Source organism: Mobula hypostoma, chromosome 31 (assembly GCF_963921235.1).
Source record: "Mobula hypostoma chromosome 31, sMobHyp1.1, whole genome shotgun sequence".
Classification (NCBI taxonomy): domain Eukaryota; kingdom Metazoa; phylum Chordata; class Chondrichthyes; order Myliobatiformes; family Myliobatidae; genus Mobula; species Mobula hypostoma.
In genome coordinates this window covers 7,230,732-7,374,910 of record NC_086127.1, presented here as the reverse complement: position 1 = coordinate 7,374,910, position 144,179 = coordinate 7,230,732, and the positions used below count along the sequence as shown (strand labels likewise).

At 45.6% G+C, this 144,179-nt stretch overlaps 2 protein-coding genes across 7 annotated transcripts; both read right to left on the bottom strand.

Moving 5' to 3' along the window:
• Positions 1-8,773: 8,773 nt before the first annotated feature.
• On the bottom strand, positions 8,774-41,999 carry LOC134339898 (NACHT, LRR and PYD domains-containing protein 3-like). 2 transcript variants are annotated; one of them, XM_063036672.1, is made up of 12 exons: positions 41,940-41,999; positions 35,360-35,526; positions 32,482-32,553; positions 26,002-26,286; positions 25,410-25,703; positions 23,738-23,904; positions 20,720-20,891; positions 20,562-20,618; positions 11,191-12,886; positions 10,002-10,166; positions 9,677-9,844; positions 8,774-9,533 (listed from the first exon to the last, which is right to left on the bottom strand). In XM_063036672.1, exons 3-12 carry the CDS (start codon positions 32,489-32,491, stop codon positions 9,446-9,448), a joined length of 3,102 nt encoding a protein of 1,033 aa, XP_062892742.1. In that variant the 5' UTR covers positions 32,492-32,553; positions 35,360-35,526; positions 41,940-41,999; the 3' UTR covers positions 8,774-9,445. The 2 variants fall into 2 exon arrangements, with proteins under 2 accessions (XP_062892742.1, XP_062892741.1); XM_063036671.1 differs by lacking the exon at positions 41,940-41,999 and adding an exon at positions 40,584-40,704.
• A 16,177-nt stretch (positions 42,000-58,176) lies between these two features.
• Positions 58,177-129,164, bottom strand: LOC134339944 (uncharacterized). Of its 5 annotated transcripts, none has more exons than XM_063036742.1 (9): positions 128,960-129,164; positions 101,783-101,847; positions 100,288-100,333; positions 99,036-99,153; positions 87,119-87,240; positions 86,281-86,429; positions 74,984-75,013; positions 62,984-62,998; positions 58,177-58,971 (listed from the first exon to the last, which is right to left on the bottom strand). In XM_063036742.1, the coding sequence occupies exons 1-9, from the start codon at positions 129,017-129,019 to the stop codon at positions 58,920-58,922; spliced, it is 657 nt and encodes a 218-aa protein (XP_062892812.1). In that variant the 5' UTR covers positions 129,020-129,164; the 3' UTR covers positions 58,177-58,919. The 5 variants fall into 5 exon arrangements, with proteins under 5 accessions (XP_062892812.1, XP_062892813.1, XP_062892814.1 ...); XM_063036743.1 differs by having other exon boundaries at positions 128,779-129,161; XM_063036744.1 differs by lacking the exon at positions 128,960-129,164 and adding an exon at positions 116,305-116,327.
• Between the last annotated feature and the right edge of the window lie 15,015 nt (positions 129,165-144,179).

Below are 144,179 nucleotides of genomic sequence, written 5' to 3'. Positions count from 1 at the left end.
GCTCTGGTTTCATTGCTTCGAGAAGCCGGTGGAGAAAGTAGTCGTTGACCTGTCGCTGAGTCTGACACCACTCACAGCAGAGAGTGAGGAGGTTGTAGGTGGTCCCATCTCCCTCCAGTTCACACAGCAACACCTCATCGGGAGCCACACGTGAGTAGACATCCCCAAAACTGATCGAATCTGGAAATATGTCGCGTGTGTGTGTGTGTGGTAGAGAGAGAGGGAGTGTGTAAATAAATGAAGGTAGATGGAGTGTGTGTGTGTGTGTGTGTGTGTGTGTGTGTTGCTGAGAGAGAGAGAAAGAGAGAGAGGTGAGTGGCGGGAGAAAAGAAAGACAGTGTGTAAATAAATGAAGGCAGAAGGAGCTTATCATCACATCCATCTGTGAGATTTCAGGAAGAATTTCTACCATCTCAATTGCGATGATTTCACTCTATGTGGGGTACCAATAAGTAAGTGAAGGAGATCTTACCTCTGTCCGTGGAATCTCGGTGAGGGAGATCTCACCACCGTCTGTTCGAACCTAGTGAAGGAGAGGGAGCGAACCCACTTCTGTCTGTGTAAACTCGGTGAGGTAGATCTCCCTGTCTGTGGAGTATACCTAATGGAGGACTCCTGTCCATCTGTGGGGTACAGTGAAGGGAAGAGGGAGATCAAGGGGTTTGGATGTGGGTGGAGTTTGTTAGGTGTGTTCAGGAAGGTTTCCTGACAGAATATGTAGACAAGCCAACTAGAGAAGACGCTGTACTTGCTCTGTTATTGGGAAGTGAACCTAGTCAAGTGTCAGATCTCTGTAGGAGAGCATGTTTGAGGTAGTGATCACAAATCTGTCTCATTTACCGTATTGTCGGAGAGGGATAGGAACAGACAATTTGGGGGGAAACATTAAATTGGCAGAGGGGGAAATATGACGCTATTAGGCAGAGACTTGGGAGCATAAATTTGGAGCAGATGTTTTCAGGGAAATTCACGGCAGAAATGTGACAAATGCTCAGGGAACATTTGTACGGAGTTCTGCATAGATACATTCCATTGAGCCAGGGGAGTGATGGTAGGATAAAAGAACCATGGTGTACAAAGGATGTAGAAAATCTAGTTAGGAAAATAAATGATTACGAAAGGTCCAATAAAGTACCTACTCTTAGCGCTCCACAAAGTTACAAGATTGCTAGGAAGGAGCTTAAAAATGAAATTCGGAGAGCTAGAAGGGGCCATGAGGAGGCCTTGGCGAGCAGAATTAAGGGGAACCCCAAGGCATTTTTAAAGAATGTGAAGAGCAAGAGGATGAGCCGTGTCCAATCAGGTGCGATAGTGGAAACGTGTGCATGGAGTTGGAGGAAGTAGCGGAGGTACTTAATGAAAACTTTGCTTCAGTATTCACCAGTGAAGAGGATCTTGACAGTTGTGGGGATGACTTACAGCGGACTGAACCGCTTAAGCATATAAACATTAAGAAAGGGGATGTGCTCGATCTTTTGAAAAACGTTAATTTAGATAAATGGCCGGGTTCGGACGAGATATACATCAGGCTATTATGGGAAGGGATGGAGCAGATTGCTAATAATCTTTGCATCATCAATAGTGACGGGATTGTCATTCCTTTGTTCAAGAAAGGGAGTAGAGATAACCCAGGGAATTATAAACCAGACAGCCTTACTTCGGTAGTGGGCAAGTTGTTGTAGAAGATCTTGAGGCAGGATTAATGAGCATTTGGCGAGACAACCTGATTAGGTATAGTCAGGTAAACACGAGGAATTCTGCAGATGCTGGAAATTCAAGCAACACACATCAAAATTGCAGGCATAGTCAGCATGGCTTTGTTACGGGCAGGTCGTGCCTTACAACCCTAATTGCATTATTTGAGGATGTAACAAAACACGCTGATGAAGGGGGAGTAGTGGAAGTAGTGTATATGGATTTCAGTAAAGCATTTGATAAGGATGCCCATGGAAGTTTCATTCAGCAAATAAGGGGACCTTACTTTATGGATCTAGAATTGGCTTGCCCACAGACGGCAACGTGTTGGTGTAGATGGTTCGTATTCTGCATGGAGGTCGGTGATCAGCAGTGCTCCGCAGGGATCTGTTCTGGGACCCCTCCTATGGTAATTTTTATAACTAACCTGAATAAAGAAGTAGAAGGGTGGGTTATTAAGTTTGCCGATGAGACAAAGGTTGGGGTGTTGTGGATAGTCTGGAGGGTAGTCAGACGTTACAGCGGAACATCAATAGTGTGCAGAACTGGGCTGAGTAGTGACAGAAGGAGATCAGCCCAAGTAAGTGTGAATTGGTAAGACTCAACAGTGTGTAGGATCAGAGAAGTTCATGTCCACAGGACACTGAAAGCTGATGCGCAGGTCAGGTTGACAGTGCTGTTCAGAAGGCGTATGGTGCCTTCATCAACCGTGGGATTAAGTTCAAGAGCCGTGAGGTAATGTTGCAGCTGTACCTTGGTTAGACACCACTTGGAGTTCTGTGTTCAGTTCTGGTCACCTCACTTCAGAAGCATGTGGTACTATAGAAAGAGTGTGGAGGAGTTTATAAGGGTTTTGCCTTGACTGGAGAGCTTGCCTTTTGAAAATAATTTTAATGAACCTGTCCTTTTCTACTTGGAGGATTAGTGCGGAACTGATCGAGGTGTACAAGATGGTGGGAGGCATTGATCCCGTGTATAGTCAGAGGCCTTCTCCCAGGGGTGAAATGGCTAACACGAGGGGGCATAGTTTTAAGTGCTTGGAAGTAGGTACAGAGGGGAAGTTAGGGTGAGGTTTTCACACAGAGAGTGGTGGGTGCGTGGAACGTATTGCTGCGACGGTGGCAAACGAGGATACAATACAGTCATTTAAGAAACCCTTAGATAGGTACATGGAAGTTAGTAAAATAGAGGGCTATGCTAGGGTAATTCAAGGCATTTTCCAGAGTAGGTTACATTTTCGGCACAACATTGCGGACCGAATAGCATGTAATTGTCATGGTCCGGTCCGTGAAGTCTGTATTCCGGTTCACGGTCCGATCCATCGACCCTTGCTCCAGGTTGTCCTGTTTACCCTGTTTCTGTTCTTGTTGAGCTGTAATTGAGGCAGCTAATGCTCGTTGGGGCTGGCTGCATAAATACCTTCAGAGACCAGGGCGTGGCTGCTGGATTGTTCTTGTCCTTACTCCTTGTAGCCCTTCTCCTGCCTTCTGTTTCCTCGCCTGAAGCCCTGCCTTGTCTTGCCGGTAACTCTTGCCTTGCCTGAAGTTCTCGTCTCGTCTTGCATTGCCTGCAGTCTTGCCTTGTCTTGCTGGTAACTCTCGCCGTGTCTCGCCTGCAGTCTTGTCCTGGAGCCACCCTGTACGTAGCTCCCTTCCTGTCCCTTACCTCCGTCGGGTAAACCAGGCCGTATCTCCGTTACCTGCGTTTGGTTCTGTCCCTTCCTCTCCCTTGCCTCCGTCAAGTAAGCCAGGCCGTCTCGTCGTTACCTGCGGTTGGTTCTGTCCCTTCCTGTCCCATACCTCGGTCGGGCGGTGAACTGCGGCCTGCCCAGGAGTAACGCGCCCTGCCCAGGTGAACCGTGCCCTGCTCCGGAGGAGCCTGCCTAGCCTCAAGCCTGAAGACTGCAGCCTCCTGTCTAGCCTCAAGCCTGAGGACTCCAGTCTCCAGCCTCGCATCAAGAGTCCGGCCTTCAGCCTCCAGCCTCGCCTCGCCTCGCCTCAAGTCTCCTGCCTCCAGCCTCCATCGCCTCGCCTCCTTTCTAGCCTCATGCCAAGCCTCGCCTCAAGTGTCTAGCCTCATACCAAGCCTCGCCACAAGTCTCCTGCCTCCTGCCAAGCGTCTCCTCAAGTCTCTAAGACTCCAGCCTCGTCCTGCCTGCCAGCCAAACCTCGTTCTTGCCTAGTTCTGGGGTCCGAGCCAGAGGCAAGACCCAGGTACTGGGTCCTTGTCCAGTCCTCTGGCTCGCAGTCCAAGCCCAGGCTCCTAGCTCTTTTTTTTCCCAGTCCTTTTCCAGGTTCCTGGTTTTCCTGTCCACGTCCTTGCCATCGCCCTGTATCCTAGTCCTGTCCCTAGTACTTCAGTGTCTGTGTCTTGCACTTGGGTCCGTTCCCAGCCACCACCGTATGACAGAACAATCCAGCCAACCATGGACCCAGCGACACAGACACTGTCGTTTTCCTCTTACCACCCAGGGTTCCTTTCTGTTAAATACCCTCCCATCCGCCGCCGTTGTCCATAGTCTAGATTCCCTGTTTGGTCGCCAGGAGCCTCCCGTAGAGGGCGGGGAGAGGGGACAACTGTCATGGTCCGGTCCTTGAACTCCGTGTTCCGGTTCACGGTCCGGTCCATCGACCCTTGCTCTAGGTTTTCCTGTTTATCCTGTTTCTGTTTTTGTTCAGCTCTAATTGAGGCATCTGATTCTCGTTGGGGCTGGCTGCAAAAATACCTTCAGAGACCAGGGCGTGGTTGCTGGATTGTTCTTGTCCTTACTCCTTGTAGCCCTTCTCCTGCCTTCTGTTTCCTCTCCTGAAGCCCTGCCTTGTCTTGCCGGTAACTCTCGCCTCGCCTGAAGTTCTCTTGTCGCCTTGCATTGCCGGAAGTCTTGCCTTGTCTTGCTGGTAATTCTCGCCTCGTCTCGCCTGCAGTCCTATCCTGGAGTCACCCGGTACGTAGCTCCCTTCCTGTCCCTTGCCTCCCTCGGGTAAACCAGGCCGTCTCGCCGTTACCTGCGGTTGGTTCTGTCGCTTCCTGTCCCATGCGTCCGTCGAGTGGTGAACCGCGCCCTGCACAGGAGTACCGTGCCCTGCCCAGGAGTACCGCGCCCTGCCCAGGTGATCCGCGCCCTGCCCAGGTGATCCGCGCCCTGCCCAGGTGAAACGCGTCCTGCCCCGGAGGAGCCTGCCTAGCCTCAAGACTGAAGACTCCAGACTCCTCCCTAGCCTCAAGCCTGAAGACTGCAGCCTCCTGCCTCGCCTCAAGTCTCCTGCCTCCATCCTCCAGCCTCGCCTCGCCTCAAGCCTCCTGCCTCCAGCCTCCAGATTCGCCTCTCCTCAAGTCGCTAGCCTCCAGCCTTGCCTTGCCTCAGGTCTCTAGCCTCCTGCCAAGTCTCGCCTCAGGTCTCTAGCCTCCTGCCAAGCCTCGCCTCAAGTCTCCTGCCTCCTGCCAAGCCTCGCCTCAAGTCTCCTGCCTCCTGCCAAGCCTCGCCTCAAGTCTCTTGTCTCCTGCCAAGCCTCGCCTCAAGTCTCTAAGACTCCAGCCTTGTCCTGCCTTCCAGCCAGACCTCGTCCTTGCCTAGTTCTGGGATCCGAGCCAGAGGCAAGACCCAGGTACTGGGTCCTTGTCCAGTCTCTGGCTCGCAGTCCAAGCCCAAGCTCCTAGCTCTTTTTTTTCCAGTCCTTTTCCAGGTTCCTGGTTTTCCTGTCCATGTCCTTGCCATCGCCCTGTATCCTAGTCCTGTCCCTAGTACTTCAGTGTCTGTGCCTTGCACTTGGGTCCGTTCCTAGCCACCACCTTATGACAGTAATGTGCTGTAGATGGGATTTGCCTTACGCCACACCCTTTTCCGTTCCCCTCGCTCCTCACTTCTCCCTTCTCCCTCCCTTCTCCCTCTCTTTCCCCTCTCTTCCCTCTCTCTCCTCCCTCCCGTCTAGCTCAACTCTTCCCTCGCTCATCTATCTGAGTATACAAAAATCATTTTTCCCCAGTGATATAAAGAGCAAAAGTGAAGTGATACTGGATGTGATGGGGGTAGAAGGAAATGACAGGTTATCTCAGTAAGTATCTTGCGTGTAGGCAGCTGGCCAAGTGGTTAAGGCATTGGACTAGCAACCTGAAGATCCTGAGTTCGAGCCCCAGCCGAGGCAGTGTATTGTGTCCTTGAGCAAGGCACTTAACCAGACATTGCTCTGCGACGACACTGGTGCCAAGCTGTATGGGTCCTAATGCCCTTCCCTTGGACAACGTCGGTGTCGTGGAGAGGGGAGACTTGCAGCATGGGCAACTGCTGGTCTTCCATACAACCTTGAAGACCTTCCAGGTGCAGATCCAAGTGCTCGCAAGACTAACGGATGCCTTTATCTTGCGCCAGTCTTTACTGTGGAAGTTACCAGCAGTCCGCCAGATATAGAAGAGTCTTGGGACGGGGGGCATTAATAAGTGTAGTTACTATTACTTACTATTACTGAAAGGTATCTGAAGGTATTTAAACCACGTGTACTGATGCACAACGCCCCCGATTTCCGAAAAAAATATATAGCTAAATGAGGATGTGGCGGCATTGCTGGTGTCCTTTGGGAACCATTTTAATCTGGGATGATTCCTGAGGACTGGGAAATTGCAGATGTCACTCTACTCCTTAAGAACGGAGAGGGTCAAAATAGGTGATTAGCAGCCAGTTAGTCTGTTTAGGAAATTGTTAGAGATTTCAGGATGCATGATAAAATAGGCCAAAGCCTGCTGTTATGGTCCGGTCCGTGAAGTCCGTATTCCGGTTCACGGTCCAGTCCGCGACCCTTGCTCCAGGTTTTCCTGTCCACCCTGTTTCTGTCCTTGTTGAGCTCTAATTGAGGCAGTCGATGCTCGTTGGGGCTGGCTGCATAAATACCTCCAGAGACCAAGGTGTGGCTGCTGGATTGTTCTTGCCCTTACTCCTTGTATCCCTTGCTCTGCCTCCTATGTCCTCGCCTGAAACCCTGCCTTGTCTTGCTGGTAACTCTCGCCTCGTCTCGCCTGCAGTCTTGTCCTGGAGCCACCCTATACCTCGCTCCTTTCCTGTCACTTGCCTCCGCCCAGGTAAGCCAGGCTGTCTTGCTGTTACCTGCGGTTGGTTCTGTCCCTTCCTTTCCCTTGTCTCCATCGGGTAAGCCAGGCCGTCTTGCCGTTACCTGCGGTTGCTTCTGTCCCTTCCTGATCCATCCTCCGTCAGGCAGTGATACACGCCCGGCCCAGGAGTACCGCGCCCTGCCCAGGAGTACCGCGCCCTGCCCAGGAGAACCGCGCCCTGGCCAGGAGTACCGCGCCCAGCCCAGGAGGAGCCTGCGTAACTTCATGCCTGAAGACTCCAGCCTCCTGCCTAGCCTCAAGCTTGAAGACTCTAACCTCCTGCCTCCAGCCAAGCCTCGCCTCAAGTCTCTCGCCTCTATCCTCCTGCCAAGCATCGTCTCTAGCCTTAGCCTCCAGTCTGAAGACTCCACCATTATGCCTCCTGCCAAGCCTCGCCTCTAGCCTCAAGCCTGAAGACTTCAGCTTCCTGAATAGCCTCAAACTTGAAGACTCTAGCCTCCTGCCTCCAGCCAAGCCTCGCCTCAAGTCTCTAGCCTCTAGCCACAAGCCTGAAGACTCCAGCCTCCTGCCTCCTGCCAAGCCTCGCCTCAAGTCTCTCGCCTCTAGCATCCTGCCAGGCATCGTCTCTAGCCTCTAGCCTCCAGCCTGAAGACTCCACTATTCTGCCTCCTGCCAAGCCTCGTCTCTAGCCTCTAGGCTCAAACCTGAAGACACCAGCCTCCTGCCTCCTGCCAAGCCTCGCCTCTAGCCTCTAACCTCAAGCCTGAAGACTCCAGCCTCGTTCGTCCTGCCTGCCTGCCTAGCCTCGTCCTTGCCTAGTTCTGGGGTCCGAGCAAGAGGCAAGACCCGGGTACTGTGTCCTTGTCCAGTCTCTGGCTCGAAGTCCAAGCACGGGCTCCTAGCTCTCCTGTCCAGTCCTGTTCCCGGTTCCCGGTTTTCCTGTCCATGTCCTTGCCCTCAGCCTGTATCCTACTCCTGTCCCCAGCACTTCAGCGTCTGTGTCTTGCACTTGTGACTTTATGACACCTGCAAGGTTTCCCAAAGGTGAAACCTTGTCACACAAATTTGTTACAATTTTTTTTGAGGAAATAACAGTCAGTAACAGACAAAGGAGAGTCAATGGACAGTAACACACACAAAATGCTGGTGGACGCAGCAGGACAGGCAGCATCTATAGCAGTCGACTGTACCTCTTCCTGTACATGCTGCCTGGCCTGCTGCGTTCCACCAGCATTTTCTGTGTGTTGCTTGAATTTCCAGCATCTGCAGGTTTCCTCCTGTTTGCGTCAATGGATAGTGTTTACTTGGATTTTCAGAAGGTATTTGACAAGGGGCCGCACCCTGGAGTAATACATTTAACTCTGATGGCCCTATCAGAGGAAGGGTGCCCAGGCTTTGTCGACGGTACAGAAGGCGTTAACCCGGATGCTGCCTGGACAAACTGGGGCTGTTTTCTCTGGACCGGACGAAGCTGAGAGTAGTTCTGATGGAGGTTCATAATATATAAGACAGACGGTATCTTTTTTCCCAGGTTTCTTACGGTAGGCACGTAAATTTAGGATGAGTGGAAGACGATTTACGGAAGGTGTTTTATTTTAACGGGGAGTGGTTTGTGACAAGAATTCCCTGCGGAGAGTGGTGATTGAGAGAGATATATTAGTGAAGTTTACGAGACTATCAGATCGGTAAAGGGATGCTAGAAAAAAGCAGATTATGGGCTGCGCAGTGGGAATAGGTTGGACAGAGTCCGCGCACGGGGCAGCGGACGCGAGGGGAGCGCGCGCGAGTGGTGGGGTTCAAGGAGCGCGCGCGGCTGGTGGGGCGGTAGAGCCCAGGTGGCGGGAAGGAGGAGAGGGCGGGGTTAGCAGGAGTTGGGGGGCCATCCCACCAGACCTCCCTCAGCCTGGACGTGAGACGCTGTTGTGCTAGTGTGAGAGGCTTTGGCCCATTGTCGGTTTGCCCGGGCTGCGGGGGACAGCAGTAACCTCAGGTCACTCTTTCTCCTCAAATCAGACTCAAGTTCAGCACCACGACTGGAAGCTACAGCGGTTTGTTGATTTAATCATGACAAATGTAAATTATACAATTCCTGCTAACGTGCGGGAATAAATTAGCTGCTCCCGATTTACTCACAGACACAAGCAACTAATTGACCGACGGCAATGAGTGACAGGGTGAATGATCAGTCCCGTTTCTCATCATCACTCTGCGTCGGGGAACCGATGATTACAAAGTTACACTTCACGGCAGTGTTCGCGATCACCGCAGATCCAGGGTCACTACCGAGGTATGTGTCAATTTAACATCATTATATCTCCACATAGCAAAGAATGCACCGTCCTCAGCAAAGGGAGCAAAGGAATCTTCCCTATGGATAATCCCAGCCCGGAACACTGGTGTCCCAGAATGAGCCCCGCAGGCGGACTTTCCAAGACTGTGTAATTCCACAGGGCGTCACTTGGTGAAGCACTCGGACCCGATCATACGGCGGAAGAAGCGCCGCTGACAGGAGGCGGAATTACATGATTTCAGAAACACCTGGATGTCACACAAGGCTCGGCTAGAGACAAGATTAGTTAATACCATTGGTAAGTCAATCTGGAGCGCAGACATTAAAAGAGGAGCGTGGCCGTTAAAGAGAAGGGCGTGGAGTAGGCCAAAATGTCCCCAAACTGGGCTGTTCACACATTCAGGTGATCACAATCAGTCCGTGTCTGATTTCCTCCAGAGATTTCAGTTTCTCCTTCCCGATCAAAGAGAATCGATTCCCTACCAGTCTGAAAGAGGAAATAAACAAATTACTAACACTGTCAGCAACACGGGCTTGGGTTAATGTTTCAACACTCACAGACAAATATCAGCAGAATCTCCGCGAATCCGTTGACATTTTCTCACATTGAACATTGACACAAACACTCACCGGATCCACTTCAGACGCAGGAGAGACAGTATGAGGCGGCGGACAACGGGGACTGATCCGTCTGCGAGCGAGTTTAATCCCAGGTACAGCGTCGTCAGTGACCGGTTTTTACTGACAGCGGAGACGAGATCTTCTGCACCAGAATCTGTGAGACCGACATGACCCAGCCTGGAGATGAGGGACAGAGTGAGGGTGAAGGACACAGAGAGACAGGAGACGGTACAAATCCCCAGTGTTTATCAGTAACACAATAGCTGACCACATTATTATTCAGTGTCAGATATCCAGTGACTGTAAACACAAACTACCACAGTCTGGTACTTACTCCAGTTTCTGTATTTTACACTCTGGGTTCCTCAGAGACGCAGACACCAGTTTCACTCCTGAATCTCCCAGCTTATTTTCCTTCAGCTCCATCACTGATCGGTTTGTACTGAGAGTGGAGACGAGATCCTCGGCACCGGAATCTGTGAGACTGACATTGTTCAGTCTGGAGATGAGAGAGATTGAGGGTGAGGGACACAGAGAGACAGGAGACGGTGCAAATCTCCAGTGTTTATCAGTAATACAATTACTGATCACATTAATGTTCAGTGTCAAACACCCAGTGACTGTAAACATAGTACTGTATTTTATACTCTGTGTTACTGAGAGCCGCAGACACCAGTTTCACTCTTGAATCTCCCAGGTCATACTCCCCAAGTCTAAACACAAACAGACAAATCGATGAACTATTGAAACCGTGTGTCTGAGGGGATTTCATCACTTGGATATTTCAGGAAAAATTAATCCTTTCAGAAAATCACTGATCGGATTTCCCATCTCTGTCAATGTCCCTCAGTGCGCAGCTCCAGGGTATCTGAGACAAAGAGGGAAAGACAATGGGGAAGAGAGTTTGGAAACAAAGGAAGAGCGCCCCCAACAGGAGGAAGGAGGTTGGGGAACAGAGATCCCCACAGAATGAACGGGACAGAAAGATCCCGCAGGAAAATAGCAATGAGAAAAGCAGACCCGACAAGAACATCAATGGCACAGGAAGGGTTTGTCCGAACTGAGGCCCCCAGTCGTGATAGGAGATGCCGTCATGCGAATTGGGTGTCTGGTCGTGGATGGTGATAGTCATACACGGGGAAGGGCAGGGAGAGGACTGTCCCTCAGATGTATTTCTCTCCCTCTCACTGGGTCAGTCCTCTGACCCTCTTTTGCCCCTCAGCGGGAAAAGGGTGAGAAGTTCTGACTCACCTGCTGCAGTCAGTATTGGTGTGGGTGTCAGTAACAGTGAGATAGACTGCGAGAAACACGTCCTGTGGTTGACGAATCTGATGAAGTCCCCAAATCCCTCGACGAGGAACCACAGAACCTTACCATCCTTGGGGAAATACTGACCGATCCCCTGGTCAGTTATCACAATTATACACAACCTGGGTTACTACCCAGTTTCGCCCAAATTCCTAACATTGAAGCAACACAATGGAACAGTTTCACAGATCACGGTAAGAGATAAATCAAGCTACCTCAACTCCTGGCACTTGTGCAGCCCAGGTCCCAGCCACTGGAATCCTTCACCCTGAATATGGCAGCTAGAGAGATCGAGGAGTATTATTGTATCACTGAGTCCGATGACATGTGACAGGACAGCGCAGTCAATCGGGATCAGTGTCATTCCACTGAATGAAAGTCTTTCCACAGATCCCAGTGCGGCCTGAACCAGTCCTCGATTCTCAGACTCAAACAGGTAGTACATTGTGTTCAGGAGGCTATATCCGGCTTCACTCCATATGCTTCTACTCTGGCGTTTAACTTCCGCCTTCATCCAATCAATCACCCGACAGGTTGTTTGATCAGAAAACGGACCCAAAAACTCTTCCAGGACCCGAGCTGTTCTTGAGGAGGAGAGACCAGCAAAAAAAAGGAGAAATGCCTCGAATCGCCCGTCGGTTGCGTTGTGGGCTGCAGTGAGAAATTTCAGGATATCCCCAGGATCTAGAGTCAGGTATTGTGCGAGTGCAGCTACAAAATCTTGGATGGTGGGGTGTGGGAATGTGTACACCACACCCCGGGCAGAATCCTCTCTCTCCAAAAGCTCCATCAGGAACTGGGAAGGCTGGAGATTGTACTCGATCAAATCTTCATCTGTAAACACAATCTTCCTCTGAGACACTCCTGCGAAAGCCATCTGACCAACTCCGAATAACACATCACGAGTTTTCTCAATCTCACATTCGTGCTTCTTTAAGATGTTGTAAATGTAGCAGGAATATAATTGGGTGACGGTCGTGGGAACTCGTTGAGGGTCCCTGACTCTTTGTGTGAAGAAAGGGCCCAGTGCCAGAGCGAGAATGCAGCAGAAGGAGGGGTTGTGGCTCATGGTGTACAGGATCTCGTTCTCCTTCACGTGTTTGAAAACAGCTGCCGCCACCTTCTGATCTTCAAAGTGTCTGTAGAAATATCCCTTCCGTTCCTCACCAACAAATCCCAGGATTTCAGCCCAGACACTGATCTCAGCCTTTTCCAATAACTGTAACGCAGTGGGACGGGTGGTCACCAGTACTGAACACCCTGGGAGCAGCTTGTGCTGGATTAAACTGTACACAATGTCAGACACCTCACACCACCACTCGGGATCTGGGCACTGGTGCTTGGATTCTGTATCTCTCCGACTGTCAGTAAAATCGATTTTGTGTTTGAATTCATCCAAACCATCAAATATAAACAGCAATCTCTCAGGGTTCTTCCAGACCTCTCTCAGCAAATTCCCGAAGTAAGGATACTGATCCAGAATCAATTTTCTCAGGCTTATTCTACAGTTAATGGAGTTTAAATCCCTGAATCTGAAACGGAAGACAAACTGGAATTGTTGGTATATTTTCCCCGTGGCCCAGTCATAAACAATCTTTTGCACCATTGTTGTTTTCCCGATCCCCGGGCCTCCGACCACTGCTGCTGAACTCCCAGATTTGATTTCACTCCGGGAAAAGCTGCTCTGGAACAACTGATCAGTCCCGATTTTTTCCAGCTCTCCGCAGAGATGTTTCTTTCTCCACTCCTCGTTTTCTACCAGTCTCCGGTCTCGAACAGTAGAAATGACCGTGAGCTCAGCGTATCGATCATCCAGCTGGAAACCCTTCACCTTCTCCCTCATCAGGATCGTGTTTACTCTCAGTGTTTCAGTTTGTGTCCGCAGAGTCTCCCTGTGTTTCTGTTGAACATCTTACATGGGAACAGAGAACAAAGTCAAAATGGTAAATGGCTCAACTGACAAAAAACTTTATAACAGCATTACAATATTCAGTGGTAGAGTTTACATGAATTAATTCAATACTTAGCATTCATTTGGTGCAGAAAGTAAAATTCTGCTCTCAAACACCATATCTGACAGGAATGAATATGCTAGAAAGTATTCATTCGTCATATTCTGGTAGTAATTCCGTGTGAAGGTGAACATTCCCCTGATATCCTATTGCAATTCTGACTTCACATCTGTGGACGTTCTCCTTTACAAAAACATTTCACTATTTTTAAAGCATTGGTTGCATCATTAGCAAGTGATATGAATGTTGATCTGGTGTGGAAATATGGAGAGCAGGACAGTGTGCATTTTAGGAAACTGCTCACCGGGGATTCACAGGTGGCCACTGCATCCTGCATCGAAACAGGAGCAGAATATGCGTAAAATACTCAAGTCGGGCAGCATCTTTATGTTCAATGTTCTACATTTTTCTCATCCAAACTTCTTGTATACATCTCCCAAAAATGCATCTGCTATCTTATTTAAAAACAAAATACTCCGCAGATGCTGGGGTCAAAGCAACATCCCAAAGTCTCGGCCCGAAACGTTGACTGCTCGTTTGCACGGATGCTGCCCGACCTGCTGAGTTCCTCCCGCGTGTTGTGCGTGTTGCTATATTATTTAATTGTTTCAGCTTTACTAATGAAGGAGTGTATAATTTCAAAGTCAACAGCCAATTCCTTCGTCTTGCTGACGTTGAGGGATAGGTTATTGTCTTCGCACCATGCCACCAGGTTCTTAATTTCCTCAAACTCATCATTACCCGAGATACGGCCTACAATTGTGGTGTCATCAGCAAACTTATATATTGAGTTTGATGGAAACTTGGCTACAAAATCATGGGTGTACAGTGAGTACAGCAGGGGGCTGAGTACACAGCCTTGTGGGGCACCGGTGCTCAGAGTGATTGTAGAGGAGAGCTTGTCCGCTATTTTTTACAGCCTGGGTCCTGTCTGTGAGGAAGTTGAAGATCCAGCTGCAGATCTGAGTGCTAAGGCCCAGGTTCTGGAGCTTCGGAATCAGTTTATTTGGAATGATGGTATTAAAGGCAGAGCTGTAGTCAATGAAAAGGAGCCTTACGTATGAGACCTTATTCTCCAGGTGTTATAAGGAGGAATGTAGGGCCAGAGAGATGACATCTGCCGTTGACCTGTTGCTCCAGTAGGCGAATTGCAAAGCGTCGAGGTTGACCGGTAGGCTGTGGTTGATGTGTGCCATAACCCATCGCCCGAAGCAGTTCATAGCAATTGATACCAGAGCCAGGGTGTAGAAGTCCAGCCGGGCGATCAGACTTTCCAAAGTATCGACAAGTGGACGTGGGATGGTACAGTTAGCAGTCTTGATGGCAGTATAACTGTGCTTCAGTATCTTGGCTCCTCTGGTTCCACACGTGATGTGTTGGTGTTAACTCTTCAAGAACTTTTCATCTGGCCTGCTTAAAATTCCCAAAGAGGACGACGCTTGATCGTGAGATGTTCCAGGTCGAGTGAGCATGACTGTGGTAAAACAACCACGTTTGAACACCACAGGGGGTTAGTAATGAAGCATACTCCACCTCCTCTGCCTTTGAAAGACTCCACAGTCCTACCTTGATGGTGAATGTGAAGCCAGCGAGCTGTATCACGGCATCCGGGTTGGCGGGAGATATCCAAGTCTCCATGAAGCAGAAAACACAATGTGACAGCAATCTTGCTCGGAGATCTTCGATTCTATTTACCAGCGATTGTACGCTCGCTGGACAATAGTCGGTTGTGAAAGTCTGGGGAACTGCACATGCGACTCCAGACTGCTGTCCGAAATTCGTCGGCTTTGAGTATTGATTGATTTTTAATCACCTTAAGACGATGTAAATTGCTGTATTACACATAGCTGTAGCTATGGATTTCAGCTGTTGCCGTCTGAAACCGGAATATGTGACCATTTCCATCGAAGCTGCTCGTTCAAGTGCCGACTTAATGGCGCCCCAGAATCTGCTGAATATTGTGCACTTACCTACTCTAAAGTTGATGTTTATACCTTTCGAGAATAGTTCCACTGTTTTGAATTAATTAATTTCGATTTACTGATGAAGGAGAGTATTAATTAAAATCATCCATGAATAGATGTGTCAACGTTTCAACGTATGAATCATTTCGCCTTTTGATGATTTGATATTGTATTTTCAACCAATTTAATAAATTAGAGAGTGGTTTTAAAGCTAAGCACGGCCGCAGTGAGCTTAGAGAGTCACTCTGAGAAATTCCTCAGTTTATTTTAATAACGCTGTTTGATTTTGGTTGTTAATAGATGCAGTGCTTATAACACACCAATGCTTCATCAGATGTAGGAATTTCACAGAATTTCAAAACCTGCGCATGTTTTAAGAACTTCTGTTAACTATGAGTGTGGGACAGAATCAAATATTTTTGGTAATCACTGTAACAAAATGAGATATTTCTGCTTTTCTCCGGGTTTGGTTTAGAATTGCAGGATCTATTATTAGTTGTTCTTTACATCCTCTCATACCCTTATGACATCGTTTCTGCTCTTCTGCAAGTATATTGTAGTTATCCAATGAGTGATGATTAGTTGCGAGATACATGATGTTGCAATTTTATATATCGTTTATAAGCATGTAATAGGACGAGGTTTTGATGGGTCATCTGTGATTTCTCCTTTAGGTAAAAGATATGTTTTACCTTGTTATTATATGTATTTATATTTAGAGTTCTTCTTATTTGTTACGGGCAGAAGGCTAGGGAGTATGGCCGAGGAGTGGGAAAGAAGTAAGTCACTTTTGAACAGAAATGAAGAGAAATTTCTTTCGATTGCGGGTGATGAATGTGTGATTATTTTGCTTGCCTGCAGAGGGTGGTGGTGAAGGGAGTACATTCAGATTGGAGAATTGTGACTAGTGGTGTCCCACAAGGATCTGTTCTGGGACCTCTACTTTTCGTGATTTTTATTAACGACCTGGATGTGGGGGTAGAAGGGTGGGTTGGCAAGTTTGCAGACGACACAAAGGTTGGTGGTGCTGTAGATAGTGTAGAGGATTGTCGAAGATTGCAGGGGGACATTGATAGAATGCAGAACTGGGCTAAGAAGTACAAAGTAAATGGCAAGATACTTAGTAGTGTGGAGGAGCAGAGGGATCTCGAGGTACATGTCCACAGATTCCTGAAAGCTGCCTCACAGGTGGATAGGCTAGTTAAGAAAGTTTATGGGGTGTTAGCTTTCATAAGTCGAGGGATAGAGTTTAAGAGTCGCGATGTAATGATGCAGCTTTATAAAACTCTGGTTAGGCCACACTTGGAGTACTGTGTCCATTTCTGGTCACCTCAATGAGGTGAAGGAGTGGAAGGGTTGGAAAGGGTACAGAGGAGATTTACCAGGATGCTGCCTGGTTTAGAAAGTATGCATTATGATCGGAGATTAAGGGAGCTAGGGCTTTACTCTTTGGAGAGAAGGAGGATGAGAGGACACATGATAGAGGTGTACAAGATAATAAGAGGAATAGATAGAGTGGATAGCCAGCGCCTCTTCCCCAGGGCACCACTGCTCAATACAAGAGGACATTGCTTTAAGGTAAGGGGTGGAATGTTCAAGGGGGATATTAGAGGAAGGTTTTTCACTCAGAGAGTGGTTGGTGCGTGGAATACACTGCCTGGGTCAATGGCGGAGGCAGATACAGTAGTGAAGTTTAAGAGACGACTAGACAGATATATGGAGGAATTTCAGGTGGGGGCTTATATGGGAGGCAGGGTTTAAGAGTCGGTACAACATTGTGGGCCAAAGGGCCTGTACTGTGCTGTACTATTCTATGTTCTATTTTTTTTTGCCATGGATGGCTGCGGAGGACAAGTCATTGGTTATATTTAAAGGGCAAGTTGATAAGTTCCTTAGTAAGGGCGTCAAATTTACAGGTAGAAGGCAGGGCAGTGGCGCTGACAGGAATTGAAGAGCAAATTCGATGAGCCGAATGAACTAATTCTTCTCCTGGGTCTTCTGATGGCCCAACTTTTTGAATCATTGGAGAGGGTGCAGAACAGGTTCACCAAAATGTTACCCGATTCGAGGGCACGGGTTACAAGGAGAGGCTTAAGAAACTTGGTTTGTTTACACCGGAGGCTGGGGAGAGATCTGATAGGGGTGTATAAGATTAAGAGAGGCAGAGTTATAGTCGGTATCCTGAAATGCCTAACACCAGGGGGCATTTGGTTTTGGCGAGGCGGAGCACATTCAAAGAACATGTGGGTAGTTATTTATTTTTTGTTTGGTTGTTCTTGCAAAGAAGTGGGTGCCTGGAATGTACTTCCAGGATGGTCACCGATGCAACGATGACAGGCCTGTTCAAGATAGTCTTAGATATACACAAGAATGGATATGATCCACAATATAAAGATACATTTTTTACTTCCTTTACTGGATATATAAAGAGCATAAGAAAGGAGAGGGCAGATATTCGACAGTTGGAAAATGATGTTGGAGATGTAGTAATGGGGGAAAAGGAAATGGCGGATGAACTCAGCAGCCATTATCCGGTGGTCTTCACTGTGGAAGGTACCAGCAATATGCCACTATGTCAAAAGCATCCCAGGGCAGGAGTGAGTGCAGTATTCTAAAGAAGGGGAAAGTGTTTTGGAGGCTGAAAGATCTGAGGATGAAAAAGTTACCTGTACTGTAAGATACACACTATCAGGAACCTGCCTGGGGTGTGTGGGGATTTCTAGCGCGTTTGGGCCAGTGTGAAACTCTCGCAGAACCAACTGCTGGATTAGTGGAAACATACTTTGTAGCATATTCAGGCTGCAACGATAGATCCTCTGAATGGTAACTTGAATCCAGAGATCGGCAAATGGTTTATGGTCAAAAGCAAAGAGCTGATTGTGGACTTCAGAGAGAGTTAGGTGAACGAATACGAACCAGTCCTCAGAGGGATCAGAAGTAGAGAGATTTAGCAATTTCAAGTTCCTGGGTGTCAGTATCTCTGAACATGTTACTTGGTCCGCACATAACGATGCAACTATAAAAGAGGCAAGACAGCGGCTATGTTTATTTCGGAGTGTGAGGAGATTTGGATTGTCATCTAAAACACTCGAAGGCATCTACTGATGTTCAGGGGAGAGCATTCTGACAGGCTGCACCTGTCTGGTGTGGGGGACTCTGCACAAGATCGAAAGCAGCTACAGAAAATTGCAAAATTAGTCAGCTTTATCATGGATGCTAGCTGCCGTACTGTCAAAGATATCTTGAAGGAGCATCTTAAAGGCAAATTGAATAGAAATAAGGAACCTTGGATCTCAAGGGATATTGCAACTCTGATAAAGAAGAAGAGGGAGTTGTATGAAATGTATAGGAAACAGGGGGTAAATCAGGTGCTTGAGGAGTATTAGAAGTGCAAGAAAATACTTAAGAAAGAAATCAGGAAGGTTAAAAGAAGACGTGAGGTTGCCTCGGCAGTCAAAGTGAAGGATAATCCAAAGAGCTTTTACAAGTATGTTAATAGCAAAAGGATTGTAAGGGATAAAATTGGTCCTCTTGAAGATCAGAGTGGTCGGCTTTGTGCGGAACCAAAGGAAATGGGGGAGATCTTAAATAGGTTTTTTGCGTCTGTATTTACGAAGGAAGCTGGCTTGAAATCTATGGAATTGAGGAAATCAAGTAGTGAGACCATGGAAACTGTACAGATTGAAAAGGAGGAGGTGCTTGCTGTCTTGAGGAAAATTAAAGTGGATAAATCCCCGGGACCTGACAGAGTGTTCCCTCGGACCTTGAAGGAGACTAGTGTTGAAATTGCGGGGGTGCTGGCAGGAATATTTAAAATGTCGCTGTCTACAGGTGAGGTGCCAGAGGATTGGAGAGTGGCTCATGTTGTTCCGTTGTTTAAAAAAGGATCGAAAAGTAATCCGGGAAATTATAGGCCGGTGAGTTTAACGTCAGTAGTAGGTAAGTTATTGGAGGGAGTACTAAGAGACAGAATCTACAAGCATTTGGATAGACAGGGGCTTATAGGGAGAGTCAACATGGCTTTGTGCGTGGTAGGTGATGTTTGACCAATCTGTTGGAGTTTTTCGAGGAGGTTACCAGGAAAGTGGATGAAGGGAAGGCAGTGGATATTGTCTACATGGACTTCAGTAAGGCCTTTGACACGGTCCCGCATGGGAGGTTAGTTAGGAAAATTCAGTCGCTAGGTACACATGGAGAGGTGGTAAATTGGATTAGACATTGGCTCGATGGAAGAAGCCAAAGAGTGGTAGTAGAGAATTGCTTCTCCGAGTGGAGGCCTGTGACTAGTGGTGTGCCACAGGGATCAGTGCTGGGTCCATTGTAATTTGTCATTTATATCAGTGATCTGGATGATAATGTGGTAAATTGGATCAGCAAGTTTGTTGATGATACAAAGATTGGAGGTGTAGTAGACAGTGAGGAAGGTTTTCAGAGCCTGCAGAGGGACTTGGACCATCTGGAAAAATGGGCTGAAAAATGGCAGTAGGAGTTTAATACTGACAAGTGTGAGGTATTACACGTTGGAAGGACAAACCAACGTAGAACATACAGGGTTAATGGTAAGGCACTGAGGAGTGCAGTGGAACAGAGGGATCTGGGAATACGGACACAAAATTCCCTAAGTGTCGTCACAGGTAGATAGGGTCGTAAAGAGAGCTTTTGGTACATTGGCCTTTATTAATCGAAGTATTGAGTATAAGAGCTGGAATGTTATGATGAGTTTGTATAAGGCATTGGTAGGCCGAATCTGGAGTATTGTGTTCAGTTTTGGTCACCAAATTACAGGAAGGGTATAAATAAGGTTTAAAGAGTGCAGAGAAGGTTTACAAGGATGTTGCCGGGACTTGAGAAACTCAGTTACAGAGAAAGGTTGAATAGGTTAGGACTTTATTCCCTGGAGCGTAGAAGAATGAGGGGAGATTTGATAGAGGTATATAAAATTATGATGGGTATAGATAGAGTGAATGCAAGCAGGCTTTTTCCACTGAGGCAAGGGGAGAAAAAAACCAGAGGACATGGGTTAAGGTTGAGGGGGGGAAAGTTTAAAGGGAATATTGGGGGGGAGGCTTCTTCACACAGAGAGTGGTGGGAGTATGGAATGAGCTGCCAGACGAGGTGGTAAATGCGGGTTCTTTTTTAACAATTAAGAATAAATTGGACAGATACATGAATGGGAGGTGTATGTAGGGATATGGTCCATGTGCCGGTCAGTGGGACTAGGCAGAAAATGGTTCGGCACAGCCAAGAAGGGCTAAAAGGGTTGTTTTTGTGCTGTAGTTTCTATGGTTCAGTGCCTCCGAAAGGCGGCGTCCACGATGAAGAACCCTGATTGTTATCAGGAGGGGGTACAGGAATATGAAGGCACACACTCAGCAATTCAGCAACTGCTTCTGCCCGTCTGACATCCGATTTCTAAATTGACATTGAATCCATGGACTCTGTCTCTCTTTTTTTTTATCATTTCTGGTATAGTACTATTTTAGTTCAACTATTTAATGTACACGTATATATTTACCGTAATTCAACTACTTATTTTTACTATAACACAGCTTCTGCCAACCACAGTCTAACATTTGAGATGTGGTTTGAACGCTGCATTACATCACTCACCTTTCAGTTGAGTGGGTAATTCTCGGCTAATATTTATGTGTTCATGTGGATCCGGACCTGTTTAAATAAAAAAAAAAGCTCTCATGATAACCGAGCTATTACACTTAAAACTGTTTATTTCAATGTGACTTTGCGTTCAGTGCGTGGCTTTAACATACCGAGATCCTGTATTTCCTTCAGTATTTTGTCCAACTTCGGTAGCTCATTCTGCATTTTCTCAAAGGATTCCCACATCGCCCTCCGGGCCCGCGAGTCTTTCCCCATCACCAAACTGACGAAGAGTTTGGAACTTTCTGCCCGGTTTCCCTTCTCTGCCAGTTCAGTGACCCTCTATAAAAGGGAAACAATTAATTTATTGTGTAGCAGACAAAAAGACATGGAAAATGTGGAGGACAGTATGCGTCCATTGTCGCTGTCGGTTCAGAACAGATGCAGTCACTGGACTGTCAACTCATCCTCTCAGTAATCTCTGGGTTCTGTCATTAACAGAGAATCAGTAATTGAGGAAAATTTAAAATCAATGTCGCGCAAGAATAAGGCTTCACTGACACTCTGCAATAGATAGAAGAAGATTAATTTCCTCGATCCGTCAATGTGCAACATTACATCAACAGGATGTGACAACAAGAACGGGGAGAGCGAGAGAGAAAAAAATGGATGGAAAGCATCACTGAATTGTGGTTGAAAGAAGTTCATAGTTTTGTGCTTACATCCACGGTTACATTTTGTATCGAAAGGATAGGCTGGTAGGCTTGGATCGTCTCTGATATTTAAAAAAAAATCTTTGAAAGAGGTGACATCGTATTGATAATCTTGTGTGTAGAGTTAAGAAACTTGAATACCATAGCTGATGGAAATTAGATATAGGACTTTAAACAGTCGCTAGGATATGGAGATTGTGAAGAAAACTTGTAAAAAGGGCAATATTAAAATAGCTATGAGGGATAGGTTGTGATTTCAAAATGCAGTTAGCGTTGGAAAATCAAGTTGGTGCTAAATCCCAAGAGACAGGGTTTGTATAATGCCTACGAGATGCTTTCTAAGAGGCTTCTGGTTGAGGGCACGATGGTAAAGGTGAATTTGGATTTGGTGTTGTGTTTCGAGACACATTTCATTAGGGAGCTTAAGGTAAAGGAACCCTCAAGGGTCCGTGGTCATAATTTAATAGAACTCACCCTGTAGATTGAGAAGGAGGGGGTAAAGTTAGACGTATCAGTATTACCATGGATAAAGGGAATTACAAAGGCATGGGAGAAGTGCTGGCCAAAGATAAATTGCAAGACAACACCTTTGACTAGGTGCCGCACATGAGGGTGCCTACCCGATAAGGGCCCATGGTATGATAGGAAAGATACTAGCACTGACAGAGGATTCACGTTTTTCCTCTAGTTCGACTTCAGGCTGACTATCAGGAGGCAAAGAATGCGAACAAAGTGGGCCTTTCGTTTTAGATGCAGGCGGCTAGTGCTGTTCTGTAGGGGTTTTACGACCGTTTCTTTTCTTGATATATGGCAATGATTTCGAAGACGGAATCGTTGGGTTTATGGCTAAGTTGGGGACAATACCAAGATATGCAGAGGGACGGGAAGCGTTGTGAAGCAGGGAGTTCACGGAAAAAAAAATAGACTGAATGGAAAATGGACAAAGCAGTGCCAGTTTGAATATAGCATAGGGAATTATATGGACATGCACATTTGTACAAGTAATGAAGACAAACTATTTTTGAAACTTGGATAAACGTGGAATTTTCTGTGGAAAGGATATTGATTGCAGTGAAGAGTCTAGAACCAAAAGGCACAGCCTCAGAATAGAAGGACGTCCATTTAGAACAGACAAGGAAGAATGTCTTTAACGGGACGGTAGTAAATCTGTAACTTCCATCGCCAACCACCAGTCATTTGGTACATTTAAAATGGAGGTTGGTAAGTTCTTGATTAGTCAGGTCTTCTACGTTTACGGGGAGAAACCAGGAGAATGCAGTTAAGTCGCATATTAAATCATCGATGTAGGAATGGCGGACAGAATCAATGGACCTCTCCTCCTCTGTCTTAGGGTCTTATGATTGATGGGTAAAGACAACAGAATGTTAGTTAATGTCGGTGCGGCTGTCTCAGGATTCAGATGATTACAGGATCTGGGGTGTTATTTGGAACTTGCGATACAAGCTGTTGAGGTAGATTTACAATATTGCGTGCAGTTCTGGTCACCTGCATACAGGGAAGATGGAAATAAGTTTGATAGAGTACAGATAAAATTTAACTTGGATATTGTAGGGACTGGATGACCTGAGTTATAAGGAAATATGGAATGGGTTAGGACTTTGTTCCTGGAATGTGAAGGGTTGAGGGGAGATGTGATAGAGGTATACGAATTTATCATGAGGGGTATAAAAAGGGTAAATGCAAGAAGGCTACTTTCCACAAAGTTCGGGTGTTACAACAAGTGGTCAACAGTTAAGGGTGAAAGGTGAAAGGTGAACATTTCATGGGGAACATGAGTGGAACTTCTTCACCGTGAGTGTGTGAAATGCGCTAACAGCGAACGAGTTGGAAGCAAGCTGGATTTGAACGGTTAACAGATGTTTGGATCGGTACGTGGATGGTACGCGTATGGAGAGCTATGGTCCGGGAGCAGGTCGATAGGAGTGCGCCGTTTAAATGTTTTGGCACGGACTTGTCTGGCGGAAGATCCTGTTGCTGTGATTTAATTTTCAATTGCTTTGTGAATAGGCAGTTACGAATTGTTTGGGAACTCTGATGGAAACGGAAGCAGGTTTGGTTAGTAAGCTTACAATCCTTCAGAGACTGCAGTGAGGACAATTGGCCCAACTTACAATCTGACATCTTGATATTCATCCTATATTAATAAACTCGGGTGAATTTGTCAGACGGTCCTGTTAAGATGGGAAATTCATTTTAAACTGAATGCCTCTTCAACAGTCCGGATATGCAGCCCCTGCTCTTAGGCCACACCGATAAATACAGCAGATGTGAGAGGAAATGATGACACTGAACCTGCAGTTCCCAGGGCTCCCCACCTTAACTGGATCTTTACAGCTGAAATCAGATCTACTGGAGACAAGTTATAGAACAAATCTTGATTGCCATGTGGAACGCCGTGTCGGAGATTAATTTTGATCAGTATTCCCTCTGTGAGAAAACACTAAATACACTCACTGCATGTTCTTGTGCACTGAAGTGTCCCTCCTTTGTCAACATCCAACTGAGTGGTTCAACCCCTTCTTCAATAGCTTCTTTCAATTTGTTGCTGTAGAACATTGTCTGTTCGTAAAGTTGATATTCATCCCACTGTGCCAGGAGATCAGGGATCGTAGACACTGGATCTGCAAATATGAAAAGGAGAAAGTGGACAACATCTCAAACATTGATGGCCAATACGCCGTATGCCTTCTTAACCACAGAGTGAACCTGCACTGCAACTTGGAGTGTCTGGACATACGGACTCGAAACCCAAGATCGCTCTGATCCACCAAACTGCCAAGAGTCTTAGCACTGATATTATATTCTTCCATCATATTTGACCTTCCAAAATGAACCACCTGACACTTATCTGTGTTGAACTCCATCTGCCACTTCTCAACCCAGTTTTGCATCCCAGAGATGTCCCGCTGTAACCTCTGACAGCCCTTCACACTATCCACAACGCCCCCAACCTTTGTGTTATCAACAAGTTTACTAACCCATCCCTCCACCTCCTCATCCAGGTCATTTCTAAAAATCACGCATAGAAGGGGTCCCAGAACTGGTCCTTGAATCACACCACTGGTCACTGGCCTCCATGCAGAATATGACCCCTCTACAGGATCTTCTCCATCAACTTACCAACCACTGAAGTAAGTCTTAAAAGTCTATAATTTCCTGGACTATTTCCACTCAATTTCTTGAATAGGGGAACAACATCTGCAACCCTCGAATCCTCCGGAACTTCTAAAGATGCAAAGATCATTGCCAGAGGTTCAGCAATTTCCTCCCTCGGCTCCCACAGTAGGTTGGGCTATATCGTGTCCGGTCCCGGTGACTTACCCAACTTGATCCTTTCTAAAAGTTCCAGCACATCATCGTTCTTAATGCCTATATACCCAAGCATTTCATTCCGCTGTAAGCCATCCCTACAATCGCCATTGCCCTTTTCCATCGTGAATACTGAAGCAAACTACCTATTAAGTACCTCTGCTATCTCCTCCCTTTCCATACACAATTGATTGATTCTATTCTCTCACGCTTATCCTCTTGCTCTTCACATACTTGTAGAATGCCTTGGGGTTTAACTTAATCCTGCTCGCCACGGCCTTCTCGTGGTCCCTTCTGGCTCTCCTAATTTCATTCATAAGCTCCTTCCTGCTAGTCTTATAATTTTCCAGATCTCCGTCATTGCCTATTTTTTCAACCTTTGGAAAGCTTTTCTTTTCTTCTTGACTCGATTTTGAACAGCCTTTGTATAGCATGTTCCGGTACCCTACCATCCTTTGCCTGTCACATTGGAACGTACCTATTCAGAGTATCATGCAAATATCCCCTGAACATTTGCCACATTTCTGCCGTACATTTCCCTGAGAACAGCTCTTCTCAATTTGTACTTCCAAGTTCCTGCCTGATAGCTTCATATTTCCCCTTACTCTAATTAAACGCTTTCCGGACTTGTCTGTTCCCATCCCTCTCCAATGCTATGGGAGTAACGGGTTCCTCTCACTCACGTATGCCCCTCGACACCACATTTACCACAGCCGCACAATTATCTGTCCCCTGTGGCCATCCCCCTAAGAAGGTCTCACATGTTCCCTCCTCCCTGCCACAATGTGTGAACGCATCACCCACATATTTGACTCACCTGCTCCTTGTCGGACACTTGACAATTCCGTGTTTAATGAGTTTCTGAGCTGCCAAGCAGTCGCCTCACTTGTGCTGGTTCCAGCTTCCGGATCAGTGTCTCTGACGCCACTGTCTCTGGGCCGACTTTTCTCCCCATCCTCTGCGGCCGGACCGTACTCCATTGGGACATTCCTCTCAATCTGACCCTGTTTGGTTATCTTGTTTCCCTTGTCCCGATCATCTTTCCTCGATGATCGGTCTGGAAAATATCTCTTGAGATCTCTCTGTACCCGATTTAATTTCTTACCTAAGACTAAAGATGAATTGCAGGTTATAGTGGAGTGATTCAGAGCGGAGCAAAACAAAGATTCAGAATGGGTGGCTGCAATTAATTGACCGGAGACTTCTGCTGACAGGTTTTGAGTAGGACTGTGCTGGTGAACGTGAACCGTACTTCCTGCACGTGACCAACCCGATAAGCCGGTGACTGGACACATCGACTCCCAGAAAAAGAACAGGATAGACACAGTAATAAGATCCCTGGCTACGCAGTAACTGAACACTCCGAAGATCAGGGGATCTTAATGGCATCACCCACATATTTGTCTCACCTGTTCCTTGTCGGGCACTTGACAATTCCGTGTTTAATGAGCTTCTGAGCTGCCAAGCAGTCGCCTCACTTGTGCTTATTCCAGCGACCCCATCCGTGTCTCTGACGCCACTGTCTCTGGGCCGACTTTTCTCCCCATCCTCTGCGGCCGGACCATACTCCATTAGGACATTCCTCTCAATGTGGCCCTGCTTTGGTATCTTGTTTCCCTTGTTCCGATCATCTTCCTCCGATGATCGGCCTGGAAAAAGTCTCTTGAGTACCCGATTTAATTTACCACCTAAAACTAAAGATGAATTGCAGGTTATACTGGAGTGATTCAGAGCTGAGCAACCTTATTCTGAGGTTGTATCCTATAGTCTTAAACTCTCCCACCAGAGGGAACATCCTCTCCATATCCACTCTATCAAGACCTTTCACCATTCAATAGGTTTCAATAAGGCCACCATTCATTCTTCTGCATTTGAATAATACAGCCCCAGAGACATCAAACACTCTTCACATGATGAGCCATTCAATTCCCTGCAATCATTTTCTTCAACCTCCTTTGAACCCTCTCCAGTCTCAGCACATCCTTTCTAAAATAAGGGGCCCAAAACTGCTCACAATACTCAAATGGAGGCCTCACTAGTGCATTATAAAGTCTTAACATTACATCCTTGCTTTTATATTCTAATACTCTTGAAATGAAAGCTAACATTGTATTTGCCTTCTTCATCACAGACTCAACTTGCAAATTAACCTTTATGGAATCCAGCAGAAGGACTCCCAAGTCCCTTTGCACCTCAGTTTTTTGAATTTCCTCTGCATTTAGAAAATAGTCAATCCTTTCATTTCTTCTACCAAAGTGCATGGCCATTCACTTCCTGACACAGTATCCCATCTGCCATTCCTTTACCCATTCTCTTAATCTGTTCAAGTCCTTTTGCAGCCTTTCCACATCTTCAAAACTACCTGCCCCTCATCTATCTTCACATCGCCTGAAAACTTTGCAACAAAGCCATCAATTCCATTATTCAAATCATTGACATAAAATGTAAAAAGAATTGGTCCCAACACAGATCCCTGACTGATACGGCAGGTACTCTACATTTCCAATAGGCTACACAGTCAGATTGATCAGACCTCACTCTTAGTTTAGGTGGACGGGCTCCGAAACTCCTCCACTCGGACTTTACTCCACTCAGCACGCCTAGACATCACTCTGACTATTTCTCCTCAAATATGACTCGACCTCTCTCCAAATCTGTCTCGCACTCACACAGCTCGACTCTCGAGTCAGCCTTGCCTTTGCTCACTTCTTCATTATTTACGGTGATCTTTTACCACAATATTCCACAGAAAAGTGTAACTAATAAAGTATTTAGTTGTATGTCTCACTTTATGAGCCACAGGTAAGCTGTTGGCTGTTGCACCTTAAACTGAAAGCCACCCTGTCACTCTGAGTGAGCTGCAGAACTCAGTGTCTGCAACTGGAGGTGAAGTTCATGGCTCCACAATCTCTAAAGCCTTCCACATAAAAGGAATTTATGGAAAAGTGACAAGGGAGAAGTCTTGGCTAAAAAAACATATCCATGCCTGCAAGGCTAATAGAGACTTATCCTAAAAGAATATTGCCAATACTACCAGCTGTGAGAGATGGTTCAACTAGCTACAGGGCAAAGGGGGATGAATACTTTTGATCTGCAGACGTTTCAGTTTTAGAATTGTTATTTTTCCATGCTTTATAATTTTCCCTGGTTTTTTTTGGCTCTGCTCTGAAAGAAGGAGCATGCGATGTACAAATAAAAATTCTCAGTTAAATTGATCAAAATCCCTGGCTGCAACACTCATTTATGTGAACAAGGTGTTGGGGGCTGAATACTTTTTCAAGGCACTGTAGAAAGACAGATAGATAGATAAATAAATAATACTGAGAACATGAGATGTAGATTCGTTGAAAGTGAGTCCATCGGTTGTGGAAACAACAGGAATTCTGCAGATGCTGTAAATTTAAGCAACACACATCAAAGTTGCTGATGAACGCAGCAGGCCAGGCAGCATCTCTAGGAAGAGGTGCAGTCGACGTTTCAGGCCGAGACCCTTCATCAGGACTAACTGAAGGAAGAGTGAGTAAGGGATTTGAAAGTTGGAGGGGGAGGGGGAGATCCAAAATGATAGGAGAAGACAGGAGGGGGAGGGATGGAGCCAAGAGCTGGACAGGTGATTGGCAAAAGGGATATGAGAGGATCATGGGACAGGAGATCTGGGCAGAAAGACAAGGTGGGGTGGGACCCAGAGGATGGGCAATGGGTACATTTAGAGGGACAGCGGGGAAAAAAGGAGAGTGAGAGAAAGAATTTGTGTATAAAAATAAGTAACAGATGGGGTACCAGGGGAGGTGGGGCATTAACGGCAGTTAGAGAAGTCGATGTTCATGCCATCAGGTTGGAGGCTACCCAGACGGAATATAAGGTATTGTTCCCCCAACCTGAGTGTGGCTTCATCTTTACAGTAGAGGAGGCCGTGGATAGACATGTCAGAATGGGAATGGGATGTGGAATTAAAATGTGTGGCCACTGGGAGATCCTGTTTTCTCTGGCGGACAGAGCGTAGGTGTTCAGCAAAGCGGTCTCCCAGTCTGCGTCGGGTCTCGCCAATATATAAGAGGCCACATCGGTAGCACCGGACGCAGTATATCACCCCAGCCGACTCACAGGTGAAGTGTCGCCTCACCTGGAAGGACTGTCTGGGGCCCTGAATGGCGGTAAGGGAGGAAGTGGAAGGGCATGTGGAGCATTTGTTTCGGTTACACGAATAAGTGCCCGGAGGGAGATCAGTGCGGAGGGATGGGGGGGACGAATGGACAAGGGAGTTGTGTAGGGAGCGATCCCTTCGGAATGCAGAGAGAGGGGGGGAGGGAAAGATGTGCTTAGTGGTGGGATCCCGTTGGAGGTGGCGGAAGTTACGGAGAGTAATATGTTGGACCCGGAGGCTGGTGGGGTGGTAGGTGAGGACCAGGGGTCTTAAACGCATCTCCCCCATTTCACGTACATCTGCTCTCACTCCATCCTGCCGCCACCCCACTAGTTTCTCACTCTGTTAAACATTGCGATGATTTTAAGTTCGCTGGCCCTCACCGCTTTATTTTCGCCATGGATGTCCAGTCCCTATATACTTCCATCCCCATCAGGAAGGTCTCAAAGCTCTACGCTTCTTTTTGGATTCCAGACCTAATCAGTTCCCCTCTACCACCACTCTGCTCCGTCTAGCGGAATTAGTCCTTACTCTTAATAATTTCTCCTTTTGCTCCTCCCATTTCCTCCAATCTAAAGGTGTAGCTATGGGCACCCGTATGGATCCTAGCTATGCCTGCCTTTTTGTTGGTTTTGTGGAGCAATCTATGTTCCGTGCCTATTCTGGTATTTGTCCTCCACTTGTCTTTCGCTACATCGACGACTGCATTGGCGCTGCTTCCTGCACGCATGCAGAGCTCGTTGACTTTATTAACTTTGCCTCCAATTTTCACCCTGCCCTCAAGTTTACCTGGTCCATTTCTGACACCTCCTTCCTCTTTCTAGATCTTTCTGTCTCTGTCTCTGGAGACAGCTTATCCACTGATGTCCACTATAAGCCTACTGACTCTCACAGCTATCTGGACTATTCCTCTTCTCACCCTGTCTCTTGCAAAACCATCATCCCTTTCTCGTAATTCCTCCGTCTCTGCCGCATCTGCTCTCAGGATGAGGCTTTTTATTCTAGGGCGAGGGAGATGTCTTCCTTTTTTAAAGAAAGGGGCTTCCCTTCCGCCACTATCAACTCTGCTCTTAAACGCATCTCCCCCATTTCACGTACATCTGCTCTCACTCCATCCTCCCGCCACCTCACTAGGAATAAGATTCCCCTGGTCCTCACCTACCACCCCACCAGCCTCCGGGTCCAACATATTATTCTCCCTAACTTCCGCCACCTCCAACGGGATCCCACCACCAACCACATCTTTCCCTCCCCCCCCCCCTGCTTTCCGCAGGGATCGCTCCCTACACAACTCCCTTGTCCATTCGTCCCCCCCATCCCTCCCCACTGATCTCCCTCCTGGCACTTATCCGTGCAACCAGAACAAGTGCTACACATGCCCTTACACTTCCTCCCTTACCACCATTCAGGGCCCCAAGCAGTCCTTACAGGTGAGGCGACACTTCACCTGTGAGTCGCCTAGGGTGATATACTACGTCCCGTGCTCCAGATGCGGCCTCTTATGTATTGGCGAGACCCGACGCAGACTGGGAGACCGCTTTGCTGAACACCTACGCTCTGTCCACCAGAGAAAGCAGGATCTCCCAGTGGCCACACATTTTAATTCCACATCCCATTCCCATTCTGACATGTCTATCCACGGCCTCCTCTACTGTGAAGATGAAGCCACACTCAGGTTAGGGGAACAGCACCTTATATTCCGTCTGGGTAGCCTCCAACCTGATGGCATGAACATCGACTTCTCTAACTTCCGCTAATGCCCCACCTCCCCCTCGTACCCCATCTGTTACTTATTTTTATACACACATGCTTTCTCTCACTCTCCTTTTTCTCCCTCTGTCCCTCTAAATATACCCCTTGCCCATCCTCTGGGTCTCCCCCCCCCACTTGTCTTTCTTCCCAGACCTCCTGTTCCATGATCCTCTCGTATCCCTTTTGCCAATCACCTCTCCAGCTTCCTGGCCCCATCCCTCCCCCTCCTGTCTTCTCCTATCATTTTGGATCTCCTCCTCCCCCTCCAACTTTGAAATCTCTTACTCACTCTTCCTTCAGTTAGTCCTGACGAAGGGTCTCGGCCTGAAACGTCGACTGCACCTCTTCCAAGAGATATTCAGAATGGGTGGCTGCAATTAATTGACCGGAGACTTCTGCTGACAGGTTTTGAGTGGGACTGTGCTGGTGAATGTGAACCGTACTTGCTGCCACGTGACCAACCCGATGAGCTGGTGACTGGGCACATCGACTCCCAGAAAAAGAACAGGACAGACACAGCAATAAGATCCCTGGCTACGCAGTAACTGAACACACTGAAGATCAAGGGATCTTAATGGCACAACTGCAGGTGATACCGGGAAATATCGTTGGGATTATCATCGCAATATCTCTCTGGGTCACACATCTCCCAGTCCCCTCTGTCACACACAGACCAGCCACTGGATTACACAGTGTCTGATAAGCTGGATCGTACACTCTGTGTTCACTGTGTCACATACTGTGTCACAGACTGACCATTACCCTGAGGCCCAGGCTGCCCAATTCTGCAGTAGCCACACTGCACTGTAATATGGATTTGTAAACTTTACCGAGATTTACTCAGTGCTTTTCTGTTCAAAAGGTCACTGTGCATTATCAGTGAGGTTTGAGACTATAGGCAAAATTCAATGTAAATTCATTATTGAAGTACATTTAGTACCAGTAATTGATAGTGGAAGAAAGATATACAATAGAATCAGTGAAAGGTTACAGACAATGCTGACAGCCAACCAAGCTTTGCAAACACAGCAAGCAAACAAGTATATAATTTAATAGCAGATAAATTCTGCCTTCACTTGTTCAAACGCTCACCTCAATCACCTAGTGAAGATGAAATACACCACCAAAACCCTCCCTCTCCACTGACGGGGAATTAACTTTTTCCTGCTCCTTCCCCAAGATAAGGGCACACAGATCATGGCTTAATATAGCTCAGCAAAGACAAGGCAGCCGTTTAACTCTGCTGCAGGGAGAAAAGTCCCAGCCTATTCTACTTCTCCTTATAACTCAAGCCCCACACTCCTATTAATATCCTCACACACATTTCTGTACTCTTTGCATCTTAATGACATCAGTCCTATGCTCTATCTCCATGCATAAAGTGTTTCAGAGAAATATGCAAACGAACCTTTGGTTGTCCCCGTTTTGCAACACCTTTCAGTACGCTACTATTTACTGTGCAATTCCTGCACTGGTTTAACTTTACAAAGTGAACCCATCCTTCGATGCATTTTTCACGTTCCTCTCGGTCCCCTTCATTGTCCATTATACCACCAATTTTGATGCCATCTGAAAATTTACAAACTCTCTAATACAGATAGCAACAGTGACCTCAGCATTCATCCACAGCACTGGCGACAAGCCGCCAATTTGAATAGCACTCTATTATTAACGCTCGGATTCCTTCCACCGAACCAAATTCATATCTAGTTGTCTAGCTCGTCAGCAAGGAAATGAATCTCAGGGCTGTATATGGTGACATATATGTACATTGCTAATCAATTCACAGTGGATTTTGAACTTTTGAGCTTTTAGTAAATCCAAGTATCACTAAATGCGACATCACAGCTAGACAATATACGGAGACTATATTTAACACATTAATGTCCCCATTTGATGATTTTTTTCTGTGCTCTACTAGAGACTGAATAAATTTCTTCATCTAAATTATTGTGCACCAACAGGGCAGAAGCCAACATCCCAGTGATCATACCAGCAGCCATTCTGAATCTTCTTGTTGATACTTTGGTCGCGGTGCAGGAAAGCTCCACCTGCTGGCGATGCTCTGAATTACACAAAACAAGCAGACAGTGAGTCAGAGAGAGTACGATTACTTTGCAAACATTACAGTATCTCCACCCCTGTATCAGAACAGCAGTTGGCCGAGGGAGCAAACATTCCTCGAAAACGTCAACTTGCACACCATGTCGGTATGTCTGTCCAGTGATATCTAGTGCATCATACTGACAGAGTCATAGAGCAACAGAGCACGTATACAGACTCTTCAGCCCAACAAGACCATGCCGACTACAGTGACCACGGAAATGGTCCGAATGTCCTGTGATGGGCCCATATCACTGAAGGCCCCATTCACTCCCATTACCCGTCCAAATTGCTCCTTAAATTATTATATTGTACCTGCCTCATTCACAGCCTACGTCACTCTCTCCACATACAGTGCCCATAGAAAGTATTCACCACCACCTGGGAGTTTTCATGTTTTATTGTTTTACAATATTCAATGAGAGTTGATTTAACTTGGCCTTTTTTACACTGATCAATAAGAGATTGGCACTTCCGTGTAAACATGAAAACAGATCTCTACAAAATAAACTAAATTGGTTACAATTAGAAAACACAAAATTATTAATTGCATAAGTATTCACCCCCTTTAATATGGCACATCAAATCATCATTGGTGCAGTCAATACGTTTTAGAAGTCACATAATTAATTAAATAAAGGTCTATTTTTGGAGTTGTGTGTGCAGTCAAAGTGTTTCAATTGATTATAGTAAAAATACTTTTGTATCTCGTAGGTACAATTGCTGGTGAGTCAGTATCCTGCCAAAAACTATATCATGAAATAAACACTTTAAGCAACTCCACGAAAAGGTTGTTGAATAGTACAAGTCATGAGATAGATTCAAGAAAATTTCCAAGTCACTGTATATCCCTTGGAGTACAGTTAAGTCAATTATCAAGAAATGAAAAGAAGGCAAAGCTGTAAATATGCCTAGAGCAGACCGCCCTCAAAAACTGAGTGGCCGCGCAAGAAGAGAATAGTGAGGGAGGCCACCAAGAGACCTACAACAACTCTGAAGGAGTTACCAGCTTCAGTGGTTGAGATGGGGGAGACTGTGCATACAACTGTTGTCCGGTTGCATCACCGGTCGCAGCTTTATGGAAGAGCGGTAAACAGAAAGCCTTTGTTGAAAAAAAAACTCGTGAAATCTCGACTATAATTTGCCAGAAAGCATGTGGGAGACTCTGAAGTCAGCTGGAAGAAGATTCTACGGTCTGATTAAAATAAAATTCAGCTCTTTGGCCATCAGACTAAACGTTATGTTTGCCATAAGCCAAACACCGCACATTATCAGTAACACACCGCCCGTTCCGAGAAGAATGGTGGTGGCTGCATCATGCTGTGGGATTGCTTCACTCCAGCAGGCCCTGAAAGGATTGTACAGGCAGATGGTAAAATGAATGCAGCAAAACACAGGGAAATCCTGGAGGAAATCTTGATGCAGTCTGCAAGATAAGTGCGACTTGCAGAATGTTTGTTTTCCAGCAAGATATTGACGGCAAGCATAAAGCCAAGTATACACAGGAGTAGCTTAAAAACAGAAATGTCAATGTCCTGGAGTGGACAAGTCAGAGTCCATACTTCAATGCAACTGGGAATTTGTGGTTGGGCTTGAAAAGGGCTGTACACTCACGATCCCTATGCAAAATGACAGAGAATGAGCAGTTTTATAAAGAAGAATGGGGAAAAATTGCAGAGTCCAGATGTGCAAAGCTGATAGAGGCCTATCCACACAGACTCAAGCCTGTAATTGCTGCCAAAGGTGCATCTACTTAATACTGACTTGGACGGTGTAAATTCTTATGCAATCAATTAGTTTTTGTTTTATATGTGTAATTAATTTAGATCACTTTGCAGAGACCTGTTTTCACTTTGTCAAGAAGGAGTCTTTTTCTGTTGATCAGTTTCAATAAGAGTCAAATTAAATCCATTACGATTCAATGTTGTAAAACAACAAAACATGAAAACTTCCAAGGGGGCGGGGTGTATACTTTTAGTACGCACTGTAATCATCAAATTCTGAATTAAATCTTTGCTGCTCATGTCCCTTTTAAAACTTTCCTTCACATCCGAAATCTATTTCCCCAGTTCTGCTCTCCCCTAACCTCGGGAAAAGACTTTGAACACTAACCTATCTCTGCTTCTCATAATTTTAAACATTTGTGTAAAGTCGCTGCTCATTCTCTTGTGTTCCAAGGGGTAAAGACTCAGGCTAGCCGTCCTCTACTTATAACTCAGGCCTTTATTCTTGACAACATCATCGTAATTCCTCTCTACACTCTTTCTAGTTTAACCATAGCTTTTTTATAACAGAGAGACATAATCCACTCACAGAGAGATGTAGGTCTCCACGCACATCCTCACGAAGGGCAGCTGCACATGATGTCACAACCTCCGTACCTAGTAACCCCGACCGGTAAAGGCCAGTGAGCTGAACACCTTTCTCCCCACCCTGTAGTCTTAGTGCCCGCTGGTCCATTACATTACCTAGTGCCCTAAATGATCATGACGTAACACAGCCAAGCAAAGAATAATCAGAACCTGACCAAAAGCTACTGGAGATGATGCAAGATCTTGAAATGAGTAAACATTGTGAGGGAATGGGAGTGGCCTTAAAGAGCTGAGCTGCTGACAGCACATTGGCAGACTGGAGTGATTACACGTCCATCTGACAGAGGCATAACTGCTAGATATGGGTACACTCAATGTCACTCCAAGTTTTTCATATCTTCCTTTGTACAGATATGTAATGTCTAAAGGATCAGTGTCTGAGGAAATGAGCCTCACCAAACTTTCTCCTGACTGGACGAATTGAAACTATGAATCAGAAGGGCTCTCCAGTTGATGCTTTCAGTCCTCAGTTTGGTTCACTTGTTGCTGTTCCCTCATCGGCATTCGTGGTTTTCTTCCAGTTGTAGGATTTTCTTCCAATAAAACTGTCACCGCAGGGCTACCTTAAACCAGAAAAATACTGAAGCACGTTAACAATACAAAGAAGTACAAAAAAGTTCTACTGAATATTCCTAAAAACAAAACTCGCTGAAACGTAAATATAAGGACCGCAGTGAACAAATCTGTAATTGTCTGTCACACTTCACAAAGCCAGGCATGGGATACAAAGCTGTTATCCACCAGTCATGGTGAAGCATAAGATATAGGAACAGAATTATGTCATTTGGTCCACAGATTCTGCTTCTCCATTCAACCATGGCTGTTATTTTCCCCAAAGCCATTTCCCTTGCTCTCCCTGTAACCCTGCAGCTACTTAGTATTCTAGAATCTATTAATCTCTGTCTAAATGAACCCAATGACAGCACTCAGTGCTCTCCTTGGCAACAAATTCAACGGATCAACCATTTGGCTGAGGAAATTTTTCTCATCTCAAAGAAGTGCAAGGGACAAAATTTGTAATCTGAAATATCAGAATAGTAGTCTATGCAAATAAACATGTAGATGGGGTGATCTTACATGAATATCGTGCATCTGTATTTGGTAAGAAAATAGAGACAGACTCTATAGAAGTGAAGCAAAGCAGCGTGGACACTCTGCATATTACAATGAGATGTTTGCTGCCTTGAGACTAATTAGCGTGGTTAAATCCCTAGGGCCTGACAATGCGTTCCCTCCGACGCTCTGGAAAGCAAGTAGAGGAATTGCAGGGGCCCAAACAGAGATAGTTAAATCATCCTCGCAGAAACTGAGGCACCGGTGGATTGGAGGATAGTTAAATTTGTTCCGCTGTTTAAGAAAGGTTCCAAAATAAACCAGGAATTTATATTCCGATGTGCCTAACATTGGTAGTGAGAAAGTTACTGGAAGGTAATCGAAGGGACCGGATATATGAGTATTCGCGTAGGCAATGACCAATTAGATATAGGCAGTATGGTTCAGTGTCTTATCTACCCCATCTTATAGAGTTTGATGAGGCAGTTATCAGGAAAGTTGATGAAAGCAAGGCATTGGATGTGATCTACATGGACTTTAACGAGGCAGTTGATAAGGTTGTGAATGTAAGGTTGGTGACGACGGGTCAATCACACGACATTCATGATGGGATATTTAGTTAGATTAGATTTTGGCTTTGTGGGAGAAGCCGGAGAGTGGAGGGAGATAGACGGACTGACTGGAACCTGTGACTAGTGGATCGATGCTGTTGTTTGTCATCTAAATCAACAATCTGAATGACAACGTGATTAACAGGATCGGCAAATTTGCAGATAACACCTAGATCCTGGGGGGTGGGGTCGGAGATGGTGGCGGATAGTGTAGTGGACAGCGAGCAGACTACCAAAGAATACAGCGGGATCTGAACCACCTAGAAAATGGGGCTTAGAAACAGATGGAATTGAATGCAGACGAGTGCGAGGTGTTGTACTTCAGTAGGACCAGCCAGTGTAGGTCGTAGTGAATGGCTGAGGAATGAGGAGTTCTGTAGAACAAAGGGATCCATCATTTCCATAATTAATTGGAAGTGGCGGCACAGGTAGTTATGACCCTAAAATAAAGCTTTTTGGCCAAATAAGCCTTCATAAACTAAAGTGCAGACGATGGGATGTTATGTTAAAGTTTTATGTTTGTGAAACCTAATTTTGTAATCAAGTATTTGGTGCAGTTTTTGGTGAACTACGTCGAGAAAATAATTAAATAAGTTTGAAAGAGTACAGAGAAAATTTGCAAGGACGTTGCTGGGTCTAAATGATCTGAGTTATAAGGCAAGAAAGACTAGGTTAGAACTTCATTCCTTGGCATGTTGAAGATTGAGGGGAGATTTGATAGAGGTAATCACAATTAGGAGGGGTAAGTGCAAGCAGGCCCTTTTTCCATTGAGATCATGGGTTCAGGGTGAAAAGTGAAATGTTTAAAGGGAACACGAGGTGAACGTTCCTTACTCAGAAGGTAGTGAGAGCGTGGACTGAACTGCAAGTAGCTTTAATACTGAAATGAAAATTGGATAGATATATGGATGGCGATGGTCCGGGTGCAGGTCGAAGGGATGAGGCAGTTGTAATGGTTTGGCGCGGGACAGATAGCCCAAAGGGTCTGTTTCTGCGTTGTAATTTTATGACACTATGACTTCTTTAAAGGTAACCTTTAATCGGAGGTAGTGCTTTCAGATCCCAGCTAATGGAAACATCATCTCCATGTCAACTAGATCCAGGCTTTTCGTATTTGGTAAGTTTAACTCGCATATCTTCTGCCGTCCCTCTGACCTCTATTGACCACAGACCCAAAGCCACCAAATGCTCCTCATACATAATGCTCTTCGACGCTGTGATCATCCAGTTGTGTAAAAATAATAACAACAGCACTGAACATATTTCCAGGAATAGCCGGTAAATTAGTACCAGGATAATTTGCTGGGAAAACCTGCCCTTTCTTCCCTGTTTTACCACCTATCACGAAAAGAGTGTCTGTGCACAAGTCCATTTCCAGGAGATTTCAACCATGCCAGGGCGAATGTAACAAAAGGAAATTGGATTACGAGGAACGCTCATTGGGGAAGGAAGAGCTGTGGGCAGAGGAACAAAGTTAACCATTCAGAATCACAACCTTCCGTCAGACATTTTCTGGGTTCAGCGCAGATCTCCAGTTTCTGCTTCAATTCCACTGACAGGGAGGGGGAATTCTCAAACATGTATTGAACACTGAACCCCCTGGTCCACCTCTACTGTTGCAAACACGGAACAGCCCACTTCATCAAAACCTTTCCTTGTGTGGGATGGAATGAAAACTCATTCTCTCCTTTCCTTCCTCGGGAACTCTAATCTTCTCAATTGTATTTGCTCCAGGGAGGAATTGCGACCCACATCCTGCTTCAGTTCCGTTCGTGTTATGGCATTGATTTATTCTTTACGCTGGGAGCAGTTTATTGTCAGACTATAAGCCCCAGCTCGGGACAGAGACCGCTGTGGGTTTATCGCACGGAGACAGCAGAGGGAAGGGCACTGTGAACTATCATGAAGTATTATGCATTTGGATTAACCTTTTCTTTTGAACACTGAACGTTGGCTTTCTCCAGATTTAACTCTGCTCCCATTGCCTAGAGTGCACTGTTTTCAAGGTCAGCCTGTTTATCAAGCCATCATAGAAGATAGGATGTAGAACATAGAATAGTACAGCACAGTACAGGCCCTTCGGCCCACAATGTTGTGCCGACCCTTAGACCCTGCCTCCCATATAACCCGCCCCCTTAAATTCCTCAATATACCTGTCTAGCAGTCTCCTAAATTTCACTAGTGTATCTGCCTCCACCACTGACTCAGGCAGTGCATTCCACGCACCAACCACTCTCTGAGTAAAAAACCTTCCTCTAATATCCCCATTGAACTTCCTACCCCTTACCTTAAAGCCATGCCCTCTTGTACTGAGCAGTGGTGCTCTGGGGAAGAGGCGCTGGCTGTCCATTCCATCTATTCCTCTTATTATCTTGTACACCTCTATCATATCTCTTCTCATCCTCCTTCTTTCCAAAGACCAAAGCCCGAGCTCCATTAATCTCTGTGCATAATTCATACTCTCTAAACCAAGCAGCGTCCTGGTAAATCTTTAACTATTGTCCGCAGTTGGACCGTCTATTGATGAGCCAGCTGGGGAGCATACCATCTCCCCGAGATAACTACTGGTCAAAGTCGACAGCAAGACACGAATGCCCTCCCGCTTCGGTTTACTGCTCACTTACTGGAAACAAATTGCCAAGTCGTATGAAATTCCGAATATTCCCCTCTATTAGAGATAATTACCAGTCAAAGTCGACAGCAAGACAAGAATGCCCTCCCGCTTCGGTTTACTGCTCACTTACTGGAAACAAATTGCCAAGTCTTATGAAATTCCGAATATTCCCCTCTATTAGAGATAACTACTGGTCAAAGTCGACGGCAGAGATAACAACCATCCACTCTTTTACCCCTGCATCGGTGATCCATATTAGTTTTTGACAACAGCTATACAATGGAACCAACGCCTCGCTATATCTCCCCTCACTCTAATTGGCAATATGGGTGCTTTCCTAATTACTCCCCTTACACCGCCTACAGAAGTAAAGTCGGGGGTGGGCAGAGAGTGACGGCCCCACCAGTGAAGGAATAAATAAAGCGAAGCCTTGGTTCCCAGCGTCCGGGATCGTTAAAGCTCAGAGAGTGAAAATGTCCACACCCTGCATCTGGATGCTCTTGCCTGGGGATCTCTGGGGTGGAGAAAAACCTTCACCACCCACCCCCGCACCACCAAGGCTTTGCTCTTTATTCGGAACTGAATGGACAGTGTGGTGTTTCAAAAAACACATCCAGCAGCCTCGGTTCCCGCAGGACATGTTCAGAGAGTTGATCCAGCGAGCTGAAGGAAAGTATTAATCCCTTCAAGAGCCAAATTGCTACAGATCAACTTTTCAATAATCCATTAGTTTCTCAATCTCGCTTAAGATATCCTAACCTTGCCCAAACACCTTTCCGTTGTATGAAAGGAGGGTGAGGCAATCGTGGCTAACAAACCAATATTTACACGGCCTGTCGAATGTGCGTCAATGTTTTTGGCAATATTCATCTATGAATATTTAGAATTAAAACTGAAAAGTTACATACTTTTGATTTTACTTATTAGTCGAAGGGTATAATAAAATAGAAGACAATAAGAAAAGATTTCATGTTTCGTAAATTCTTTAGCTGTGCACAATTCCATCTGTGCAGCAACAAATGTTACGTGCGCGGAAGCATTTCAGCTTTTGTGCGGCCGCGCACTGGCTCAGCTTAGATCTCTTTCTAGATTCCCCCTCCCTCATGAAACGGATGTGTCCACTGACTTGTCAGCGACAATCTGTTGTTGGAATTTTATGATCCCGAACAGTAAGGGAGCTCACCCTGAGCAATGTTCAGTTGGTAACGCGATCATAAAGCTAAACATCACCCTGTTCAGCACGTAACCCCACAAACCATTCCGCAACGCTTGCATTAGGCCGCACTAAAACTCAAGTTTGGCTGAGTAGGTATCTCTAACACGTGGTTCGAGCCAGAATTACCATTTCAGTGCACAATGCAATGACTATCGTCCTCTCGAAAATTCGCCCTGCTCCAGAGAAGAATCACAACCCGCATCCTGGTTCGCTTCGGTTGATTTCGTCCCTTTAATTTTTTGTTTACCATGTGACCAATTCATTGTCAGATTATAAACTCCAGCGTCAGCTCAGGGTAAAGTTCACTATTGCTTTATTGCATAGAGATAGCAGAATAAATATCTCTGTGAACTGTGGTCGAATATGCATTTTGAATAATCTTTTATTTTAATTGCTGGACATTCCCTTTCTCCAGGTGTAACTGTGGCCCAGATGTCTGGAGTCGGTCTGATCTCAGGGTCAGTCCGATAATAAAGCCATCTTCGACAGTTGTCTCCAGTTGGACAATTAGAGTAATTATTAAGGTCGCAACTCTACCATGATTACCATCTCCCAGATATACCTATCAGCCAAAATCGACAGCAAGATAACAGCGCAATTATCCTTGCATTTATTGCTCACTTACCGGAAGCAAACTACCATATCACAGCACAATCATATGAAATCCTCACCGAATTCACTGTTGAATTTGCCTGACATCGTATTTATTTTTCAAGTCCATTAACCGCTCCTCGTCAGAAAAAGAGAGAGAAAAAAACTCTAAACATTAAAATCACTGGGTCTCTAATTTGTCAGAATGTGCCGCTGGCATTCTGAATTAATGACAGGACATTCGCCCTATTAATCCTATTCCGATATTCTTCATGATCTCAGCAGAGCTGTGCTCTCAGCAACGTAATACTGCGACCGCCTGCAACATCTCTCTTGGTTTTCAGGAATTTATGCTCTGTGCAAAAAAGCTCTGCTTCTCTTTTCCTTTAAGGTAGAAAATTCCAAATGTACACCTGCCCCGCGCCATATAAGCATTTTATCTGTACGCATCTGTTTCAGCGGTCCCTAAGACAGCAAACATATCCTCTACATTCTTGCCAAGACTCAGCGTGATGTTAAATACTCCTAGCAAGCATTCAACTCATTTATCTAAACACCAGCTGCTAAAGACGCCACTTATTCATCTAAATAACTTCCTGTCGTTATTTAATACCAGAGAATACAACCAAACTCTTCAATTCAGTCAGTAACAGTGCATGCAATGAATTCACCTCAAACACGTCTAAGTCAACGAAAAATATCTATAGCTGGCTGGCATACGCACCCACTCTTTGTAGAAATATATATATATATACAGAGGCAAAAGACACATCTGGAAATCTGAGCAATTTAAAAGAGAGTATTGAACTGGGATAAACACTGAAAATACCACCGTGAGAAGTGGGCTCATTGAAACCCCGTAACATTTCCCCGTACAGTCTCTGTCCTTACCTGGTGCTGGATACCTGAGTCTGTTTACAGCGAATCGGAGCATTTAAATTTTAATGGCCCTAACATATGTGAACACACCCTGAGCAATGTTCAGTTGATAACGCGCTCATAAACCTAACATCACCTTATTCAGCACTTTACGCTGACATTCCCTTACTCCTGGTTTAACTGCGTGCCCGTTGACTGGACCTGCACGGATTTCTAAGTCAGCCCGTTTATAAAGCCATCTTTAGCACTTTGTCGCTGGTGGGCCATTAGAGAAATGGGCCAATTGGGGAGAAAAAATGCCGGGATTACCATCTCTCTAAGGTAGCCACCGGTTAAAGTCGACAGCAAGATAAGAACGCCAGTCTCCTTCAGTTTACTGTTCACTTACTGGAAACAAGATACCACGTCACAGCAGCAATCATATGAAATTGGGACTTTTTCCCTCTAGTGAATTTCCCTGCATTTATTTTACACAAATATCTAGCGTTCTTCGTCAGAGATCGATGGAAAAAGTCATGACATTAAATAAATGTTCTTTGTGTCTCTTATTTGTCAGGGTGTTCTGCTGGCATGTTGAATTAGTAACAGGGCATTCGGCCACTCAGCGCGGTTGCACCATTCCACGTGATCACAGCTGGACTGTGATCTCAGCGGCCCAATTCTGCGACCGCCTGCATCACTGCACTCCCTTGCCTGTCAATAATCTGTGCTCTGCGGAATTAAACACAGCGATTCCATTGAGGAAAAGAATTCCAGTTCGTTGATGTGGCAACAGCTCTAAGTGCAAAAACATGCAGACATGGTCAAAAAGTTAAATTGTTGTTCAGTCCACGCATCAGATGCGGTAGAAATGTGATGTAAGTCACTTTGACACTCTAATGAGTGGTGGTGCCTAACAGGGTTGGTTTGAGAATTTCTGGAACTGCTCATCTCCAGGGATGTTCAAGTAAAAATGGATCGATTTACAGAGAATAGTGTGAAAAAAGCAGGCAAAATACAATGAAAGGCAGTTCTGTGGGTGAAACGCCTTCATAATGAGAGAGATGAAAGAGAAATGTCAGACTGATTCAATCAGACAGGACGGCGACAGTAACTCAAATGACCACGCCTAACTAAGGGAGGGCACATAATAGGGCAAACATTAGTGGGGATTTGGAGAACTGAGAAGCTTTTAAAAACTAGCAGAAGGTAACTAATAGTAATTAAGAAGGAAAAGATATAAGCTAGCCAATAATGTTAAAGGGGATTCCAAAAGTTCCTTCAGGTAAATAAAGTGTAAAAGAGAGGCGAGAGTGGATATTTTACCACTGGGAAACAATGCTGGAGAGGTAGCAATGGGGGACAATGGTGGACGAACACAATAAGTATTTTGCACCAGTCTTCATCGGCAGTATGGTGGCAGTTTCAGGGGTCAGGGGCCATGAGTGAGTGAAATTGCCATTACGAGAGAGAAGGTTCTTGGAACAGTATGGTCTGAAGGTACACAAGTCACCAGGACCAGCTTGACGTACATGGCAGGGTTCTGAATGAGGCGACTGAAGAGATTCTGGAAGTATAATTAATGATCCTTTATGATTCTTGAATGGTTCCAGAAGACTAAAACATTGTAAATGTCACCCAACTCTTTATGACGGGAGAGACGCAGAAATAAAGAAACTAAAGACAGTCTGACCTCAGTCGTTGAGAGTATATTGGAGTTGAATATTGAGGATGAGGTCTCAGGATACTTGGAAGCACATTACAAAATAGACCGCAATCACCATGGTTTCCTCAAGAGCAAAATTTCCTGACAAACCTGTGGGAATTTTTTTTAAGAAATAGCAAGCAGGATAGACAAAGGAGAATTGGTTGATACTGTGTACTTGAATTTTTAGAAGGTTCTTGACAACGTACGACACATGAGGTTGCTTGACAAACTACGGGCCCATGGCATTACGGGGGCGGGGAGCGGAATTCCTGCTTGGATAAAGAAGTGGGTGATTGGCAGTAGGCAAAAAGTTGGAATAAAAGGATGCCTTCTGATTGGCTGCTGGTGACTAATGATGTTCAACAGCAGTCTGTGTTGGGATCGATTCTTTTTACGTTATACGTCTATGATTTGGATGATGGAATTGATTGCTTTTTTGCAAACTTTGCAGACAATACAAAGAGAGGTGGGGGTGCAGGTAGTTTTGAGGAAGTAGAGAGGCTACAGAAGGACTAAGGCAGATTAGAAGAACGGGCAGTGTAATAACAGATGGAATATAGCTTCTGAGATTGGATGTTCATGCACTTTGTTAGAATAAAAGAAACGGCAGACTATTTTTCAAAATAGGGAGAGAATACAAAAAGGTGAGGCGCAAGGGGACTTTGAAGTCATTGTGCATGATTCCCGAAAGAGTAATGCATTGGTTGAGTCTGTGGTGAGGAGGGCAAATGCGATGTTAGCATTCATTTCAAGAAGATTAGAATATAAAAGCAGAGATTTCAAAGCACCGGTAAAGCCTCGCTTTGAGTATTATAAGCACTTTAGGGCCCTTTATATCAGAACAATGTACTGAAACTGGAGACGGTTCAAAGGATGTTCACGGAAGACGAAGGGTCTCGGCCTGAAACCTCGACTGTACCTCTTCCTGGAGATGCTGCCTGGCCTGCTGCATTCACCAGCAACGTTGATGTGTGTTGCTTGAATTTCCAGCATCTGCAGAATTCCTCGTGTTTGCGTTCACGGAAATGATACCAGGATTCGTTGGTTTGTCATATGAAGAGTGTTTCATGGCTCTGTGCATATATAAAGGGGGCGGGGGGTAATAATTCAAATCGATCAAATTGTGAACGGATTTGATAGAGTGGGTGCGGAGAGCATGTTTTCTATTCTGGGATACACTACGACCAGACGACACAACTTCAGAATAGACGTGCGTCGTTTTAGAACGGAGACGAGGGGGGATTTCTTTAGCCATAGAGTGGTGAATCTGTAGAAACTTTGCTACAGGCAGTAGTGGAGGTCGTCTTTATGATAGATTCTTAATTGTTCAGGCCATGTCGGGGTATGGGGAGAAGACAGAAGTTTGGGTCTGAGAGGAAAGTTTGGATCAGCTATAATGAAATGGCGCAGCCAACTCGATGGGCGAAGTGGCCTAATTCTCCTCCTACAGTCCCTATAAAATGTGTTCACCCCTTTGGAAGTTTTCATGTTTTATTGTTTTACAACTTTGAGTCACAGTATATATAATTTGAGTTTTTTGACATCAATCAACAGAAACAGACTCGTTCATGTCAAAGTGAAAACAGATCTCGACAAAGTGATCTAAATTAATTAGAAATATAAAACACAAAATAATTGATTGCATACGCATTCACCCCTTTCAAGCCAGTATTTAGTAGATGCGCCTTTGGCAGCAATTACAGCCTTGAGTCTGTGTACAGTAGCGTGCAAACGTTTGGCCATCCATAACTATTGTTCGCAGTTGGATCATCGCATTGATGAGCCAGCTGGGGAACAACTGTGCCAAGATTACAATCTCCCCGAGATAACTACCGGTCAAAGTTGACAGCAAGACAAGAAGGCCCTCCCCCTTCAGTTTACTGCTCACCTACTGGAAACAATTTACCAAATCGTCTGGAATTCCGAACATTCCTCTCCAGTAGAACCATATAACCATATAACAGTATAACCATATAACAGTATAACGATATAACAATATAACAATTACAGCACGCAAACAGGCCATCTCGGTCCTTCTAGTCCGTGCCGAACTCTTACTCTCACCTAGACCAACCGACCTGCACTCAGCCCATAAACCTCCATTCCTTTCCTGTCCATATATCTATCCAATTTAAAACTTTAACTGACAACATCGAACCTGCCTCAACCACTTCTGCTGGAAGCTCGTTCCACACAGCTACCACTCTCTGAGTATAGAAGTTCCCCCTCATGTTACCCCTAAACTTTTGCCCCCTAACTCTCAACTCATGTCCTCTGGTTTGAATCTCCCTCACTCTCAATGGAGAAACCCTATACACGTCAACTCTATCTGTCCCCCTCATAATTTTCAAAACCTCTAGTAAGTCCCCCTCAAACTTCTACTTTCCAAAGAATAAAGACCCAACTTGTTCACCCATTCTCTGTAATTTAGGTGCTGAACTCCAGGTAACATTCTAGTAAATCTTCTCTGTACTCTCTCTATTTTGTTGACCTATTTCCTATAATTCGGTGACGAAAACTGTACACAATATTCCAAATTTGGGCTCACCAATGCGTTGTACAATTTCAACATTACATCCCAACTCCTATACTCAATGCTCTGATTTATAAAGGCCAGCATACCAAAAGCTTTCTTCATCACCCCATCCACATGTGATTCCACCTTCAAGGAACTATGCATCATTATCCCTAGATCCCTCTGTTCTACTGCATTCTTCAATGCCCTACCATTTACCATGTATGTCCTATTTTGACTAGTCCTACCAAAATGTAGCATCTCACATTTATCAGCATTAAACTCTATCTGCCATCTTTCAGCCCACGCTTCTAACTGGCCTAAATCTCTCTGCAAGCTTTGAAAACCTACTTCATTATCCACAACTCCACCTATCTTAGTATCATCTGCATACTTACTCATCCAATTTACCATCCCTTCATTCAGATCATTAATGTATATGACAAACAACATTGGACCAAGTACAGATCCCTGAGGCACACCACTAGTCACCGGCCTCCAATCTGGCAAACAGTTTTCCACCACGACTCTCTGACGTCTCCTACCCAGCAACTGCTGAATCCATTTTGCTACTTCAATATTAATACCTATATACGATTGAACCTTCCTAACTAACCTTCCGTGTGGAACCTTGTCAGAGGCTTTACTGAAGTCCATGTAGACAACCTCCACCGCTTTACCCTCGTCAACTTTCCTAGTAACCTCTTCAAAAATTCAATATGATTGGACAAACATGAGCTTCCACGCACAAATCCATGTTGACTGTTCCTAATCAGACCCCGACTATCGAGATAAGTATATATACCATCTCTAAGAATAATTTCCATCAATTTACCCACAACTGACTTCAAACTCACAGGCCGATAATTGCTAGGTTTACTCTTAGAACCCTTTTTAAACAATAGAACAACATGAGCAATACACCAATCCTCCGGCACCATCCCCGTTTCTAATAACATTTGAAATATTTCTGCCAGAGTCCCTGCTATTTCCACACTAACTTCACTCAAGGTCCTAGGGAATATCCTGACAGCACCCGGAGATTTATCCACTTTTATATTCCTTAAAAACGCCAGTACTTCCTCTTCTTTAATCATCATAATTTCCATAACGTCCCTACCTGCTTCCCTTATCTTACACAATTCAATATCCTTCTCCTTCGTGAATACCGAAGAAAAGAAATTGTTCAGAATCTCCTCCATCCCTTTTGGATCCACACATAGCTGTCCACTCTGATTCTCTAAGCGACCAATTTTATCCCTCACTATCATTTTGCTATTAAAATAACTGTAGAAACCCTTGGGATTTATTTTCACCTTACTTGCCAAAGCAACCTCATATCTTCTGTTAGCTTTTCTAATTTCTTCCTTAAGATTCATTTTACATTGTTTATATTCCTCGAGCACCTCATTTACTCCATGCTGCCTATATTTATTGTAGATATCTCCTTTTTTCAAACCAAGTTTCTAATATCCCTTGAAAACCATGGTTCTCTCAAAATTTTAACCTTTCCTTTCAACCTAACAGGAACATAAAGATTCTGCACCCTCAAAATTTCATCTTTAAATGACCTCCATTTCTCTATTACATTCTTCCCATAAAACAAATTGTCCCAATCCACTCCTTCTAAATCCTTTCGCATCTCCTCAAAGTTAGCCTTTCTCCAATCAAAAATCTCAACCCTGGGTCCTATTCTTCTCCATAATTACTTTGAAACTAATAGCATTGTGATGACTGGACCCGAAGTGCTCCCCAACACAAACCTCCGTCACCCAACAGGAGATCCAACACTGCCCCTTCTCTAGCTGGTACCTCTATGTATTGCTGCAAAGAAAAACAATCCTGCACACATTTGACAAACTCCAAACCATCCAGTCCTTTTACAGTATGGGCATCCAAGTCTATGTGTGGAAAATTAAAATCTCCCACAATCAGAACCTTGTGCTTCCCACAAATATCTGCTATCTCCTTACAAATTTGCTCCTCCAATTCTCGCTCCCCATTAGGTGATCTACTTTGTCCAATCGAAATAACTAATGGTCCACGTCGTCAGCGAATAACTACGAATACAATCAACTCCCCGCCTTTATCTAATCGCGGCGTATACAGTCAAATTCATCGATTCGTCAGGCACCAGACGATAAAATTGTGTCATCTCTAATTTCACTAAGTCAGCGAAAACAAGCTAAGATTCTTAGACTTTCCTCACAAGCCAGATTTGAATGTACTAACCGTTCTTTCAGCTAAGACTGTTTGATTGGCATCCGCCCAGAGAGAAGTGAAACAACGCAGCATGCGGTGACCCGATCACAAACAAGAGAAAATCTGCTGATACCGGAATTCCGAGCAACACACACAAAACGCTGGAGGAACTCAGCAGGCCCGGCAGCATCTGTGGAAAAAGTACAGCCGGCGTTTCGTGTCGAAACTATTCGGCACGACTGGAAAAAATTATGAAGAGTTACAGTAAGAAAGTGTGTGTGGGGGGGGGGGGCGGTTGGGAACCACCCACTCTTTTTTTCCAACATCTGTGATCCACATTAGATCTCGGCAACAGCTATACAATGGAACGAACGGTTCCTTATATCTCCCCTCACTTCAATTGGCAACATGGGTGGGTTTCCTAATTACTCCCAGAACACCGCCTGCTGAAGTATAGTCGGGGATAGACAGAGAGTGATGGCCCCAGCAGTGAAGGAACAAATAAAACGAGGCCTTGGTTCCCGGCATCCGGGATCATTAAAGCCCAGAGAGTGAAAGTGTCCGATTCCTGCCTCTGGAAGCACTTGCCTGGGGACGTCTGGGGCGGAGATAAGCTCTCACCTCCCGAGACTTTCCTCTTTATTTGGAACGGAATGGAAGTGTGGTGTTCCAAAGAACACTTCCAAAAGCTCGGTTCCCGCAGGACACATTCAGAGAGTTGATCCAACGAGCTGAAGGAAACAATTAATCCCTTCAAGAGCCAATTTGCTGCAGTTCAACTTTACAGTGATCCATTTCTATTCTGAGTTTGTGTCCTGTGTTTCTAGACTCTCCAACCCTAGGAAGCATCCTCTCGACTTTCACTCTGTACAGGATTATCAACATGCGATAAGTTTCAATGAGGTCATTACTCGATCTTCCGAATTCCATTGAATACAGGCCGAGAACTATCAAACACTGTTCATATGACAAGCTGTTGATACCTGAAATGTCTATTAAAGTCCCTGAGTCTCACACACCCATCTCACCGTCTTCCATCCCAGGTGCCACTGAACCCTCTCCAACTGCAGCACATCCATTCGAAGATAAGTGGCCTAAAATACTCTAATGAGGCTTCAGCTGTGTTTTATAAATTGTCAACACAATATCCTTACCTTTTGAAGGCTAAAATCGCATTTGCATTCCTTACCGCAGATCTCTTTCTAAAAATTTACTTTTAGGGAATCTTGCACAAGCGTCCGAGGTCCATTCGCGCCCCCTTTCTTGTATTTTCTCGCTATTTAGATAATAGACAACCCTTTCAGTCTTCTACCAAAGTGAGTAAGCATTCGCTTCCCTGCATTATGTTCCATATGCTACTTTTTAAACCATTCTTCTAACCTGTATGTCCTTCTGTGGCTTATCTACCTCCTCAAACCTGTCTTCCTCTCCACCGACTTAAAACCACTCGCAATATGTGCAACAAAACCATCAATTCAATCATCCAAATTATTAACATATCAGGCAAAAATGAATCGATCCCAACACGGAACCACGAGGAACATCACTAGTCACCGATAACCAACCGGAACGGCTTCCTTTATTTCCAGTTTTTATCTCTTGCCAGACAGCCACTGCATTTTTTTTAAAATTCCGGGTTCTTTCTTGTAATACCATGGGCTTGTATCTTGTTAAATAGACTCATGTGTTGCACCTTCTCAAAGGCCTCCTGAAAATCCAAATACACAACTTTGTTCTCCTGCTTGCTGTTTCTTCAAAGTATTCCAAATGATTTGTCCGTAGAGATTTTACCTTGACGAAACCATGCTGACTATGGTCTTTATTATCATGTACCTCCAAGTACACCGAAACACAGCCTTAACATCTTTCCAACCTCTGAGGTCACACCAACCGGCCTACAATTTCATTTCTTCTGCCTCTTTATTTTCTTGAAGACTGGAGTGACATTTGCAATTTTCCAGTCTTTGGGAACCATTCCGGAAGCTATTCTTCTTGAAAGATCCTTAGTAATGCCTCCACAATCTCTTCACCCACGTCTTTCGGCACACTAGGTGTAAGCCATCTGGTCCAGGTGACTTCTCTACCTTTAGATCTTTCACTTTCCCAAGAACCTTCTTCAGAGTAATGGTAACTTTACAAACTTCATGACCTGTGACTACCACCATAATGCTAGTATCGCCCACAATGAAGACTGAAGCAATTTGCTTGTTCAGTTCGTTCGCCATCTCCTTGTCCCACGTCACTACATCTGTCAGTTTCTAGCAGTCCGATGCCCACTCTCGCCTTTATTTTACACTTTCTGTATCTTAAGAAACTTTTGGTATCCTCTTTAATATGAACGGCTGGCTTACTTTCTCATTGCATCTTTACCTTCATAATGTAGAGCTTATTTGCCGTCTCTAAAGCTTGCCAATCGTCTAAATCCTCACTAGTTCCTGCTTCCGTTTATGCACTTCCGTTGGCATTGACTTCTCTTGTCAGCTACTTTTGTAAATCTGTGGATATCGTTTGTCATACGTACCTGTGAAGTCCACTCATTGGGTATATTTAAGGCAGAGGCAGATTCTTGTTGAATCCAAGCATGAAAGGATATGGGGAGAAGGCAGGAGACCTGGGCTAAGAGGTAAAATGGATCAGCAATGATGAAATAGCGGAGCAGACTCAGTGAGTCAAATAGCACTCATTCTGCTCCCATACCTTCTGGTAGCGTGGAAGGGTGAGCAAAGAAAATCTGTAGTCTATGTATTTATCAATGAAAGATACAGGAAGTAGGACGATGTTCTACAATGTGAGTTCAGGGACTGAGTTGTGATGCTAAAGTGTTATATTCCAGGGTTATGTTCTCAGGAAAGGTAACTCTGCCACAGTGCTCGTGAAGTCAGAAGTAGAAAGATCATCCAGTTTAATACGTGGTTAAGGAGTTGGTGTTGCAGGGAGAGCTTCAGATTTTTCGATCACTACTCTCTTTTCCCGGGAAGGTGAGATTTGTCAAGAAGAAATTGTTTGAACCAAAACGGAAGGGAGACTTCCACCCCAGTGAAAGGCTTGCTGGTACTGCCGGCGGGGATTTATACCAGAGTTGCAGGTGGATGGGAAGCAGAGTGCCTGAACACACAGTGGAAAAGTTGTGAAGAGAGATGTTGTTAAGACCTAATACCATGTCAGGATTCAGAATGTTGAACGTTATGCAACTAGCGTATATTCCAGTGCAACAAAGGCAGATGAGTTCAGGCATGGATCAACACCTGGAATTATTATACTGTAGCCATCAGTGTGACTTGGTTGTAGACGGGGCTCCCCATCGCACTGTTCCACAAGGATGGATAAGAAGTCAGGAGCAGCACAACTCTGCCCGCGAACCCCAGACCGACATGGGATTGGTCAATTCAGGAACACATCTCCAAAAACAACGATGCTTCGATATTCAGTCAGCCGGAGAACCACAGCTGGCGATGATCCCAGAACCAATATCCAGGGGTCGGGTAGACGTATGGGTGAATATAGGACTCAGAAATGGATAGGTAACCGTAAGGACGGGTAGGACCACTGCGTCCCTGTGAGACAAATCGGGCCGTTGTGTGGGCTGCAAACAGGAGACAGTTTCTTCTCTTCTCTCAGTGACTGCATCCCTGGAATATTCTGTACCAGTTGCGGTGTGGAACGGGGCAATGGATCCATATAAAGAGGACACGGGCGAATGTTTTAGCTATCGGGGAATTGAGGACAAAAAGGATGCCACACAGAAGAAGAGCTGCGATTTGGTTTAATTATGCATGGTCACATGGAACGGAATGGCAGTGCAGGACTGAAGGTGTAGCCGTGTGCTGAGATTTACACTCTGCGGGTTTGTTCCACTCCCCTCACTAACTTATCGGGCCGGGAGGGCAGGGAAATTTTTCGAACCACTATTCTTCAATGAATTCTCAGTGATCACGCCTTCCGACCTTGCATCAGCTCCTCAGCAGGGTGTTAAGGGTTAACCCATTTCAGGAGGGGAATAGGAACCAGAGGGGTTGGTCAGAGGATGGAGCACTTTTTGTGCAGGTAGATGCAGGTAGAGAGACATTGTTGTCACAAAGGCAATGCGTGAGCCATGTATCTATTTCCATCTGCATGGTATCGTGTGTTGAGCAATTGGTTTGTTCAAAGAGATGTTACATTCTGTCAACAAAAGATTCCCACAGTTGTACATAGGAACACCCACAACTAGGTGTGTCAACAAAGCTGGAAGCACCGTAGCCAGAAGCAGCTTGTTGTAAGTGTTGTGCAGAGCGCAATTAGACGCCAGAATGCAGGATACTCAGCTGAACTTCACTGATAAGTCTGTTTGTAAAGTACGTGAACTCCTTCTACTTGGGAGTGGCAATCATCGGAATTACATTACAACAACATTTGCCCTGCTTGAGCAAAAAAAAAATACATTTGCACTAATGGTTTATAGAACTACATCGAAGTAGTAACCACTGAAATTGAGCAATTCAATTCAGGGATTAGGTTGTATCCCCTGCCGCTTCAGGGTTAAATTGAGATTGTGCGGGCAGTGGGAATATCATTTCTCTTATGCTTCTTGATTTCGCCACTTGAAATCCACTGACACGCAGCCTCGTGTTCATCTCAAAGTTACACTTAGTTTCCCAACTCTAAATTTTCACAGATGTTCACTCTGCAGCTCTGTACGTGGGAAGCATGGTTTAATTTAACAGGGTATACTGGCGTATTATTGTCCATCACCCCTGTCCCTGAGTTTAGCAGTGACTTGTTCTCTGTGGTCCCAGCTTGGATTTAACTTACTGGTTCCCTCTCGCTTTCATGACATGAAGTTGTCTTTTATTGGCATTTCGTGTACAGGGAGAATAAAAACCGTGTCACACTTGTGCTTCTTGATCTCGTCACTCGAGATTCACTATCACGCAACCCCGCCATTTTGATCTGGCTAATAAAAATCCGAGGTACCATCAAGGCATTTTTGATGTCTCCAGGGGGGGTTTGGAAGTCCTCCCAGTAGATGACAGGAGGAGTGCGCTGCATTTCGGCCTTTCCCAACAGCTGGTGTGTCGCAGGAGAGATCGGAACATCAACACAGCGCATGTAGCTGCCACTGAAATTCTCTCTCTCCCTCTCTCTCTCTCCCCCTCTCTCCCGCTTCCCCCTCTCTTTCTCTCCCCACTCTGTCTCGCTCTCTCTCTCCCTGTCTCTCTCTTCCCCCTCTCTTTCTCCCCCCTCTCTCTCTCCCCCTCTCTTTCTCTCGACATCTCTCTCTCCCCCTCTCTCCTCTCTCTCTTCCCCCTCTCTTTCTCCCCCCTCTCTCTTTCTCTTTCTCTCGTCTCTCTCCCCCTTATCTCTCTCCCTTCTCTCTCTTCCACTCTCTTTCTCTCCCCCCTCCCTCACCGTCTCTCCGCTCTCTGTCTCTCTTTCCTCTCTCTCTCCCCTCTCACTCCCCTCTCTCCTCTCTTTCCCTCTCTCCCTCTCTTACCCCTCTCTTTCCCTCCCCACTCTCTCTCTCTCTCCCTGTCTTTCCCTCTCTCTCACTCTCTCTCTCCTCTCTCCCTCTCCCCCCTTTATCTCTCCCCCCTCTCTCTCGCTATCTCTCTCCTCTCTCTCTCTCTTCCCCCTTTGTCTCCCCCTCTCTCTCGCTCCCCTTCTCTCTCTCTCTCTTCCCCCTCTCTTTCTCTCCTCCCTCCCCCTCTCTCCTCTCTTTTTCTCTCTCTCACTCTCTTCCTCTCTCTTTCGCCCCCCTCTCTTTCTCCACCCTCCTCTCCCTCTCTCTCTTTCCCCCCTCTCTTTCTCTCCCTCCCCCCATGTGAGAACAAGAGTCTGCTTTCGCGTGAGGTGGGCTCGAATACGGGTCGTTTCGATTGGACAGTCTGAGGCATATCGAATTGTCGGGTGAATAACAGATTTGTTGCTCTGGTCTCTCTTTGTGGCTTGAGTTGTTACTTGTTTGTGGAGTGGTTCGCCATCAAGCTTCCTGACTGGAACAAGTGGGAGATGCTGGGTTGGGATGGATTGATGCTTTGCTGCTGCTTGTGCGTGGGAGGAGGAGTATTTCTGATTATAACGTGTTTCTGTCATTAATTTTTTGGGGTTTCCTTCTCTTTCATAGATTTATGCGAAGTACAAGAATGTCAGGAGTATACTGTATACATTCTCTGATAATAACTGGAATTACTGAACCTATCGAATGCTAAAATAACTCGATGGATTTTTTTTTTCTGGAGAGGGCACTCCTATGGTGTGGAATATCGATCTAGTGGACACAGCCTGAGAGTATTTGGCCATCCATTTACACTCGAGAGGAAGAGGCAAGTATGTCGTTTGAATGCGTTGTCACAGGCGGCAGAGTATGGAAATTTAGAATATGTAAGGCAACGGTTTATAGATGGATGAATATTCACATCTGAATGCTTATGGGGAGAGGGCTCAGGGTTGAGGCCAAGGGGTAATGGATTAGACGCGATCAAATGGCGAAGCAGACTCGATGGGACGAATGGTCTAATTCTGCTTCTATAATCGTATGGCATCCAGCAACATTGAGGTGCCAGTCCTGCAGTTCCATATGTCTCGGTATGCCCGCAATATCGCAGTACTTAACAGCAATCCGCATTCTCGGTTCGTTCGGCTTATGTACGTATCCGTCTGTCTCTCTGTCTATCTATCTATCAACCAGTGTACCTATCTATTCATCTATTTGCCTGTCTATCTCTCTATCTTTCTATCTATCTATCCATCGATTTGTCCGTCTATCTCTCTCCCTCTGTCTATCTATATATCTGTCTATCCATCTGTCTAGCTGTCCAGACATGCTCTCCCATACCGACTGCCGTCGTAAAGAGGGGGATGTGACAGTGAAGACGCTGAGATTGACGTTTTACAAAACAGTGGGGAAACAATTAGTTTACCTTTACAATCACGTCCGCTTTGAGGATTTAAAAGAGAGAACTTCGTCGGCAGTTTTTTCAGAGTTGCACTGCGACTAATCACTGTGAGGGAACACGGGAAAAAATGTCCCTTTTCAATTCAAGATTAAAAGCAGAGAGCTTGGCGGCAGTATCTCGGAGTTGGACTGTGACCAGTCGTTGAGCGGGGTTCACCATAAAAGGCGAATAAATATAGCGCCAGCACAAGCGCAGTGGCCATTCTTGCTGTGAGTGAGTCAGTGTTTGTCATGATTTTGTCTCATCGGGATTCGATGAAATCGGGTTTTGGAGCAGTAATTATCAGGGAAGTTGGCCTTTTTTTTATTAGTTTATTTCTCGTCAATGGCACTGAGAGAATGCTCCCGGTGGCAGTGTTTTGTTCCGTGTGTGAGATGTGACGATTGTGAGGTTGTGAGAACTACAGTGAGGTTGGCATCCCTGGATTGCCGGAGGTAGGTAACTGGATGATTGTCAGTGAAACGAAAGGAAATAGGCGACCAGTGCAGAGTACGTCTGTGCCTGTCCCCTAAATACAAATACACTTCGGATACTGTTGAGGACGGCCTCCTGTGGTGAGCTGCAGTGACCGGGTCTCTGACCCTGTCTGGTGCTGCGGTTCAGAAAGGAAAAGAGGTGAAGGGGACTGCGGTGTGTTGTAAAGAGATTTAAACAAGCAGAGGAGCAGAGTCGAGATTCTATGGGCGCGATAGAGACATCCAGATGGCAGGTTGCCTCCCAGGTGCCAGGGTCAGGGACCTCTCAAGGTGACAGTGCCGGCAGTCAAATATCTTGGCACATAACAACACCAACGACATCGATAGAAAGGGTAAGAAGGCCCTGAAGAGACGTTTCAGGGTGCTAGACGAATGCAGAAAAAAACTGGACATCCACGTTATTAACCTGCCTATGGGACACGCCAGTGAGGATAAGAAAAGGATAATTTGGCAGGTGAAGGTGTGGCTGACGACCTGTTGCAGGGGGCAGGGGTTCAGACATATAGATCAGCGGGATCTCTTTATGGGAAGACAGTTTCATATTAGAGGGAAGGGGAGAAGAGTGCATGTCTTTTCCAAGAGCTTGGGGAGTCTGCGGAATTCATTGCCACAGTCAGCTGTGGAGGCCAGTTAATTAGGTAGATTTAAGACAAAGGCGGATAGATTCTTGATTAGTTAGGACATGAGGGGATACTGGGGGGAAGGCAGGATATTGGGGCTGAGGGGAAAATGATCTAGCCATGATAAAAAAAAATGCAGCGGACTTAATGGTTCAATTGACTTAGCTCTTCCCTTAAATCTTATCGTCTTATCAACGGAATTTCCGATCCCGAGCGAGTGGAGGTGGTGTGGGTGGGAACGGTCCTTTGGGTTTAGTTAAAATGGAAACGGGTGCAAAGATTTAAATGCTCGGGTAACTGAGGCCGATGGGGTTCAAGCATAGATCAGGTCTGACTCGTCTGGCTGTTTTGAGTAGCATCCTCTGCTGTGATCTACTCTAAGCTCTGGGAGAACCGACAGGGACGGGGCAAACGTATATTGTGGTTTACGGGCTGCGAATTTGCTCCACGTTCCTCACTGTGCGATTGGGCAGTGAATCTCCCAAAACCACAAAACCTCCCTGAACATTGAATGATAACCCCGCCGAATTCCCATCACTTCCCCAGGAAAAAGCAGCAGAAATCTCAGCCAACTCCACCACGGTCACCAGTCTCTCCAGTATCCAAGGCACCTCAAAAGACGATGATCAGAAATGCAGCATCCATCATTCCGGATTATCCACGCTGGACATGCCCTCTTCTCATTGCCACCGTCAAGAAGGAGCTAATGGAGCCTGGAGACCCACATTCCAAGTTTCAGGAACAGTGTGTATCCCTCCAGCATCAGATTTCTGAATGGACAATGAACCCATATACACTACCTCACTATTTATTCTTTGTGTAGTAACTACACGTTTAATTTAAATACTCACTTTAACTAGACAGTTAACTATGTATTTTACCGAACTGCTGCCGTAAAACAACAAATTCCCCAACATGATCCTGTGATATTAAACCTGGATCAGATTCTGACCTTCCCGCCGTCACCACACGGTGCTCCCTCCTAGGACCCTCGTAGATCGGTAAATTCTGAATGCGTCCGCCCCCCCCCACAAAAAAAAGTATCACCTCCATAGTCACTCCATCCCCAACACCTCAGACCCGTTACTGATCATGTTTCCGAGCCCTTCGCACTAGTTCACCCCAACCCTTTCTCTCACCGAACACTCATTTATCCCCTTCGACCATCACCCTCAACCCTCCTTGGTCTCTCATTGAATGCCTCCTCCCCCCCCACCACCGAGTGACTGTTAAAGTCACTGAGTCTCACACACCCACCCACCGTCTTCCTTCCCAGGTGCCACCGTTTCCATTCGTGTGGCTCTTGCGGGTTCGGTGCATTGCCTCGTGGTGATTGTCATCCCTGGGACTGGGGCGAGGAGGTTAAGAGGAGGAAAATGTGTGTATAGCGTCTGTCATGGGATAGATGTCAGTTCCCCCGCTGACAGGACATCTACCTGGACGCTGCGCACCCCAAACATCTCTTCAGACTAATGTACCATTATATCTCTTCAGAGTAGTTATATGATTCTATCATTACCGGAGATCATTTGGCTTCTTAGGCCCAAGGGAAAAAAACCGAACATGGTGTTCTCGCCATCGGAGTACCGCTCCGGCTCCCCACCCTCATCGCAGGCGGCCGCACTGGCAGCTGGCACTTGTCTTCAGAGTGTCTCGACACTGGGTGGGGACTAGGATGGGCTGATCATATGGGGTGCCTCAGGCCACTGCATTCTCTACTCCCTGGCCCGTGGGGCTTCATCACCATCCCAATGAACGGCCGCTACCGACGGCAGCAACAATTTTTCAAGAGACGGAGACCAGTTTAATGCAAACAGCGTCAGTTTTATTGAGTCATACAGTTAGTTGCTTTGCACCGATCAACAGAATAGCGTATAGTCTCTACCGACACCAGAGAAGGAGCGTCCAGGACGCCGGGAACACAGGAATGTCAGAACCCCTTCACATAACAAGAACAAAGGAGAATTATTGCAGGAATATCGACACAGGAGATGGATCAGATCAAACATCGCCTACCCGTTATACCCAGTGAGCGCACCCGTGCGGGCAGACAGAAGTGACCTGTGTCTCTTCATCTTCACCAGTGGGTTCAGCAAGGAGTCACACAGACATTCACGCGAACTGCAAGAGCTAACCTGGGTGGCACGGGGTTTTTTTCTTTTTGCCGTGTTCGAGATCCCACTCTTGCACCAGGAATGATAAGGATGGCGGGGCAGGGCACATCAGTCTGCTCACTGGGACCCTGCGGCCCAGGCTGACTGGGATACAGTCCTCCCGGGGGCCACTTCCCCTATCAGCGCGGTCCGTTATTTCTGTGTCTGTGGTTGCCGTATAAGTCCCAGAAGTGGGCTCCTAATCTAGCCGCATTGGGGTCACTGTGAGAGTGGGAGATGATCTCAGCCGTGTTGTTCACGGGGTGCCGATGCCAGTCTGGGTGAACAAGCCTGTGCCGTGATTACCGAAAACTTCTATTGGGAATGCGTTATGAGTGGAGAGCGTGCTGGAGGAAGTGCTTGCTATGCAGGCTGATGGCCGATCCAGAGCTTCCAGGCCATCCTCACTGGAGTGGGAAATCCAATCCACCAGTGGCAACGAACCAGATCTCCTTTCTGAAAGGTATAACAAAGAAAGCTGAGGCAAACTCTCCGAACACCGCTCCCGCAGTACCTTTATTGACGGGGTTTTTCCGGTCAGCACTGAACCGGTCCCAGAAGCCGATGGTGCTTGACCGGCTGAGTGTGTGGAGCCGGCGGCGCGGTTTCATAGAACATAGAAACATAGAAAATAGGTGCAGGAGTAGGCCATTCGGCCCTTCGAGCCTGCACCGCCATTTATTATGATCATGGCTGATCATCCAACTCAGAACCCCGCCCCAGCCTTCCCTCCATACCCCCTGACCCCTGTAGCCACAAGGGCCATATCTAACTCCCTCTTAAATATAGCCAATGAACTGGCCTCAACTGTTTGCTGTGGCAGAGAATTCCACAGATTCACCACTCTCTGTGTGAAGAAGTTTTTCCTAATCTCGGTCCTAAAAGGCTTCCCCTCTATCCTCAAACTGTGACCCCTTGTTCTGGATTTCCCCAACATTGGGAACAATCTTCCTGCATCTAGCCTGTCCAATCCCTTTAGGATTTTATACGTTTCAATCAGATCCCCCCTCAATCTTCTAAATTCCAACGAGTACAAGCCCAGTTCATCCAGTCTTTCTTCATATGAAAGTCCTGCCATCCCAGGAATCAATCTGGTGAACCTTCTTTGTACTCCCTCTATGGCAAGAATGTCTTTCCTCAGATTAGGGGACCAGAACTGCACACAATACTCCAGGTGTGGTCTCACCAAGGCCTTGTACAACTGCAGTAGTACCTCCCTGCTCCTGTACTCGAATCCTCTCGCTATAAATGCCAGCATACCATTCGCCTTTTTCACCGCCTGCTGTACCTGCATGCCCACTTTCAATGACTGGTGTATAATGACACCCAGGTCTCGTTGCACCTCCCCTTTTCCTAATCGGCCACCATTCAGATAATAATCTGTTTTCCTATTTTTGCCACCAAAGTGGATAACTTCACATTTATCCACATTAAATTGCATCTGCCATGAGTTTGCCCACTCACCCAACCTATCCAAGTCACCCTGCATCCTCTTAGCATCCTCCTCACTGCTAACACTGCCACCCAGCTTTGTGTCATCCGCAAACTTGGAGATGCTGCATTTAATTCCCTCAACCAAGTCATTAATATATATTGTAAACAACTGGGGTCCCAGCACTGAGCCTTGCGGTACCCCACTAGTCACTGCCTGCCATTCCGAAAAGGTCCCGTTTATTCTCACTCTTTGCTTCCTGTCTGCCAACCAATTCTCTATCCACATCAATACCATACCCCCAATTCCGTGTGTTTTAAGTTTGCACACTAATCTCCCGTGTGGGACCTTGTCAAAAGCCATTTGAAAATCCAAATATACCACATCCACTGGTTCTCCCCTATCCACTCTACTAGTTGCATCCTCAAAAGATTCTGTGAGATTCGTCAGACATGATTTTCCTTTCAATGACTTTGTCCGATGATTTCACCGCTTTCCAAATGTGCTGTTATCACATCTTTGATAACTGTCTAGCATTTTCCCCACCACCGATGGCAGACTCACGGGTCTATAATTCCCCGGTTTCTCTCTCAGTCTTTTTTTTAAAAAGCGGAGTTACATTAGCCACCCTCCAATCCTTAGGAACTTGTCCAGAATCTAAAGAGTTTTGAATAATTATCAATAATGCATCCACAATTTCTTGGGCTACTTACTTAATCATTTTGGGATGAAGGCCAACTGGCCCTGGGGATTTATCTGCATTTAATCACTTCAATTTACCTAACACCACTTCCCTACTAACATGTATTTCCCTCAGTTCCTCCATCTCACCCCCCTACTATTTCCGGAAGATTATTTATGTCCTCCTTAGTGAAGACAGAACCAAAGTAGTTATTCAATTGGTCTGCCATGTCTTTGTTTCCCATGATCAATTCACCTGTTTCTGACTGTAAGGGACCTACATTTGTCTTAACCAATCTTTTTCTTTTCGATGGGGATAGTATTCCTAGAATTAAAGAACAGGGAGTCTACAGTTAGGAAGGAGCTTTAATTCTCGAGGCGTTTTACGCGTATGTGAGGAGCTGACGGATTACGATTGCCAGGTCAGGACCGATCAGAAATAACAGAGCAAACATGTGCCTTGCATCGGAGAGGTAGGAAAAGTCCTTAATGAATACTCTCTCTCAGTATTCACGATTGAGAGGGAGCTTGACAAATGTGAATACAACGTAGAACAACCTGACGTACTTGAACATGTTTATGTTAAGTAGGGTGAGCTGGAACATTTCAAAACCATCAAAATAGAATCGTCCCTGGTGCCCGAGATGATATACTCCAGTTTTATACAGGAAGCGCTCGAAGATGCTTACGCGCTTTTGGCGATGATCTTTGCGTTCCTACTGCCCTCTGCAGTCGTACCAGAGGATTGCAGGGTGGCAAATACTATTCATTTGTTCAAGGAATTCAATCGGCAGAGTGCCGAATACGATAAACCAGTAAATCTTATGTCATTGCAGGCAGACAGCTGGAGTAGATTCTTAGGCAGTATATGCTAGCATTTGCAGAAAGATGGTGTAATTAGGGATAGTCAGTATGGTCTTGAGAGACGCGGATCACATCTCACGAATGTGATTAAATCCTTACAGATGCGACAAAGCTCGTTGGTGACGAAATGGCAGTGGATGTTCTGTACGTATATTTTATTAAGATGTTTGATAAGATTCCTCATTGTCGGCTCATTCAGAAAGACACGTGTTATGGGATCCAGAGAAACTTGTCTGTGTGGACACAGAACTAACTTATACTGAAGACAGACTGTGGTAGTAGATGGAGATTATTCTGCCTGGAGGTCACTGAGACGTGCTGATCCGTAGAGATCTGTTCTTGGACCCCGGCTGTGTCTGAATTTTACAAATAATTGGATGAGGAAATGGATGGTTGCTAATGACATAAATATTTTTGCTGTTGTGGATAGTGTAGAAGGATATCGCAGATTACAACTGAGGATTGATGGATGTAAAGTTGGATTGAGAATTGGCAGAATTATTTCAACATGGGAAAGAGCGAAGTGATACAGTTTAGCGGGCGAATTAGAAGGCAGAATACAGGGTTAATGACAGGCTTATTGAGAGTATAGAGGAACAGAGGCATTTTTAGAGTTGACGCCCATAGATCACTTAAAGTTGCCGCGATTTGATAGCATTATTAACAAAGTCTACAAATGTGTTGGGCACTATCGTCAGGAGAGCGAGTTCAAGAGCCGCGAGGTACTGTTGCAGATTGAAGAAACTGGTTAAGCCACACTTTCAGTATTGTGTTCAGTTTTGGGGTCTTGTTACAGGAGGTCTAAGGAAGATTTAGACGTGGTTGCATAGGAGATTTGCCGGGATTCTGCCGAGTCTAGAGAGCCGTTTGTATCAGGGTATGTTCAGCGACCTATGAATTTTCCTTTTAGATCACATGGGTGAGGGGTCACTTCACTGAGTTCTACAGATATAAGATATAGACCAAGTGGTTAGCCAAAGGCTTTTTGTCCCAGAGTGGAAATAGTTAACAGGGGGACAGAATTTTAAAGCGATTGGAGAAATGCATATGTAGGACCTGCCAGGGGTACATTTTACAGATAGTGTGAGTGCCTGGAACGCGCTGTCAATGGAGGTGGCACCGACATATATATTAGAGTCAATTCAGCGACGCTTGGACACGCGAATAATACAGAAATAGACGGCTCTATCGGCTCTGTTTATCATAAGGACGCTCATGCCTGGGGAATTTGTCAGGAATGTTTGAGGAGTTCATGGATGCAGCGCAGGGGTTCGATGAAATGACCATTGCCATAGATACATGACAGGCGCCAGAGGAAGCTCTACAGCAGCGTTCTTTCCCTTGGGCGAGCAGAGTGAGGAGAGGGTCTTCTCTCTCTCACCGATGGGGCGGCTCTTGCCCGACCCTCAGCATGAGCACGCCCCTGATATTACAGCATCTCCAGTTCATTAACAGGCCCAATCACAGTCACAGCATTCCGCTGCCACTTACCTGACCGGTGTCAAGCTGAAGTCACAAGGAACCATGATGGGTATGGTGGAGAAAGGAAAAACAGAATTAGAGGTCTGACATCCTGAAGTTAACTGTAACCCAGGCTCCCCGTCTCATTCCCACTCAACTACTGATCCCACCTTCTCTCTGGAAAAGTTGACGCTCGAGAGTCAACATCAAGTTCAACTGTTCAACTAAACCCCTTTGTTCCGCTTATGCCAGAACCGGAGAGCCCCGCTGCATTCCCTGGAGAACGAGCCCAGCGTATTGCCCCTTCAGCACACTGCAGCGGCACATACCGTTTCACCCCTTGGAGGCGCAGCGTGACGAGAGGGGCTTATGGGATAGGAAGGGTGCAATCACCCTGTTTGGATCGTATTACAGACCCGGCAATAGCCACAGGGAAAATAATGAACAGATAAGTAATCAGAATGAGAATTTGTATAGAAATTGAACGGTCCCTGTCATGAGGTGATACGAATTGCCTCATACGAGCTTAACTTTCTCATTGCGAATGGTTTACATAGGAGAATGTGTTAAATGCACACAGTCTGCTATATTGAATCATTATGGGGAAGGTCCCCCGAGAGGAGATGCCTTAAATAAAAACTAAACGTAGGAAGTGCTTCGTGAATCACGATCAAACGGAGCACACGAGGAGTATAATGAAGCCGGGGAGAAAAAAAACGAAAGAAAGCCATTACGAAAGACATGAAAGGACATGAAAAGTCTTTGGCAAGTTGGATTAAGATGAATACCTAGGCATTCTATGCAAACATCAACAGTAAAAGGCAGAACATGGAGAGTGTAGGACAACTGAATATGGGCGGGGTAGGAGGGGTCAGGTAACGTTCGCTGGAATCCGGAGCATGTGAGTGACGTATTCAACGTGTGTTTTGCTTCCGCATTTCCCCAGGAAATGGACTTGGAGTAACAGCAGATCAGTGCTCAGTGTATCAATATGTTAGTAGTTTAGTGGTCAAGGAAGACAAGCAAGTGTTGTGCCTTCTAGTGAGGTTTCAGTCGGATAAGTCTCCAGGGCCTGATGGGAATTTCCGCACGTTATTGAAGAAAGCAGCAGACGAGATTCTTCTAACAAGGGAAGAAGACACAATTCTGGAAACTCCAGACCACTAGGTCGCACGTCTGTTGTAGCGATTTTACAAGAGAACATTGATAAGGATAGGATATATGAGCTTTGGGAAACGGATGTCCCTAATAAGCTGTGGCAGCATAGTTTTTTTTCTGCGGGCAGGTCGTCTCTTCTGAAGTTTATTGCTGTTTTGACAAGGAACTGACATATTGACAGTGGATGTTGTTTACAAGGCCTTTAATAAGGCCTTTGATAAAGCCCCTCATGCGAGCTAATCCAGAAGATAAAGTTGCATGGGGTCCGCGGCTGTTGGTATTCAACAGTGGTTTACACATGGAAGAGAGAGGGTAGTTGCTGAAGGATCTTATTAGAACTGGAGCTCTAATTAGTGACTATCCGCAGGGATCTGTGCTGGGAACTCTACTGTTTGAGATGTGCATGAGCAACCCGGAGGCAAATGCGGATAGACGTGTTCGTAAGTTTGTGGAACAAACCAACATTGGTGGAGTTGTTGATAGTGTAGAAGACTGAAAACAAAAATGCAGCGCAATATAGATCAGTTGCTGCTACGGGTAGAGAAATGGAAGATGGGTTTTAACCGAGCTACAGTATCTGTGAGGGGTGACATGTTGGTAGGCAAGTGCAAGAGGACAGTACACTCCTGGAAGCAAGAACCTTTACAGTGTTGATGAGTAGATAGATCTTGGGGTCCAAGTTCATAGCTCCACTAAAGCACCTACAAAGGTCGACAAGGTGGTTAAAGGGGCTTTTGCAACGTTTGCTTTTATTAGATGAGGCAGTGAGTGCTAATTGAATAGGTTGTGCTGCAAGTTTACAAAAATCTGGTAAGGCCGCATCTAGAGTATTTCGTACAATTCTGGTCACCCCACAATAGGAAGGATGTTGAGAATTTGGAGAGGATGCAGAAGAGATTTGCTAGCATACTGCCTGGTTTAGTAAGCAGGGGCTAACATGAGACGTAGGCACACTTAGATTGTTTTCTTTGGAGCGGAGGAGGCTGAGCGGCATGGATACAGCAGACAGACAGTATCTTGCTCTCAGAGTCGAAGTATATAATAACAGTGGGCATGAGTTGAGGATGAGATGAGGTAGGTTCAAAGGTGGAGAATGCTTGGACTGTGTTGTCTGGTATAGTGGTAGAGACAAACACATCAGAGATTTTAACAGACGCTTAGATTGGCACATGGTTGTGAGGAGGATGGAAGATTATGGTCGTTGTGTAAGTACGAGGAATTCGCTTTTTGGAGGTTTTGGATTTACTTTTCAGCTGGTTAAGCGCAATATTTTTGCTTGAAGGGCCTGTGCTGTGTTGTACTGTTCTATGTTGTGTGTTCTGTCACTCCATGCTGGAACGCCCCTCCCTCCATTTCCGGCAGCATGAACACACACCCGATGCGGCGGCGCCCCTGGGTAATTTACCACCTTCCTCACAGACTCATCGTTCGACGTTCACTTACACGCCCATAGAGGCTTCTGGTCCATGGACGAACCTCGTGTTTGAAGGATGTGAATAAGGTGCTAAATTAGGTTCAGTGAGAGACTCTCGAAGACAAGGCGCAGTTTATCGCTCAGAAATACACGTAGACGAGCTACCTTTCAGTATACTGCACTTAACTGTGTGTGCGTTGAGGTGTTGCCTTTCAATGGGATGGTTCATTCTTTCCATACATTAAGTACACCAATCAATAACGTGAGGCGGATTGACTGTAAGCTACGTGAGACCAAATAAACTCTAAATATTTCAGTAACCTTCTTTATATATATTCTTATTACGTATTCATTATTTACAGAATTCATTATGTTGTGCTATATGTAGGAGGTAGCAGTATGGCGTACGTCATTACGCTACCACGTCATATATGAGTGCTCACGAATAGAAAAGTAAGTAGACAAGTTATCCTGATACCTGTTTTTTCTCTCTGGCCTGTTTCCTACAGGTACTAAACATAACTGATCGGGGCACGACTGCGCAAGCGCGTTGACGTTGGCCAGTGAGAACAGCGAGAAGAGGTTAAAAGGAGACAGCTTCTAGAGGGGGCGTCGGAGAAGCGAGCGACGGAGAAGAGGGAGAGAGAGTAGAATGGCTTTGGCTCAACGGGGCTTAGGCGTTAACGGGTCGATGCGAAATAGGTTAATTGTGTAGATTACAAACAGGAAGAACTTGTGTGAGGCTAGTGTTCTGTGCTCAGTGTCAGATGTGATCTGCACTGAGTGCCGAGAGATGCAACTCCTAAGGGACCGCGTTAAGGAATTGGAGCTACAGCTCGATGACCTTCATCTGGTCAGGGAGAATGAGGAGGTGATAGAGAGGAGCTACAGGAAGGCAGTAACACAGGGGCCTGGGGAGACAGATAAGTGGGTAACAGTCAGGGAAGGGAAGGGCAAGAGTGGAAGGCAAGAGAGCATTCTTGTGGCTGTCCCCCTTAAAAATAAGTACTCCTGCTTGAGTACTGTTGAGGGGGGCGGCTTACCTGGGGATGAAACAGCGGCTGCGCCTCTGGCACAAGCCCTAGCCCTGTGGTTTAGAAGGGTAGGGAAGGGAAGAGGATGGCAGCAGTGACAGGTGACTCTTTGGTTAGGGGGTCAGAGAGGCGATTCTCTGGACGCAGGAAAGAAGCACAGCTGGTAGTTTGCCTCCAGGTGCCCAGGTCCGGGATGCTTCTGATCGCGTACACGGTATCCTGAAGTGGGAAGGAGAACTTATTGGTACCAGTGACATAGGCAGGAAAAGGGAGGAGGTCCTGAAAGTAGACTACAGTGAGTTTGGAAGGAATTTGAGAAGCAGGACCACAAAGGTAGCAATCTCGGGATTACTGCCTATGCTACGCGACTGTGAGTATAGGAGTAGAATGAGGTGGAGGATATAGGCGTGGATGAAGGACTGGAGCAGGGGACAGGGATTCAGATTTCTGGATCATTGGGACCTCTTCTGGGGCAGGAGCAACCTGTACAGAAAGGACGGTTTGCACTTGAATCCTAGGGTGACTAATATCCTGGCGGAGCGGTTTGCTAAGGATATTGGTGAGAGTTTAAACTAGGATTCCTGTGGGATGGGAACCAAACTAAAGAGACGGAGGAAGAGGCGGTTGGCTCACAAATAGAGAGAAGCTTGGAGACAGTGCGAGAGGGAGGATAGGCATGTGATAGGGAAGGGACGCGCTCAGACCGATGGTTTGAGAAGTGTCTACTTTAATGCAAGAAGTACTATGAACAAAGCAGACGAGTTTAGAGCGTGGGTCAGCACTTGGAGGAATGATGTTGTAGCCATTACCGAGACTTGGATTGCCCTGAGGCAAGAATGGTTACTTCGATGCCAGATGTTTCAGAAAGGACACTGAGGGAGCTAAAGAGGTGGGGGCGTAGTACTGTTGATCAGAGAGAGTGTCACGGCTGCAGAAAAGGTGGAAGTCATGAAAGAATTGTCTAGAGTCTCTGTGAATGGAAGTTAGAAAGAGGAAGGGGTCAAGAACTCTAATGGATGTTCCAATCGTAACAGGGACATCGAGGAGCAGATAGGGAAACAGATTCTGGAAAGGTGTAATTATAGCAGGTTTGTTATGGTGGGAGATGGTAATTTCCCGAATATCGATTGGGGTGGAGTGTATTCAAGAAGATTTTATGACACAATATGTGGATAAAGCTGTATTTGATCTGGCATTGGGAAATGAAGTTCGTCAAGTGTCAAATCTCTCAGTGGGAGAGCATTTTTTTCTAGATAGTGATCATCATTCTATCTCCTTTACCATAGCACTGGAGAGGGATGGGAACAGACAAGTTAGAAAAGCGTTTAAATGGAGAAAGTGGATATATAAGGCTACGAGGAAGGAACTTGGAAGCATAAATTGGGAACAGTTGTTCTCAGGGAAATGTCCGAAAGAAATGTGGCAAATATTGACGGGATATCTGCGCGGGTTTCTGCTTAGGTATGTTGCAATGAGACAGGGAAAGGATGGTAGGGTACAGGAACAGTGGTGTATAAAGGCTGTTGTAAATGTAGTCAAGAAGAAAAGAAGAGCTTACGGAAGGTTCAATAAACTAGGTAATGATAGAGATCTAGAAGATTATAAGGCTAGTAGGAAGGATCTTAAGAAAGAAATTAGGAGAGCCAGAAGGCGCCATGAGAAGACCTTGGCGGACTGGATTAAGGAAAACCCCAAGGCATTCTGCAAGTATGTGAAGGGCAAGAGGATAAGACGTGAGAGAATAGGACCTATCAAGTGTGACAGTAGAAATGTGTGTATGGAAACACAGGAGATAGCGGAGCTTCTTAATACTTCACTACGGAGAGGATCTTGGCGAAGATAGGGATGACTTACAGTGAACTGAAATGCTTCAGCATGTAGATCTTAAGAAAGACAACCTGCAAGAGCTTTTGGAAAGTATCAAGTTGGATTAGTCACCGCGACCGTACGAGATGTACCCCAGACTACTGTGGGAGACAGACGAGAAGATTGCTGAGCCTCTGGCGATGATCTTTCCATCATCAATGTGGACGAAGAGGTTCCAGAAGATTGGGAGGTTGCAGATGTTGTTCAATTATTCAAGAAAGACGGCAGAGATAGCCCAGGAAATTATAGACCAGTGAGTCTTACTTCAGTGGTTGTTAATTTGATGGAGAACATCCTGAGAGACAGGATTTATGAACACTTGGAGAGGCATATTATGATTAGGAATAGTCAGCATAGCTTTCTCAAAACCATGACCTGCCTTCCGAGCCTGACTGAATTTTTTGACGATGTGACTAGACACATTGATGAAGGTAGAGCAGGAGATGTAGTTTATGTGGATTTCAGTAAGGCAGTTGGCAACGTACCCCATGCAATATTATTGAGAAAGTAAGGTGGATATGGGATCCAGAATTGCTTGCCCACAGAAGGCAAAGAGTGGTTGTAGACGGGTCATATTCGGCATGGAAGTCGGTCAACAGTGGAGTGCCTCAGGGATCTGTTCTGGGACCCCTGCTCTTCGTGATTATTATAAATGACCTGGATGAGGAAGTGGAGGGATGCGTTTGTAAATCTGACGAAGGGGTGTTGTGGAGAGTGTGGAGGGCTGAAAGAGGTTACAGCGGGACATTGATAGGATGCAAAACTAGGCTGAGAAGTGGCAGATGGATTTCATTCCAGATAAGTTTTACTCGGTCAACTATGATGGCAGAATATATTATTAATGGTCAGTCTCTTGGCAGTGTGGAGGATCAAAGGGATCTGGGGTCCGAGTACATAGGACATTCAAAGCTGCTGCGCAGGTTGACTCTGTGGTTAAGAAAACATTCGGTGCATTGGCCTTCATCAACCGTGGGGTTGGGGTTAGGAGCTGAGGGGTAATGTTGCAACCGTATAGGACAATGGTCAACCCCACTTGCAGTACTGTGCTCAGTTCTGGTCGCCTCGCTATAGGAAGCATGTGGAAACCATAGAAATACGTTCAGTGAACTCGGCCTTTTCTCCTTGAGGCGACGGAGGATGAGAGGTGAATTAATAGAAGTGTGTAAGATGATGAGAGGCATTGATAGTGTGGATAGCCAGAGGGTTTTTCCTAGGGCTGGAATGGCTAGAACGAGAGGGTACAGTTTCCAGGTGCTTGGAAGTAGGTACAGAGAGGATGTTAGCAGTAAGTTTTTTACGCAGAGAGTGGTGAATGTGTGGAATGGGCTGCCGGCGACGGTGGTGGAGGCGGATACGATAGGGTATTTTAAGAGACTCCTGGACCGGAACATAGAGCTCAGAAAAATAGAGGGCTATGGTTAACCCTAGTTAATTGCTAAGGGATGACATTTTCGGTATAGCTTTCTGGGCCGAAGATCCTGTATTGTGCTGTCGTTTTCTAAACTTTCGATGTTTCTCTAATAGCACAGGATATGAAGAAGTCAGGGCTGTGGGCAGCGAGGGTGAGGGTTAACCTGTGTCTCATTACACAGGACAAAGGTTTTCTCCTGCTGAATCTGCCGGGAGTTGAAGCGCTGGCTGGAATGATCAGGCGAGAGCTCAGCTGTCCAGGGGAACCACAGAATTTCCAAAAAGACCAGAGTCTTTGGAACCAAAAGAATAAATGATAGGGCCGTGGGAATATTAGACGAAATTAAAATAACGCCGGAGACGTTGGAATGGGGAACATGGAAATGGCGGAGGAGATGCCGTCAAAAGTAAATCACCAGTAATATGCCCGAAATTCAAGAGAGTGTTTTCATTGATTCATGCACTACGACAGCCAAATTACTTTTCACCTAAGATTTTCTTTTTAAATTTTCCCTGCACTTGGAAAATAGTCTACATTTTGATTTCTTCTGCCAAAGTAAACGTCCATCAACTTCCCGATACCTATTCTGTCTGCCAATTCCTTGTATATTCACCTAACCTTTATGTCATTCTCTTGCCTCTTAGCCTCCTCAGAATTATCTGTAACTTCTACTAATTTTGTGTCATCCGCGAACATTGTCGCAATATATCAATTCCGTCACACAAATCATTGACATGTAACGTTGCTGTCTGAGCACCGATCCTTGTGGAACACCCCTAGTCACCAGCGGCCAATCAGAAAAGGCTGCCTTGATTACCACAATTTGCCTCCTGCCAATCAGGCATTGTTGTAACAATGCTCCTATATTTCCTGTAATTCTATAGGCCGTTACCTTGTTAAGCAAACTTATGAGCGGTACCTTGTCAATCGCGTTTCTGAAAGTGCAAGTGCACAACATCCACTTGTAGGCAATCTCGAAATTCTATCTCCCGTTTTTATTTTGTGGACCATATCCTTACTTGGCAGTGCTTATGACCAATGTAAATCTCAGGATATAAAACTCGTCATGGGAGACTTTGACTCCAAAGTTGGACAGGAAAGGGTTGATAACATCATAGGACCTCTTGGATTGGGGAAGAAAAATGAAAACGAAGAAAGGTTGGTGTGTCAGAAACAGCCAAGTGATCATTAATACTTGGTATAAGAACCATCCACGTAGATTGTGTACTTGGATTAGCCCTGGAAATAGAACAAGGCATCAGATAGAGTTCATTACCATCAATGAACGCTTTAGAAATAATATCACAAATTCTAAAGCCTACCCAGAAGCAGATTGTGGTTCAGATCATCAGCCAGTAATAGCTACCATTAGAACAAAATTAAAGAAACTGAAACGTGGAAAAAAAAAGAGAAATAAGTATATGTTGGGAGAACTGAACAAAAGATGGCATAGATAAGCAACAATTCAAAACAGCTGCAGAAAAACACCTCAACGAAAACTTAACAACACCTCAAACACGAGGAAATCTGCAGATGCTGGAATTTCAAGCAGCACACATCAAAGTTGCTGGTGAATGCAGCAGGCCAGGCAGCATCTATAGGAAGAGCTACAGTCGACGTTTCGGGCCGAGATCCTTCGTCGGGACTAACTGAAAGAAGAGCTAGTAAGAGATTTGAAAGTAGGAGGGGGAGGGGGAGATCCAAAATGATAGGAGAAGACAGGAGGGGGAGGGATGGAGCCAACAGCTGGACAGGTGATAGGCAAAAGGGATACGAGTGGATCATGGGACAGGAGGCCCAGGGATAAAGAAAAGGGGGAGGGGGGGGAAAGCCCAGAGGATGGGCAAGAGGTATAGTGAGAGGGACAGAGGGAGAAAAAGGAGAGATAGAAAAAGAATGTGCGTGTATATAAATAACGTACAAGAAATCCAACACACCAACAAGGGGTGGATAACCCAAGACATTCTAGATCTGATGGAACAAAGAAGGTTAGTGAAGAATAATGTAGTGCAATACAGAGAACTAGACAGACAGACCAGACAATTGTGCAATATTGCAAAGGAAGAATGGCTGAATCAAAAATGCAATGAAGTAGAAGGCCACATTAACAACAGCAAAGAAATGCAGAAGAAGATTAAGGAAATTATTGGAATTAAGAAATCCTCCACTACTGGATGCATCAGATCTGCAGACGGATCCATAATAACAGATAAAGATAAAGTATGTGAGAGGTGGATTCAGTAGATAGAAAAGCTTTTTGAAGATAATAGAGGGGAACCTCCAGATATTAAGCACCCTAATTCTGGCCCACCTATTACCAAAGAAGAAATAACTAAAGCAATGAAAAGCGTGAATCATGGTAAAAACACTGGATCTGATGAGATTTCACTGGAAATGATACAAGCCCGAGAAGATCTGGGAATAGATATTCTTTTCGAACTGTTTAATGGCATATATGAGTCTGGTGTAGTGCCTGACGATCTCTTGAAATCAGTATTTATAGCTCTGCCAAAAATTTCTGGACTTGGACTTCCAGAAGGCCTTTCACAAGATGGCTCAAATGAGGCTGCTTCACTAGTTAAGTGCAGCTGGTATTACAGAACAGCTATCCACATGGAGAGAGTATTGGCTTGCTGGCAGGAGGCAAGTGTAGCGATTAAAGGGAGCCTATTCTTGTTGGCTGCCTGTTATACCGCGTGTTACACGAGGGTCTGTTTCTTTTTACTTCATATGTCAATGATTCAGATGAACGAATTGATGACTTTGTGCCCTGGTGCAGAGGAGGCAGAGAGGGGAAAGAAGGACTTAGAAAGATTAGGACAATGTGATAAGAATGCGCACATGGAATACAGTTTCGGGAAGTGTAGCGTAAGGAGAAGATGGCGGCGCGACTGCAGCGCGCGCGGCCACTTCAGTGGTGATCTCTGTTATTTGTCAAGTAGGAGACCGTGAGCAATTCTGATTTGATGGAGACGGACGTGAGAGTGCGGAGGAACATCTGGAAAACTTCTGAAATGCCCGCTTCTCTGCTGCTGCTACTGTGTGATAACCGGAATCTACGGAGCAGAAGGCCCCGAAATCCTCAGCTTTGCTTGATTAAGCGGCCGGGCGAGGTCGAAGGCGCTCGGCAGAGGATGGCGCTCGGGAGGCAGTTTCGGAAAGGCTGGTCGGAAGCTCGAAGTTTTCGGACGGTTGGACTCAGGGTCGGCTGGGGTCGGCTGCTTCCAAGGCATCGGCAAGTTGACGGTGCCTGGGGGTATATGGCAGGGAGTTTCTCCGTTTTGCCGCCTGCTATGGGGGACTCCGGAGTCGATCGACTCGGGGAATTTTGAGACTTTATTTACTGTGCCCATGGTTTGTTCTTCATCAAGTTATGGTATTGCTTTGCACTGCTGTAACTATATGTTATAATTATGTGGTTCTGTCAGTGTTAGTCTTTGGTTTGTCCTGTTTCCTGTGATATCACTCCGGAGAAACATTGTATCATTTTTTAAAGAATGTATGCATTTCTAAATGACAATAAAAGAGAACTGAGTGTTCTCATACTCTAATACACTTTGATAGAAGAAATAAAAGTGTGGTCTACTTCCTAAATGGAGAGAAAATTTGAAATCTGAGGTGCAAAGCGTCTTGGAAGTCTCAGGGGGCGAGAGTTTGTCAAGCGACTAGTAAGTCGTCGGCGTACTGTAACAGAGCGCTATCTTTAGAGAGGGGTAGGTAGATCAGCCGGATCATCTCTGACCGCAGCGGTACATTCAGCCGGGCATTCCGTGTGAAGGATTCCCTCAAGGTTAAATTACAGTTTGAGTTATTGGTGAGGAATGCGAATGTGATGTTGACATTCATTTCGCGAGAATTAGGCTATAAAGTCAAGAATGCACTGTTGACGATTTATAAAATAATGGTCAGGCCTAACTTCAAGTATTATGAGCAGGGTTGGGCCTCTTACCTAAGACGGGATGTGCTACCATTGAAAAGGGTTGAGAGAGGTGCACGGAAATGACTCGGTGTTTGAATGACTTATCGTATGCGAAGTGTTTCATAGCCCTGGGCCTCTTCCCACTGGAAATCACAACACTGGAACACAGGTCTCGATAGAGTGGATGTAGGGAGGATGCTTTCTCCAGTGTGGTAATCTAAGACCAGAGAGACGGACTCAGAATAGAGGGATCCCTTTTTAGTACACGGATGAGGTGGAATTCTTCCGCCAAATAGTGCTGAATCTGCAGAAGTCGTTGGCACAGACAGCTGACGATGCCACTTGATTGTAAGGAAGAGTTAGATAGATTCTTGATTAGTCAGGGTTTGAAGAAATAAGGGGAGAATGCAGGCCATTGTTGTTGAGAGGGAAAATGGATCTGGCATGATGGAATGGCGGAGCAGATGAGATGTGACAAATTACCTAATTCTGATCCGATACGCTCTGTTCAAAAAGAGTAAAGCGGCTCGCATTGTAAGATCAAATTTGATGATAGAACGCAGGGCGAATAACTGGATTTTTTTTTTTTAGTAAGTGTTGAAGGCCAGAACTTCCTCAGATTTGACGCGGAACTTGTTAAGGTTATTAAGAAGGTGTATGTATGTTTCTTTTTTAGAGAGAGTGGTGAATGCATGGTACGGGCTGACAGAGTGTTTGCAGATTGTTTGTATTGGTGCCATTTAAGAGATTCTAATATAAACACATGGATGATAGAATCATGGCGATTTACGTAGGGAAAACCTTAGATTAGACTCAGAATTGGTTAAAAGTCAGCAAAAAAAAAAACGAGGGACGAAGACCCTATACTGTGCTGCAGTTTTCTCTGTTTTCTGTCCTAATTGCGGTATATTTCAGCACGGTTTGTATTCGGAGAGATATGGGCTTGAAAATTTGTCAGGAATCCCTGAAGAACACATGATACAGTTCCGGTTCCGTGACCACACCAGAGTCGTGTATTGATTACAGGAGCCAAGGGCAGCCGTTTGCACCGTTCCTTCCGTTTAGAATTCAGTTCATGAGTAGGTGGGATTCTCTCTGTTAACCGCCGAAGAGCTCTTACCCACCCTCCCGCCCACCTAACACACAATCGCAAAAACCCAGCCGATAATACAGCGTGTCAATTTCACTTACCGACCTGCTCACTACCCAACTTTCCACAGCCACTTACCCGCCGGCTTTGTGTGCAATATGATGATGCCTGTTTGAAGGAAATAAAGAGGAGTTAGGACGCTCAGAAAAACAGTGTAGTGTGCGCTCAGCTCTACCCATACACAGTGCCCCCTCTCAGAACATGGATCTACACATTGCGGTGAAGATCTGCCTTTGGATGAGACGGTGGAGAAAGTTCACATGTCAAGGACACCTACTTGTGAAGTGGCGCGGTATGACTCTCAGATGCGTGAGAACAAAAGGGCTGTTGGGAGTGATTGCGGTGGCAATCAATACGACACATTACCTGAATGCTGTGGGTTCCGCATAGAGAGGTATATTTCACAGTTAGTGTGATAGAAAACAATTCCACAAGCAACACAAGCGCCGTGGGCTCTTTCAACAGTAACTCGGTGATATCTACAAAGTCATATCTGTCAGTGTTAAATGCGCCACAAAATTTTATTCCAGATACTGCGTGCATTCAAATATAACACCTTCAGTTTTGTATTTGTCACAATTTTCGATATTATCCCACTGATACACTGCAAAGCATTGCTTTGGCTGCAATTTCGCGCTATCATCTACTTGTCCTTCCTGACATTCCAACTACACGCTGCCTCTTTATCTATACCAGCTAACCAATCCACCCCATTATCACAAAGTTGCCAAATCAGTTTAAACCCTCCAAATTATCAAGAGATGGGTAAAAGCAGGAAATTATAGGCCAGTTAGCCTGATGTCAGTCGTTGTGATGGTGCTGGATTCCATTATTAAGCGTGAGCTCTTATACTTCGACGCAAATTATAAAATAGCTCAAGATCAGTACAGTTTCCTTCAGCGGAAATCCTTCCTGACAAACCTGATTGAATCGTTTGAGGAAATAACAGGCAGAGTTAACAAAAGAAAATCGATTGTTATTGCTTTCTTAGATTTTCAGAAAGCCTTTCAGCAGGTAGCGCACAAGAGGCTAATGAACGAGATGAGATCCCGTGGTATTACCGCAGCAATCACGACACGCCCAACAGTTGAAGCAGCCACCCGATAGAGCTGCACCTCTCGTTCATGTGTTCCCGGCTCACTGACACAGCGTTTCACTTCCACTTACCCTCCACCAAAATAATCTCCCGGGTATTGAACTCACCCCAGAAAGATTCAACATTCTCTGACCCTATATCGCCTGTCTCTATAAATGTAACACCATCTCTGACGAACAGAGCCACACCACCGTCTATGCCTTCCGAACTGTCCTTTCGATACAAAGTACATGCTTTGATGATAAACTCCCAAATATGGCCTTCTTTTAGCCACCACTCAGTGATGCCCACAACGTCAAACCGACTAATCTCTAATTGCGGCATGAGTTCCTCCGCCTTATGCTGACTGCTATGCGAATTTTGATATAGCACCTTCAGTCCTGTATTCCGCCCTTTTGAATTCTGCCTCTGTGGTACAATTGAACTCTTTGCTCTGTCTGCATTTATACCCAATCATTGGCTTTTCGTTCCTTATATTCTTATTAAACCCATCATCTGCTTGTAAACCATCCTCACCTGAATCATATTAGTTCCCGTTACCTGCCAAATTCGATCAAACCACTCCCAACAGCTCCTGTAAATCTGGCTGCCAAGGAGAGTCCATTGTTGCTGTTCTCTGAGATTTTCAGAAAGCCTTTCAGAAGGTGCCGCATATGAGGCTACTTAAGAGCTAAATTCATATGGTGTTAAGGAGCTCTCACTAAGGAGTCTGTCAGTTTGAGCACCCAACCGGTCACAGATGCGGCATCCCAGTGTCACATACTCGCTGTCAAAAAGTTTGATCAGGTTAGTTAGAAACAGATGCTATTAAAAAATATGAAGGCATAAAGAATTAAAGGGCCTGTCTGGAAAGCGGGATGTTCAGCAATGCAGAACTGCGACAGGGAGGTGTCGAGAGGGGAGCTTAGACCTGGATCAGATCTCGAGTGAGTTATAAAACAGAGCAAAAGCCTAAGGACATGAAGTGGGTTTAAGAGCTGACTATGGATGGTCACGTGACATCTAATCACCCCCGTCTAAGCGATTAAAACCGACAGCAAAAACTCTGGAAGAACAAGGTTTTAGGTATGGAAACAATAAGCGATAGGATAGAAGGCACGATACTAATTTAAAATTATGCTGCAGAGATCTGAATGGGGACCAGGGAAGTGAAGGATGAGTGCAATACGTACTTTGCATCGGTCTTCAGTGTGGAACACACGACTAATTTGTCTATCGTTCGAGGGGAATGAGTTGGGCGGCGACCAATCAACAGAGAGGGATTTATTAGAAATGCTGATAACTTCAATTGCAAGCGGAGCAGCTATTCTTTGAGCGGCCATTATTTTGAGTGTTTCAGTTTAATTTCATCAGGTTTAGGCGAGGTGACAGTATCTGGGCTTTTTTTAAACTTGTTTCTTATTTCTCCATTCCGCGTCTATTACTGAGGATTGCTCTGGGGTGCGCTTTGAATTGCGTTTACGATGCGGGAATTCAGGAAGATGTCTAGTCTCCCGAAAAAAAACAAATCTGCACCTTCTGAGAGAAAGTATGAAGGAACTGGACCTTCAAGTCCATGGCTTTCGATTTATACCGGAGAATGAGAAGGTGATAGATTGGAGATGGTTGACTGTCAGGAGACGGAAGGGAAACGCCCAGCCAGTGCAGCGTACACCTCTGACGGTCCCCCTCACAAATAAGTATACAACTTTATATACTGTTGAGTGGCGGGGACTAACGGGGAAGGGGGCGTGGAACCGCGCTTATCGGTTCTTCGGCACAGAGTCTGGTGCTGTGGTTCAGAGCAGCAGCTGGTAGAAAGCTCAGGAATGTCTCAGATCGGGTCCGTGGGATCCCCAAGGGCGAGGATCAGCAGTTATAAGTTTTTGTTTCTATTCACGCCAAAGACATAGATAGACAAGGTGAGGAGGACGTGTAGAGGGATTTTAGGGAACTCCTTAGAAAGCTGACAAACAGGACCTCCAGGATAGTAATCACTGGATTGTTGTGCCACGTAGAAAATCCACACCAGTGGTGCGTAAGAAGAGTAGCTTTTCGTCAGTGCAATCGAGATTTTGAAGGCAGAGTTTCGCAGCAGCTTCCTGAATTGAGGACCAATCAGAAACGGTGGTGCGTAAAAAGAGATACCTTTCAGACAGCAACTCGTTCAAGAGTTTTAAAAAAGCGTCCAGCCAGCTTTCCCTGAATTAGACAATCCACATCTGTATTGCACCAAAAGAGAGAATTTTTAATCAGGGCGGTGTTCGAGATTTTGAAGGCAGTTCTTTTTGGGAGCTGTCTTTCTTGTCAGTGTGCCCGTCTTCAGCGTAGTTTGGCTTATCAGGCTCAGGAAACATCAGCTTTTGGGGAGTTAAATTGTCTTGAAAGTTACTCTCTCCCTGTACTTATTTCTTCATTCCTTCTCTATTCGGGAACAGTGTTTTGTGGTGAGAAAGTCTGCAGGGGAAGTATTCAATAATCAGTGTGGGATGTGGGACATCCGACAGTCGTACGCCATCCTGAAAAAAACAGATCTACACCAGGGACACCAAGCTGCTGCTCCTGCGAGAAAGTATTCAGGAACTGGAGCTGCAACTCGATGACCGTGGACTCATACAGGGGAATGAGAGGTGATAGCAAGGTGCAGCCGGTTTGGAGTCAAACCGTGTCTAAAATTTGCGTATACCTAAACAGTCGTTGATCTTAGAAAGAAGGAGGACCTGACGGAATATTGAGAGTAAGTGGAGCGGCTGTCGGATTGGTGTGAGAAGAACATCAGACTGAACGTGGAGAAGACAAAGGAATTGATCGTGAAGGCACAGTCACACCATCCCTCTCAGGAACATGCAGTCAAACCACCCCCGCCCCCTTTGTAGAATGAATTGGAGTTGACGTAACAGATGACGTCATCTGGTCCGTGAACCCCAGGCACAGGTGCGCCTCCACTTACTAAGAGGCAAGAAAGCCTCCCATCCAGATTTTACCTGCGTTTTACAGGAGCAATATTCAAAGCATCATGACGCTGCAACTCCATCTAGTATGAGAGCAGTCGAGCAGAGAACCTGAACCTCGTTCAATTAACAGTGAGAACAGCTGAGAAGATCATAGGGTTTCCCTACCATCCATCGGGGACATCCATCAAGAGCGCTGCATACATATGACTCTTAAACATAGAAACATAGAAACATAGAAAATAGGTGCAGGAGTAGGCCATTCGGCCCTTCGAGCCTGCACCGCCATTTATTATGATCATGGCTGATCATCCAACTCAGAACCCAGCCTTCCCTCCATACCCCCTGACCCCTGTAGCCACAAGGGCCATATCTAACTTCCTTTTAAACATAGCTAATGAACTGGCCTCAACAGTTTGCTGTGGCAGAGAATTCCACAGATTCACCACTCTCTGTGTGAAGAAGTTTTTCCTAACCTCGGTCCTAAAAGGCTTCCCCTCTATCCTCAAACTGTGACCCCTCGTTCTAGACCTCCCCAACATCGGGAACAATCTTCCTGCATCTAGCCTGTCCAATCCCTTTAGGATCTTATACGTTTCAATCAGATCCCCCCTCAATCTTCTAAATTCCAACGAGTACAAGCCCAGTTCATCCAGTCTTTCTTCATATGAAAGACCTGCCATCCCAGGAATCAATCTGGTGAACCTTCTTTGTACTCCCTCTATGGCAAAGATGTCTTTCCTCAGATTAGGGGACCAAAACTGCACACAATACTCCAGGTGTGGTCTCACCAAGGCCTTGTACAACTGCAGTAGTACCTCCCTGCTCCTGTACTCGAATCCTCTCGCTATAAATGCCAGCATACCGTTCGCCTTTTTCACCGCCTGCTGTACCTGCATGCCCACTTTCAATGACTGGTGTATAATGACACCCAGGTCTCGTTGCACCTCCCCTTTTCCTAATCGGCCACCATTCAGATAATAATCTGTTTTCCTATTTTTGCCACCAAAGTGGATAACTTCACATTTATCCACATTAAATTGCATCTGCCATGAGTTTGCCCACTCACCCAACCTATCCAAGTCACCCTGCATCCTCTTAGCATCCTCCTCACTGCTAACACTGCCACCCAGCTTCGTGTCATCCGCAAACTTGGAGATGCTGCATTTAATTCCCTCATCCAAGTCATTAATATATATTGTAAACAACTGGGGTCCCAGCACTGAGCCTTGCGGTACCCCACTAGTCACCGCCTGCCATTCTGAAAAGGTCCCGTTTATTCCCACTCTTTGCTTCCTGTCTGCTAACCAATTCTCCACCCACACCAATACCTTACCCCCAATACCGTGTGCTTTAAGTTTGCACACTAATCTCCTATGTGGGACCTTGTCAAAAGCCTTTTGAAAATCCAAATATACCACATCCACTGGTTCTCCCCTATCCACTCTACTAGTTACATCCTCAAAAAATTCTATGAGATTCGTCAGACATGATTTTCCTTTCACAAATCCATGCTGACTTTGTCCGATCATTTCACCGCTTTCCAAATGTGCTGTTATCACATCCTTGATAACTGACTCCAGCAGTTTCCCCACCACCGACGTTAGGCTAACCGGCCTATAATTCCCCGGTTTCTCTCTCCCTCCTTTTTTAAAAAGTGGGGTTACATTAGCCACCCTCCAATCCTCAGGAACTAGTCCAGAATCTAACGAGTTTTGAAAAATTATCACTAATGCATCCACTATTTCTTGGGCCACTTCCTTAAGCACTCTGGGATGCAGACCATCTGGCCCTGGGGATTTATCTGCCTTCAATCCCTTCAATTTACCTAACACCACTTCCCTACTAACATGTATTTCGCTCAGTTCCTCCATCTCACTGGACCCTCTGTCCCTTACTATTTCTGGAAGATTATTTATGTCCTCCTTAGTGAAGACAGAACCAAAGTAATTATTCAATTGGTCTGCCATGTCCTTGCTCCCCATAATCAATTCACCTGTTTCTGTTTGCAGGGGACCTACATTTGTCTTTATCAGTCTTTTCCTTTTTACATATCTATAAAAGCTTTTACAGTCCGTTTTTATGTTCTCTGCCAGTTTTCTCTCATAATCTTTTTTCCCCTTCCTAATTAAGCCCTTTGTCCTCCTCTGCTGAACTCTGAATTTCTCCCAGTCCTCAGGTGAGCCACTTTCTCTGGCTAATTTGTATGCTACTTCTTTGGAATTGATGCTATCCCTAATTTCTCTTGTCAGCCACGGGTGCACTACCTTCCTTGATTTATTCTTTTGCCAAACTGGGATGAACAATTGTTGTAGTTCATCCATGCAACCTTTAAATGCCTGCCATTGCATATCCACCGTCAATCCTTGAAGTGTCATTTGCCAGTCTATCTTAGCTAATTCATGTCTCATACCTTCAAAGTTACCCCTCTTTAAGTTCAGAACCTTTGTTTCTGAATTAACTACGTCACTCTCCATGTTAATGAAGAATTCCACCATATTATGGTCACTCTTACCCAAGGGGCCTCTCACGACAAGATCGCTAATTAACCCTTCCTCATTGCTCAAAACCCAGTCCAGAATAGCCTGCTCTCTAGTCGGTTCCTCGACATGTTGGTTCAAAAAACCATCCCGCATACATTCCAAGAAATCCTCTTCCTCAGCACCTTTACCAATTTGGTTCACCCAGTCTACATGTAGATTGAAGTCACCCATTATAACTGCTGTTCCTTTATTGCACACATTTCTAATTTCCTGTTTAATACCATCTCCGACCTCACTACTACTGTTAGGTGGCCTGTACACAACTCCCACCAGCGTCTTCTGCCCCTTAGTGTTACGCAGCTCTACCCATATCGATTCCACATCTTCCCGGCTTATGTCCTTCCTTTCTATTGCGTTAATCTCTTTTTTAACCAGCAACGCCACCCCACCTCCCCTTCCTTCGTGTCTATCCCTCCTGAATATTGAATATCCCTGAACGTTGAGCTCCCATCCCTGGTCACCCTGGAGCCATGTCTCTGTGATCCCAACTATATCATAATCATTAATAACAATCTGCACTTTCAATTCATCCACCTTATTACGAATGCTCCTTGCATTGACACATAAAGCCTTCAGGCACTCTTTTACAACTCTCTTAGCCCTTTTTAATGCTTGCCCTGGATTTGTCGGCCTGCCACTTTTACTTTTCCCCTTTGTACTTTTTGCTTCTACGCTCACTTTACACCCCTCTGTCTCTCTGCACTGGTTCCCATCCCTCTGTTGTGAACTAACCTCCTCACACCTAGCCGCTTTAATTTGATTCCCACCCCCCAACCATTCTAGTTTAAAGTCACCTCAGTAGCCCCCGCTCCTGGATCTCAACCATACATACAGCATGATCATTGACTTTCTACCATCAGGCAGGAGACTACAATGCATAAAGAGAAGAACGGTGTGGATGAGAAACAGCTCCGTCCGCAAGCCATAAGGCATCTGAACTGACAGCCGCATCGTATACGAGGTGACACTGGTTAATCTGTCCCGTACCTTCCAATATTTATTATTAATAAACTTCAGGTCGTTACTTATGACCGATTCATCTGCAGAATTTATCCTGGCATTCATAAGTTATCGTGCTTTTTGTGTTTCACACTCCCATTGGAAGAGACGTTGTCTCGTTTCTACATATATTAATACGTTATAGACGTGTAAGCAATTAAATGACACCAAACTTGACTTGTCTTGACTTAACTACAGGGCGGTTGTCACCGCTATGTTACACGGGACCGTGACCTGCGTGACTCACAGGAGAAAGCGGGAAAAGTAGACCTAGTGCCGAGCAAACCTTTGGCGGTTCCCCTGAAGTGTATAGCTTCAGATACCCTTGAAGAGGTGACCCAGGAAAAGAATCGGCTCTCGAGCATTGAATCTAGTGTTGTGGCTTAAAAGGGTATGAAGCCGACTGTCGTGTTGAAAGGAGGTTCCTTACTCAGAGGAACAGAGGAAATGTTCTGTGTTGCTCGTATGGGTTGTATGGTAATTCCAAGGGTACAGTTGACCAGCCATTCCTCCTGCTGCATATTGCCCCCAATGACACAGACAGAGAAGGTAAGAAGATTCTAAGGAGAGGTTTTATGGTACTTGGTAGAAAGATGAGAAACAGGACGTCAAGAGCAGTAACCTTGTGCTTGCTGCCTGTGCCACGTGGTTGTGAGGGTAAGAATAGAATGATTTGGCAAGTGAATGCGTGTTTGAGGAACTGGCTAAGGGAGCAGGGGTACAGAGTTACAGAACATTGGGATCTATTCTGGGGAAGGCATGAACAGTACACAAGGGGCTGTTACGTCTGAACACGAAGGAGTCGATATCCTTGCGGTCAGGTTAGTTAGAGGCTGTTGAAATTCATCTGGCGGGATGATGTGAACCAGAGTAATAGTGTCAAACATGAAGAAGTTGATTGTCAAACAGAGGCAGTAAGATTGCTAGCATGGAGAAGCTGACGATAGGGCAAAATTGCAACGAAAAATTGAAGAGCATGAGTACAGGACTGACGGTGTTGTATTGTGAATGCGCGCAGTATTGGGAATAAGGTGGATGAACTTGAAGCACGGTTGCAGATTGGCATGTGTGATGACACTGATGCATCACTGATTCATGACTGAATGAAGGCTGAAGCTGGGAGTTTGATGTCCAAAGATACACATGTTATCGAAAGAATAGGTAGGAAGACAGAGGGTATGACGGTATTCTGTTGGTAAAAAGCGAAATCAAATCATTCTAAAGATATGACATACAACCGATAGGTGTTGAATCATTGTGGATAGGGCAAATGAATTGCACGGGTGAAAAGACCTGATGGTAGTCGTCCCAAGTAGAGTCTCAAGCAGGCGTAAGGATGTAGTCTTCAAATTACAAGGGGAAACAGAAATTGCATGCCAAAAGGGCAAGTTTGTAAAAATCATGGGGGATTCCAACCGCAGATAGATTGGGAAAATCAGGTTGGCTTTGGATTCCAAGACTGGAACGTTCTGGGGCCCTTACGAGGTGGCTTATTAGGGCCGATCGTGATTGCGCCTACTCGGGGTATCAGCTGTTCTAGATTGGGTCTGTCCAATTAATAGGACATGCATGGAGTACTTAAGGTAAAATAACTCTTAGAAACAAGTGATCAAAATATGATCGAATTCATTCAGAAATTTGATACAGAGAAGATCTAACAGTATTACACTGGAGTAAAAGGAATTACAAAGCTTTCAGAGAGGACCTGGCCAGAATTGTTTGAAAAAGATCATCAGCAGTAATTACGACAGAGCAGAAATGGCTGAGATTTCTGGAAGCAATTTGAAAGGTACAGAATATATACATCCCAAAGAGGAAGAAAGTACTCTAACAGCGGGATGAGAAATTCGGGGCTAAAAGAGAAGTCAAAACCAACATAATAGCCAGAGAGGCCATATAATAGAGAAAGAATTCGTGCGAAGTTAGAAGAATGGGAAGCTTTCATATACGAACTGAAGGCAAGTGAGAACGTAATTAAGAATGTAAATATCATAAAGATGTAAACAAACTACTCAATGCTATTAAATTGGATATCAAATATTTCTTCAGAAATATTAAGTGTAAAGAGATGGCTGAAGAGATTGTGGAGTCATTATCACTGAACTTTAAAGAATCACTCGATTCTGAAACGATTCCAGAAGATTGGAAAAATGCAAATGCCTTTCCACTCTTCAGAAGACAAAGGAACAGAAGAAAGGAAGCTATACGACAGTTAGTCTGACTACAGTGGTTGGTACTTTTAAGGATTCTTAATTGTTGAAGGCATTAAGGGATAGGGGAGAAGGCAGCAGATTGGAGCTAAGAGCAATACATTATCAGCCATGATGAAAGGGCGAAGCAGACTCCATCTGTTAAATGGCCTAGTTCTGCTCCTACATCTCACCGGTTAATGGGAAACCGAAACGTCTAAGGTAATTTCGGGAAGCTGAAAGCTCTGAAGGCAGTCTCAGAGACTGAACAGGCTGAGGTCCGATCGGGAATTTCAAAGGTCTGAAGGTAGATTGGGAGAATTGATAATCCAAAGGTACATAAGCCCTGGCGTCCATCGGTTACGGTGTATGAGCAGTTTAGTAAGGGTCCCAACATGAGGCCGCTGCCAGGAGGCAAAGAACTGGAACAAATAGGAAACGTTCTGTTTAGGTGCCGGTTAATAGTGGTGTTCCGCAGAAATCGTTGTTTCACGTTATATGTCAATGATTAGCATGACGGATTGGCAGGCTTTATGTTCAGGTTTTATATGATATGAAGATAAGTGGAGTGGAAGATAGGGTGCTTAAATGGACTAAAAATGAAGCAAAGAATTGTCAGATGGAATACCGTCAGGAAGTTGATAGTCATGCACTTTGGCAGAATGAAGAAAGGCGCAGGCAACTTTCAACGGTGAGAAAATCTCGTAATGGGATATGCAAAGAGATGTCGGTAGACATGGAGCCCAGAATCGTCGATATATTTAAGGAGAAGATTGATAGGCTCGTGATTAGTAAAGGTATTACTGTTTATAGGGTGAAGGCAATAGAATAGGTTTAAGAGAGATAATTAATCAGCCATGATTAAATGGTGGACAGACTCGATGGGCCGGATGAGCGATACTTCTCCGACATCTTCTCCCTATGCGGACAATTGGCCATTTCATCTACCTTAGATGCTGGCAAGAATTTCTTGAGGACCATATTACAGAGTACGTTGAAGTATGTGATTAAAAATGAAGTGATTTTCTTCAGGCGAGATCTTTACTGAGACGCCTGTCAGGAAAACTGGAGAAGCACAAAGGTGGTATACGGGGCCCCGTGATTCACTCTTAGACCTAAGGGCAGGCATTCACAAGTTTAACTCTGCGGGGAAGAGCAGTGTGAGGAGATTCTGACTCTCACTCGTAAAGCTCTGTCAGCATGAATACACAAACGATACTGTGTCCCCGGTCCATTAGGCTGCAGAAAGCGGTGCCCAGAGACACGGTTCACCGTTGGCTCAGATCTACATCTACACAGTGCAAACCTGGCGAGGAGAAGCTCACCCTCGGAGTAAATGCTGTGTCCTCACTCCACAGGAGTGGGGTTGTCCTGTGAGCAGGCAATTTGCTGTCACTGGGTATTGGGAGACTTTCGGTTAGGGTAAATAGATTCTGGGCACGGTATGATGGCGCTTGAAGGCGATACCCGAAGGTCCACCTCAGCACATACTCAGAGAGTGCTGGTCAGACTACGTACAGCTTCTCTTCTGGCAAATGGCTCAGTGAGAAAGTCCTATGTCCCCGTTCGCCACTGATTGCACAACAGACCCAACTACACGACCCAGTGTGTGCCCTACCTTAGGCAGGAAGATACGAAGAAGAAGGAGTTGTTGAATTTGGCATTCTGCTCAGTGAGCGTGCGGTTGAAATCACTGGCCTCGGTAGTAAGATCCCGATGAATCCTCTTGGCGAACACATCCATCCCTGGGAAACGCTTAATAAATGCCTGAAAGATACAAACACCGTAAAATGGTGAATTAATCACTGCTCAATCGACTCTGCTCTGCATTCAGAAAGGTGTAAATTCATATCTGAGATACACCCCACTTCCCCGCCGGTTTCGCTAATACTCCGTCCACTGTCCTGACCCGCGACACTTCCCTCTGTAGTCTTATCAGTAGCCCGGGGCATTCAAGATGAGACGGGCCTTCAGCTGAATCCTGACACGAGCTCCCAATCCCCACCATGCCTTACTGGTTCACTGCATCCACTGAACCTGGTATCACCTCAGATTCTGATTCAAGCACATTAATTTATCAACCACTGACTCGCCTTTATCAATCTTGCCTGTTGTTTCTTCAAAGAATTCCATCCTATTTGTCAGGAGTAATTCCCCCTTGAGGAAATCCTGCAGAGTTAGGCGTTCTTACTGTGTGCCTTTCAGTACACCAAAAACCTCTTCCTGAAGAATGGTCAACAAAGGCGTTCTGAGGAGCAAAATTCCCAACTGTCCTGGAAAACATCGATTTAACCTGAACTAAACATCCCACACATTGTAGACACCAGGTCTTCCTCCCACTCTAGAACTTGTCGCTCTAGTCTACAGTTTCAACACCTGCTGTCCAACCACATCTCACCCTCGGCTTGCGGGTCAGGCACAAGAGAGTGTCTGGTCAGGTTCCAACTGGTACTCACTCGCGGGTTCGTTGGTGTTGCCGGGTTATCCCAAACTTCTTCAGTAAGCATCAGGTACATTGCAATCCCTCTATCCCGTGTGAATGACGTGAGAAATTGGTCACTGCTTCGAGTCCGCAATCCTGGAGTTGTTGAAAGAAATTGTAAAGATTTATTTTTTTTTTCTGGAAACTCAAACAGGAGTTTCAATATAAAAAGTTAGAACACTATAGCATAATACAGGTACTCCATGTTGTGATGACATTATAACCTACTTTCAGATCAGTCCAACTCTTCACTCACTCTGTCTTATTTATCTTCGTTGTTCTACCGAACACTTTCTTAACAGGCCCAATACTGTCTACTTCTGCCACGATGCCTGGCAATGAAGGCCAACACAACATGTGCCTTCTTAGCAGCCCTGGTAAATTCCACAACACACATCAAAGTTGCTGGTGAATGCAGCAGGCCAGGCAGCATCTATAGGAAGAGGTACAGTCGACGTTTCAGCCCGAGACCCTTCGTCAGCACTAACTGACGGAAGAGCTAGTAAGAGGTAAATTCCACAGCAGGATTGATGAACCAAAACACGTGAATCCCAAGATCCATTTCGTGATATATCACTTCACCCTTTTACGACCTTTACGCCATCTGCCCCTAGCCAGCCCAACTCCACAACCTATCCAACTTTGCTGCAGCCTACAACAACCCTCCACACTATCCACAAACATGATTGGCATTTGCAAGCTAATAAACCCAATTTCTATTTCCTCATCCGATTCTTTTAAAGTTATAGATTCACAGACGAGTATACCAGAGAAACGCGCTCTTCAGCCAATTGTGTCCGTGCCGAACAATTTAAACTGCCTGCTCCCGTCGGCCTGCACCGGCACCAGAGCCCTCCATGCCCCGACTATCTTTGTAACAGACAAGCTTCTGTTAAAAGTTGCAATAGAGCTCTCATATGTTACTTGTGCTGGCAGCTCGTTCCACACTCTCATGATGTTCCACTTAACCTTTTTCAAATTTCACCCATAACCATAAGCTCAATTGCAGTCCCACCCAATCTTAGTGGAAAAACCCTGCTGACACATTCCCTGTCGATATCCTTCATAATTTTGCATACTTCCATCAAATCTCCTCTCAGTCTTAGGCGCTGCAAGCAATAAATGCCTTAAATATTTAATCTTTCTTTCTAACTCTGGACCTCCAGACCAGGCAACATCCTTCCGGATTTTCTTTGTACTCTTTCCACCTTATTTAGATTTTTCCAACCGGTAGGTGGCCAAAATTGCAACACACACTAAATTCTACAGAAACTCCGCAGCTTACGCAGCATCTAAGGGAAGGAGTAAATAGTCGACCTTTCGGGCCGAGGTTAGAATTAGTGTGGCGAGAGTGGAGAGCAGTGCATTCAGAGGGATGGAGGTAGGAATTGAGGAGAGGAGTTTTAAAGTCGAGATGTTTGACGTCTCGCTGGTAGTTAGTGTTTAAAAGATCCAGAGCGTGCAGAAAGACAGAGCGGTGTATCCAGGAAGGGAAAAAAGTGTTGAGGACGGGAGAAAGAGATTATCATTGCGGGCTGCATATCCGCACAAAACTGCACTGAATACTCCAAAGTAGGCGTCACCATTTTCTTACTCAAGTTCACCATAACGTCCCATCTCATGTTCTCAGTACTTTGACTCATGAAAGTCAGTTTTCCAAAGCTGATCAACCTGTGACGCCCAGTTCAATGAATCCATTCACTGTGTAAGACCTACCCTAGTTGGTTCTACTGGTGCAGCACCACACACCTGTCTGCATGAAATTCTATCTGCCATTTTTAACCCAATTCTAGCTGTCTATCTCCCGCTGGCAGCCGTGATAGACTTCCTCATTTTCCATTAAACCCCCATTCTTGGAGTCAACCTCTAATATGCCGATCAAGTTTACCACATTGTTATCCAGATCGTTGATTTAAATGACAAATCATCACGGACACAACACCGTTCCTTACGGTAATTGTCACTGGCCTTCAGTAGAGAGGCAACCATTTACTACCACTTTCTGACGTGTCTAATCCAACTGAATGCCAAGAGATTGAAGCTTCTAGGCCAATTTCTATTGCTAGATCTTGTCAAATGATTTGCTGAATTCCATATGGACAGCATCCATCATCACTCTTGGCAAAAGTCTATAAGGTTGGTCAGACATTACCTATTTCACACGAACCCAATTACCTGGCGCAGTGTCCGCGGGTTTACCTGGAGAATTATCAACCCTAATTTGCCTCAGGTCAGAAAACTTCTCCTTCTCTGTCATCTGCCTCAGGTCCATCAATTTGATGGCGCTTTGCCTCACTCTATAGACTGTGTGTCCGTCTCCTGAGTAGATGCAGATGCAAATATATACATTTGTCTCCCCAACTCGTTTCGTTCCACACATCAATTTTCATTCCGATTTTCCAGAGGACGAATGTTGTCCGTTGCAGTCCTTTTGCTCTGAACAGTTTGGTAAAATAACCTTCACCTTGTCTGCTAAAGCAACCTCATGCCTTCTTTTAGCACTCCTCAGTTCCTTGAATAAGCACTTCGTTTGTTTCTCCCTGCCAATACCTATTGCGTGGATCTTTTTCTTTTTCTCTCACCTGACCATGAAAACCATCTGTTCTCTTTACCTTTTATTCTGACAGGTATATGCCAGTTTTTGTTTTACTCTCAAAATTTCACCTTTGAATAACTCCCACTTTCGAAGTGAACTTTGCCGGAAAACAGCCTATTCCAATCCACATTTGCCAGTTACATAGAGCATAGAACATGGAATAGTACAGCACAGTACAGGCCCTTCGGCCCATAATGTTGTGCCGACCCTCAAACCCTGCCTGCCATATAAGCCCCCACCTTAAATTCCTCCATATACCTGTCTAGTAGTCTCTTAAACTTCACTAGTGTATCTGCCTCCACCACTGACTCAGGCAGTGCATTCCGCACACCAACCACTCTCTGAGTAAATAACCTTCTTCTAACATCCCCCTTGAACTTCCCACCCCTTACCTCAAAGCCGTGTCCTCTTGTATTGAGCAGTGGTGCCCTGGGGAAGAGGCGCTGGCTATCCACTCTATCTATTCCTCTTATTATCTTGTACACCTCTAACATGTTTTCTCTCATCCTCCTTCTCTCCAAAGAGTAAATCCCTAGCTCCCTTAATCTCTGATCATAATGCATACTTTCTAAACCAGGCAGCATCCTGGTAAATCTCCTCTGTACCCTTTCCAATGCTTCCACATCCTTCCTATAGTGAGGTGACCAGAACTGGACACAATACTCCAAGTGTGGCCTAACCAGAGTTTTATAGAGCTGCATCATTACATCGCGACTCTTAAACTCTATCCCTCGACTTATGAAAGCTAACACCCCATAAGCTTTCTTAACTACCCTATCCACCTGTGAGGCAACTTTCAGGGATCTGTGGACATGTACCCCGAGATCCCTCTGCTCCTCCACACTGCCAAGTATCCTGCCATTTACTTTGTACTCTGCCTTGGAGTTTGTCCTTCCAAAGTGTACCACCTCACACTTCTCCGGGTTGAACTCCATCTGGCATTTCTCAGCCCACTTCTGCATCCTATCAATGTCTCTCTGCAATCTTTGACAATCCCCTACACTATCTACAACACCACCAACCGTTGTGTCGTCTGCAAACGTACCAACCCACCCTTCTACCCCCACATCCAGGTAGTTAATAAAAATCACGAAAAGTAGAGGTCCCAGAACAGATCCTTGTGGGACACCACTAGTCACAATCCTCCAATCTGAATGTACTCCCTCCACCGCCACCCTCTTCCTTCTGCAGGCAAGCCAATTCTGAATCCACCTGGTCAAACTTCCCTGGATCCCATGCCTTCTAACTTTCTGAATAAGCCTACCGTGTGGAACTTTGTCAAATGCCTTACTAAAAGCGATATAGATCACATCCACTGCACTACCCTCATCTATATGCCTGGTTACCTCCTCAAAGAGCTCTATCAAGCTTGTTAGACACAGTTGTTTTATGATACCATCACAATTGACCCTTAACCAATTTCGGATTTCAACCGGCGTACCAGAACATTCCTTATGCATATTCACTTTGAATCTAATGGTATAGCGATCACCAGATGGGATAGAGTTCCCCTACAGAAACTTGTCTCACCTCTCCCGTCTCATTACCTTATAGCATATCTGCTATCGCACATTCTCTCGTTTGAGCTTCTGTATGCTGAACACATTTGAAAAACTTCTGTCACTTATCCTGCCTGATTTCCTTATAGCACATCTACTATCGCGCATTCTCTGTGTGCTGAACACATTTGAAAAACTTCTGTCACTTATCCTGCATGATTTCCTTATAGCACATCTACTATCGCGCATTCTCTGTGTGCTGAACACATTTGAAAAACTTCTGTCGCTTATCCTGCCTGATTTCCTTATAGCACATCTACTATCGCGCATTCTCTGTGTGCTGAACACATTTGAAAAACTTCTGTCACTTATCCTGCCTGATTTCCTTATAGCACATCTACTATCGCGCATTCTCTGTGTGCTGAACACATTTGAAAAACTTCTGTCGCTTATCCTGCCTGATTTCCTTATAGCACATCTACTATCGCGCATTCTCTGTGTGCTGAACACATTTGAAAAACTTCTGTCACTTATCCTGCATGATTTCCTTATAGCACATCTACTATCGCGCATTCTCTGTGTGCTGAACACATTTGAAAAACTTCTGTCCCTTATCCTGCCTGATTTCCTTATAGCACATCTACTATCGCGCATTCTCTGTGTGCTGAACACATTTGAAAAACTTCTGTCACTTATCCTGCCTGATTTCCTTATAGCACATCTACTATCGCGCATTCTCTGTGTGCTGAACACATTTGAAAAACTTCTGTCACTTATCCTGCCTGATTTCCTTATAGCACATCTACTATCGCGCATTCTCTGTGTGCTGAACACATTTGAAAAACTTCTGTCACTTATCCTGCCTGATTTCCTTATAGCACATCTACTATCGCGCATTCTCTGTGTGCTGAACACATTTGAAAAACTTCTGTCACTTATCCTGCCTGATTTCCTTATAGCACATCTACTATCGCGCATTCTCTGTGTGCTGAACACATTTGAAAAACTTCTGTCACTTATCCTGCCTGATTTCCTTATAGCACATCTACTATCGCGCATTCTCTGTGTGCTGAACACATTTGAAAAACTTCTGTCACTTATCCTGCCTGATTTCCTTATAGCACATCTACTATCGCGCATTCTCTGTGTGCTGAACACATTTGAAAAACTTCTGTCACTTATCCTGCCTGATTTCCTTATAGCACATCTACTATCGCGCATTCTCTGTGTGCTGAACACATTTGAAAACCTTCTGTCGCTTATCCTGCCTGATTTCCTTATAGCACATCTACTATCGCGCATTCTCTGTGTGCTGAACACATTTGAAAAACTTCTGTCGCTTATCCTCAAAGTTGCTGGTGAACGCAGCAGGCCAAGCAGCATCTATAGGAAGAGGCGCAGTCGACGTTTCAGGCCGAGACCCTTCGTCAGGACTAACTGAAGGAAGAGTGAGTCAGGGATTTGAAAGCTGGAGGGGGAGGGGGAGATGCAAAATGATAGGAGAAGACAGGAGGGGGAGGGATAGAGCCGAGAGCTGGACAGGTGATAGGCAAAAGGGGATACGAGAGGATCATGGGACAGGAGGCCTAGAGAGAAAGACGGGGGGGGGTGTGACCCAGAGGATGGGCAAGAGGTATATTCAGAGGGACAGAGGGAGAAAAAGGAGAGTGAGAGAAAGAATGTGTGCATAAAAATGAGTAACAGCTGGGGTACGAGGGGGAGGTGGGGCCTAGCGGAAGTTAGAGAAGTCAATGTTCATGCCATCAGGTTGGAGGCTACCCAGACGGAATATAAGGTGTTGTTCCTCCAACCTGAGTGTGGCTTCATCTTTACAGTAGAGGAGGCCGTGGATAGACATGTCAGAATGGGAATGGGATGTGGAATTAAAATGTGTGGCCACTGGGAGATCCTGCTTTCTCTGGCGGACAGAGCGTAGATGTTCAGCAAAGCGGTCTCCCAGTCTGCGTCGGGTCTCACCAATATATAAAAGGCCACATCGGGAGCACCGGACGCAGTATATCACCCCAGTCGACTCACAGGTGAAGTGATGCCTCACCTGGAAGGACTGTTTGGGGCCCTGAATGGTGGTAAGGGAGGAAGTGTAAGGGCATGTGTAGCACTTGTTCCGCTTACACGGATAAGTGCCAGGAGGGAGATCAGTGGGGAGGGATGGGGGGGACGAATGGACAAGGGAGTTGTGTAGGGAGCGATCCCTGCGGAATGCAGAGAGAGGAGGAGAGGGAAAGCGTTCACCAGCAACTTTGATGTATGTTTCTTGAATTTCCAGCATCTGCAGAATTCCTGTTGTTTGTCGCTTATCCTGCCTGATTTCCTTATAGCACATCTACTATCGCGCATTCTCTGTGTGCTGAACACATTTGAAAAACTTCTGTCACTTATCCTGCCTGATTTCCTTATAGCACATCTTCTATCGCGCATTCTCTTTGTGCTGAACACATTTGAAAAACTTCTCTCGCTTATCCTGCCTGATTTCCTTATAGCACATCTACTATCGCGCATTCTCTGTGTGCTGAACACATTTGAAAAACTTCTGTCACTTATCCTGCCTGATTTCCTTATAGCACATCTACTATCGCGCATTCTCTGTGTACTGAACACATTTGAAAAACTTCTGTCGCTTATCCTGCCTGATTTCCTTATAGCACATCTACTATCGCGCATTCTCTGTGTGCTGAACACATTTGGAAAACTTCTGTCGCTTATCCTGCCTGATTTCCTTATAGCACATCTACTATCGCGCATTCTCTGTGTGCTGAACACATTTGAAAAACTTCTGTCACTTATCCTGCATGATTTCCTTATAGCACATCTACTATCGCGCATTCTCTGTGTGCTGAACACATTTGAAAAACTTCTCTCGCTTATCCTGCCTGATTTCCTTATAGCACATCTACTATCGCGCATTCTCTGTGTGCTGAACACATTTGAAAAACTTCTGTCACTTATCCTGCCTGATTTCCTTATAGCACATCTACTATCGCGCATTCTCTGTGTGCTGAACACATTTGAAAAACTTCTGTCGCTTATCCTGCCTGATTTCCTTATAGCACATCTACTATCGCGCATTCTCTGTGTGCTGAACACATTTGAAAAACTTCTGTCGCTTATCCTGCCTGATTTCCTTATAGCACATCTACTATCGCGCATTCTCTGTGTGATGAACACATTTGAAAAACTTCTGTCGCTTATCCTGCCTGATTTCCTTATAGCACATCTACTATCGCGCATTCTCTGTGTGCTGAACACATTTGAAAAACTTCTGTCACTTATCCTGCCTGATTTCCTTATAGCACATCTACTATCGCGCATTCTCTGTGTGCTGAACACATTTGAAAAACTTCTGTCACTTATCCTGCCTGATTTCCTTATAGCACATCTACTGTCGCGCATTCTCTTGCGGAGGTTCTACGTGCTGATTATGGAAACAAAACTGAACACATTTGACAAACGATCCCATCCAGTCCTTTCACAGAGGTGATCCCCAATCAAGACGCGGAAAGTTAAAATCACCTTAACAGAGCAGCATTTCCACTGGACTGTCTGTTTGCTTGTACTGAGATTCGCAAATGCTGGTCTTCATGCAGTGAGAGGTAATAATTTCTACTCTCCAACAACAGCGTGGCCCTCCATGTATACAGACTGTTAGTTGTTACTGAATCAGGGTTGGTAATGGTCACTGTGTATGGGTTTACACGGCTTGACAGGGGTTGAGTTACAAGGCAGCCTCTTTCCAATGCACGTCACAGGAACGGTATACACCCAGATCAGAATATAGTTCTGTTACAGTCATCAAGTCCCAAATCTATGCAACACGAAAACAAACCAATTTACACCTCTTATCCAGGCCAGAGCATTGATCGACCTGAGCTCGTTCATTTTCCGCAATTTTGGAGCGCATTGTTCGAAACAGTTCCAATCCGTGTACACCGGCAAATCACTTTTAAATTTTGTTATCTTGTGATAGTTCATGTCTCTGCAACATTCTCTGGCAGCTCGTACCATATTCCCACCACTGCTTTCAGAGCCCTGTGTTGAAGTGTTGCGTGGTATTTTGCGGGGGATGGTCTCCCAGAGGAATGCCACGCAAACCAGATTTCTGGCACTAAGCGTGGGTCCGTAATGCAGAAGGGTAAGAGAGAGAAGTGAGGAGTGGTAATGATTGAGGACTCAATAGTCAGAGGAACAGATGGGAGATTCCGAGGGCGAGACACCCGGGTGGTGTGTTGCTTCCCAGCTCCAGGGTCAGGGATGTCTCCGATCGCGTCCACAGCAGTTTTGAAGGGGGAGGGAGAGCAGCGCGATGTCTTGGTACATATTGGTACCGATAACATCGGAAGGAAAAGCAAAGAGGTCCTGAAGAGAGTATTGAGAAGCTCAGCAAAAACCTGAGATTAAGGACCTCCAAGGTAGTAATTTCTGGATTACTACCTGTGGCACGTGCCATTGAAGGTATAGAAAAGACGTTTTGGCAGGTAAGTACTTCGCTGAGAAACTAGTGCAGCGACTTCGGGTTCTTTGATCATTAGGATCTCTTGTGGCAGAGATACGGCCTGTACGGATGTGAAGAGTTGCACATGGGCCCGAGATGGACCAATATTTTCGCGGGCAGCTTTGTTAGATGTGTTCGGGAAGGTTGAAACTAATTTCGCAGGGGTGAGAACCGAATTAAAGGGACTCATGACAAGATCGTTTTTCGAAAAGCAAAGATAACGTGCACTTAGACAGTTAGTAAGAGCAGGCAGATGTTTGGAGAAAATTGCAAGCAGCATTGCGATTAACAGAGCATTGGGAATACCTAATCAAAAAAGGCGGCAAATACAATCCTCAAAGCGTCATATCATTATAAAGATAGGTGGAGGGACCGGTAGTGCTGAGGAAACAGAGAGTCTGCATAGAGACTTGGATAGATTGGGAGAATGGGCAAGGAAGTGTGGTAAATGAAATACAATGTTGGAAATTGCATGGTCTTGCAATTTGGTAGAAGAAATAAACGGGCAGACTTTTATTTAAATGGGGAGAGAGTTCTGAGATGCAACGGGTCTTAGGAGTCCTCGTGCAGGATACCCTTAAGGTTAACCTCCAGGTTGAGTCTGTGGTGAAGAAGGCGAATGCAAAGTTGGCATTGATTTCGAGAGGAGTAGAGTATAGGAGCAGGGATGTGATGTTGAGGCTCTATAAGGCGCCGGTAAAACCTCACTTGGAGTACTGTGTGCAGTTTTGGGCTCCTTATTTAAGAAAGGATGTGCTGACATTGGATAGCGTTCAGCGAATATTCACTAGAATGATTCCGGGAATGAGAGAGTTAACATATGAAGAACGTTTGACCGCTCTTCGACTGCACTCCTTGGAGTTTAGAAGAATGAGTGGGGACCTCATATAAACAGTTCGAATGTTGAGCGGCATGGACAGAGTGGATTTGGCAAAGTTGTTTCCAGTGGTGGGGGAGTCTAGTACCAGAGGGCATAACTTAAGGACTGAAGGGCGCCCATTCATAAAAGAGATGCGAAGAAATTCTTTTAGCCAGAGGGTGGTGAATCTGTGGAATTAATTGCCACGGGCGGCAGAGTAATTGGGTGTATTTAAGTCAGAGATTGATAGGTGTCTGAGTCGTCAGGGCTTCAAGGATTATGCTGAGAAGGCGGGGCAGTGGGACTAAATGGGAGAATGGATCAGCTCATGGTAAAATGGCGGAGTAGACTCAATGGGCCGAATGGCTGACTTCTTCTCCTTTGTCTTATAGTCTTATGGTTTTGTCTTATTATGCACAAAGTATGGAAATTAAGGTGGGTAAAATTGTTGCACTATTACTGATTGTCAAGTATGATGTTGTGTCACTCACTGAATCAAGGCTGAAGGATGGTTGAAGTTGGGAGTTGAATATTCAACTCCCAACTTCAGAGCCAGTCGTGGCACTGCTGTTAAATATGGAGTAAATCAGTAAGATGAGCAAGATTGGATTGCATGTTATGTAATGAACAGGAGGTAATTAGGGAGCTTACTGTAAAAGAGCCTGTTATTACATTATTATTGGGTTCAACTTGAAATATGATAGGGAGAAAGTAAATCTGATAAAGGCATATTTCAGGGGAGTAAATGACATTATAGTGGTATGAGACAAAAATTCGACAAATAAATTGGAAGAAAATGCTGTCAGCGATGACAGCAGAGCAGGAATTGAGCGAGTTTCAGGGAAAAGTGAGGAAGATGCAGGATAAATGCATTCCAAAACCAAAGAAATGCTCCAATGCCAAAATTAGTAGAACCGTGGTTGACAAGGGAATTCAAACTTAATGTGTAAAGCAGAAGAGAAGGCATACAACAACGCAGAAAAAAAATAGCAGGAAGATAGAGGACTGGTAAGCATGCAAAATCCCACATATAGTAACTGAATGAATCATTAGGAGGGAAAAAGGTGAAATATGAAAGCAAGCTAGCAAGCAATATCAAAGTGGGTAATAAAAGATTTTTCAACCATGTACAAATAAAAGAAAGATGGGAGTGGATATAGGACCGCGAGAAAATGGGACGGTAGAAATAATAACGGGGACAAGAAGATGGCAGGTATACTAAATATGCATTTTGCATCAGTATTCAATGTGAAAACGCTCGCAGTGTGCCAGATGTTCAACGGTGTGAGCGAATAGAAAGAGTGCAGTTACTATTACAAGGGAGAGGGTGCTCAAAAATACCTAAATATACGAAAGTCAACAGGACCAGATTCTGAAAGGTCTAGCGTTAGAGTTTGTGGAGACATTGAGTGGGACTTTCTCCCTAAGGATTATCTTTCAGGTTGACTCCGAGGTGAGGAAGGCATATACAATGTTAGACTTTATTTCAAGAGGGCTGGAATACATGAGCAGGGATGTGGTATTGACTCTTTACTAGGCAATTGTTATGTCTCACATTGAATGTTGTGAACAGTTTTGGGCTCCTTCTCCGTGAAAATGTGCGCTAACATTGGAGAGGGTTCAGAGGAAGATCACAAGGATGATTCCAGGAGTGGAAGAGTTATCACACGAGGCATGTTTGATAGGTCTGGCTCTGTATTCGCTAGAATTTAGAAGGATGGGGGGGGGGGTGGTCTTATTGTAACATTTCGAATGTTGCAAGGCTAGAGAGAGTATACGTGGAAAGAATTGTTTTCCATGGTGGGAGAGTCTAGGACAAAAGGGCATAGCCTCATGATAGAGGGCGTCTCTTAAAAAAAGAGATGAGGAGATACGTATTTCGCCAGTGAGTGGTCAATTTGTTACGATAGGCAGCTGTGGTGGCCCAGCCGTCAGGTATATTTGATACAGCGGTTGTTGGGTTCTTGACTGGACGGTATCAAAGGATATGGGGAGAAGGACGCGGTGTGGGATTGGGGGTGGGGAGCGGGGGCAGAATCAGCCATGGTTGAATGGTGGAGTAGGCTCGATGGATCAAATGATCAAATTCTGTTCCTATATCTTATGGTCTATCGTCTATGGTAAATTACAACATTTTAGATCCCTGGTTAAACCACACTTGGAGTATTATGTTAATTCAGGTCACCTCATTATACGAAGGACATGTTAGCTTTGATTGTGGAAGATCCACCTCTATATTTCAACCGATTGACCATTGATAAAGTCTTCCACAGGACTGGAGGGCTCATCGCGAGGGTGGGGGGTGTGCTGGCGGTTTGGAGCGCCCTGCAATGGTGACGACGCAAACCGGACAGCTGCCCTTAATCCGGGGTGTGGCAGTCAATGCGTCTTTCCTGACATCCCAAACCACCCCTACTCCCGACCTACCTGCGGAATTTTCCCCATTGGTGTAGCGGCGTAGGAGCCTCCTGTACGTTTCAACTCTGTGGGTGAAGCTGAAATCTTCGTGTGTTCCAACCCAGACCGATTCATTGTAACGGCGGAGCTGTGGATACACAATGGTGTTATTAGTGTGCTGAGTTGGAAGAGGGGGTCGGTGGTGTGTGGCTCGGAGGGAGGGAAGCAGGGATAGCAGGCAAGGAAGCAGGACGAAGTGCTCACAGTAAAGAGTAGACCGACACGGCGCCGAGCAGCGGAAGGACTCAACGTGCCGCAAGTAACTCAGAGCAGGTACTCCAGGTACACCGCACATGTGTCAGCAGTCCCTTCCGGAACCCGGGAAAACCTGGCAGGTCGTACGGTAAAATATAACGACTAGCGTAGAGAACTATATCTCTATCCACACGGGTTCAATTCCCCGACCACTACTTTGCTCTCTATGTCATCGCGAGTGTTAACCTCGGGTGCTCCTGTGGTCCGTGCACATTCCAAGGACGTACGCATTGGGTGAGTAATTTGTGGGCCTGCGACGTTGGCACCAGAAGCGCACCGACTCTTGCGAACTGCCCGCAACACGACCTCAGAACATATTGGGCGCCGATCCAAACGACTGATTTACTGTTTCAATTTACTGCGACAAATAGAACATAGAAAACAGAACACTACAGGGCGGGAACTGGCCCCTCGGACCACCACGTTGTGCTGAGTCAATTAATTTCATCATCAAATGGATGTGGGCTAATTCTGTCTCTCTACACGATCTTCATACCCTTTCCTTCCCCTCTATTGAGTCAACATCCTAGTATTGCTGTTCTGTACTCCATCAAAGTCAGGACAGCCGTCTTAAAATTTTTAATTTACCCCTCCCACCTTTTCCCACCCCAGGCTAAATTTTGAGGTAATTGCCTGCAGTCCCTCTGTTGCGGTTGTTCCCCCGGTGTTGAGGAGTAAGGAGTTCCGGTGCTCAGACCCAGTGACGAAGGGTCAGATAGGATTCATCTCTGGGTCCTAATGCAGCGTGACGAGAAGGGACCTGCGCATGGCTGTGTCTGAAGAATTTGATTTGTGCCGGGGAGTGACTGGTAATTGGAGGCTCAGATTAAGACGGTGAGCTATGATCCGCTGCTGGGAGGTTGCATGGAGAGGGGTTCTCAAGGGAAAGGAACTGATGCGACTGACGGAAGAGAGGGGTGTTCCGACGGAATGAGGCGGGGAACAGTAATGCTGGTGCTCCCATTACCTGATAATTCGCAGTGGTATGCAGGACGTCATATCCCAGACAATGGCTGGAAGCAGAAACACATTGAGAGAAATGAGCTGATCATTTACAAACCCGTAATCAGACATCCCAGACACATCAAGGAACCGTCACAACACGCTGGAGGAATGCAGCAGGTCGGGCAGCATTCGTGAAAACGAGGATCGATGTTTCGGGCCGGAACGCTTCGTCAGGACTGAAGAGGGAAGGGACACAGGCCCTATAAAGAAGGAGGGGGAGGGTGGGAAGCAGAAGGCTGGTAGGTGCCGCGTGAAAAACCAGTAAGGGGAAAGATAAAGGGGTGGGGGAGGGGAAGAAGGGCGGTGATAAGCGAGAATGAATAGGGGAAAAACACGATGGGTAGTAGAAGGAGGTGGGAACCATGACAGAGGTGATAGGCAGCTCGGGGAGGGGGCAGAGTGAAATAGGGATGGGGAAGGGCAGGGGAGGGAATTACCGGAAGTTGGAGAATTCTATGTTCATACCCAGGGGCTGGAGACTACCCAGACGGTATATGCGGTGTTACTCCTCCAACCTGAGCTTAGCCTCATCATGGCAGTAGAGGATGCCATGTATTGACATATCTGAATGGGAATGGGAAGCAGAGTTGAAGTGGGTGGCTACCGGGAGTCCTGTCTGTTGTGGCGGATGGAGCGGAGGTGCTCGACGAAGCGATCCCCCAATCTGCTTCGGGTTTCACCGATGTAGGGGATGCCGCACCGGGAGCACCGGATGCAATAGATGACCCCAACAGACTCACAAGTGAAGTGTTACCTCACCTGGAAGGACTGTTTGGGACCCTGAATGGTGGCAGGAGAGGAGGGATAGGGACAGGTGTAGCACTTACACTTGCAGGGATAAGTGAACAAGGAACCGTGGTTCATCAGAAGTGAGGCAGCGCAGGGCATGGACTCGCAGACGAAAAGCCCACCAGTGTAACGGGGAGCGCACTGAAAGAAGGGTGCGCTACCGAAGTGGCGTGGGGGAGTTGTTGAGAAGAAAGCTGGGTTGATGCGGCATGGCGTGTTGGAGAGGGAAGCGGGTCAAGGGTAGGAGGCAAGGATGGTGACACCAGCGAAGGGACGTGCAGGAGTTATTCTCTTTGTGGTTTGGCTTTTTGACCGCGAAGTTCTGTCGTCGGAGGAATTCGGTTGGTAGCTCCCTCACTGTACGTTACCCAGCGTCTACCGTTACTGACGTGACAGAGCGAAATTGTTTCATCCCACTACTCAGTTTTCGTTCCTGTCCCGGGATACGCTGCCGGCCGAAACTGTATTTAGGCGTTGCGGATTGGAGAGGCGGAGCTGGTAGAGGCATGCGGGGTTAGGGAGGGAGGAGAGGCTGTCAGGGCACAGTCCAAGGCGGAGCAGAGCAGCGGCGGAGGCGGGGCTCAGGAGAGGGCGGAGCTGGGCAAGGGATCGGGACAGAGCGACAGATGCAGGGTTGCGGAAGGAACGGAACTTGGCTCGGATCTTACCTTTCGGTCAAGTCAGCCTGAACGACAAGCGAGTAAAACAGCAGAAACATAGGCAGCATGGTCACCTGTTGGGAAATAGGGTCAGTCACTACACGGCATTTCCCATGGGGAAGCACCATTCACAGTTCTGTACGGCATGCGAACCTTTCGGCCCACCGAATCCTTTTTAGCATCAAACAACAGGCTACAAGGACACAAATTCTGTGAGTTCATCTCGATACTGGGGATGGACGACACGGTGTCAGTATCCACGCACTGCTCCAATCAACACCCTCTGCATCGGATTCTAGGTTCCACCACCCTCAGCAACACATCTAGTTGAGAAGGGTTACTCCACAATACTGTAAAACCACTCACCCGCAACTTAAAACTATATTGTGCACTATTGAACCCTCTGATACATGCGACACCATTCCCACTGTGGAATTTATCCATTCCCCTCATCGGCGAGAAAACTACAGTGAATCTTCTCCGCTGTAGGAGAAGAAATCCACCCGGCTCAGTCTCCCTTAGAGACAGGCAAAGGAAGGAGGGCGAGAGTGTCTGTTAACAGGAAGAGGGAAATAGTGGGAGGGAGACAGGAGGGTTGGTGCAAGAGGAAAGCAATTTTTCACTGATCCTCCGTAAATGAGATGAAGTAATTTACCTGGTGCTTGACGTGGTGCAATCTCACCGGAAAAAAATATATATGATTTCGTTCCTGCAACGCTCTCCCGCATTCTCCACTGCCCAAACTCTCTCTCAGCTCAGTGCTTGTGAGGGTTACTGGATCTAAACTGTCAGCACTTCCACTTCCCACAGATGCTGTCTGACATTAATATTATTTTATTCTAATTTTTCGACTTCCTGACTTCACGCTGTACTGTTCCGCAGAGCAAAAGATATCACATTATAAGTCAGTGATAACAAATCTCATTCTGAGTTTGTTTGGCGATGTCAACTTCCGATGACAAGCACACCTATGGTTCACATCACATGAGTCAGGGAGAACACTATCTCTGTCTTCAGCCTGTTAAATCCTTGTCCCTTGATTTATCTGTCTGTCTGTCTGTCTGTCTATCTATCTATCTACCTATCTCTCTCTCTATCTATCTATCTAATCTGTCTATTTATATCTACCTATCTATCTATCTATATCTATCTATCTATCTATGTATCTATATCTATCCATCTACCTACCTATCAATATCTACCTATCTATATATCTATCTATCCATCTATCTATCTATCTATCTCTCTATCTACCTATCTATTCTGCTGTGCATTTGCCGAACACTATAGGAATACAACTTTCTAATTTCTGTAGTCAAGCTGCCAGGGAATATAAACCAGCACCATCTGTGCAGTGAGTCGGCGATTCTTTCCCCCATGGTGATCTTCATTCCGTGATGTGGCAGCACCGTTCCGCCATCTGGACATCACTGCCATACGATCACCCTTGTTTTAATAATGATTCTGTCTTCTGCTCCAATGTAGATGTCTACACGATATTCCATCTGCCACTCATTCAACTTCAGGATCACCCCGACTGAAAGAATCTCCGACTCATTCAACTGCACCATTTCTCTTACATGCCCCGCTCGGAACTCATAACAACACCCTGGTGAGTGCAGACAGAAAGCGCAACCCCACACCCCACTCCGCTAATGGGCTGACATCGCTTCGACCTCAGCGCCGCTGATAGTGCGTTCCGAAAACTCACAGTCTGCAAACACGCCAGAGATAAATTTGGCCCCACTATTCCTTGTGTGATCATTTACTGAGCATCAGGATTTAACCTCACCAACATCTCTCACACGGTGATTTGCCTGTTATTGAGTTTAATTGGGTAGGATGAAGACGATATGGAAGGGCAGAGAGAGCGAACATATATATGACCCAAACCAGAGCGAGACCGAGGAATGTGGGTGACAGATAGCGAGAATGTCAGAGTAGGAGATGAAAGAAAGAGAGAGAGCTCAGCTGAACAGTGTGATGGAGTCTGTAAAAAGGGACAGAGAGTGGGAAAAGGGGAAAGAATTAAAAACAGCTGTAACACAGTCAGAGAAGTCGGCGAACGTGTGAGCTTGAGAGAGCAAGCAAGGCGTGAGATGAGAGAGGGAGAGAGAGAGACGAGGGAAGAGAGGGAGAGCGAGGACGACACTTGCAGTACAACCCCTAGTCTCTAACATGTAGTGACTGCAGTTGGAGTGCAGAGACGATTGATGGCCCGACTTACCTCAGTGCTGGCTTGCTGGACTGGAAGTTTATTTGTGCGGAGCCTTTATATATAGAGACATGACATAAGCTCTTGCTATCCAGAACAACCAATGCAAGACCAGAAACAAAACTCCTGATTTTAATGACTTAAATCACAAGTGCTACATCATCAAATGGAGCTACATTGTGCAAGCAGAAGCTCATTAATTAAGTAGGTCACCCATCAGCTAGGGCGTTACTCTTTGGAGAGAAGGAGGATGAGAGGAGACATGATAGGGGTGTACAAGATAATAAGAGGAATAGATAGAATGGATAGCCAGCGCCTCTTCCCCAGGGCACCACTGCTCAATACAAGAGGACATGGCTTTAAGGTAAGGGGTGGGAAGTTCAAGGGGGATATTAGAGAAAGGTTTGTTTACTCAGAGAGTGGTTGGTGCGTGGAATGCACTGCCTGAGTCAGTGGTGGAGGCAGATACACAAGTGAAGTTTAAGAGACTACTAGACAGGTATATGGAGGTATTCAAGGTGGGGGCTTATATGGGAGGAGAGGTTTGAGGGTCGGCACAACATTGTGGTCCGAAAGGCCTGTACTGTGCTGTACTATTCTATGTTCTATGTTCTATCAGTAACAACAACATGAGTGGTTGCAGAACGCAGCTGGTCCCACCACCTACTTTGCGTACTGTACAGACAGTTTCGGAAGCACATCACTATTCTCCACAAAACTTCCAACTCATCCTGAAGCACTTATGCTAATGAGGGAAGGCATCGGGGTTGTCAATGACTTAGTTTGATCGCCATCGCATTTCTGCGGTTACACGGAACTGCACCTTTTCTGTTGTTCACGTAATGGCCCTCAGTCTCTGTTATCCAAGCGGGTGAATCGGGATAGAATTGTCAACCTACAGGTCAGATACAAAGGTAGCAGATACTGGGAATTATCTGAAATTTGAATAAAAAACCGTACATCAACCCCTCTTGCGGAACAGCGTGCTGGTGTAGAGTCACGGTAAGGAATGGTTCCGATAAGTCCCCCCCCCCGCCCCCCCCCGATAGGGCGTGGCATGTTCCTCATGCATTCCAATACAAATCAAGGCATTTTACAGGGCAACTCCCTTTGCCCACTTTGGTTTTAAATGTTTTAAACCCGCTCTCAAATTTACTGAATCGAACGAAAATAATGTATCACAAACGAAAACAGCTAAAACAATTACACCTTGACACACCATGTACAGAACAGTTATTTATTTATGATCTCTCTGCTCAGGATGGTAAAATCTGAGGTACGGGCCAAGCCAACGGCACACTTTTTTCCCCATTATTGGGAACTTTCTCGCTATTGTAGTGGTGTTTAGTGTGTGGGTCATTGGGGGTTTGCATAAATATTCCTGTGTTGGTCCAATTGTTTAATGCTGCTCTGTAGTCCTTGTGCGATTATACGAATTTCAGATATTACTAGAGGGGCAATGTATACCCTGTTCATGATCCATAGTCTTTCAATTTCCTCCTTTAATTCTGCATATATCTAGTGCTTTCACTTATTGATTTCGATACGTGTTGTGTGCTTGGGATAGCGAAATATATTGCATAAATTGTTTACGCTCTGATATTATGTCCGGACTATGGTTGTGGATTTTCCTGTCTACGATATTCGTTAGGATTCAATAAGATTCCCATGTGTTCTTCTGAATTCCAGTGGGTTCAGGCACAAAGCCGTTAAACGTTCCCACATGTTAACCCCTTCGTTCACGAATCATCCTCGTGAGCCTCCTCTGCACTCTCTCAACTAGCAAAACATCCTTACTGATATATGGGACACTAACATGTTGACAGTACTCTAAGCGTGGCCTGACCAGTGTGTTATAAATACTCAACCTTATCTCCTTGATGTTAAACTCTATTCGCCTTGAAATAAAAGTCAACATTGCATTCGTCACTTTACTACAGACTCAACCTGTAAGTTAATCTTCCTGGAGTATTGCACGAGAACTGTCATGTCCCTCTGCACCTCTGATGTATGAATTTTCTCCCCATTTATATGATAACCTGTTCTATTGTCCCTCTTCAAAATGAGTCATCATACATTTTCCAGCACTGTGTTCCATCTGCCAGTTTTTGTATTCATTTTTTTCAATTTTTTTAAAGTCCTGCTTCTATCTCATTGCTTCCTCAGCACAACCTACCCCTCCAGATGGCTTCGTATCGTCCGCAAACATTGCCACGAAGCTGACAATCCCATTGTCTAAATCACCGAGAAGCAATGCGAAAATCAGCGGTCCCAATACTGATCCCGGAGAAACACGTTTCATCACCGTCAGGCAACCACAAAAGTGCCCGATTATCCTTATTCACTGCCTCCTGCCTGTCAGCCATTCCGCCATCCATGGCAGTATCTTTCCTGTAACGCCATTGGGGTTTATTCAGTGAAGCAGCCTAATGTGTGGTACCTTATCAAACGCCTCTGAAAACCCAATAAGTGACATACACTGCCTCTCCTTTGTCCACCCTGCTTGTTACTTCTTCGGGGAATTGCAACAGGATATGCCGGACAATGTTTCCTTGAACGTAATCCATGCTGACTTTGAATTATTTCTTTCATTAGCCTCCATGTGCCTCGAAAACGTATCATCAATAATAGACTCAACACTTTCTCAACCACTGAGGTTAGGCTAACTGACCTGTAATTTCCTTTCTTTTGCCTTCCTTCCTTCTTAAATAGTGCAGTGACATTTGCTATCTTCCTTTCGTCTGGTACCATGCTAGAATCAAGTGATTCCTGAACGATCATGTCCAATGCATCTCTTATCCCTTCAGTAACCTCCAGCAGAAATCTCGTGCAGCTAAGTTATCCACCTTAATAACGTTAAGTTTGCATAGCATCTTTTTCCTTGTAATAGCAATGACATAAACATTGCTGGGTAGGCCTCATTGGGTAATGCTATTGTATCGTAACTTTCGGACGATACCAGCCAAGATATTCCTATTGGGGCAATGTTTACCCTTTTCATCGTCCATGGTCTTTCAATTTCCTCTTGGAGTTTAGCATATTTCTGCTGTTTTTCACTTAGTGATTTCTGTATATTGTGTTTTTGAAATGGCTATTTCAATTAATTGAATTGCTCTTGCTTGTTTCTCCTGTAATAATATATCCGGACAGTTATTATAGATGGTCATATCTCCAAAAATGGATCGGCTGTGATATAACTTGTAGGACTCTGACAATAAATGGACGAGGTTTGCATTTTGGGTAAACTATGGTATCTTTTCTGAGTTTGTATCTCAAAGCAAGATACTGATGAATGACAATGACGTTTGCCACTAAATTGCCTGTGTAAGTAATAAGATTGAATTAAACTGCTACAGGGTCCTGTAATGTGTTCTATTGCTTCTGATTTCTCTTGGCATTTTCTGCATCTATCATACTGAATGTGTTGGTCTTTTATTCTGTATTTTGATATTTTTGATTTACCCACGTGTCCCTGTATTGCCACAAGTGACCCTCCTGTTTTGTGGGAGGTGAGCCTGGTGCTCGACGCTTTTTGGGGTACATTAATATTCATATTCACCCATTGGCTGTACAGTATCAAACTGCTCTAATTGTAATTCCATTAACTCTATTGCACCTTTCTCTATCTTTAATGTTCTGTACCCATCCAGTCTAAAGTTTATGTGCATATCTTTCTAAATTTTATTCTACTATTAAGATTAATTGCTTTAGCTATCCTGATGAAGGAACGTTTGATTTGAAATCGCTCATGTATGGAAGGTGTGCTAATCTGTAATCTTTGGTTGTTCCTGATCTGATACCCTATCTTCCTCTGATGCAGTAAATTATTTCGCGATTTGCAAATTTAAATTTAAAATTTAAATTAGAGACGCATAGTGAGCTAAGAAGATCGCCCTGAAAAATGTATTTGTTTATTTTGAAATACATAAAGAACCTGCGCTGCCGTCTGTGGGGCGACAAACCTGCCGGAGCCGTTCCTTACCCTGTATCTACACAAGCACAGAGTTCCGCAGGAGGGGTTGATGCACCCGAGCTCAGTGTCATTGTTCCTGATCCGTGGGTTGACAGCTGACAGTTCTATTTCAGACTCACGCTGCTCGGGTAACACACACTGGGGGTCATTACCGAGACAACAGAACAGGTGCAGACCTCGGAAATGCGATGGCGGTCAAACAAGGTTTCCAACAAAGCAGATGTCTCCCTGTATTTGCATAAGTGGTTCAGGATGACGTGGAAGCTTTCTGCAGAATGGTGAGGTGCCTCCGAAACTGTCCACCCATGAGGCAAATTATGTGATTAGATCAGGGGTTTTCTGAGTGCACTCATGTTCCTTGATGTCCCAGTTAATTAATGAGCTTCTGTTTGTACAGGGTTGCTCCATTAGATGACACTTCACTTGCGGTTAGAGTCATTAAAATCATGAGCTGTTTTTCTTCTCATGAATTGGCTCTTCTGGATAGCAATAGCCCGTGTCATCTTTCGGTATCTAGAGGCTCCGAACAGGCACGCAACACTCAGTCCAGCAAGTAAAGACATATGTGAAACGGACCACACAGCCTCTCTACAGTGCAACTGTAGTCACTGGATGTTAGACAGATAGACAAAAGAGATTATACTGCAGGTATAGTCCTCTCTCTCTCTCTCTCTCTCTCTCTCTCTCTCTCTCTCTCTCTCTGTCTGTCTCTCTCTCTCTGTCTCCCTCCCCCCTCTCTCCCCCTCTCTCTCTCTTTCTCTCTCTCTCTGTCTCCCTCCCCCTCTCTCCCCCTCTCTCTCTCTTTCTCTCTCTCTCTGTCTCCCTCCCCCTCTCTCCCCCCTCTCTCTCTTTCTCTCTCTCTCTGTCTCCCTCCCCCCCTCTCTCTCTCTCTTTTTCTCTCTCTCTCTGTCTCCCTCTCTCTCTCTCTCTTTCTCTCTCTCTGTCACTTTAGCTTTACGTTCCTATCACACACCTTCATCTACCCTTCCCTCTCTGTGACCGGTCTTGTCTCAGTCACTCGCTCCCACTCTCGAACTTACTATTTCAGCTCTCTCTCTCCCTCTCTCTCTCTTTCTGAAATTTTCACTATCTCCCGATCTCATTATTCGGTCTTTGGCTGGAATAAATACATCACCTCGTTCTCTATCCTTGCGTAATTTACTTCATCCCACCCAAAGGGGCTCAGTATCAGACAACAACCGTGCTGGAGATGTTTGTGAGTTTAAAAGCTGAGACCCGGTTAATAATCACACAACAGTGGGAATAAATTCATCTCTGGCAGGTTGGCAAGTGTTCAAGTCCCTGCAACCATATTCCATAAACTGATGGGGTCACAGGTCCTATTTGCCAGGGTTCTGACCACACTCACAGGCTTGGACGCTGAAAGGGGATATAGCGAAGTTGAACGAGTGTGTGAGAAGTTGGTCGATGGAATATCGGGTAGAAAAATGTAAGAACATTTACTTTGGGGCAGAGTCTTTATTAAATGAAGAGAGATCTGTTGTTGGTGATTTCCAGACGGAGGAAGAGTGCAACCACGCCAGAGACTGAAGACCACGCTGGGAGAACTGCCGTGTTCATTCAGGGTAGTGTGATCACTGATGTGGGAACGGTACATTCCAAATGTAAGCGACGTTCTTGCAAATGTGTCCCGTGTTTCATAGACAGCTTTGGTCTTCGAGAGTTCAGGGAACATTTCCTGTGAAGGAACACCGGTCTGTCCTCTGGAGCAGACATTAAAAATCAGAAACATAATTCGGTGTATTTTCACTGACATACAGAATGAGGAGAAAATCGTGGTTTTCTGGCAAAGTGCAAAGACAGAAAAACCTGTGAATCTAAATAAACAAGTAGATAGTTAAAAGGCAAGATGGATAGAGAGATGATCAGACGGATAACCGTATAACAATTACAGCACGGAAACAGTGCATCTTGGCCCTTCTAGTCCGTGCCGAACGCTTACTCTCACCTAGTCCCACTGACCTGCACTCAGCCCATAACCCTGCATGCATTTCCTGTCCATATAGCTATCCAATTCTTCTTTAAATGACAATATCGAACATGCCTCTACCACTTCTACTGCAAGCTCGTTCCACACAGCCACTTCTCTGAGTATAGAAGTTCCCCCTCGTGTTACCCCGAAACTTTTGACCCCTAACTCTCAACTCGTGCCCTCTCGTTTGAATCTCCCCTACTCTCAATAGAAAATGCCTATCCAAGTAAACTCTATCTATCCCCCTCATAATTATAAATACCTATATCAAGTCCCCCCTCAACCTTCTATGCTCCAAAGAATAAAGACCCAACTTGTTCAACCTTTCTCTGTAACTTAGGAGATGAAATCCAGGTAACATTCTAGTAAATCTTCTCTGTACTCTCTCAATTTTATTGATATCTTTCGTATAATGCGGTGACCAGAACTGTACACAATACTCCAAATCTGGCCTTACCAGTGACTTGTACAATTTTAACATTACATCCTAACTCCTATACTCAATGCTCTGATTTATAAATGCCAGCAGACCAAAAGCTTTCTTCACCAACCTATCCGCATGAGATTCCACCTTCAGGGAACTATGCAACATTATTCCTACACACTCCGTTCTACTGCATTCTTCAATGCCCTACCATTTACCACGTATGTCCTCTTTTAATTCGTCCTATCAAAATGTAGCACCTCACACTTATCAGCATTAAACTCCATCTGCCATCTTTCAGCCCACTCTTCTAACTGGCCTAAATCTCTCTGCAAGTTTTGAAAACCTGCTTCATTATCCACAACGCCACCTATCTTAGTATCATCAGCATACTTACTAATCCAATTTACCACCCCACCATCCAGATCATTAATATATATGACAAACAACATTGGAACCAGTACAGATCCCTGAGGCACACCACTAGTCATCGGCCTCCAGTCTGACAAATAGTTATCCACCACTACTCTCTGGCATCTCCCATCCAGCCACTGTTAAATCACTTTTACTACTTCGATATTAATACCTAACGATTGAACCTTCCTAACTTACCTTACATGTGGAATCTTGTCAAAGGCCTTACCGAAGTCCATATAAACAATATCCACTGATTTACCCTCGTCAACTTTTCGAGTAACCTCTTCAAAACATTCAAATAAGCTTTGTCAAACATGAACTTCCACGCACAAATCCATGTTGACCGTTCCTAATCAGACCCTGTCCATCCAGATAATTATATATACCATTTATAAGAATACTTTCCATCCATTTACCCACCACTGACGTCAAACTCACAGGCCTATAATTGCTAGGTTTACTCTCAGAACCCTTTTTTTAAACAATGGAACAACATCAGCGATACGCCAGTCCTCCGGCACCGTCCCCGTTTCTAAAGACATTTGAAATATTTCTGTCAGAGCCCTTGCTATTTCTACACTAACTTCCCTCAAGGTCCTAGGGAATATCCTGTCAGGAGAATTATCCACTTTTACATTCCTTAACAGCGCCAGTAGTTCGTCTTCTTTAAGCATCATAATTTCCATAAGGGGCTGTGTTCGATCTCCTGTTAGGGAAAGAGATAGGGCAGGTGACGGAAGTATTTGTGGAGGAGCATTTCGGGTCCATTAGTTTCAATATAATTATGGAGAAGGATAGGACTGGACCGAGGGTTGACATGTTTGATTAGAGAAAGGCTAACTTTGGGGAGATGCGAAAGGATTCAGAAGGAGTGGAATGGGACAATTTGTTTTATGGGAAGGACGTAATAGATAAATGGAGGTCATTTAAAGGTGAAATTGTGAGGGTACAGGATCTTTATGTTCCTGTTAGGTTGAAAGGAAAGGTTAAAAATTTGAGAGAGCCATGGTGTTCAAGGGATATTGCAAGCTTGTTTCGGAAAAAGATAGGGATCTTCAATCAACATAGGCAGCTTGGATGTAACGAGGTGCTGGAGGAATATAAAGAATGTAAAAGAATCTTAAGAAAGTAATTAGAAAAGCTAAAAGAAGATACGAGGCTGCTTTGGCAAGTAAGGTAAAAATAAATCCAAAGGGTTTCTACGGTCATGTTAATACCAAAAGGATAGTGAGGGATAAAATTGATCCCTTCGAGAATCAGAGTGGACGGCCATGTGCGGAGCCAAAAGCGATGGGAGAGATTTTGAACAATTTCTTTTCTTCGGTATTCACTAAGGAGAAGAATATTGAATTGTGTAGGGTAAAGGAAACAAGAAGGGTTGTTATGGAAAGTATGACAATTAAAGTAGAGGAAGTACTCACGCTTTTACGGAATATAAAAGTGGATAAGTCTCCGGGTCCAGACGACTATGTTGTATATGTATATAACAAGTTTATATAACATACCCAAACTGATATATGTTGAATCGTTAGACATTAATATCGAAGTAGTAAAATTGATTCTGCAGTGGCTAGATGGGAGACGCCAGAGAGTAGTGGTGGATATCTGTGTATCAGATTGGAGGACTGTGTGTAGCGGTGTGCCTCAGGAATCTGTACTGGGTCCAATGTTGTTTCTCATATGATTTAGATGATGGGGTGGTAAATTGGATTAGTAAGTATGCGAGTATGCGTTCTGGGTAATGAAGTAGGTTTTCAAAGCTTGCAGAGAGATTGCAGATGGCAGATGGCAGATGGATTTTAATTGTGAAAAATGTGAGATGCTACATTTTGGTACTAATCAAAATAGTACATACATGGTATATGGCAGGGCATTGAAGAATGCAGAAGAACAGAGTGATCTAGGAATAATGGTGCATAGTTCCCTGAAGGTGGAATCTTGTGTGGATAGGGTGGTGAAGAAAGCTTTTGGTCTGCTGGCCTTTATTAATCAGAGCATTGAGTATAGGAGTTGGGATATAGAGTTGACGTGGATAGGCTTTTTCCATTGAGAGTGGGGGAGATTCAAACAAGAGGACATGAGTTGAGAGTTAACAAAGTTTAGGGGTAACATGGAGGGGGGTTAACTTCTTTAGTCAGAGGGTTATCTCTGTGGAACGAGCTTCCAGCAGAAGTGGTTGAGGCAGGTTCGATGTTGTCCTTTAAAGTTAAATTGGATCGATATATGGACAGGAAAGGAATGGAGGGTTATGGGCTGAGTGCAGGTCGGTGGGACTGGGTGAGAGTAAGAGTTCGGCACGGACTAGAAGGGCCGAGATGACCTGTTTCCGTGCTGCAATTGTTATACGGTTATAAATTCCCCACTTGTTTTCCTTACCTTACACAATTCAATATCCTTCTTTTGAGTGAATACCGAAGAAAAGAAATTGCTTTCTTCACACATAGCCGTCCACTCTGATTCTCTAAGGGACCAATTTTATCCTTCACTATCCTTTTGCTATTAATGTGGAAACCCTTTGGTTTTATTCTCACCTTTCTTGCCAAATCAACCTCGTATCTTCTTTTAGCTTTTCTAATTTCTTCCTTCAGATTCATTTTACAGTCACTAGGCTTGGGTGTTGAGTCCACCAAATGATCTTCCACCATCTTTCTCGGGAATCCCACCATCAAACCAACCTTGCACCGAGTTAGTCCACTCTCCCTGGATCCCACGTGATGTAACATTCCACAGCAACTTGCCATGCTGAACTTTATCAATGGCCTCACTGATGCCTGTATCAGCTGCAGTCCAAGGTCAGAGGGCATAGAATTAAGCAGAAGACAATGGGGTTTAGAGGGACCAGAGGAAGAGATTTTTCACACAGACGTTAGTTGACATCTGAAACACACCTTCCGAGGTGGTGGTGGAGGCAGTTCGCTTCATAGCATTAAAAAAGTGGATGAGCATTGAAATTGCTGAGATACTATTAGCTAAAAAACACAGTGCTGATACATGGGACCCTTGTAGGCAGTGAGTGGCTGGTCAGAACATGTATGCCGGCCAAAGGCCTGTTTCTTTGCTGTGTGATCCAGCACTCCAGACATGCTAAATTAACGACGATGGCTCCACAAAGCGTTGATTTCAAAACTGCACACACCTCTCCTCTCCAGCTTGAAATAAAACAGACTGGAACTTTTGTCCCCACTGAAAATATCTGTTTTTATCAATATAGCATGCAAGTTCGTTACGTCATCTAAACAACTGACAATTGATAAAGTTCCTGTATCTTCTTCTATTAATGTTGCTACCATACAACAAAACTAACCTCCACACTGTGTCAGAATCAGTTATTAAATCCGAGCCGAAACATTGTGCTTTGATCCGTGCACATTGTAACTTGAACCATCTCACTGAAGTTCTGATGGAGGCGTATGAGATCACATCTGCCTTGCTTCTGACATGTCAAATACCCTCAAAGTTGTTTAATGATTCTATCTAATGGCTATCGTATTGTCAACTCATCATGAGAGGAAATCACATCACCGTCGCTCTCAACGTTCAGAGTTCAAAATAATGCATTATCCAAATACATCTCTGTAACCATTTACAACCCTGAGATTCCTTATTCTTGCGGGAATATTCAATGTATCCACAATAAAAACGTAATCATAATATAATTAATGAAGGACTGTAGCATTCTGGGCGCATACCAATGTGCAAAAGACGACAAATTCTGTGAATGCAGAAAAAAAGAAATAATAACAATAATAAAACCTACAAAATAAAGTAGAAACTTCAAAATATCAATGATGATGATGACGTATCAGCCCTTTGGCTCAAGATCTTGGTGATTGAGTGTTAATATTTGTTTCTGAATCTCGTGGTATGAGTTCGGAGGCTCCGGAAACTTCCTCCCTCTGCAACAGCAAGAAGGGAGCATGACCTGGATGGCGGGGGTCTCTGATGATAGATACTGCTTTTCTGCGACAACTTCATGTAGATCTGCTCCTAGGTGTGGAGGACTTTATTTGTGAAGTATTGGGCTGTATCTATTACTTTTCATAAGACTTTCCATTCAAGGGCATTGAAGTTTCCATACCAGGTTCTGTTGCAGCCAGCCAATGTGCACTCAACCACACTTGTATAGAAGTTTGCAAAGTTTTAGATATCATGTGAAATCTTCGCAAACTCCAAGGAGTAGAGGAGATGGTGTTCTTCTTTCGTAAATGGAGGAATTTAAAGTTGCTGACCCTCTGCATCACTGATCCCCCGATGAGAACTGGCTCAAAGACCTGTGGTTTCCTCCTCCTGAAGTTAATAATCAGTTATGTAGTGTTGCTGATACTGAGTAAGACGTCATAATTATGGAAAATTTCAGCCAGATTTTCAATATCCGTCCTAAATACTGATTCGTCACCACTTGGATAAAATAAACTTAATTAGTGCAATATTAATTTTCTGCTCAACCAATAAAAAAATGCATGTGCCTTCGCGAGCAGGCAAAAAAATCAGTTTACTCTAGTTCAGTTGTCAGAGATTTTTTTTTGTGAGCATACTAATGCGCAGTAGGCCACTCAGCCCCTCAAACTACGACTCCAGGGAGTAATCTACATTAAACTTAGCTTGATCCATTTGTGCTTTGATCCAGCAAACAGCACGTCCCTACAGCTCTTCACCCCAACTTTTACCATGAATTTGGCCCTTAAATTTAATTGAAAACTCTGCTTCCATTGCTCATTGGGAGAAATTACAAACACTCACAATCAAACCAGAATATATAGAGAGGTATTCATCTGAAATAAGATATTTCAAAAAGATAGCAGGCGTTGGCTACACAGCTTTTGCCTTGAAACAATTACCCTTATTTGCAGAATTGTTCTTTATCTGACGTAATTTGTGGACAATCTCAAATCTGTAGACAGGAATCTGTAGGAACACAAACATCACTGCCGCCAGACGTGTTTTAAAACCGAGTTGATGACTTATTGATCACTGAGCAAAACACAAAAATGGGTTGCTTGGAAATGAAGACACGAAATGAATACCAGCACAAGAGCTATTCTCACTTCCAATCCGCAAGAATATTCTGACATTGTTGATGTTTTCAGATCTATTCTTTCAACTAGTCCCGCCGACTGCCCCATTCGCGCCCTCTCGCGGATATTCCGCAACCATGGCAAAGCACAATATGCTGCAACAACTCAATAGGTCAGACTGCATCTATGCATGGAAATGAACAGTCAGCGCTTGGGTCCGATAGCTTTCAATGGGACAAGAAATAAAGGGGGATGTTGTGGCGACCCACTTTCTGGCGCCCACGAACCGGCTCACAACAGCGCGCGCAGGAAGAGGGCCGGCCCCAAAAAGGGCGCCAGGCCATCTTCACCAGCAGGGGGAAAATCCAGCGCGGAAAGGGTCTGGGAATATGCATTCCCCACAGCAGTCCCGCACCAGGGAGGGCGGGAACGGGAAGGCTTTAAAGCAGGCCGCGAAGTCTGAATAAATCTTTTTCATCGCAATTCTAACTCACCGACTCTGTGTGGTTATTCTAGCGCTGTATGTAGCACACCGCTACAATGTAACTAAATGATTGATTGATTGATTTAGAGGGTGCGGGTTGTTGCTTTGTGAAACTCGTAGCTCAGGTTCTGTCTGTAAGCAGCTGACCGCACCCACACATTCCTCAGAACAGGGAGCGGCCGTCCTGCTGAAATCAAGTGCAATCTGATCCGAAAAATACTTAGAGTCAGATGTTAACCAAGTCGCTTAAATATTGTATTTAACTGTTTCTGCTGCAGGGGCTACCACTTGAACCTTTAAGTGATTTGAATTAAATTAACGAGGGTCCAATTTATATTCTTAAATCAAACTCCAAATATATGCAGTGGCTTTAAAACATTTTTCACGATTCCTTTAAGTAAATCAGCCTATTGCATTCTTAAAAACGACATCTCTCAATATAAATAACATTACGTTGTCACAAAGGCGGGACATTGGGAGCAAGTGTGAACCCAAATGCAAGACACATCTTGTGAGGTTACTTAGATTTAGTTTATTGTTCGATACCAGGAGAGCAAGGCAGGAGCAGGAAATAGCGAACTGGACAAGGACTGAGGACTACGACTAGGCTGGGACCAAGGGTCTGGGCTTGGACTCGGAATCGGAGCCCAGAGCTAGAGGAGACATGAAGAGGCTAGGGTATGGACTCCGAGCCCGAGACTGGCAAGGACCCAGTACCTGGGTCTTGCCTCGGGCTCGGACCCCAGAACCAGGCAAGGACATGACATGGGCTAGGGAGATGAGGAACATGTGAGCACAGAGCCTCGGTCTCGGGGAGCAGATACATGGAACCATGGACATATACACAGATCACAGAGTCGGGACCCTTCCTTGGGTACAGGACATAGGGCCGGGACTCAACTCATGACCCTCCGCGGGACAACGGCAAGACGGCCTGACATACCCCACGGAAGCAAGGACAAGACGAGACAAGACATAACTCTCCGCGGGGCAACGGCAAGACGGCAAGACTTACCCCACGGAGGCGAGGACAAGACGAGACCAGACATGACCCTCCGCAGGGCAACGGCAAGACGGCCAGACGTGCCCCACGGAGGCGAAGACAGGACAAAACAAACACGAAAGCACACCAGACAGTACCTATCTAGCTCTGGTGATGGAACTAGACCAAAGTGCAGGCGGGGGCTGCAGTCGAGGGCTAGAGACGATAGGTGCAGAGAAGGGATTCAGACAAGAGGGTAGGACAGGGATCACAGACCGACAGGGCGAGGACTTGACTCAGAATTGGGAAGCCGCCAGGGCCAGGACATGACTTGGTGCTTGAATGCCGCCAGGGAAAGGACTTGACTTGTTGATAGAATGCCGCCAGGAACAGGACTTGACTTGGTGCTAGAATGCCGCCAGGCACAGGACTTGACTTGGTGCTAGAATGCCGCCAGGGACAGGACTTGACTTGGTGCTAGAATGCCGCCAGGACCAGGACTTGACTTGATGATAGAATGCCGCCAGGGCCAGGACTTGACTTGGTGATAGAATGCCGCCAGGTGTAGGACTTGACTTGGTTATAAAATGCCGCCAGGTGCAGGACTTGACTTGGTGATAGAATACCGCCAGGGCCAGGACTTGACCTGGTGATAGAATGCCGCCAGGGCCAGGACTTGACCTGGTGATAGAATGCCGCCAGGGTCAGGACTTGACCTGGTGATAGAATGCCGCCAGGGACAGGACTTGACTTGGAGCCTCCGGGTAGTGGCGAGCTCTCGACTCGGCCCGGGAGCAGAAGACAGCGGTTCTTGATTCCCTCCGGCGGGTTAACTGACGGACCCAACTTGATGAGGAAACTTTGCAAACTCACTTCGGCCAAGTAACTGGAGTGGGTTGCTCCGGTGTGGAAGGGCGAATTACCGGCACTCGCTTCGGCAGACACTCGGCTTGCTCCGGCCAGATGACATTGGCACGCCGTGACTTCACAGACTCTCCCACGTTGAACGGCTGAAAGCCGGAGACTGTAAGCTACCGGTTCAGCCGAGTGTTAATTGCCTCTAATCACCAGAGTCGAGGGACACGGGAAAACAGGGAATCAACGGTCCGGATTGTAACATAAACAAGCTAAATTTAAAGGGACCCCGATCCGGACCATGACATACTTAGGGTATGGAACTACAATTGCCATTTACCCTTTAAATATTGTTGACGTAAGGGTGCAAGTGAATATGAGGGGAAGGGGAAGAGTGTGTGTGAGTGTTAGAAATATAGAAACATAGAAAACTTACAGCACAATTCAGGCCCTATCGTATACGCCCCCACTACCTTTGCCGACAGCCCATTCCACGCACTCACCACACTCTGTGTAAAACACTTACCTTCTTCCAAGCACTTTAAAACTATCCCCTCTCATGTCAGCCATTTCATCCCTGGGAAAATGCCTCTGACTATCCACACGATCAATGGCTCTCATCAACTTATACACCTCTGTCAGGTCACCTCTCATCCTCCATCGCTCCAAGGAGGAAAGGCACGGATCTCTCAACCTACTTTCATAAGGCATACTCCCCAATCCAGGCAACATCCTTGTAAATCTCTTCTGAAGTCATTCTATAGTTTCCAGATCCTTCTTGTAGTGAGGCGAGCAGAACGGAGCACAGTGCTCTAAGTGGGGTCTGACCAGGGTCCTATATAGCTACAATATTACCTCTCGCCTTCTAAACTCAATTCCTACGATTGATGAAGGCCAATGCACAGCATGCCTTCTTAACCACAGAGTCAACTTGCGAAACATCTTTGAGTGTACTGTGGACTGGGAACCCAAGATCCCTCTGATCCTCCACACTACCAATAGTCTGGCCAGTAATACTAAATTCTACCATCATATTTTGCCTACCACAATGAACCACCACAAACTTATCTGGGTTGGACTTCATCTACTACTTCTCAGCCCAGTTTTGCATCCGATCGATGTCCCGCTGTAACCTCTGACAGCACTCCACACTATCCACAACACACCCAACCTTTGTGTCATCAGCAAATTTACTAACCCATCATTCCCCCTTCATCCAGGGTATTTATAAAAGTAAAGAAGAGAAGGGGTCCCAGAACAGATCCCTGAGGTACACCTCCGGTCACCGACATCCATGCAGAATATGAACCGTCCAAGCCCCTCTTTGCCTGCTCTGAGCAAGCCAATTCTGGATCTATAAATCAAGTCCCCTGGATCCCATGCCTCCGTACTTTCTCATTAAGCCTGGCATGAGGTACATTATCAAATGCCTTGCTGAAATCCATATGCACTATATTTACTGCTCTACCTTCATCAATATGTTTCGTCAAAGCCTCAAAAAATTCAATCAGGCTCGTAAGGCACGACCAGCCTTTGACAAAGACATGCTGACTACTTCTAATCATATTATGCCTCTCCAAATTTCCATAAATCCTGCCTCTCAGGATCTTCTCCATCAACTTACTAACCACTGAAGTAAGACTCGCTGGTCTATCATTTCCTGGGTTATCTCACCTCTCTTTCCTTAATAATGAAACAACATCTGCAGCCCTTCTGAACTCCCGAACCCCTGATGGAAAGATCATTGCCAGAGGCTCAGCAATCTCCTCCCTCCGCTCCCACAGTATCCTGGAGTACATCTCGTGCGGTATCGGAGACTTATACTACTTGATGCTTTCCGTCCTCTTTCTTAACGTATATATGCTCATGTTTTTCATTCGGCTGTCAGTCATTACTACAGTCGCTCAGAATCTTTTCCGTAGTGAATACTGAAGCAAAGTATTCATTAACATCTCCGCTATGTTCTCCAGATCCATTCACACTTTTTCACTGTCACAATTGATTGGTCCTATTCACTCACGTGTATCCTCTTGTTCTTCACATACTTGTAGAATGCCTTGGGGATTTACTTAATCCAGTCCGCCAAGGCCTTCTCATTGCCCCGACTGTCTCTCCTAATTTTATTCTTATGCGCCTTCCTATTAGCCTTATAATCTTCTAGATATCTATCATTACCTGCTTTTATGAAACGTTCGTAAGCTTTTCTTTTCTTCTTGACTATATTTTAAACAGCCTTTGTACACCACGGAATCTGTACTCTACCCTACTCATTCGAACGTACCTGTGCAGAACGAAACACAAATATACTCTGAACATTTGCCACGTTTTTTTCCGTACATTTTCCTGAGGACATCTGTTCCCAATTACTGCTTCTGAGTTCGTGCATGATAGCTTCTTATTTCCCCTTACTGCAGTTAAACATTTTCCTAACTTCTCTGTTCCTAGCCCTCTCCAATGCTCTAGTAATGGAGATCGAATTGTGATCACTGTCTCCAAAATGCTCACTCGCTGATAGATCTACACCCGACCAGCTTATTTCCCAAAACCAGATCAAGAACAGTTTCTCCCCTTGTAGGCAGCTACATACAGTATCCAGAAACCATCCTGAACACAACTAACAAATACCACCTCGTCTAAACACGTTGTTCTAGGGCGTTGCCAATCAATATTTGGGAAATTAAAATATCTCACCACGACAACCCTGTTATTATTACAGCTTTCCAGAATCTATCTCCTTATCTGCTCCTCAATGTGCCTGTTATTATAGGGTGTCAATAAAAACACCCCTTCCTGTTTCTAACTTCCACCCACAGAGACTCTGTAGACAATCCTTCCATGACTTCCCGCTTTTCTGCAGCCATAACATTATCTCTGATCAACAGTACCACGCCCCCACCTCCTTTGCCTCCCTCCCTGTCCTTTCTAACACATCTGAGGCCTGGCACTCGAAGTAACCATTCCTGCCCCACACAGACAGGCTGGGGTTTAGGGTGAGGGGAGAATGGAGGTGAAGTTGAATGTGAGGGGAATGGGGAGAATGAAGGTGAGAGGGAGAGGGTGAGAGTAATTGTGAGCATGAGTTTGAGGATGCGGATCACTGTCAGGGCGAGGAGTAGTGGAAGGGGAGTGTGAGGGGAAGAGTGTTCAAGAGTGAGCGTGAGGGGCTAGGGGAGGGCGTGTGAGGATGTGTGGAGGAAGAGCGTGGGTTTGTGGTACGCCTAGTCTGAGGGTAGGGGAAGGTGTAGGAATGGGAGGGTAAAAGGCAAGGTGAGAGATAGAGAGGGGAAGAGCTAGAAGAGAGTGGTAGTGCGTAGGAGAGAGGGGGAGAGAGGGAAGTAGAGAGGAAGAGAGGTAAAAGAAGGGGGAATGAGAAGATATAGAGGGAGTTAAAAGGATGTGTCTGACATCGTGAGTGTAGGGGATGCGTGAGGGGTACAAGTCGAGCGGGAGAGGGTTGCGGAGGCAGGGTAAGAGAGAGGGTTAGGGAAGAGGATGTGCACGGGGATGTGAAATCGGATGGGTGAGGGCGAGGAGCAGCAATGTAGGAGAGATGAGTGATTCGGGAAGCGAGAATAGTGAGTTCAGGGAGATGGGTAGAGAGGGGCAAGGGGAGAGAGGGATGTGCAGCGAAGAGGGAGATTGAGGGTTTTTTGCAATGAGGAGGTAGGGACGAGAGAGACCGGCATGAGGAAGAAGGAGTGAAAGAGTGAAATATTGCAGAAGGGGCGGTGAGGAAACTGTACGAGTTGGGAGGGGTGAGTGAGAGGGATGGAGGATAGGGAGGGGAGAAGAGGGACGGTGAAGAGAGAGCTGTCGGAGGTCCCATTGACCTGATCTTCCTACTCCTCACATTCAGGTGTTTATCCAAACTTCTCAAACAGATGTTAGATACAAGAGTTTAATCATGGCACCGCTAATGTTCTGGGCTACGTGCATTTCACTTCAAGAATTGTTGTAGGAAAGGTAAATGAACTCGAGACATTGAAAAAACCCATGTGATATCATAGCCAACCGTGACACTCGGGTGCAAGAGGGGCAGAACTGTCAGCTCAATATTCCTGGACAGAGCGGAACGAATTAAAGGACAACTGATCTGCTGCCATTGAGGAAAAATGCTCAAGACAGACTGCAGAGCATGAGTAGTGAAACATTAAGGAGAGAACTGAGGGATACAATGGTGTGAGCACGTTAATGGGGCTATATTACAGACCACCCAGCGGTCCGCCGTGTTTAGCAGAAGGAATTTGTGAAGAAATCACAGAGTGATGCAAGAAACATAAGGATGTTTTTCTAGGTGATTTTACGTTTCTATATATTGACTGTATCTCACATATTGCAAATCTTGATGGTATCACAGCGATCTGGCAGGTATGGATTTGGACCGACTGTTTTTGTTTTCTGCCGAAGGTGCACTTGCTAAAGGAGAAGCCTTCCAAAGTAAAGCATTGAAAGCACAAAGCTTATTTATCTCTGTCAAAATAAAGGGTAAATGGAGCCTTGGCTTTCAAGAGATATTGAGGCACTGTTAAGAAAAAGATGTGCATTGCATGCATGGCAAGGGAGGAACAAACGAGTAATGCAAGAGAACATTAAAGAAATAAATCAGGAGAGCTAATCCTACCTGCCAATATCTGCTAAGCATCTCCCGTTGGTTCCTAGCTACGGCTTAGTAACTTTAAAAAAAAAGTTTCCTGCCCTTGTAATCATTAACTTTTATTCTGCCAGGCGCACACCGACTTTGTACTCTCAAAATTTATAAGTAGATCTCTCTTCTCGCGCATTTCATTTGAAACTGATGACATTTTTTCCACTGGAGACAAAATGTTCCCTGCACAATCTTCTGTTACTTGTCCGGTTTCATGCACTAATAGCCGCTCAGGTACCTCACACTCTCTCGTTGGCACATCTACTGACTGATTAAAGGACATTACCTGAACATATTTAATAAACTCTATCCCATTTAGTTTTTTTTTCCACAATATTTTGGTCTGTTGTTTAAGAATCTCTCTAAATTAAACGAGGAAATGATAGCTCGGTAAGCCTGACATGCTAACTTTATTTCAAAATATTCTAAGAGAACGGAAATAAAGTATTTGCATACTGAAGGATTAATTAGGGATAGTCGCAAGTCAGGTCGTGTCTACTCAATCTTATATAGTTTCTCGACGACATTATTCGGAAAGCTGATGACAACATGACAGTGGTTACAGTCTACATGAACTTTAGCAAGGCTTTGACAAGATGATGCATTGAATTCTACCCCATGTCTGGCTGCTATAGAAAGTTCAGTCGCTTGGCAACCACGCTGAGGCAGTAAAGTCGACTATTGGAGTGCCGCAGAGATTCGGTGCTGTTTGCCATCTATGCCAATGATCAGGGTGACAATTTGGTTAACCGGATCCCCAAACATGCGGATAATACCGATATTGGGAGTGCAGTGGAAAGCTAGGACTATCATATGTTGCGTTGGGACCTGGACTAGTTGTAAAAGTGGATTGGAAATGGCGGATGGAATTTGTTGCAGACAAGTGCGAGTTGTTGCACTTCGGTAGTACCAACCAGGGTAGGTCTTAAAAAGTGAATGGTAGGTCACGTTGTCATGCTGAAATCAACGGATTCAGTACGGGATACGGGATGCCACGTTGCAGTTGTTCTGAGCCTAATTTCGAGTAATTTTATGCATTTTAGGTCACGTACCTGCAGGAACGATATAAATAAGGTTGAAAGAATACAGCACAATTTTACAAGGATGTTACCGGGTCCAAACGACCTGAGTGAAAAGGAAGGATTGAATAGTTGCAATTTTGTTGTTTGGAAATTATATATTGAAATGAGGGTTGATAGCGGAATAGAAAAAAAAAATCTGAGGCCGATTGATAAGGTAGCAAGCAAAGCAGGCTTTTTCCTTCGTAGGTCTGGTGGGTCTACATCTAGAGGTCAGGTCATGGGTTAGGGACTGATATCAAAGTTTAAGAAAAGACTAGATGGGTAGCTGGATGGCTTGGCTATGAAGGACTATGGTCCATGTGCAGGTCGATGGGTGTAAGTAGTTTAAATCCATTGGCAAGAACTAGAATAGCCGAATGGTCTGATTCTGTGCTGTAATTTTCAGTGATTACATTACTGCTTATAGTTGATATCGACAGCACCATCCTTTCTGCTCATTCACACTGTCATCGCACTCTGAGTGAAGAACTTCTCCCTCATATTCCCCTTAATTATTTCACCTTTCACACTTAACACATGACTTCTTGTTTTAGTCTCATCTATGCTCAGTGAAAGAAGCCTGTTTGTATTTAAACTATGTCGCTCGCACTTTTATGTACCTTTACTCTGATCCCGTTCCCCGTAACCCACACCGGGAGCTCTCTCCCAGCATGTCTCTCGCCCCCGCTTCCATTTGTCTTTCTACGTCTCCCTCTCGCTTTCCTTAACTACTGATTCTCTATCTAAAATCCCTACATCTATCTCTCTCTCTGCATCTCTACCTCTCATTCTGTCCCTCCTCTTTCCCCGTTCTCCATCTCTGCCTCTCTCGCCTCATTTCTGACTCACCTTCATCGTATTGCCACCTTCTCTGACTCCTTTTCCCACTTCCTTCCCCACTGAACACTTTCCCCCCCCCTCCCTCCCCTCCCTCTCTCTCTCTCTCTCTCTCTCTCTCTCTCTCTCTCTCTCTCTCCTTCCGCATCTCTCCCTGCATCGGGAATGGTCAGCCAACCCACACGCTTTCTATCCTTTCACATCGCTCTCTCCCTTCTTCCCTTCTCCATATTCGTGGCGCTCCGTCTGCAATTCCCTCACTCTCCTTTTTCGCGATGCTCCCTCGCTTACCCTCTCCTGTGACGATCTCTCCCTCCCTGTTGCTAATTCTCCCCTAGCGCTCCCTGCGTCCCTTCCTCCTCAGTGCCCTCTCTCCAGGCACCCTTCCCTTCCTTCTACATCCTGTTTTCCCGCGGCTATCCCTCCATTCCTGCCACTATCTCTACCGGGCCGCTCCTTCTACACTCCGTTCTTCATCGTCTCTTCCCCACCTTCCTCAACCACTTCCACCGACAGCTTATTCCATAAACTGAACAGTTTCTGGCTGCAAAAGTTGACCGTCATCTCCTCTATTAATTCTCTTTCCTCTCTCACCTTAAACCTATGCCTTCTGTTTCTGGATTACGCATGCCTGGGGAAACTGTCTGTGTCCATTCATCCTATATGTCCCCCTCGTCGTTTTAAATACTTCTATTAGGTCAGCTCTGTGCTCCAAGGAGCAAAATTCCCACCTGCCAAACCTCACTCTGTAACTCAAACCCTCGAGTCCCGGAAACATTTTAGATATTTCACAGACACAAACTGTCACAGGATACAACAGCTGACACAAAGGTGAAGTGTTGCCTCTCATAGAAAGACTGGCAGGTGCAGCATTCTGGCCGCTTACAGAGGTAGGTGACAGGAGGGAGATGAGTGAGGTGGGAAGAAATGATTCCTGCGGAAAGCATAGAGTGGGCTGGTGGGGGCGTGTTAACGATGTGGTTGGTGCTGGGTCGGTTTGGAGATGACGGAAGTTGTGGAGAATGCAGTTTTGGAATCTGAGGCAGATCAGGTGGTAGGTTAGGGTAGAGGAACTCTATCAGTGTTCAGGCGGCGGTGAGCGAGGTTGTCTGGTAAATGAAAGAGATCTGGGTGAGGGCAGTTTCAGTGGTGGAAGAAGGGATTCCCATTCTCTGAAGAAGGACATACCTCATGCCTCACGCTGGAAAACATACAGCGGAGACGAAGGAGTGGTAACAGGAAATAGGGCAGGAACAGTTTTTGTCAAGATAGCCGTGGTACTGTCGGGAGAGAATTTTTTCCACCAGAGATAGAGAAAAGGAGATCGAAAAATGAGAGATGTCAAATGGAGAATGTGAATGTAAGGATGGGATGAATTTCGAGGCAAATTTGATGCAATCGTTAAAACAGTGAAGGCTGAATTAAGGAGAATTATCGGGGAAGGGTGGTAATTTGAACTGTTCCTGTAGCCAACGAAAAGCAGAGGGGATAGAGAGGGGGATTAGAGGATGGAAAAGTGCGGGAGAGTGAAAAGGTTGAGACATGTGTGAAGGGAAGCTAGGAAAGGGGGGAGGGTAAAGGGGATAGAGAGGCGGTGGACGGAGGAAAGAGAGGTAGAGAGAGCTGGAGAGAGGTTGAAGGGGCAGCAGTGGGGGAGAGAGGTGGATTAGGGAAGAGAGTAAGAAAGGGGGAGAGGGGTAGAGAGGGGTTAAGAGAGAAGGAGAGAGAGAGAGAGAGGGAGAGCGAGAGAGAGAGAGAGAGAGAGAGAGAGAGAGAGAGAGAGAGAGAGAGAGAGAGAGAGACAGAGAGAGAGAGAGAGAAAAAGCCAGAGAGAAGAAGGGAGAGGAAAGCAGGTAGACAGAGGATGAACACCATGAGATAGCGGTGGAGAACAGAGGCCAAGAGAGAGGGATAGAGAAGGGCGAAGAGGGGAACAGCAAGGGGGGAGAGGGAAGATACATAGATGAAGAGTGGTTTTAATTATCTTTTTCCCCTCTCTTCTCCCTTATCTATGCAAACTTCCCTCCCCAGTCTCAGAACCTTCCAGCCCTCTCCCCATACCTTGTTTCCTTGCAAATGATATTACTGATTCATGCTGACTAGCTCCCACTCCCAGTCATCGCCTCCGCATTCTCCAGCATTTCCGATCCCACTCCTGCTTTTGACGGCCCCATGTACATCATCCTTCCCGCTCCACTGCCGGAAGGTGTCCAGCTCTCTCGTCTGAGTGACGGGGAAAACTCGGGGTGGGTTTTGAAAACGAGATAAGGGTATCAGATCCTCTTAATAGCAAACTTCCTCCACGATCTTTCCGCATTTTACAGCAGCCATGGCGCGAGTCGCACAGAACCTCGCCTTCCTATCACTAAAGGTTCTCCCTCCCCATCCCCTCTCTCCGTGGTCCATCTTATCCTTAGCTGGCGGCCATTTCGCAATGGGAACCTTCCCCGAACTTCACCGCCACTTCATTGCCCTTTCCGGCACTTTAGCCTGGGTCACTACCCAACTCTCGCTGTCCCGTTACTCTACTGCACGCTCCGTCACTCCCGTTACCCTCGCTCTGACCTCGTTTGCCGTCCATCTCATCCTAGCCGGCGGATATTTTGTGCTGGGTACATTTGCCAGCTGATCAACCTACATCGCCGGGACAAGTGAGCTATATTTGAGCAGAAGCTGGTCCTGCTAAGGGAAGTCCCCTTCTCGCACAGTATGGTGCCCAGAACCTTCTAGAATCTGAGCTGCATCAAATCCAGAGTTGCGATTTGCTGAATTAAGCAGAAAAGCTCCGCCCTATTGATTGCGGTGGAAGAACAAGGAAGGAAATTGTGAGATCTACACAGAGATCTAACAGAACCTAGCTGCGACCGCAAGGGAAGGATCGCGCAGCCTTTGATGTTACTTTTTATGTTTCCTCATTTTCAACATCCCCTGTTTTCCCGCTATCGGACCTTTCCCGTGACTGTGATGTTGCGTGGGACCTGGATAGCGGCCGTCTACATTTACACCGGCTCATTCTGACCAGTTTATCTGTAATGTGGGCCGGACAACACATAAATAAATAGTCTCTGGAGCAACAGCTTAGACTAAAATCTCTGGGCATAGGGAGCACACTGGACCTCACTGAACCCCGCCGGATTTAACAGCAGCAGTAAGCTTTGTCTCGGATTCTCCAGAATCCGTGAGGATTTACAGTGGACTCCGGGTTTTTTTTTGGGGGGGGGGGATCGGGAAGGAAATCAATGGGAGAAAGGAGTCCTGACACGTTAAAGTTAACGAATTAATTGCTGAATTAAAAAAAAACACGTCGTTAGCTTCAATCACAAATGTTCTCCATGTTGGCTTCCACTGAGTCAGTGCAGAAAAACTTTTCGCAGCAATATTGATATCTCGTTTTCTCTCTCTCCCTCTCTCCATCCCCCACATTCTCTCCATCCCTCTCTCTCTCTCTCTCTCTCTCACACACACACACACACACACACACACACACACACACACACACACACACGGCGACTGTGAGTATTTAGCGTTCGAAACTTCGCAGTTCAGAATGCCGCAGTTCAGTTTATTTGATTAAATCGCAATTAAATTATATTACAACTACAGATAATGGGTGATTGATGTAAAATGAAATGCTGGAAACTCACGAAGTCTCAAAGCAATTGCAACAAGTGGACATTCAGATTTATATGTCTTGGGGGTTTTATTTATCTTTTAACTTTTTACTGTAACAGAAGTATTTTAAATTCATTATTAATACAATTTTGTTTACGATTGAAGGTTAGCGCGGAATGTTGTGCCGCTTTGATTTGTTTTCAGCAGAGATATCATTCCCTGCTCTCAGGAATGTCTACATGTCAGAGTCTGTCCTGTGGACCGGCAGTAACTTGCACACAGAGAGTTGAATTCTGAGTCTCACAGCACAGACATATCCACTAAATGGCCGCTCGCCTGATTATTTCGTAGGAAATTGGAAGAAAACGAATTGAAATTATACCCGCACAGAGAGAGAGAGAGAGAGAGAGAGAACATTCTTGGTGAATTAAGGTAAGAAAACCTCAGCTTCTGATATTTATATCCGATCTTTATTTCCAATCAACTCGTTACCTGTGTTTTCATCGTTTCATCTGTGGTCAAGAAGTCATCAGGTCTGTTTTAATCTGCTTCTGGCGGAGCTATTTTTTCGTGTTCCTGCGGTTTGCGGTGGGAGGGTTGAGATTTTCCACAATTTATGTCAAGATTAAAAGCAGTTCTCGAACCGGGAGTTACAGTTTCAAGGGCATCTTACGGATAGTTGATTAAACATCAGGTTTCCGTTTCCAAAACTTTCCATTTCATATGAATGCATGTTGTTTTCTCTTCACGGTTGTCGTTAATTGCGGGTGTTTCGAGAATGCCCAGCAGAGACAAAGACTTCGATTCCGCTCATGATCCCGATACTTGATAAACCGCTGGCGCCGGGTGTGGGGCAGGAAGCTGGGTGACCAGTTATTGGGAGCGGCTGACGGCAATGCGGAAGGAAAGCTGAAGCAGATCAGTCAGAATTGCACTGTGCGGGGTAATGGGTTGGAGGGGTCGAGTGTTCAAGTTCTGCATGGCATGTTCACAAGGAAAGCTCTAGCAATCGAGATAGTGCAACATTATTTAATGAGTACGGACCAGAGTGCGTATTATCAAAACCAAGCAATGCATGAATTAAATCATCCAGATCGTTGATATAAATAATAAACGACAATGGACCCAGCACCGATCATTGTGGCACTCCACTAGTCACATGCCTCCAGACAGACACGGAAAAATCAACAACCACTGTCTGGCTCTTCCCACAAATCCAGTCTAATCCAATTTATTACCACATTCTGAATGCCAAGCGACAGAAGCTTCAGGAACAATTTCGCATGCGGGATTCTGTCAAAGGCTTGCGTGTTGTTCCAAAGTATTCTGAACATTTTGTAATTTGGTAAAGTGCCTGTCTTTATCACGGAGCAGAAAGTTTCACATTGTTCCAGTTTAAGACCGGACTAATGTCAGTAGCCCGTTGTACTTAAGTTTGTCTAACTTCTTCTGACAAAGCCTCCGTAGATTTTCTTGATGACTACGAAAACATTATCTTTGATTGCAGCATAATAGCTACTAAGGAATTGTGGCTGCACGAAGACCAGGTCTAACTGCTCATTATTACTTATTACACGATGCTGTAAAGGAACAGAGGCGGAGTAGATGTTAAAAGAGGTATTCAATCTTGATATAGAAGACTGAGTTGGTAATGCAGAACAGGCGTGAGTTTCAATTCTGAATGTCAGGAAATGGTACACACAAGGGAGTTGCAAATGCTGGAAATCCACGTAACGCACGGATGATCCTGGAGAAACACTATTGATCTGGCAGCATCTATGGAGCTGAAGTTCTGGACTCAAAAGGTCGACTCCTTACTTAGTCACATGCTGCCTAGCCAGTCGAGTTACTTCATCGTTTACTGAATTCATGTGAACAGTTTCATAGACCTCAAATTAAGATCTCTCGAAAGTCCTGTTTGAAAGTTTGAATCCACACACTGTTCTCAGAAGAAAGACTTGTCCATAAGACCATAAGACTTAGGAGCCGAATTAGGACATCTGGTACATTGAGTCGGCTCTGCCACTCAATCATAACTGATCCTTTTTTTTCTCCCCTCCTCAACCCCAGTTCCCGACCTTCTCCCCATAACCTTTTGATATTATTACTAATAAATAACCTATCAATCTCTTTCTTTAAATACACCTAACGACCCCACCTCCACAAGGAGGAAATAAATGTGGCGACAAATTCCACAAATTCACCACTCTTTGGTTTAAAACATTCTCCGCATCTCTATTTTAAAAGGGCGCACCTCTATCCTGAGGCTCTGCCCTTTGTCCTAGACGTTCCCACCTTGAGAAACATCCTTTCCACATCTACTCTGTCTAGGCCTTTTAACATTCGAAAGGTTTCAATGAGATTCCCCGCTTATCCTTAATAAATCCCAGCGAGTAGAGACCCAGGGCCATCGAACGTTCCTCGTATGATAAGCCTTTCATCCATGAAATCATCCTCCAGAATATCCTCTGAACCCTCTGCAGGGCCGGAACATCTTTTATAAAATGAGGGGCAAAAACCTCTTCACCATATTAAAGGTGGGGTCTCGGCAGTGCCTTATAAAGCATCTGCATCACATCCTTGCTCTTGTATTCTATCCTCGTGAACAGCACATCCCAGCTGAACAGCAGCAGAATCCAAGTTTTGGTGCTTCAGTTATCTTTCGTATAGTTAGCTGCCACTGTCCCTATATAAAGAGAGTGCCAGTCATTGCCTGCCACGTTTATTCATGGAAAATTTTTGCTTAACAGGACTCGTGCCGAGCTCTGATGGCTCCATTTTTATTACTGCTCTTCATGGTTTTACCTTTGGATTTCGTTTCTATTGTATCTTTTTTGCGAGTCTGTATTAATTATGCGCTTTTCCTGTACTTGGGTTTGCCACCATCAATGGCTCTCTCGTTACATCTTGACTGGTAGAGTCACTACCACTTCTATCAGCTTCTTGTCTTCCTGGGATCCTTCAGAGGAAACAATCTAAATGTGCTAAAATACCCTTTAATCCAGCCAACAAATCTGAACCTTCTCCAAAGACCAAACCATTCCTGTGATGTGGTAAACAGAACTTCATCCAATACTCCAAATATTCCCTAGCTGCAGCACTCCTTGCCTGCATTGATACCCAACAATTCTACAAAAGAAAACAAGTTTTCGTCAGCTTTCTCTATCCTTGCCAACCTGTCGTTCCACCTTCACGAAATTATGGACCTTCAACGCTAAACCACCTTTATATATAAACGCCCCTCAAATTTTTGCCATTTACTATGTCAGTTTCCCTCACATTTACTGCCCCAAATTTCTTAGCCTAACGCTTGTCTGTGTTAAACTCGAAATTACATTTCTGTGCACAATTAACCAACTTTTCTACATCTCTCTGAATCCTTTGAAACTTCCCTCACCATCCACAACTCCGCCATGTTCTGTGTCGGCTACAAGCTCATGAATCGATCCACGAAATTTCTGACGCCAACAACAGGCACCGTTTGTGCACTGATCTCTGCGGGGCACCACTGGTCACAGAATGGTCACCAACTAATAACACAATGAGATCCTCTGATAAAACTGCGGGATGAGTGAAAATTTATTACTAGGAGGTGATAGATCTTCATGTGGGATGCGTTATTTTACCTGCAGAACCCATAACAAAATCTGGAGCCGCCGTAAAAGGCAGGAACCAGTATGATTTGAAAAATAAACACAAAAGCAGCAGTTATGCAGTTTGATGAATACGCAGATGAGACGGAATTAATTATCGGGTTCCTGAACATTGCAACTGCAGCGAACTCGCTCTTCAAGGAAATATTCAATTCCTGAACCTAGTTGGAACAATTTTCCGAACATCTAACACGGAAACCTGGTGCAGTTGGGAGTGCTATTGGTAACGCCGCACTTAAAATGCAGTTCGGAATAAAGTGGGGAGGTGGGAGCTTTCTGTAGCCCTGAGCTGTCCCCAGGCCAGTGCTCCAGCATCAGGAGGCTGATACTTCCAGACGCTGGGCTTTACTGATCCTGGACCGAGGGAACCAAGACTTCACTGGCCGGATCAAACTATCTGCCCATCCTCGACTATATTTCAGTCGGTGGGTACCTCTGGGCGTAATTAGGAAAACTACACGAATTACAGGTTATAGTAAAGGGGTAGATGTAAGGAACTAATGCCTCAATCAGACAGGTTTCTTGTAAAACCTGCTGTGGAATGCCGTATGGAGAGCTGTTTTCCTTCTGTCAGAACGAGATTGGGTAAGTGGGAGTTCAAAGAAGGTTTAGCAGAGAGACATCGGGATTGTTTTTAATAGCAATAGAATTCAAGTTGATTCAAGTATTAGGTGAATGAGGAGAGACTTGATTGTATACGCTACATGCTCATTTAATAATAATGTACTTGATTATTGTAATAAGGGGGCGCTGGGAGCGGACCCAAATGCAAGACACAGACACTGAGGTACTAGGAACAGGACTTGACTAGAGTGCTGGGACAAGAAGACACATTTGGGCTCGGACAATCGCGAGGCAAGCGGGACCAGGACAAGGAACTTGGAACTAGGAACCTGGGCTTGGACTCCGAGCCAGCGACTGGGTAAGGACCCAAAACCTGTGTCTTGCCTCGGGCTCCGACCCCGGAACTAGCCGAGGTCATGACGTGGCTACAGGACTGGACATGGCCTGGGCTCTTCATGGTTTGGGTACTTCATGGCCAGGACATGACGAGGCGTAGGTTCTTCGAGGCGAGGGTGTGAAGAGGCTTGGTTTCGGACTCCGAGCCAGAGACTGGACAAGGACCCAGAACCATCGTCTTGACTCGGGCTCGGGCTCCGGAACTTGACGAAGACATGACGTGGTCTTGGGAGACAGGACAGAACGAGAGACTCCTGGGCAATAAGAGGGAACTCCAGTACAAGACGAGGGAACTCCAGCACAGGACAAAGCACATGGACAGGACGAGAACATGAAGCCTTGACTTGGTACTCAGGAACAGCCGAGCCTTGGACTTGGGACGACAGGAACCTCGGAACTTTGGACTTGGGACGACATGAACGCAGAACACAGAGCCTTGGTCTTGGGGAGGACAGGACGTAGGGCCAGGACTCCTACATAGAATGCAAACACGACAGTTCCCAACACAAGACAGCGGTAAACGGCTGGTCCTACCTAGCGAAGGCGTGGACCCAGAGACGGTTCGAAACACAAGGTAGCGGCAAACGGCCGGACCTACCTACCGAAGGCATGGACACAGAGACGGTTCACCACACAAGATAGCTGTCATAGTCCGGTCCGTGAAGTCCGTGTTCCGGTTCACGGTCCGGTCCATTGTTCCTTGTTCCAGGGTTTCTGGTTTTCCCCAGTTCTGTTGTAGGCACATGATTCTCGTTTTGGGGCTGAGACATAAATGCCTCTGTAAACCAGGGATTCCCTGCTAGGCTGTTCTGTTCCCCTGCTTGTCATTCTCCCCCTTGCCTGACTCTCTGCCTGCATACCTCGCCTGACTCTCTGCTTGCTCACCTAGCCTGGATATCCCGCCTGTATCGCTGAAGTCTGACTGCCAGAGCAAGACCAGAGCCTTGTCAGGTTAAGATAAGGAACTATCTTTCGTTGTGTGGAATTGTCTCTCTGTGTCCACGCCTTCGCTAGGTAGGTCTGGCCGTTTGCCACCACCTTGTGTTTGGATCGTGTCTTCATGTTCAGTGTTCTGTCTATGAGTCCTGGCCCTACGTCCTGTTCCTAAGGAGGGGTCCCGGCTCTGTGTTCCGTGCTGTTGTCTCTTCTCGTCCACGGCTCCGTGCTCCTGAAGGCACTCATCCAGTCCGTGCCTCGCCCAGTCCAATCGGAGTTCTGTCCATGTGCCTTTACCTGCCCTTGTGTCTCACCCTACCCAGGAGCTCCACACCCAGGCCATGTCAAGCCCTGTAGCTTCGTCTTGTCCTCGCCTAGTTCTGGAGTCCCAGCACGAGTCAAGTCCCAGGTTCTGGGTCCTTGCCCAGTCTCTAGCCCTGAGTACATACCCAAGCCTGGAAGTGCCCTAGACTCAACACCCCAGCTTGCAGGCCTCAAGACCAAGACCCCAGTTGTCTCCAAGCTCAAGCTTCAAGGCCAAGACCCCAAGCCTGTCTCCAAGCTCAAGCTTCAAGGCCAAGACCCCAAGCCTGTCTCCAAGCTCAAGCTTCAAGGCCAAGACACCAAGCCTGTCTCCAAGCCTCAAGCCTCAAGACCCCAGCCTCCAGTCCTGCAGTCATGTCATGTCCCTGCCTGATTCTGGGACACAAGCCTGAGGCAAGACCCAGGTTCTGGGTCCTTGTCCAGTCTCTGGTTCGGGGTCCAAATCCTAGTCTACGTTCTTGTCCCTGCTTCTTGTCTATATCCTGTCACGTCCGTACTCTAGTCAAGTCCTGTTCTTTGTACTTCAGTGTCTGTGTGTTGCATTTGGGTCCGTTCCCAGCGCCCCCCATTGTGACAGTAGCGGGAAACCGCAGGACCTACCCTAGTGGAGGCCTGGACACAGAGACAGTTCCAAGCAACAATAGACAGTTCCTTGGGACGGCTGCAGGCACAACGATATCGGCGCCGGACCCGGGAGCGGAGGTTCACGGGTTCGAAATTTGTCGGGTCCGCCCCCGAGCATGCTTTCCATCCGTGCCGGGTTGCGTGTCGATATCGCAACTCGACCTCGTGAAACAAAAAGAAAATACTGCGAAGATGTCTGTGCGAGGAGTGGCGCGCCACACAGTCTCTCTCTCGCTCAGCGCCTTGTAAATGCCATGAAAAAGTCATCATCACGGACGCAGACGCACAGACTCACACACCAAAAAAAAAAGAAGACAATTCCTTATCTAGACACAGCAAGGCTCCGGTCTTGCTCCAGCCGTAGAATTTAACAGCGACACAGGCGAGGACGAAGGCGAGGTTGCAGGCAAGGCTTCAGGAAGAAGGTGAAGGGAAGGGAACAGTTCAGCAAATGAATCTGAACCCAGGAGCTATTTATGTAGCCAGCCCAAAATCAGAATCATGAGCCTCAATTAAGGCACATAACAGGACAAGCGAAAACCAGAAAATCTGGAATAAGGATCGATGGACTGGTGTAGTTTGTTAATGATCCTTCATGCACAAGTGCTTGAGATGTTACAGTCAAGAGCAGGAGTGAGGCAGATCTACGTTGGTCACAGTAAATCCGGGATATGAATGTTATTAAAACTCCTATCAGCATTCTCTGGCTGACAACGCACATCCAGTGACTTTAGTGCTAAAAGGGTTTTTTTTATCACTCGGTCAGGAAAAGTAGTTGAGGTAAATTAAATATGATAGCAGTGAAACAGACTAACAGGAAGAAAGTTATCATCCACAATTTAAAGTAAATAGAGATGTGGTATGGACATGTAAATGACTATTCTGGGGTCCGAGCCCGAGGCAAGACCCAGGTTTTGGGTCCTTGTCCAGTCTCTAGCTCGGAGTCCAAGCACAGGCTCCAAGTCCATGGTTCCTAGGCCTGTTCCCGCTTTCCCATGCCCACGCTCCCTGTTCATATTTCCTTGTCTGGGTTCCCGGAATCTTGTCCTTCTCCAAGGCCGAGACTGCGTTCTTGTCCCTGCTCCTTCTCGGTATCCTGTCACGTCCCTACTCCAGTCAAGTCCTGTTCCTTGTACTTCAGTGCAGTGTCTTGTATTCGGGTCTACCATCAACGCTATCATTTATTTCCTGTAAATGAATGCATACCTGAAGGTGAAAGGCTTTCATATCTGTTTGTAGTCCTGTACACGTGGGGTTAGCTCCAGGAGATGATAAATTCCGTACAGTTGCTACATTGTCTGACAGTAATTATTTCATTGTGGTCAACTAATGGCTTTTTCATCGGGCTGATCCTGCATCCGTGCAGCTCCGGCCATCGGGCACAGTTAAATCTGTAGAAAGGGAATGCCCTGTGCTACAAAAAGACATGATTATCCTGAATGCATAGTTTTTCATCAGAGTTACAATGCCCTTCCTTCTGCTGTTTCTGTCCAGTAAACCCAAGACGATCATTTCCCTGCGATGTTTAATGGTATTGTATTCCGACAATAAACTAGCCCCAAAGTGAACAGTGAATCAATGTGATGTCACCAACTGAACCGAACTGGATGCGTGTTGCGGTTCCTCGCTGGAGCAGATGTAATCATTGTAAATGTGCAATCTTGTGGTAATTCTGTGACCAACAGCTCATAGAAACATTCGCATGAATGATTTGTTGTTTGGTTCAATGCATGCACTAGGGAGGAGAGTGTGGAATTACTGAATTTGGTGCTGATTGTTGTGCAGTTCAGGTTTCATCGGTATGCTATCAGAGGAACATTGTTCGTTTATTGTTTTCAATCGTAAAACTCAGGTGTTTAGATTCGCTGGAAGCAGAGACAGGAGTTCAGCACAAGATAAGGATAGAGACTGTACTGGGTGGGCAGCATCCTTCTACTTTAATAAGTGGGTTGTCCTTCGACAATATGTGTCCCAGTGCATGAGCCAACGTTGTACTCACTGGGGCCCGGGTTGCTCTGCAGTACCTCAATCCCCAGAACAGGCGTGATCATAATCTGAAGCAACAGGTACTCAAACACTACAAGGAACTCTCACGATACTCCACGCTATTGGGGACTGGGTGAAACTAGGACATATGACCTTTACTAGGCTCTTCTAAGTCTTTTATTTGCTAACATTGTCAAAAGCCTGGTCATAAACCTGTGTGTGCCCTCTCAAGAAGCTGAAATTATCAGGTATGTTCTACGTTCCAAAGGACGGAGAACGTGACGATGCTGATAATAACTGTTATTGTTGTGAGTATGGCAATGGATAACAAGCACCATGCGAAGGGTGGGAAGAGCCTATGTTTACTACAGTCAAAGTTAATGGAAAATCTGGAAAAGCTCTTTCAGATTATGGTGGCGGGGCGGGGTTTACTGTTATTTGTTCAAAAGACACATGTCCCTGCCTTTGGTGTTGACTACACTCACCAAACACCTTTCGATTGTGTCCATGGTGCCTGGAAGTCTGAGCCACCGGAGGAGCTATCTATTTTGCTGGATGATCACAGGTATTTGTGAAAAGTGGGGAGGATGGAATACCTGCCAGTTGATATGATTCTGGGCAGAACTTTGCCTGTTGTATATGAGTTAATGAGGAAGGAAAAGTTTTAGCATGGCTAGTACTAAAAGCAAAACAATGGTCGGGTTACAGATTCAGCCTGACTTGAATGATAGTCTATGTAAGAGAGAAAGAAAAATTCCCAGGAAGTCATGCTGGCAATGGCGCCGTGAGAAATATACTCGTTTTTCTGCCACTGTTTAGATTTCTACAGACAAAGTACCCATTGACAATGACTCGGAATGGGTTGCGGAGGACGGGAAGGGACCTAGGAGGGTTGACCGCTCCAAGATCGATGCCCAGCAACCGGTGGAGCTGCAGGGGGTGTTCACTGACTTTCCACAGCTGTTTCAGCAGAGACCCCGACAAAGATCATAAAACATTTCATCATGATCAGACGTGACGATGCTTCAGTGCACTGAATCTGTTACAGAGTGACAGAGCGACATGTGAGAGCACTTTAATGAGATTCGGAGCATGCTGAAGCTGGGAGTTATCGAACCATTAAATAGTGTGTGCAGCAGCCTGTCATTACGTTCCTCAAGAGCAAGACTCGCTGAGGGTATGTATTGATTTCGGAATTTGAATGGCTTTCCTTTATTTGATGGTTACCCAAGCTCCCTAATTGATGATCTACAGGAAAGTATTGGACAGGCAAACTAAATTATTTCCTTTGTAACGGCTACTGGGAAGTTCCTCTGTATGACCAACCAAAATCTCTCCCTGCCATCTATACCACGGGGTATGTTTCAGTTTACTGTGATGCCCTTTCGTCTTCGTGGTACACCATTAAGCCTCCAGCGTCTGATGCACCGGGTGCTCCAAAGCTGTGAGGACTGCAGTGCGGCCTAAAGAGATGACGTGGTTGTCTACAGACAGATTTGGTCAAAGCATCTGAACTATAGGCGCAATGTCCTGGGGAATATGCATGTTGCTAGTCGCAACTTTAAGGTACAAAAATGTGAGTGGGCAAACAGGGATTCCAGGTACATTGGCTCCACCTGGGACATGGGGAAGTTCCAGCACCAAGAAAGAAGTGATGTCCTTTCTGGGTCTGGTAGGGTGATATTGCAGGTTTATTCCCCAATTCGCTACTATGGCTGCACCTCTTACTAATCTCTGAGCAACCGAGTGCCGACGATAAGTGAGTGTGAAAATGCATTTCAAGCCCTTTCAGGGCCACAAACAGTCCTTCTAGGCTAGGTGATACTTCAACTCTGAGTATATTGGGGTTATATACTGTATCCGATATACCCGCTGTGTCCTCTCGTACATCAGAGATACCGGATGTAGACTGGGAGAGACTTCGCTGAGCACCTACACCCCATCCGCCAGGAAAAAGCAAAATATCCCAACGATCACCCATTTTAATTCCAGTTCCCATTGCCATTCCTACATGTCTATCCACGGCCTTCTCTACTGTCGTGATGATAACACACTCAGGGTGGAGCAATAACCCCTTATATTTCGTCTGGGTATCCTCCAGCCGGATGGCAAGATCATGAATTTCACAAAATTCCGCTAATACACCCCCTTCACTATTTCCCATCCATTTCCCCTTCTCTCACCTTATCTCCTTGCCTGCCAATTGCCTCTCTCTGATGCTCTCCTCCTCCCCCCGCCCCCATTTTCATTCTCCCATGGCCTTCTATCCTCTCTTATTAGATTCCCCTTTCTCCAGCCCTGTGTCTCTTTCAGCAATCAACACCCCAACTCTTTACTTCACCCACCCCTTGCAGGTTTCAGCCATCAGCTTATCTTTCTCCCGCCCCTCCCCAACGTTTTAACTCTGCTCCTCATCTTTTTTTTTCTCTCTCCAGTCCTGCTGAAGGGCTCGGCCCGAAACGCCGACTGTACTATCTTCCATTGATGCTATGTGGCCTGGTGAGTTCCTCCAGCATTTTGTGTATGTTGCCTGAGAATGTAGATGTGCAGGTTATTAAAATTGAAGTTGATGCCAAAATTGATGTGGGCATGGTAGAACAATTGCAAATAATACAGCACGCTGCTGATCATTTGCTGATATGAGCTGAGAAATAATTGAGGGGATGTAACCCAGATAAATATAAGGCGTTGCTCTACGGTAGGGCAGTACACTGTTACTGGCTGAACAGAAAGATCCTGGGATCAGTTCATAGCTCTGTGAAGGGGGCCATGCATTTCGATAAGATTGTTAAAATATGTGTCAGTACCTCCAGTTGAACTTTGTCTTTGTGTGTGTTTCCCCCGATCTGTCGGTCTGTGATTTGTATTGCCATATGCTCCTGTCCCCGCTCCTGCTCTACTCCGGCCCAAGTATTAATGAGTACTCCGACTCTCACCTGTTTCTCATTATTACCTGTATTGCTGCCACTTGTGTCTCATTGTGCTCCACCTATCAACTGCCTCTCTGTTTATTCTGGTTTTTCAATTTTCTGGATCTTTGGATCTCTGCCTGAATTTTGACGCCGACTTTGTTTGCACCTCAGGATTGTACTCTGTCCGTCTGAATATCGACTTTGCCTAAACTTTGACAGCCACTTTGTTTGCATCTCTGTATGTGTTACTCAATCAATATCACTGTGTGCACAGTACTGGGTCTGTGATTGGACCCCTGCTCCTGACAGTACAATATGGCCAGAATGAATCCAGCAGACCCCGGTCGTCTGAGAGATATCCTGGAGTCTGTGTTCAGGGCAACGGAGTTGCTTTCTGCCAATGTAGCCGATCTTGGGGCCCAGACTCAGTCACTCCAGCTGGCCCAGAGCGTCCATCAACATTTTATGACTGCATCTTCGACCCCGCCCTCCGCGTCCTCGCATTCTCCTCCTGTCCAAGAGCCCCGTCTGCCTTCTTTTCTTTCCCAGTGCACCCTCTGCTTCCAATTACAACCAACAACATTTCTGACTGATCGAGCCAAGGTGGCCTATGTCATCAACCAACTGTTCGACCGGTCGAGAGAATGTGGAGCAGCGGTATGGGAGGAAGGCTCCCCTTTCTGCATTAGTTGTCGGTTATTTTCTGAGGAGATGAGAAATGTGTTTGATCTCTCCAAACATGGGAGAGAAGCTGCCCGTGAAATGCTGCACATGCACCAGCGGCGCAGATCTGCGTCAGATTACACCATAGAGTTCCGGGCCCTCGCCACCTCCAGCGGATTGCAGGACGACACCTTCCTGAACGACCTCCGCGAAGACATCAAAGATGAGCTGATCACCCAGGACCTTCCGGCCACCTTTGAAGCCCTGGTCGATTTGGCCATTCGTATTGATGTTCGCCTTCAGCAGTGCCGCAGAGGGAGGCGTTCCCGAGGACCTCTGCGGGCACTGTGTGATTTCCAAGCTCCACGTCAGTCTACATTGCCCTGTCGTTTGCAATACCCGTTCCAGAGCCCAAGGCTATGCATGTTGACCGTGCACGACTGACGCCGACAAAGGAAAATCAGCACCAGCTCCTGTCTGTACTGTGGTCACCTAGACTACTTAGAAAATAGAACATAGAATAGTACAGCGTAGTACAGGCCCTTCGGCCCAAAATGTTTTGCCGACCCTCAAACCCTGCCTCCCATATAAGCCCCCACCTTAAATTCCTCCATATACCTGTCTAGTGGTCTCTTAAACTTCACTAGTGTATCTGCCTCCACCACTGACTCAGGCAATGCATTCCACGCAGCAACCACTCTCTGAGTAAAAAACCTTCCTCTAATATCCCCCTTGAACTTCCTACCCCTTACCTTAAAGCCATGTCCTCTTGTATTGAGCAGCGGTGCCCTGGGGAAGAGGCGCTGGCTATCCACTCTATCTATTCCTCTTATTATCTTGTACACCTCTATGATGTCTCCTCTCATCCTCCTTCTCTCCAAAGAGTAAAGCCCTAGCTCCCTTAATCTCTGATCATAATGCATACTTTCTAAACCAGGCAGCATCCTGGTAAATCTCCTCTGTACCCTTTCCAATGCTTCCACATCCTTCCTATAGTGAGGTGACCAGAAGTGGACACAGTACTCCAAGTGTGGCCTAACCAGAGTTTTATAGAGCTGCATCATTACATCGCGACTCTTAAACTCTATCCCTCGACTTATGAAAGCTAACACCCCATAAGCTTTCTTAACCACCCTATCCACCTGTGAGGCAACTTTCAGGGATCTGTGGACATGTACCCCGAGATCCCTCTGCTCCTCCACACTACTAAGTATCCTGCCATTTACTTTGTACTCTGCCTTGGAGTTCCTCCTTCCAAAGTGTACCACCTCACACTTCTCCGGGTTGAACTCCATCTGCCACTTCTCAGCCCACTTCTGCATCCTATCAATGTCTCTCTGCAATCTTTGACAATCCTATACTCTATCTACAACACCACCAAACTTTGTGTCGTCTGCAAACTTGCCAACCCACCCTTCTACCACGACATCCAGGTCGATAACAAAAATCACGAAAAGTAGAGTCCCAGAACAGATCCTTCTGGGGCACCACTAGTCACAATCCTCCAATCTGAATGTACTCCCTCCACCACCACACTCTGCCTTCTGCAGGCAAGCCAATTCTGAATCCACCTGGCCAAAATTCCCTGGATCCCATGCCTTCTAACTTTCTGAATAAGCCTACCGTGTGGAACCTTGTCAAATGCCTTAATAAAATCCATATAGATCACATCGACTGCACTACTCTCATCTATATGCCTGGTCACCTCCTCAAAGAACTCTATCAGGCTTGTTAGACACGATCTTCCCTTCACAAAGCCATGCTGACTGTCCCGGATCAGACCATGATTCTCTAAATGCCTATAGATCCTATCTCTAACAATCTTTTCCAGCAGCTTTCCCACCACAGACGTAAGACTCACTGGTCTATAATTACCCGGACTATCCCTACTACCTTTTTTGAACAAGAGGACAACATTCGCCTCCCTCCAATCCTCCGGTACCATTCCCGTGGACAACGAGGACATAAAGATCCTAGCCAGAGGCTCAGCAATCTCTTCTCTCGCCTCGTGGGGCAGCCTAGGGAATATTCTTTCAGGCCCCGGGGACTTATCTGTCCTAATGTATTTTAACAACTCCAACACCTCCTCTCCCTTAATATCAACATGCTCCAGAACATCAACCTCACTCATATTGTCCTCACCATCATCAAGTTCCCTCTCATTGGTGCATACCGAAGAGAAGTATCTATTGAGGACCTCGCTCACTTCCACAGCCACCAGGCACATCTTCCCACCTTTATCTCTAATCGGTCCTACCTTCACTCCTGTCATCCTTTTTTTCCTCACATAATTGAAGAATGCCTTGGGGTTTTCCTTTACCCTACTTGCCAAGGCCTTCTCATGCCCCCTTCTTGCTCTTATCAGCCCTTTCTTGATTCCCTATATTCCTCAATAGACCCATCTGATCCTTGCTTCCTGAACCTCATGTATGCTGCCTTCTTCCACCTGACTAGATTTTCCACCTCACTTGTCACTCATGGTTCCTTCACCCTACTATTCTTTATCTTCCTCACCGGGACAAATTTATCCCTAACATCCCGCAAGAGATCTCTAAACATCGACCACAAGTCCATAGTACATTTCCCTGCAAAAACATCATCCCAATTCACACCCTCAAGTTCTAGCCTTAAATCCTCATAATTTGCCTTTCCCCAATTAAAAATTTTCCTGTGCTCTCTGATTCTATCCTTTTCCATGATAATGCTAAAGGCCAGGGAGCGGTGGTCACTGTCCCCCAAATGCTCACCCACTGAGAGATCTGTGACCTGACCCGGTTCATTACCTAGTACTAGATCTAGTATGGCATTCCCCCTGGTCGGCCTGTCCACATACTCTGACAGGAATCCGTCCTGGACACACTTAACAAACTCTGCCCCATCTAAACCCTTGGAACTAATCAGATGCCAAACAATATTAGGGAAGTTAAAGTGACCCAGGAAAAAAACCCTGTTATTTTTGCACCTTTCCAAATTCTGCCTCCCAATCTGCTCCTCTGTATCTCTGCTGCTACCAGGGGGCCTATAGAATACCCCCAACAGAGTAACTGCCCCCTTCCTGTTCCTGACTTCCACACATATTGACTGAAAAAAGCATCCTGCTACATTACCCACCCTTTCCTGTAGCTGTAATAGTATCCCTGACCAGTAATGCCACCCCTCCTCCCCCTTTTCCGCCCTCCCTATCCCTTTTCAAGCACTGAAATCCAGGAATATTGAGACTCCATTCCTGCCCTGGTGCCAGCCAAGTCTCTGTAATGGCCACTGCATCATAATTCTATGTATCTATCCAAGCTCTCAGTTCATCACTTTTGTTCCTGATGCTTCTTGCATTGAGGTACACACATTTCAGTCCTTCTACCTTACTGTCTTTACACCGTTTATTCTGCTTCTCTTTCCTCAAAGCCTCTCTATATGTTAGATCTGGCTTTACTCCATGCACTTCTTTCACTGCTCTATCGCTCTGGGTCGCATCCCCCTTGCAAATTAGTTTAAACCCTCCCGAACCATGCTAGCAAACCTACCTGCAAGGGTATTGCTCCCCCTCGAGTTCAGGTGCAACCCATCCAATCTGTACAGGTCCCACCTTCCCCAGAAGAGATCCCAATGATCTAAAAATCTAAAACCCTGCTCCCTGCACCAACTCCTCAGTCACGCATTCAACTGTCGTCTCCTCCAACTCTTACCATCTCTGTCACGTAGCACTGGCAGCAATCCTGAGAACGTCACCCTTGAGGTCCTGTTCTTCAGCCTTCTGCCTAATTCCCGAAACTCACACTTCAGGACCTCATCCCTCTTCCTACCAAAGTCGTTGGTCCCAACATGTATCACGAGTTCT

What these genes read in the sequence shown, in the direction of transcription:
- LOC134339898 (XM_063036672.1), bottom strand. An exon ending in AAGTGTCCGACAAGGAGCAG is followed by an intron (nt 23,905 to 25,409) that starts GTGAGTCAAATA and finishes TCATATTTGCAG; the next exon opens with ATCCAGTGTCTACGATCCCT. An exon ending in TCAGTGCACAAGAACATGCA is followed by an intron (nt 20,892 to 23,737) that starts GTGAGTGTATTT and finishes TCCCTTTTATAG; the next exon opens with AGGGTCACTGAACTGGCAGA.
- LOC134339944 (XM_063036740.1), bottom strand. Translation starts at nt 102,226, where the DNA reads ATGAGGGGAATGGATAAATTCCACAGTGGGAATGGTGTCGCATGTATC. An exon ending in ATACCACTGCGAATTATCAG is followed by an intron (nt 99,154 to 100,287) that starts GTAATGGGAGCA and finishes GTGTATCCACAG; the next exon opens with CTCCGCCGTTACAATGAATC. An exon ending in TTCGTATCTTCCTGCCTAAG is followed by an intron (nt 75,014 to 86,280) that starts GTAGGGCACACA and finishes TCCTTCAAACAG; the next exon opens with GCATCATCATATTGCACACA.